Source organism: Pristiophorus japonicus, unplaced genomic scaffold, assembly GCF_044704955.1.
Source record: "Pristiophorus japonicus isolate sPriJap1 unplaced genomic scaffold, sPriJap1.hap1 HAP1_SCAFFOLD_279, whole genome shotgun sequence".
NCBI classification, from domain to species: Eukaryota; Metazoa; Chordata; class Chondrichthyes; family Pristiophoridae; genus Pristiophorus; species Pristiophorus japonicus.
The window spans coordinates 489,380-633,558 of record NW_027252549.1 but is presented as its reverse complement, the minus strand read 5'-3'; the positions used below and the strand labels follow the sequence as shown (position 1 = coordinate 633,558).

At 46.8% G+C, this 144,179-nt stretch overlaps 1 protein-coding gene and 1 pseudogene across 1 annotated transcript; both read right to left on the bottom strand.

The window, feature by feature from the left end:
* Positions 1-56,982: 56,982 nt before the first annotated feature.
* LOC139247670 (probable G-protein coupled receptor 139) lies at positions 56,983-82,378 on the bottom strand (the record flags this gene model as incomplete). Its single annotated transcript, XM_070871755.1, has 6 exons — positions 82,301-82,378; positions 70,933-71,165; positions 68,209-68,215; positions 66,611-66,742; positions 63,777-64,002; positions 56,983-57,872 (listed from the first exon to the last, which is right to left on the bottom strand). Coding segments are annotated over exons 1-6 (1,566 nt in total), but the record flags the coding sequence as incomplete, so codon positions are not given.
* Positions 82,379-91,154: 8,776 nt separating this feature from the next.
* LOC139247669 (Ig heavy chain C region-like) lies at positions 91,155-105,584 on the bottom strand (annotated as a pseudogene).
* Positions 105,585-144,179: the final 38,595 nt, after the last annotated feature.

The window sequence follows — 144,179 nt, the reverse complement described above, 5'->3', positions numbered from 1 at the left end:
TATCAATCCCTAAACTAATCCCACTGCCCCGCTCTCTCCCCATAGTCCTGTATCAAACTCCAAACTAATCCCACTGCCCCGCTCTCTCCCCTTGGTCCTGTATCAAACCCCAAACTAATCCCACAGCCCCACTCTCTCCCCATTGTCCTGTATCAATCTCCAAACTAATCCCACTGCCCCGCTCTCTCCCCATAGTCCTGTATCAATCTCCAAACTAATCCCACTGCCCCGCTCTCTCCCCATTGTCCTGTATCAATCTCCAAACTAATCCCACTGCCCCGCTCTCTCCCCATAGTCCTGTATCAATCTCCAAACTAATCCCACTGCCCCGATCTCTCCCCATAGTGCTGTATCAAACCCCAAACTAATCCCTCTGCCCCGCGCTCTCCCCATAGTCCTTTATTAATCCCCAAACTAATCCCACTTCCCCGCTCTCTCCCCATAGCCCTGTATCAATCCCCAAACTAATCCCACTGCCCTGCTCTCTCCCCATAGTCCTGTAGCAATCCCCAAACTAATCCCACTGCCCCGCTCTCTCCTCATAGTCCTTTATCAATCCCCAAACTAATTCCACTGCCCCGCTCTCTCCCCATAGTCCTGGATCAATCTCGAAACTAATCCCACTGCACCGCTCTCTCCCCATAGTCCTGTATCAATCCCCAAACTAATCCCTCTGCCCCGCTCTCTCCCCATAGTCCTGTATCAATCCCCAAACTAATCCCACTGCCCCGCTCTCTCCCCATAGTCCTGTATCAATTCCCAAACTAATCCCACGGACCTGCTCTCTCCCCATAGTCCTGTATCAATCCCCAAACTAATCCCACTGCCCCGCTCTCTCCCCATAGTCCTGTATCAATCTCGAAACTAATCCCACTGCCCCGCTCTCTCCCCATAGTCCTCTATCAATCCCTAAACTAATCCCACTGCCCCGCTCTCACCCCGTAGTCCTGTATCAAACCCCAAACTAATCCCACTGCCCCGCTCTCTCCCCTTGGTCCTGTATGAAACCCCAAACTAATCCCACTGCACCACTATCTCCCTATAGTCCTGTATCAATCTCCAAACTAATCCCACTGCCCCGCTCTCTCCCCATAGTTCTGTATCAATCTCCAAACTAATCCCACTGCCCCGATCTCTCCCCATAGTGCTGTATCCAACCCCAAACTAATCCCTCTGCCCCGCTCTCTCCCCATAGTCCTGTATCAAACCCCAAACTAATGCCACTGCCCCGTTCTCTCCCCATAGTCCTGTATCAATCCAAAAACTAATCCCACGGCCCCGCTCGCTCCCCATAGTCCTGTATCAATCTCTAAATTAATCCCACTGCCCCGCTCTCTCCCCTTTGTCCTGTATCAATCCCGAAACTAATCCCACTGCCCCGCTCTCTCCCCATAGTCCTGTATCAAACCCCAAACTAATCCCACTGCCCCGCTCTATCCACTTGGTCCTGTATCAAACCCCAAACTAATCCCACTGCACCACTCTCTCCCTATAGTCCTGTATCAATCTCCAAACTAATCCCACTGCCCCGCTCACTCCCCATAGTCCTCTATCAATCTCCAAACTAATCCCACTGCCCCGATCTCTCTCCATAGTGCTGTATCCAACCCCAAACAAATCCCTCTGCCCCGCTCTCTCCCCATAGTCCTGTATCAAACCCCAAACTAATCCCACTGTCCCGTTCTCTCCCCATAGTCCTGTATCAATCCCCAAACTAATCCCACTGCCCCGCTCTCTCCCCATAGTCCTGTATCAATTCCCAAACTAATCCCACGGACCTGCTCTCTCCCCATAGTCCTGTATCAATCCCCAAACTAATCCCACTGCCCCGCTCTCTCCCCATAGTCCTGTATCAATCTCGAAACTAATCCCACTGCACCGCTCTCTCCCCATAGTCCTGTATCAATCCCCAAACTAATCCCTCTGCCCCGCTCTCTCCCCATAGTCCTGTATCAATCCCCAAACTAATCCCACTGCCCCGCTCTCTCCCCATAGTCCTGTATCAATTCCCAAACTAATCCCACGGACCTGCTCTCTCCCCATAGTCCTGTATCAATCCCCAAACTAATCCCACTGCCCCGCTCTCTCCCCATAGTCCTGTATCAATCTCGAAACTAATCCCACTGCCCCGCTCTCTCCCCATAGTCCTCTATCAATCCCTAAACTAATCCCACTGCCCCGCTCTCACCCCGTAGTCCTGTATCAAACCCCAAACTAATCCCACTGCCCCGCTCTCTCCCCTTGGTCCTGTATGAAACCCCAAACTAATCCCACTGCACCACTATCTCCCTATAGTCCTGTATCAATCTCCAAACTAATCCCACTGCCCCGCTCTCTCCCCATAGTTCTGTATCAATCTCCAAACTAATCCCACTGCCCCGATCTCTCCCCATAGTGCTGTATCCAACCCCAAACTAATCCCTCTGCCCCGCTCTCTCCCCATAGTCCTGTATCAAACCCCAAACTAATCCCACTGCCCCGTTCTCTCCCCATAGTCCTGTATCAATCCAAAAACTAATCCCACGGCCCCGCTCGCTCCCCATAGTCCTGTATCAATCTCTAAATTAATCCCACTGCTCCGCTCTCTCCCCTTTGTCCTGTATCAATCCCGAAACTAATCCCACTGCCCCGCTCTCTCCCCATAGTCCTGTATCAAACCCCAAACTAATCCCACTGCCCCGCTCTATCCACTTGGTCCTGTATCAAACCCCAAACTAATCCCACTGCACCACTCTCTCCCTATAGTCCTGTATCAATCTCCAAACTAATCCCACTGCCCCGCTCACTCCCCATAGTCCTCTATCAATCTCCAAACTAATCCCACTGCCCCGATCTCTCTCCATAGTGCTGTATCCAACCCCAAACAAATCCCTCTGCCCCGCTCTCTCCCCATAGTCCTGTATCAAACCCCAAACTAATCCCACTGCCCCGTTCTCTCCCCATAGTCCTGTATCAATCCCCAAACTAATCCCACGGCCCCGCTCTCTCCCCATAGTCCTGTATCAATCTCGAAACTAATCCCACTGCCCCGCTCTCTCCCCATAGACCTGTATCAATCCCTAAACTAATCCCACTGCCCCGCTCTCTCCCCTTAGTCCTGTATCAAACCCCAAACTAATCCCACTGCCCCGCTCTATCCACTTGGTCCTGTATCAAACCCCAAACTAATCCCACTGCACCACTCTCTCCCTATAGTCCTGTATCAATCTCCAAACTAATCCCACTGCCCCGATCTCTCCCCGTAGTGCTGTATCCAACCCCAAACTAATCCCTCTGCCCCGCTCTCTCCCCATAGTCCTGTATCAAACCCCAAACTAATCGCACTGCCCCGTTCTCTCCCCATAGTCCTGTATCAATCCCCAAACTAATCCCACGACCCTGCTCTCTCCCCATAGTCCTGTATCAATCCCCAAACTAATCCCACTGCCCCGCTCTCTCCCCATAGTCCTGTATCAATCTCGAAACTAATCCCACTGCCCCGCTCTCTCCCCATAGTCCTGTATCAATCGCTAAACTAATCCCACTGCCCCGCTCTCTCCCCATAGTCCTGTATCAAACCCCAAACTAATCCGACTGCCCCGCTCTCTCCCCTTCGTCCTGTATCAATCTCCAAACTAATCCCACTGCCCCGATCTCTCCCCATAATGCTGTATCAAACCCCAAACTAATCCCTCTGCCCCGCTCACTCCCCATAGTCTTGTATTAATCCCCAAACTAATCCCACTTCCCCGCTCTCTCCCCATAGCCCTGTATCAATCCCCAAACTAATCCCACTGCCCTGCTCTCTCCCCACAGTCCTGCAGCAATCCCCAAACTAATCCCACTGCCCCGCTCTCTCCTCATAGTCCTGTATCAATCACCAAACTAATTCCACTATCCGCTCTCTCCCCATAGTCCTGGATCAATCTCGAAACTAATCCCACTGCACCGCTCTCTCCCCATAGTCCTGTACCAATCCCTAAACTAATCCCACTGCCCCGCTCTCTCCCCATAGTCCTGTATCAAACCCCAAACTAATCCCACTGCCCCGCTCTCTCCCCTTGGTCCTGTATCAACCCCCAAACTAATCGCACTGCCCCAATCTCTCCCTATAGTCCTGTATCAATCTCCAAACTAATCCCACAGCCCCGCTCTCTCCCCATAGTCCTGTATCAATCTCCAAACTAATCCCACTGCCACGATCTCTCCCCATAGTGCTGTATCAAACCCCAAACTAATCCCTCTGCCCCGCTCTCTCCCCATCGTCCTGTATTAATCCACAAACTAATCCCACTGCCCTGCTCTCTCCCCATAGCCCTGTATCAATCCCCAAACTAATCCCACTGCCCCGCTCTCTCCCTATAGTCCTGTAGAAATCCCCAAACTAATCCCACTGCCCCGCTCTCTCCTCATAGTCCTGTATCAATCCCCAAACTAATCCCACTGCCCCACTCTCTCCCCATTGTCCTGGATCAATCCCCAAACTAATCCCACTGCCCCGCACTCTCCCCTTGGTCCTGTATCAAACCCCAAACTCATCCCACTGCCCCGCTCTCTCCCCATAGTCCTGTATCAGTCTCCAAACTAATCCCACTGCCCTGATCTCTCCCCATAGTGCTGTATCAAAGCCCAAACTAATCCCTCTGCCCCGCTCTCTCCCCATAGTCCTGTATTAATCCCCAAACTAATCCCACTGCCCCGCTCTCTCCCCATAGCCCTGTATCAATCCCCAAACTAATCCCACTGCCCCGCTCTCTCCCCATCGTCCTGTATCAATCCCCAAACTAATCCCACTGCCCCGCTCTCTCCCCATAGTCCTGTATCAATCCCCAAACTAATCCCACTGCCCTGCTCTCTCCCCATAGTCCTGTATCAATCCCCAAACTAATCCCACTGCCCCGCTCTCTCCCCATAGTCCTGTATCAATCCCCAAACTAATTCCACTGCCCCGCTCTCTCCCCATAGTCCTGTATCAATCCCCAAACTAATCCCACTGCCCCGCTCTCTCCCCATAGTCCTGTATCAATCTCGAAACTAATCCCACTGCCCCGCTCTCTCCCCATAGTCCTGTATCAATCCCTAAACTAATCCCAATGCCCCGCTCTCTCCCCATAGTCCTGTATCAAACCTCAAACTAATCCCACTGCCCCGCTCTCTCCCCTTGGTCCTGTATCGAACCCCAAACTAATCCCACTGCCCCACTTTCTCCCCATTGTCCTGTATCAATCCCCAAACTAATCGCACTGCCCCGCTCTCTCCCCATAGTCCTATATCAATCCCCAAACTAATCCCACTTCCCCGCTCTCTCCCCATAGTCCTGTATCAATCCCCAAACTAATCCCACCGCCCTACTCTCTCCCCATAGTCCTGTATCAATCCCCAAACTAATCACACTGCCCCGCTCTCTTCCCATTGTCCTGTATCAATCTCGAAACTAATCCCACTGCCCCGCTCTCTCCCCTTGGTCCTGTATCAAACCCCAAACTAATCCCACTGCCCCACTCCCTCCCTATAGTCCTGTATCAATCTCCAAACTAATCCCACTGTGCCCCGCTCTCTCCCCATAGTCCTGAATCAATCTCCAAACTAATCCCACTGCCCCGATCTCTCCCCATAGTGCTGTAACCAACCCCAAACTAATCCCTCTGCCCCGCTCTCTCCCCATAGTCCTGTATCAAACCCCAAACTAATCCCACTGCCCCGTTCTCTCCCGATAGTCCTGTATCAATCCCCAAACTAATCCCACGGCCCTGCTCTCTCCCCATAGTCCTGTATCAATCCGCAAACTGATCCCACTGCCACGCTCTGTCCCCATAGTCCTGTATCAATCTCGAAACTAATCCCACTGCCCAGCTCTCTCCCCATAGTCCTGTATCAATACCTAAACTAATCCCACTGCCCCGCTCTCTCCCCATAGTCCTGTATTAAACCCCAAACTAATCCCACTGCCCCGCTCTCTCCCCTTGGTCCTGTATCAAACCCCAAACTAATCCCACTGCCCCACTCTCTCCCCATAGTCGTGTATCAATCTCCACACTAATCCCAATGCCCCGCTCACTCCCCATAGTCCTGTATCAATATCCAAACTAATCCCACTGCCCCGATCTCTCCCCATAGTGCTGTAACCAACCCCAAACAAATCCCTCTGCCCCGCTCTCTCCCCATAGTCCTGTATCAAAGCCCAAACTAATCCCACTGCCCCGTTCTCTCCCCATATTCCTGTATCAATCCCCAAACTAATCCCACTGCCCCGCTCTCTCCCCATAGTCCTGTATCATTCCCCAAACTAATCCCACTGCCTCGCTCTCTCCCCATAGCCCTGTATCAATCCCCAACCTAATCCCACTGCCCCGCTCTCTCCGCATAGTCCTGTATCAATCCCCAAACTAATCCCACTGCCCCACTCTCTCCCCATAGTCCTGTATCAATCCCCAAACTAATCCCACTGCCCCGCTCTCTCCCCATAGTCCTGTATCAATCCCCAAACTAATCCCACTGCCCCGCTCTCTCCCCATAATCCTGTATCAATCCCCAAACCAATCCCACTGCCCCACTCTCTCCACATAGTCCTGTATCAATCCTCAAACTAATCCCACTGCCCCGCTCTCTCCCCATAGGCCTGTATCAATCCCCAAACTAATCCCACTGCCCCGCTCTAATCCCATAGTCCTGTATCAATCTCCAAACTAATCCCACCGCCCCGCTCTCTCCACATCGTCCTGTATCAATCCTCAAACTAATCCCACTGCCCCACTCTCTCCCCATAGTCCTGTATCAATCTCCAAACTAATCCCACTGCCCCGCTCTCTCCCCATAGTCCTGTATCAATCCCCAAACTAATCCCACTGCCACACTCTCTCCCCATCGTCCTGTATCAATCTCCAAACTAATCCCACTGCCCCGCTCTCTCCCCATAGTCCTGTATCAATCCCCAAACTAATCCCACTGTCCCGCTATCTCCACATCGTCCTGTATCAATCCTCAAACTAATCCCACTGCCCCGCTCTCTCCCCATATTCCTGTATCAATCTCCAAAATAATCACACTGCCTCGCTCTCTCCACATCGTCCTGTATCATTCCTCAAACGAATCCCACTATACCGCTATCTCCCCATAGTCCTGTATCAATCTCCAAACTAATCCCACTGCCCCGCTCTCTCCACATAGTCCTTTATCAATCCCCAAACTAATCCCACTGCCCCGCTCTCTCCCCATAGTCCTGTATCAATCCCCAAACTAATCCCACTGCCCCGCTCTCTCCCCATAGTCCTGTATCAATCTCCAAACTAATCCCACTGCCCCGCTCTCTCCACATAGTCCTGTATCAATCCCCAAACTAATCCCACTGCCCCGCTCTCTCCCCATAGTCCTGTATCAATCTCCAAACTAGTCCCACTGCCCAGCTCTCTCCACATAGTCCTGTTTCAATCCCCAAACTAATCCCACTGCCCCGCTCTCTCCCCATAGCCCTGTATCAATCCCCAAACTAATCCCACTGCCCCGCTCTCTCCCCATAGTCCTGTATCAATCCCCAAACTAATCCCACTGCCCCGCTCTCTCTCCATAGTCCTGTATCAATCTCCAAACTAATCCCACTGCCCCGTTCTCTCCCCATAGTCCTGTATCAAATACCATACTAGCTCTCTCTCTGTCTCTCTCGATCTCTCTCTCACTGTATCTCTTTCCCTCTCTATATATCTCTATGTCTCTATCTGTTTCTAGCTCTCTCGTTCTCTCTCTTTGTCACTCGCTATGTCTGTCTCTTTTCCTCTCTCTCTCTGTGCCTGTCTCTCTCTCTCCCTCTCTCTCTCTCTCTGTCTTTCTTTCCCTTTCTGTCTTTCTCTGTCTAGCTCCCTATCGCTCGCTCTCTCCGTCTCTGTTTCTCTCTCACTAATTTTCCCTCTCTCTCTGCCTCCCTCTCTCTCTCTCACTATCTATCTTTCTCTATCTCTCTACTCTGTTTAACTGTCTCGCTGTCTTTCTCTCTCTGTCTCTCTCTCTCTCTCTCTGTCTTGTCTCTCTCTCTCACTCTGTCTCTCTCTCTCTCTCTCACTCTGTCTTTCTTTCTGTCTCTCTCTCTATCCCTCTCTCTCTAACCCTCTCTCTGTATCCCTCTCTCTCTCTACCTTCCTCTCTCTCTCTGCCTTTCTCTCTCTCTGTCTCTTTGTCTCTCTCTCCTGTCTATTTTCATCTCTTTCTCTCTCTCTGTCCCTCTCTCTGTGCCCCTCTCTCTCTCTCTTTATCTCTCTCTCACTAACTCTGTCTCTTTCTCTCTCCCTCTCTCTGTATCTTTCTCTATCCCTCTCTCTTTGACTGTCTCTCTCTCCCTCTCTCTGACACTCGCTGCCACTCTTTCTGTGTCACACTCACCCTCTCTGTCTCTCTCTCTCTATCTCTCTTTCACTCGCTCTGTCTCTGTCTTTCTCTCTCTCTCTCTCTCTCTCTCTGTCTCTCTCTCTCGGTCTCTCTCTTTCTCTGGCTCTCTCCGTCTGTCTCTTCCTCTCTCTCTTTGACTCTCTCTGTATCACTCTCTCTCTCCCTATCTCTCTCTATCCCCCTCTTTCTCTCTCTCTTTCTGACTCTCTCTGTCTCTCTCTCTCCCTCTGACTCTGACTCTCTCTGTCTCTCTCTCTCTCCCCCTGTCTCTCTCACTCTCTGTGTCTCTCTCTTACTCTCTCCCTCTCTCTCTCTCTCTGACTCTCTCTGTCTCTCTCTCTCTCTGAAACTCTCCGTCTCTGTCTGTCTCGCTCTCTCTCTGACTCTCGCTGTCTCTCTCTCTCTCTGACTCTCTCTGTCTCTCTCTCATTCTCTTGTCACTCCCTATCTCTCTCTCTCTCTCCCTCTCTGTCTCTCTCTCTCTCACTCTCTCTCTCTCTGTGTCTCTCTTTCTTTGTCTCTTATTCTGTCTCTCTCTCTCTGTCTCTCCCTCTCTGTCTTTGAATCTCTCTGTCTCTCTCTCTCTCTGTCTCTCTCTCTCTCTCTCTGACTCTCTCTGTCTCTCTCTCTCTCTCTATCCGTCTCTCTGTCTCTCTCACTCTCTCTCTGACTCTCTCTGTCTCTCTCTATCTCTGACTCTCTCTCTCTGACTCTGTCTCTTTCTCCCGCTCTGTCTCTCTCTCTCTCACTATCTCTCTCTCCCTGTCTCTGTCTCTCTCTCTCTCTGACTCTCTCTGTCTCTCTCTCATTCTCTTATCACTCCCTATCTCTCTCTCTCTCCCTCTCTGTCTCTCTCTCTCTCTATCTCTCTCTCTCTCTCTGTGTGTCTCTCTTTCTATGTCTCTTATTCTGTCTCTCTCTCTCTGTCTCTCCCTCTCTGTCTTTGAATCTCTCTGTCTCTCTCTCTCTCTGTCTCTCTCTCTCTCTCTCTGACTCTCTCTGTCTCTCTCTCTCTCTCTATCCCTCTCTCTGTCTCTCTCACTCTCTCTCTGACCTCTCTGTCTCTCTCTATCTCTGACTCTCTCTCTGACTCTGTCTCTTTCTCCCGCTCTGTCTCTCTCTCTCTCACTATCTCTCTCTACCTGTCTCTGTCTCTCTCTCCCTCTGTCTCTCCCTCTCTCTCTTTGACTCTCTCTGTCTCTCTCTCTCTCTATCTGACTCTCTCAGCCTCTCTCTCTCCCTCTCTCTCTTTGAGTCCCTCTGTCTCTCTCTCTCTCTCTATCCCTCTCGCTGTCTCTCTCGCTCTCTCTCTGACTCTCTCTGTCTCTCTCTCTCTCTCTGATTCTCTCTCTCTCTGACTCTTTCCCTCTCTGTCTCTCTGTCTGTATGTCTGTCACTTTCTCACTATATCGCTCCCTCCCCCTCTCTCCCTGTCTCTCTGAAGCTCTCCCAGAACCACAGTGACAATGCAAACACCGATCTTCAGTCATCCATTTTACATGTGTTAATGGTCGCCATTTGATGTTAACAGTGGGAGATTGATTACAGAGACCGACTACTCTCTAATTTAACGTTAGCTGCTTAAAGGTGTACCTGCCCTGGGAGTGTTTGATGGGACATTGTAGAGGGAGCTTTACTCTGTATATAACCCCCTGTACCTGCCCTGGGAGTGTTTAATGGGACAGTGTAGAGAGAGCTTTACTCTGCATCTAACACCCTGTACCTGCCCTGGGAGTATTTGATGGGACAGTTTAGAGAGAACTTTACTCTGTATCTAACCCCATGGTGTACCTGCCCTGGGAGTGTTTGATGGGACAGTGTCGAGGGAGCATAACTCTGTATCTAACCCCCTGTACTGCCCTGGGAGTGTTTGATGGGACAGTGTAGAGGGAGCTTTTCTCTGTATCTAACCCCCTGTACCTGCTCTGGGAGTGTTTGATGGGACAGTGAAGAGGGAGCTTTACTCTGTATCTAAGGCTGTGCTGTACCTGCCCTGGGAGTGTTTGATGGGAGGATATCTTCGCAGGGCAGGAAATGGAGAAACAAGTTTTGTTGGTTTGAATCAGATGTAAATTCGATTGTGTCGCCCCCTCACAGATACACAGGATTGAAGCTGTTTACCATCAATGCCCTGAAAGAATGAAATGATGTGACCAACTTCAAACTCTTCAAACACATGAAGGACCCAGAGAATGGGACCAATACACAAAGCCCCGAGCCCAGGCAGGCAAACCAGGTTTGTTCACAGATCACCCAGACACGTGTCCTGGTGTAAAATGGTCACCACGCATCTCATGTAAAATGGGTGCTCAATTTCACCCAAATAATCCCACTGTCCCGCTCTCTCCTCATAGGCCTGTATCAATCCCCAAACTAATCCCACTGCCCCGCTCTCTCCCCATCGTCCTGTATCAATCCCCAAACTAATCCCACTGCCCCGCTCTCTCCCCATACTAATCCCACTGCCCCGCTCTCACCCCATAGACCTGTATCAATCTCCAAACTAATCCCACTGCCCCGATCTCTCCCCAGAGTGCTGTATCAAACCCCAAACTAATCCCACTGCCCCGCTCTCTCCCCATAGTCCTGTATCAAATCCCAAACTAATCCCACTGCCCCGCTCTCTCCCCATAGTCCTGTATCAATCCTCAAACTAATCACACTGCCCTGCTCTCTCCCCATAGTCCTGTATCATTCCCCAAACTAATCCCACTGCCCCGCTCTCTCCCCATAGGGCTGTATCAATCCCCAATCTAATCCCACTGCCCCGCTCTCTCCCAATAGCTCTGTATCAATCCCCAAACTAATCCCACTGCCCCGCTCTCTCCCCATAGTCCTGTATCAAACCCCAAACTAATCCCACTGCCCCGCTCTCTCCTCATAGTCCTGTATCAATCTCCAAACTAATCCCACTGCCCCGCTCTCTCCCCATAGTCCTGTATCAACCCCAAACTAATCCCACTGCCCCGCTCTCTCCCCATAGTCCTGTATCAATCCCCAAACTAATCCCACTGCCCCACTCTCTCCCCATAGTCCTGTAACAATCCCCAAACTAATCCCACTGCCCCGCTCTCTCCCCATAGCCTTGTATCAAACCCCAAACTAATCCCACTGGCGCACTCTCTCCCCATAGCCCTGTAGCAATCTCCAAACTAAGGCCACTGCCCCGCTCTCTCCCCATAGTCCTGTATCAATCTCCAAACTAATCCCACTGCCCCGCTCTCACCCCATAATCCTATATCAATCCCCAAACTAATCCCATTGCCCCACTCTCTCCCCATAGTCCTGTATCAATCCCCAAACTAATCCCACTGCCTCGCTCTCTCCCCATAGCCCTGTAACAATCCCTAAACTAATCCCACTGCCCCGCTCTCTCCCCATAGGCCTGTATCAATCCCCAAACGAATCCCACTGCCCCGCTCCCTCCGCATAGTCCTGTATCAATCTCCAAACTAATCCCACTGCCCCGCTCTCTCCCCATAGTCCTGTATCAATCTCGAAACTAATCCCAATGCATCGCTCTCTCCCCAAAGTCCTGTATCAATCTCCAAACTAATCCCACTGCCCCGCTCTCTCCCCATAGTCCTGTAACAATCCCCAAACTAATCCCACTGCCCCGCTCTCTCCCTATAGCCCTGTATCAATCCCCAAACTAAACCCACTGCCGCTCTCTCTCCCCATAGCACTGTATAAATCTCCAAACTAATCCCACTGCCCCGCTCTCTCCCCATAGTCCTGTATCAATCTGCAAACTAATCCCACTGCCCCGCTCTCTCCCCATAGTCCTGTATCAATCCCCAAACTAATCCCACTGCCCCGCTCTCTCCCCATAGTACTATATCAATCCCCAAACTAATCCCACTGCCTCGCTCTCTCCCCATAGTCCTGTATCAATCCGCAAACTAATCCTCTGCCCCGCTCTCTCCCCATAGTCCTATATCAATCCCCAAAGTAATCCCACTGCCTCGCTCTCTCCCCATAGTCCTATATCAATCCCCAAACTAATCCCACTGCCCCGCTCTCTCCCCATAGTCCTGTATCAATCCCCAAACTAATCCTACTGCCCCGCTCTCTCTCCATAGTCCTGTGTCAATCTCCAAACTAATCCCAGTGCCCCGCTCTCTCACCATAATCCTGTATCAATCCCCAAAATAATCCCACTGCTCCGCTCTCTCCCCATAGTCCTGTATCAATCCCCAAACAAATCCCACTGCTCCGCGCTCTACCCATAGTCCTGTATCAATCCTCAAACTAATCCCACTGCCCCGCTCTCTCCCCATAGTCCTGTATCAATGTCCAAACTAATCCCACTGCCCCGCTCTCTCCCCATAGTCCTGTATCAATGTCCAAACTAGCTCTCCCTCTGTCTCTCTCAGTCTCTCTCTCTCTGTATCTCTTTCACTCTCTATATATCTCTATGTCTCTATCTGTTTCTAGCTCACTCTCTCTCTCACTCGCTCTGTCTGTCTCTTTTCCTCTCTCTCTATGTCTCCCTCTCTATCTCTCTGTCTTTCTCTGTCTTCCAGTGTGTCTCGCTCTCTCTCTGTCTCTCTCTCGTTCTCCCGCTCTCCCTCTCTCTCTGTCTCCCTCTCTGTCTCTCTCTCTCTGTCTCTCTCTCTCTCTCTCTCTCTCTCTCTCTGTCTCTCTCTCTCTCTATCTTACTGTCGCTCCCTGTCTTTCTCTGTCTAGCTCCCTCTCGCTCTCTCTCCCCCCGTCTCTGTTTCTCTCTCGTTCTATCTTTCCCTCTCTCTGCCTCCCTCTCCCTCTTGCTCTCTCTCTCTGTATCTCTCCCTGTCTTTATCTCTGTCGTTCCCTCTCTCTTTATCAATCTCTGTCTCTCTCTGACTATTTCTCTATCGCTCTCTTTCTGTCTCTCTGTGTTTCTATCTCTCTGTCTCAATTTCTGTGTTTCTCTCTCTCTGTATTTTTTCTCTCAGTTGCTCTGTCTTTGTCTCTCATTCTCTGTCTCTCTCCCAATCTCTCTCTCTCGCTCTCTCTCTCACTCTCTCTCTCTCTGTCTCTCTCTCTCTGTCTCTCTCTCACCATCTCTCTGTCTGTCTGCCTGTCTCCCTCTCTCTTTCTCTCTCTCTCGCTCTCTGTCTCTCTCTCGCTCTATCTAGCTGTCTCTATCTCTCTCTCTCTGTCTATCTATCTCGCTGTCTTTCTCTCTCTCTTTGTGTCTTCTCTCTCTCTCTCTCTCTCTCTCTCTCTCACTCTGTCTCTCTCTCTCTCACTCTGTCTTTCTTTCTCTCTCTGTCTCTCTCTCTGTCTCTCTCTCTATCCCTCTCTTACTATCCCTCTCTCTCTATCCCTCTCTCTCTCTCCCTTCCTGTCTCTCTCTGCCTTTCTCTCTGACTGTGTCTCTGAGTTTCTCACTCTGTCTCTCTCTCCTGTCTCTTTTCATCTCTTTCTCTCTCTCTGTCCCTCCGTCTGTGACCCTCTCTCTCTCCTTATCTCTCTCTCACTAACTCTGTCTCTCTCTCTGTCTCTCCCTCTCTCTCTCCGTTTCTCTCTGTACCACTCTCTCTCCCTATCTCTCTCTATCCCTCTCTAACTTTGACTGTCTCTCTCTCCCTCTCGCTGAAACTCTGCCATTCTCACTCTGTCACACTCGCTCTCTCTCTCTCTATCTCTCTCTATCTCGTTCACTCGCTCTGTCTCTGTCTCTTTCTCTCTGTCTCTCTGTCTCTCTCTGTCTCTCTGTCTGCCTCTCTCTCACTCTCTCTCTCTTTCACTGGCTCTCTCTGTCTGTCTCTCCCTCTCTCTCTTTATCTCTCTCTGTATCACTCTCTCACCCTATCTCTCTCTATCCCTCACTCTCTCTCTGACTCTCTCTGTCTCTCTCCATCTCCCTGTCTGTCACTCACTCTCTTGTCACTCTCTATCTCTCTCTATCCCTCTCTGTCTCTCTCTCTCTCTCTCTGTCTGTCTCTCATTCACTGTGTCTCTCTCTCTCTCTCCCTCTCTGTCTCTGTCTCTCGCTCTCTCTCTCTCACTCTCTCTCTCTCTGTGCCTCTCTCCATGTCTCTTTCTCTGTCTCCCTCTCTCTGTCTCTCTCGCACTCTCTGTGACTCTCTCTGTCTCTCTCTCTCTCTGTCTCTGACACTCTCTCTCCCGCTCTGTCCCTCTCTCTCTCTGTCATTCTCTCCCTGTCTCTGTTTCTCTCTGTCTGTATGTTTATCTCTTTCTCTGCATATCTCTCCCTCTTTCTCTGTCTGTATGTCTATCTCTTTATCTGTATATCTCTCCCTCTCTCTCTCTCTGTCTCTCTGAAACTCTTCCAGAACCACAGTGACAATACACACACCGATCTTCAGTCATCCATTTTACATTTGTTAATGGTCGGCATTTGATGTTAACACTGGGAGATTGATTACAGAGACCGACTACTTTCGAATTTAACATTAGCTGCTTAAAGGTGTACCTGCCCTGGGAGTGTTTGATGGGACAGTGTAGAGGGAGTTTTGCTCTGTATCTAACCCCCTGTACCTGCCCTGGGAGTGTTTGATGGGACAGTGTAGAGGGAGCTTTACTCTGTATCTAACCCCCTGTACCTGCCCTGGGAGTGTTTGATGGGACAGTGTAGAGGGAGCATTCCTCTGTATCTAACCCCCTGTAACTGCCCTGGGAGTGTTTGATGGAACAGTGTAGAGGGAGCTTTACTCTGTATCTAACCCCCTGAAACTGCCCTGGGAGTGTTTGATGGGACAGTGTAGAGGAAGCTTTACTCTGTATCTAAACCCCTGTACCTGCCCTGGGAGTGTTTGATGGGACATTGTAGAGGGAGCTTTACTCTGTATCTAATCCCCGGTAGCTGCCCTGGGAGTGTTTGATGGGAGGATATCTTCGCAGGGCAGGAAATGGAGAAGCAAGTTTTGTTGGTTTGAATAAGGTGCAAATACGATTGTGTCGCCCCATCACAGATACACAGGATTGAAGCTGTTTACCATCAATGCCCTGAAAGAATGAAATGATGTGACCAACTTCAAACTCTTCAAACACATGAAGGACCCATAGACTGGGACCAATACACAAAGCCCCGAGCCCAGGCAGGTAAACCAGGTTTGTTCACAGATCACCCAGACACGTGTCCTGGTGTAAAATGGTCACCACGCATCTCATGTAAAATGGATGCTCAATTTCACCCAAACTAATCCCACTGCCCCGCTCTCTCCCCATAGTCCTGTATCAATCCCCAAACTAATCCCACTGCCCCCCTCTCTCCCCATAGTCCTGTATCAATCTCCAAACTAATCCCACTGCTCCGATCTCTCCCCATAGTCCTGTATCAATCCCCAAACTAATCCCACTGCCCCAACCTCTCCCCATAGCCCTGTATCAATCCCCAAACTAATCCCACTGTCCCGCTCTCTCCCCATAGTCCTGTATCAATCCCCAAATTAATCCCACTGCTCCGCTCTCTCCCCATAGTCCTGTATCAATCCACAAACTAATCCCACTGCTCCGATCTCTCCCCAAGTCCTGTATGAATCCCCAAACTAATCCCACTGCCCCGCTCTCTCCCCATAGTCCTGTATCAATCCCCAAACTAATCCCACTGCTCCGATCTCTCTCCATAGTCCTGTATCAATCCCCAAACTAATCCCACTGCCCCGCTCTCTCCCCATAGTCCTGTATAAATCCCAAAACTAATCCCACTGCCCCGCTCCCTCTCCATAGTCCTGTATCAATCCCAAAACTAAACCCACTGCCCCGCGCTCTCCCCACAATCCTATATCAATCCCCAAACTAATCCCACTGCCCCGCTCTCTCCCCATAGTCCTGTTTCAATCCCCAAACTAATCCCACAGCCCCGCTCTCACCCCATAGCCCTGTATCAATCCACAAACGAATCCCACTGCCCCGCTCTCTCCCCATAGCCCTGTATCAATGCCCAAACTAATCCCACTGCCCCGCTCTCTCCCAATAGCCCTGTATTAATCCCCAAACTAATCCCACTGCCCCACTCTCTCCCCATATTCCTGTATCAATCCCCAAACTAATCCCACTGCCCCGCTCTCTCCCCATAGTCCTGTATCATTCCCCAAACTAATCCCACTGCCTCGCTCTCTCCCCATAGCCCTGTATCAATCCCCAACCTAATCCCACTGCCCCGCTCTCTCCGCATAGTCCTGTATCAATCCCCAAACTAATCCCACTGCCCCACTCTCTCCCCATAGTCCTGTATCAATCCCCAAACTAATCCCACTGCCCCGCTCTCTCCCCATAGTCCTGTATCAATCCCCAAACTAATCCCACTGCCCCGCTCTCTCCCCATAATCCTGTATCAATCCCCAAACCAATCCCACTGCCCCACTCTCTCCACATAGTCCTGTATCAATCCTCAAACTAATCCCACTGCCCCGCTCTCTCCCCATAGGCCTGTATCAATCCCCAAACTAATCCCACTGCCCCGCTCTATCCCCATAGTCCTGTATCAATCTCCAAACTAATCCCACCGCCCCGCTCTCTCCACATCGTCCTGTATCAATCCTCAAACTAATCCCACTGCCCCACTCTCTTCCCATAGTCCTGTATCAATCTCCAAACTAATCCCACTGCCCCGCTCTCTCCCCATAGTCCTGTATCAATCCCCAAACTAATCCCACTGCCACACTCTCTCCCCATAGTCCTGTATCAATCTCCAAACTAATCCCACTGCCCCGCTCTCTCCCCATAGTCCTGTATCAATCCCCAAACTAATCCCACTGTCCCGCTATCTCCACATCGTCCTGTATCAATCCTCAAACTAATCCCACTGCCCCGCTCTCTCCCCATATTCCTGTATCAATCTCCAAAATAATCACACTGCCTCGCTCTCTCCACATCGTCCTGTATCATTCCTCAAACGAATCCCACTATACCGCTATCTCCCCATAGTCCTGTATCAATCTCCAAACTAATCCCACTGCCCCGCTCTCTCCACATAGTCCTTTATCAATCCCCAAACTAATCCCACTGCCCCGCTCTCTCCCCATAGTCCTGTATCAATCCCCAAACTAATCCCACTGCCCCGCTCTCTCCCCATAGTCCTGTATCAATCTCCAAACTAATCCCACTGCCCCGCTCTCTCCACATAGTCCTGTATCAATCCCCAAACTAATCCCACTGCCCCGCTCTCTCCCCATAGTCCTGTATCAATCTCCAAACTAGTCCCACTGCCCAGCTCTCTCCACATAGTCCTGTATCAATCCCCAAACTAATTCCACTGCCCCGCTCTCTCCCCATAGCCCTGTATCAATCCCCAAACTAATCCCACTGCCCCGCTCTCTCCCCATAGTCCTGTATCAATCCCCAAACTAATCCCACTGCCCCGCTCTCTCTCCATAGTCCTGTATCAATCTCCAAACTAATCCCACTGCCCCGTTCTCTCCCCATAGTCCTGTATCAAATACCATACTAGCTCTCTCTCTGTCTCTCTCGATCTCTCTCTCACTGTATCTCTTTCCCTCTCTATATATCTCTATGTCTCTATCTGTTTCTAGCTCTCTCGTTCTCTCTCTTTGTCACTCGCTATGTCTGTCTCTTTTCCTCTCTCTCTCTGTGCCTGTCTCTCTCTCTCCCTCTCTCTCTCTCTCTGTCTTTCTTTCCCTTTCTGTCTTTCTCTGTCTAGCTCCCTATCGCTCGCTCTCTCCGTCTCTGTTTCTCTCTCACTAATTTTCCCTCTCTCTCTGCCTCCCTCTCTCTCTCTCACTATCTATCTTTCTCTATCTCTCTACTCTGTTTAACTGTCTCGCTGTCTTTCTCTCTCTGTCTCTCTCTCTCTCTCTCTGTCTTGTCTCTCTCTCTCACTCTGTCTCTCTCTCTCTCTCTCACTCTGTCTTTCTTTCTGTCTCTCTCTCTATCCCTCTCTCTCTAACCCTCTCTCTGTATCCCTCTCTCTCTCTACCTTCCTCTCTCTCTCTGCCTTTCTCTCTCTCTGTCTCTTTGTCTCTCTCTCCTGTCTATTTTCATCTCTTTCTCTCTCTCTGTCCCTCTCTCTGTGCCCCTCTCTCTCTCTCTTTATCTCTCTCTCACTAACTCTGTCTCTTTCTCTCTCCCTCTCTCTGTATCTTTCTCTATCCCTCTCTCTTTGACTGTCTCTCTCTCCCTCTCTCTGACACTCGCTGCCACTCTTTCTGTGTCACACTCACCCTCTCTGTCTCTCTCTCTCTATCTCTCTTTCACTCGCTCTGTCTCTGTCTTTCTCTCTGTCTCTCTCTCTCTCTCTGTCTCTCTCTCTCGGTCTCTCTCTTTCTCTGGCTCTCTCCGTCTGTCTCTTCCTCTCTCTCTTTGACTCTCTCTGTATCACTCTCTCTCTCCCTATCTCTCTCTATCCCCCTCTTTCTCTCTCTCTTTCTGACTCTCTCTGTCTCTCTCTCTCCCTCTGACTCTGACTCTCTCTGTCTCTCTCTCTCTCCCCCTGTCTCTCTCTCACTCTCTGTGTCTCTCTCTTACTCTCTCCCTCTCTCTCTCTCTCTGACTCTCTCTGTCTCTCTCTCTCTCTGAAACTCTCCGTCTCTGTCTGTCTCGCTCTCTCTCTGACTCTCGCTGTCTCTCTCTCTCTCTGACTCTCTCTGTCTCTCTCTCATTCTCTTGTCACTCCCTATCTCTCTCTCTCTCTCCCTCTCTGTCTCTCTCTCTCTCACTCTCTCTCTCTCTGTGTCTCTCTTTCTATGTCTCTTATTCTGTCTCTCTCTCTCTGTCTCTCCCTCTCTGTCTTTGAATCTCTCTGTCTCTCTCTCTCTCTGTCTCTCTCTCTCTCTCTCTCTGACTCTCTCTGTCTCTCTCTCTCTCTCTATCCGTCTCTCTGTCTCTCTCACTCTCTCTCTGACTCTCTCTGTCTCTCTCTATCTCTGACTCTCTCTCTCTGACTCTGTTTCTTTCTCCCGCTCTGTCTCTCTCTCTCTCACTATCTCTCTCTCCCTGTCTCTGTCTCTCTCTCTCTCTGACTCTCTCTGTCTCTCTCTCATTCTCTTATCACTCCCTATCTCTCTCTCTCTCCCTCTCTGTCTCTCTCTCTCTATCTCTCTCTCTCTCTCTCTGTGTCTCTCTTTCTATGTCTCTTATTCTGTCTCTCTCTCTCTGTCTCTCCCTCTCTGTCTTTGAATCTCTCTGTCTCTCTCTCTCTCTGTCTCTCTCTCTCTCTCTCTGACTCTCTCTGTCTCTCTCTCTCTCTCTATCCCTCTCTCTGTCTCTCTCACTCTCTCTCTGACCTCTCTGTCTCTCTCTATCTCTGACTCTCTCTCTGACTCTGTCACTTTCTCCCGCTCTGTCTCTCTCTCTCTCACTATCTCTCTCTACCTGTCTCTGTCTCTCTCTCTCTCTGTCTCTCCCTCTCTCTCTTTGACTCTCTCTGTCTCTCTCTCTCTCTCTATCTGACTCTCTCAGCCTCTCTCTCTCCCTCTCTCTCTTTGAGTCCCTCTGTCTCTCTCTCTCTCTCTATCCCTCTCGCTGTCTCTCTCGCTCTCTCTCTGACTCTCTCTGTCTCTCTCTCTCTCTCTGATTCTCTCTCTCTCTGACTCTTTCCCTCTCTGTCTCTCTGTCTGTATGTCTGTCACTTTCTCTCTATATCGCTCCCTCCCCCTCTCTCCCTGTCTCTCTGAAGCTCTCCCAGAACCACAGTGACAATGCAAACACCGATCTTCAGTCATCCATTTTACATGTGTTAATGGTCGCCATTTGATGTTAACAGTGGGAGATTGATTACAGAGACCGACTACTCTCTAATTTAACGTTAGCTGCTTAAAGGTGTACCTGCCCTGGGAGTGTTTGATGGGACATTGTAGAGGGAGCTTTACTCTGTATATAACCCCCTGTACCTGCCCTGGGAGTGTTTAATGGGACAGTGTAGAGAGAGCTTTACTCTGCATCTAACACCCTGTACCTGCCCTGGGAGTATTTGATGGGACAGTTTAGAGAGAACTTTACTCTGTATCTAACCCCATGGTGTACCTGCCCTGGGAGTGTTTGATGGGACAGTGTCGAGGGAGCATAACTCTGTATCTAACCCCCTGTACTGCCCTGGGAGTGTTTGATGGGACAGTGTAGAGGGAGCTTTTCTCTGTATCTAACCCCCTGTACCTGCTCTGGGAGTGTTTGATGGGACAGTGAAGAGGGAGCTTTACTCTGTATCTAAGGCTGTGCTGTACCTGCCCTGGGAGTGTTTGATGGGAGGATATCTTCGCAGGGCAGGAAATGGAGAAACAAGTTTTGTTGGTTTGAATCAGATGTAAATTCGATTGTGTCGCCCCCTCACAGATACACAGGATTGAAGCTGTTTACCATCAATGCCCTGAAAGAATGAAATGATGTGACCAACTTCAAACTCTTCAAACACATGAAGGACCCAGAGAATGGGACCAATACACAAAGCCCCGAGCCCAGGCAGGCAAACCAGGTTTGTTCACAGATCACCCAGACACGTGTCCTGGTGTAAAATGGTCACCACGCATCTCATGTAAAATGGGTGCTCAATTTCACCCAAATAATCCCACTGTCCCGCTCTCTCCTCATAGGCCTGTATCAATCCCCAAACTAATCCCACTGCCCCGCTCTCTCCCCATCGTCCTGTATCAATCCCCAAACTAATCCCACTGCCCCGCTCTCTCCCCATAGTCCTGTATCAATCTCCAAACTAATCCCACTGCCCCGCTCTCACCCCATAGACCTGTATCAATCTCCAAACTAATCCCACTGCCCCGATCTCTCCCCAGAGTGCTGTATCAAACCCCAAACTAATCCCACTGCCCCGCTCTCTCCCCATAGTCCTGTATCAAATCCCAAACTAATCCCACTGCCCCGCTCTCTCCCCATAGTCCTGTATCAATCCTCAAACTAATCACACTGCCCTGCTCTCTCCCCATAGTCCTGTATCATTCCCCAAACTAATCCCACTGCCCCGCTTTCTCCCCATAGGGCTGTATCAATCCCCAATCTAATCCCACTGCCCCGCTCTCTCCCCATAGTCCTGTAACAATCCCCAAACTAATCCCACTGCCCCGCTCTCTCCCTATAGCCCTGTATCAATCCCCAAACTAATCCCACTGCCGCTCTCTCTCCCCATAGCACTGTATAAATCTCCAAACTAATCCCACTGCCCCGCTCTCTCCCCATAGTCCTGTATCAATCTGCAAACTAATCCCACTGCCCCGCTCTCTCCCCATAGTCCTGTATCAATCCCCAAACTAATCCCACTGCCCCGCTCTCTCCCCATAGTACTATATCAATCCCCAAACTAATCCCACTGCCTCGCTCTCTCCCCATAGTCCTGTATCAATCCGCAAACTAATCCTCTGCCCCGCTCTCTCCCCATAGTCCTATATCAATCCCCAAAGTAATCCCACTGCCTCGCTCTCTCCCCATAGTCCTATATCAATCCCCAAACTAATCCCACTGCCCCGCTCTCTCCCCATAGTCCTGTATCAATCCCCAAACTAATCCTACTGCCCCGCTCTCTCTCCATAGTCCTGTATCAATCTCCAAACTAATCCCAGTGCCCCGCTCTCTCACCATAATCCTGTATCAATCCCCAAAATAATCCCACTGCTCCGCTCTCTCCCCATAGTCCTGTATCAATCCCCAAACAAATCCCACTGCTCCGCGCTCTACCCATAGTCCTGTATCAATCCTCAAACTAATCCCACTGCCCCGCTCTCTCCCCATAGTCCTGTATCAATGTCCAAACTAATCCCACTGCCCCGCTCTCTCCCCATAGTCCTGTATCAATGTCCAAACTAGCTCTCCCTCTGTCTCTCTCAGTCTCTCTCTCTCTGTATCTCTTTCACTCTCTATATATCTCTATGTCTCTATCTGTTTCTAGCTCTCTCTCTCTCTCACTCGCTCTGTCTGTCTCTTTTCCTCTCTCTCTATGTCTCCCTCTCTACCTCTCTGTCTTTCTCTGTCTTCCAGTGTGTCTCGCTCTCTCTCTGTCTCTCTCTCGTTCTCCCGCTCTCCCTCTCTCTCTGTCTCCCTCTCTGTCTCTCTCTCTCTGTCTCTCTCTCTCTCTCTCTCTTTCTCTCTGTCTCTCTCTCTCTCTATCTTACTGTCGCTCCCTGTCTTTCTCTGTCTAGCTCCCTCTCGCTCTCTCTCCCCCCGTCTCTGTTTCTCTCTCGTTCTATTTTTCCCTCTCTCTGCCTCCCTCTCCCTCTTGCTCTCTCTCTCTGTATCTCTCCCTGTCTTTATCTCTGTCGTTCCCTCTCTCTTTATCAATCTCTGTCTCTCTCTGACTATTTCTCTATCGCTCTCTTTCTGTCTCTCTGTGTTTCTATCTCTCTGTCTCAATTTCTGTGTTTCTCTCTCTCTGTATTTTTTCTCTCAGTTGCTCTGTCTTTGTCTCTCATTCTCTGTCTCTCTCCCAATCTCTCTCTCTCGCTCTCTCTCTCACTCTCTCTCTCTCTGTCTCTCTCTCTCTGTCTCTCTCTCACCATCTCTCTGTCTGTCTGCCTGTCTCCCTCTCTCTTTCTCTCTCTCTCGCTCTCTGTCTCTCTCTCGCTCTATCTAGCTGTCTCTATCTCTCTCTCTCTGTCTATCTATCTCGCTGTCTTTCTCTCTCTCTTTGTGTCTTCTCTCTCTCTCTCTCTCTCTCTCTCTCACTCTGTCTCTCTCTCTCTCACTCTGTCTTTCTTTCTCTCTCTGTCTCTCTCTCTGTCTCTCTCTCTATCCCTCTCTTACTATCCCTCTCTCTCTATCCCTCTCTCTCTCTCCCTTCCTGTCTCTCTCTGCCTTTCTCTCTGACTGTGTCTCTGAGTTTCTCACTCTGTCTCTCTCTCCTGTCTCTTTTCATCTCTTTCTCTCTCTCTGTCCCTCCGTCTGTGACCCTCTCTCTCTCCTTATCTCTCTCTCACTAACTCTGTCTCTCTCTCTGTCTCTCCCTCTCTCTCTCCGTTTCTCTCTGTACCACTCTCTCTCCCTATCTCTCTCTATCCCTCTCTAACTTTGACTGTCTCTCTCTCCCTCTCGCTGAAACTCTGCCATTCTCACTCTGTCACACTCGCTCTCTCTCTCTCTATCTCTCTCTATCTCGTTCACTCGCTCTGTCTCTGTCTCTTTCTCTCTGTCTCTCTGTCTCTCTCTGTCTCTCTGTCTGCCTCTCTCTCACTCTCTCTCTCTTTCACTGGCTCTCTCTGTCTGTCTCTCCCTCTCTCTCTTTATCTCTCTCTGTATCACTCTCTCACCCTATCTCTCTCTATCCCTCACTCTCTCTCTGTCTCTCTCTGTCTCTCTCCATCTCCCTGTCTGTCACTCACTCTCTTGTCACTCTCTATCTCTCTCTATCCCTCTCTGTCTCTCTCTCTCTCTCTCTGTCTGTCTCTCATTCACTGTGTCTCTCTCTCTCTCTCCCTCTCTGTCTCTGTCTCTCGCTCTCTCTCTCTCACTCTCTCTCTCTCTGTGCCTCTCTCCATGTCTCTTTCTCTGTCTCCCTCTCTCTGTCTCTCTCGCACTCTCTGTGACTCTCTCTGTCTCTCTCTCTCTCTGTCTCTGACACTCTCTCTCCCGCTCTGTCCCTCTCTCTCTCTGTCATTCTCTCCCTGTCTCTGTTTCTCTCTGTCTGTATGTTTATCTCTTTCTCTGCATATCTCTCCCTCTTTCTCTGTCTGTATGTCTATCTCTTTATCTGTATATCTCTCCCTCTCTCTCTCTCTCTGTCTCTCTGAAACTCTTCCAGAACCACAGTGACAATACACACACCGATCTTCAGTCATCCATTTTACATTTGTTAATGGTCGGCATTTGATGTTAACACTGGGAGATTGATTACAGAGACCGACTACTTTCGAATTTAACATTAGCTGCTTAAAGGTGTACCTGCCCTGGGAGTGTTTGATGGGACAGTGTAGAGGGAGTTTTGCTCTGTATCTAACCCCCTGTACCTGCCCTGGGAGTGTTTGATGGGACAGTGTAGAGGGAGCTTTACTCTGTATCTAACCCCCTGTACCTGCCCTGGGAGTGTTTGATGGGACAGTGTAGAGGGAGCTTTACTCTGTATCTAACCCCCTGTAACTGCCCTGGGAGTGTTTGATGGAACAGTGTAGAGGGAGCTTTACTCTGTATCTAACCCCCTGAAACTGCCCTGGGAGTGTTTGATGGGACAGTGTAGAGGAAGCTTTACTCTGTATCTAACCCCCTGTACCTGCCCTGGGAGTGTTTGATGGGACATTGTAGAGGGAGCTTTACTCTGTATCTAATCCCCGGTAGCTGCCCTGGGAGTGTTTGATGGGAGGATATCTTCGCAGGGCAGGAAATGGAGAAGCAAGTTTTGTTGGTTTGAATAAGGTGCAAATACGATTGTGTCGCCCCATCACAGATACACAGGATTGAAGCTGTTTACCATCAATGCCCTGAAAGAATGAAATGATGTGACCAACTTCAAACTCTTCAAACACATGAAGGACCCATAGACTGGGACCAATACACAAAGCCCCGAGCCCAGGCAGGTAAACCAGGTTTGTTCACAGATCACCCAGACACGTGTCCTGGTGTAAAATGGTCACCACGCATCTCATGTAAAATGGATGCTCAATTTCACCCAAACTAATCCCACTGCCCCGCTCTCTCCCCATAGTCCTGTATCAATCCCCAAACTAATCCCACTGCCCCCCTCTCTCCCCATAGTCCTGTATCAATCTCCAAACTAATCCCACTGCCCCGCTCTCTCTCCATAGCCCTGTATCAATCTCCAAACTAATCCCACTACCCCGCTCTCTCCCCATAGTCCTGCATCAATCCCCAAACTAATCCCACTGCCCCGCTCTCTCCCCATAGTCCTGTATCAATTCCCAAACTAATCCCACTGCCCCGCTCTCTCCCCATAGTCCTGTATCAATCCCCAAACTAATCCCACTGCTCCGATCTTTCCCCATAGTCCTGTATCAATCCCCAAACTAATCCCACTGCCCCGCTCTCTCCCCATAGTCCTGTATCAATCCCCAAACTAATCCCACTGCTCCGATCTCTCCCCATAGTCCTGTATCAATCCCCAAACTAATCCCACTGCCCCAACCTCTCCCCATAGCCCTGTATCAATCCCCTGTCCCGCTCTCTCCCCATAGTCCTGTATCAATCCCCAAATTAATCCCACTGCTCCGCTCTCTCCCCATAGTCCTGTATCAATCCACAAACTAATCCCACTGCTCCGATCTCTCCCCAAGTCCTGTATGAATCCCCAAACTAATCCCACTGCCCCGCTCTCTCCCCATAGTCCTGTATCAATCCCCAAACTAATCCCACTGCTCCGATCTCTCTCCATAGTCCTGTATCAATCCCCAAACTAATCCCACTGCCCCGCTCTCTCCCCATAGTCCTGTATAAATCCCAAAACTAATCCCACTGCCCCGCTCCCTCTCCATAGTCCTGTATCAATCCCAAAACTAAACCCACTGCCCGGCGCTCTCCCCACAATCCTATATCAATCCCCAAACTCATCCCACTGCCCCGCTCTCTCCCCATAGTCCTGTTTCAATCCCCAAACTAATCCCACAGCCCCGCTCTCTCCCCATAGCCCTGTATCAATCCACAAACGAATCCCACTGCCCCGCTCTCTCCCCATAGCCCTGTATCAATGCCCAAACTAATCCCACTGCCCCGCTCTCTCCCCATAGCCCTGTATCAATCCACAAACTAATCCCACTGCCCCACTCTCTCCCCATAGTCCTGTATCAATCCCCAAACTAATCCCACTGCCCAGCTCTCTCCCCAAAGCCCTGTATCAATCCCCAAACTAATCCCACTGACCCGCTCTCTCCCCATAGCCCTGTATCAATCCCCAAACTAATCCCACTGCCTCGCTCTCTCCCCATAGTCCTGTAACAATCCCCAAACTAATCCCACTGCCCCGCTCTCTCCCCATAGTTCTGTATCAATCTCCAAACTAATCCCACTACCCCGTTCTCTCCCCATAGTCCGGTATCAATCCCCAAACTAATCCCACTGCCCCGCTCTCTCCCCATGGTCGTGTATCAATCCCCAAACTAATCCCACAGCCTCTCTCTCTCAACATTGCCCTGTAACAATCCCCAAACTAATCCCACTGCACCGCTCTCTCCCCATAGCCCTGTATCAATCCCCGAACTAATCCCACTGCCCCGCTCTCTCCCCATAGTCCTTTATCAACCTCCCAACTAATCCCACTGCCCCGCTCTCTCCCCATAGTCCTGTATCAATCTCCAAACTAATCCCACTGCCCCGCTCTCTCCCCATAGTCCTGTATCAATCTGCAAACTAATTCCACTGCCCCGCTCTCTCCTCATAGTCCTGTAACAATCCCCAAACTAATCCCACTGCCCCGCTCTCTCCCCATAGCCCTGTATCAATCTCCAAACTAATCCCACTGCCCCGCTCTCTCCCCATAGTCCTGTATCAATCCCCAAACTAATCCCACTGCCCCGCTCTCTCCCCATAGCCCTGTATCAATCCCCAAACTAATCCCACTGCCCCGCTCTCTCCCCATAGCCCTGTATCAATCCCCAAACTAATCCCACTGCTCCGCTCTCTCCCCATAGCCCTGTATCAATCCCCAAACTAATCCCACTGCCCCGCTCTCTCCCCATAGTCCTGTATCAATCTCCAAACTAATCCAACTGCCCCGGTCTCTCCCCATAGTCCTGTATCAATCTCCAAACTAATCCCACTGCCCCGCACTCTCCCCATAGCACTGTATCAATCCCCAAACTAATCCTACTGCCCCGCTCTCTCCCCATTGTCCTGTATCAATCCGCAAACTAATCCCACTGGCCCGCTCTCTCCCCATAGCCCTGTATCAATACCCAAACTAATCCCACTGCCCCGCTCTCTCCCCATAGCCCTGTATCAATCTCCAAACTAATCCCACTGCCCCGCTCTCTCCCCATAGTGGTGTATCAATCCCCAAAATAAATCCCACTGCCCCGCTCTCTCCCCATAGTCCTGTATCAATCCCCAAACTAATCCCACTGCCCCGCTCTCTCCCCATAGCCCTGTATCAATCTCCAAACTAATCCCACTGCCCCGCTCTCTCCCCATAGTCCTGTATCAATCCCCAAACTAATCCCACTGCCCCGCTCTCTCCCCATAGCCCTGTATCAATCCCCAAACTAATCCCACTGCCCCGCTCTCTCCCCATCGTCCTGTATCAATCCCCAAAATAAATCCCACTGCCCCGCTCTCTCCCCATAGTCCTTTATCAATCCCCAAACTAATCCCACTGCCTCGCTCTCTCCGCATAGCCCTGTAACAATCCCCAAACTAATCCCACTGCCCCGCTCTCTCCCCATAGTCCTGTATCAATCTCCAAACTAATTCCACTGCCCCGCTCTCTCCCCATAGTCCTGTAACAATCCCCAAACTAATCCCACTGCCCCGCTCTCTCCCCATAGCCCTGTATCAATCCCCAAACTAATTCCACTGCCGCACTCTCTCCCCATAGCCCTGTATCAATCTCCAAACTAATCCCACTGCCCCGCTCTCTCCCCTTACTCCTGTCAATCTCCAAACTAATCCCACTGCCCCGCTCTCTCCCAATAGTCCTGTATCAATCCCCAAACTAATCCCACTGCCCCGCTCTCTCCCCATAGTCATGTATCAATCCCCAAACCAATCCCACTGCCCCGCTCTCTCCCCATAGTCCTGTAACAATCCCCAATCTAATCTCACTGCCCCGCTCTCTCCCCATAGCCCTTTAACAATCCCCAAACTAATCCCACTGCCCCGCTCTCTCCTCATAGTCCTGTATCAATCTCCAAACTAATCCCACTGCCCCGCTCTCCCGCCATAGTCCTGTATCAATCTCCAAACTAATCCCACTGCCCCGCTATCTCCCCATACCCCTGTATCAATCCCCAAACTAATCCCACTGTCCCGCTCTCCCATTATAGTCCTGTATCAATCTCCAAACTAATCCCACTGCCCCGCTCTCTCCCCATAGTCCTGTATCAATCTCCAAACTAATCCCACTGCCCCGCTCTCTCCCCATAGTCCTGTATTAATCTCCAAACTAATCCCACTGCCCCGCTCTCTAACATCGTCCTGTATCAATCCCCAAACTAATCCCACTGCCCCGCTCTCTCCCCATAGTCCTGTATCAATCCCCAAACTAATCCTACTGCCCCGCACTCTACCCATAGTCCTGTATCAATCCCCAAACTAATCCCACTGCTCCGCTCTCTCACCATAATCCTGTATCAATCCCCAAACTAATCCCACTGCCCCGCTCTCTCCCCATAATCCTGTATCAATCCCCAAACTAATCCCACTGCCCCGCTCTCTCCCCATAGTCCTGTATCAATCCTCAAACTAATCCCACTGCCCCGCTCTCTCCCCATAGTCCTGTAGAAATCCCCAAACTAATCCCACTGCCCTACTCTCCCCCAAAGTCCTGTATCAATCCCCAAACTAATCCCACTGCCCAGCTCTCTCCCCAAAGCCCTGTATCAATCTCCAAACTAATCCCACTGCCCCGCTCTCTCCCCATAGTCCTGTATCAATCCCCAAACTAATCCCACTGCCCCGCTCTCTCCCCATATTCCTGTATCAATCCCCAAACTAATCCCACTGCCTCGCTCTCTCCCCATAGCCCTGTAACAATCCCCAAACTAATCCCACTGCCCCGATCTCTCCCCATAGCCCTATATCAATCCACAAACTAATCCCACTGCCCCGCGCTCTCCCCATAGTCCTTTATCAACCTACCAACTAATCCCACTGACCCGCTCTCTCCCCATAGTCCTGTATCAATCTCCAAACTAATCCCACTGCCCGCTCTCTCCCCATAGCCCTGTATCAATCCCCAAACTAATCCCACTGCCCGCTCTCTCCCCATAGCCCTGTATCAATCCCCAAACTAATCCCACTGCCCCGCGCTCTCCCCATAGTCCTTTATCAACCTCCCAACTAATCCCACTGACCCGCTCTCTCCCCATAGTCCTGTATCAATCTCCAAACTAATCCCACTGCCCCGCTCTCTAACATCGTCCTGTATCAATCCCCAAACTAATCCCACTGCCCCGCTCTCTCCCCATAGTCCTGTATCAATCCCCAAACTAATCCTACTGCCCCGCACTCTACCCATAGTCCTGTATCAATCCCCAAACTAATCCCACTGCTCCGCTCTCTCACCATAATCCTGTATCAATCCCCAAACTAATCCCACTGCCCCGCTCTCTCCCCATAATCCTGTATCAATCCCCAAACTAATCCCACTGCCCCGCTCTCTCCCCATAGTCCTGTATCAATCCTCAAACTAATCCCACTGCCCCGCTCTCTCCCCATAGTCCTGTAGAAATCCCCAAACTAATCCCACTGCCCTACTCTCCCCCAAAGTCCTGTATCAATCCCCAAACTAATCCCACTGCCCAGCTCTCTCCCCAAAGCCCTGTATCAATCTCCAAACTAATCCCACTGCCCCGCTCTCTCCCCATAGTCCTGTATCAATCCCCAAACTAATCCCACTGCCCCGCTCTCTCCCCATATTCCTGTATCAATCCCCAAACTAATCCCACTGTCTCGCTCTCTCCCCATAGCCCTGTAACAATCCCCAAACTAATCCCACTGCCCCGCTCTCTCCCCTTAGCCCTGTATCAATCCCCAAACTAATCCCACTGCCCCGCGCTCTCCCCATAGTCCTTTATCAACCTCCCAACTAATCCCACTGACCCGCTCTCTCCCCATAGTCCTGTATCAATCTCCAAACTAATCCCACTGCCCGCTCTGTCCCCATAGTCCTGTATCAATCCCCAAACTAATCCCACTGCCCCGCTCTCTCCCCATAGCCCTGTATCAATCCCCAAACTAATCCCACTGCCCCGCTCTCTCTCCATAGACCTGTATCAATCCCCAAACTAATCCCACTGCCCCGCTCTCTCCCCATAGTCCTGTATCAATCCCCAAACTAATCCCACTGCCTTGCTCTCTCCCCATAGTCCTGTATCAATCCCCAAACTAATCCCACTGCCCCGCTCTCTCCCCATAGCCCTGTATCAATCCCCAAACGAATCCCACTGCCCCGCTCTCTCCCCATAGCCCTGTATCAATCCCCAAACTAATCCCACTGCCCCGCTCTCTCCCCATAGTCCTGTATCAATCTCCAAACTAATCCCACTGCGCCGCTCTCTCCCCATAGTCCTGTATCAATCTCCAAACTAATCACACTGCCCCGCTCTCTCCCCATAGCCCTGTATCAATCCCCAAACTAATCCCACTGCCCCGCTCTCTCCCCATAGTCCTGTATCAATCCCCAAACTAATCCCACTGCCCCGCTCTCTCCCCATAGCCCTGTATCAATCCCCCAACTAATCCCACTGCCCCGCTCTCTCGCCATAGCCCTGTATCAATCTCCAAACTAATCCCACTGCCCCGCTCTCTCCCCATAGTCCTGTATCAATCCCCCAAATTAATCCCACTGCCCCGCTCTCTTCCCATAGTCCTGTATCAATCCCCAAAATAAATCCCACTGCCCCGCTCTCTCCCCATAGTCCTGTATCAATCCCCAAACTAATCCCACTGCCGCACTCTCTCCCCATAGCCCTGTATCAATCTCCAAACTAATCCCACTGCCCCGCTCTCTCCCCTTACTCCTGTGTCAATCTCCAAACTAATCCCACTGCTCCGCTCCCTCCCCATAGTCCTATATCAATCCCCAAACTAATCCCACTGCCCCGCTCTCTCCCCATAGTCCTGTATCAATCCCCAAACCAATCCCACTGCCCCGCTCTCTCCCTATAGTCCTGTAACAATCCCCAAACTAATGCCACTGCCCCGCTCTCTCCCCATAGCCCTGTAACAATCCCCAAACTAATCCCACTGCCCCGCTCTCTCCTCATAGTCCTGTATCAATCTCCAAACTAATCCCACTGCCCCGCTCTCCCGCCATAGTCCTGTATCAATCTCCAAACTAATCCCACTGCCCCGCTATCTCCCCATACCCCTGTATCAATCCAGAAACTAATCCCACTGTCCCGCTCTCCCACCATAGTCCTGTATCAATCTCCAAACTAATCCCACTGCCCCGCTCTCTCCCCATAATCCTGTATCAATCCCCAAACTAATCCTACTGCCCCGCACTCTACCCATAGTCCTGTATCAATCCCCAAACTAATCCCACTGCTCCGCTCTCTCACCATAATCCTGTATCAATCCCCAAACTAATCCCACTGCCCCGCTCTCTCCCCATAATCCTGTATCAATCCCCAAACTAATCCCACTGCCCCGCTCTCTCCCCATAGTCCTGTATCAATCCTCAAACTAATCCCACTGCCCCGCTCTCTCCCCATAGTCCTGTAGAAATCCCCAAACTAATCCCACTGCCCTACTCTCCCCCAAAGTCCTGTATCAATCCCCAAACTAATCCCACTGCCCAGCTCTCTCCCCAAAGCCCTGTATCAATCTCCAAACTAATCCCACTGCCCCGCTCTCTCCCCATAGTCCTGTATCAATCCCCAAACTAATCCCACTGCCCCGCTCTCTCCCCATATTCCTGTATCAATCCCCAAACTAATCCCACTGCCTCGCTCTCTCCCCATAGCCCTGTAACAATCCCCAAACTAATCCCACTGCCCCGATCTCTCCCCATAGCCCTGTATCAATCCCCAAACTAATCCCACTGCCCCGCGCTCTCCCCATAGTCCTTTATCAACCTCCCAACTAATCCCACTGACCCGCTCTCTCCCCATAGTCCTGTATCAATCTCCAAACTAATCCCACTGCCCGCTCTCTCCCCATAGCCCTGTATCAATCCCCAAACTAATCCCACTGCCCCGCGCTCTCCCCATAGTCCTTTATCAACCTTCCAACTAATCCCACTGACCCGCTCTCTCCCCATAGTCCTGTATCAATCTCCAAACTAATCCCACTGCCCCGCTCTCTAACATCGTCCTGTATCAATCCCCAATCTAATCCCACTGCCCCGCTCTCTCCCCATAGTCCTGTATCAATCCCCAAACTAATCCTACTGCCCCGCACTCTACCCATAGTCCTGTATCAATCCCCAAACTAATCCCACTGCTCCGCTCTCTCACCATAATCCTGTATCAATCCCCAAACTAATCCCACTGCCCCGCTCTCTCCCCATAATCCTGTATCAATCCCCAAACTAATCCCACTGCCCCGCTCTCTCCCCATAGTCCTGTATCAATCCTCAAACTAATCCCACTGCCCCGCTCTCTCCCCATAGTCCTGTAGAAATCCCCAAACTAATCCCACTGCCCTACTCTCCCCCAAAGTCCTGTATCAATCCCCAAACTAATCCCACTGCCCAGCTCTCTCCCCAAAGCCCTGTATCAATCTCCAAACTAATCCCACTGCCCCGCTCTCTCCCCATAGTCCTGTATCAATCCCCAAACTAATCCCACTGCCCCGCTCTCTCCCCATATTCCTGTATCAATCCCCAAACTAATCCCACTGCCTCGCTCTCTCCCCATAGCCATGTAACAATCCCCAAACTAATCCCACTGCCCCGCTCTCTCCCCATAGCACTGTATCAATCCCCAAACTAATCCCACTGCCCCGCGCTCTCCCCATAGTCCTTTATCAACCTCCCAACTAATCCCACTGACCCGCTCTCTCCCCATAGTCCTGTATCAATCTCCAAACTAATCCCACTGCCCGCTCTCTCCCCATAGTCCTGTATCAATCCCCAAACTAATCCCACTGCCCCGCTCTCTCCCCATAGCCCTGTATCAATCCCCAAACTAATCCCACTGCCCCGCTCTCTCTCCATAGACCTGTATCAATCCCCAAACTAATCCCACTGCCCCGCTCTCTCCCCATAGTCCTGTATCAATCCCCAAACTAATCCCACTGCCTTGCTCTCTCCCCATAGTCCTGTATCAATCCCCAAACTAATCCCACTGCCCCGCTCTCACCCCATAGCCCTGTATCAATCCCCAAACGAATCCCACTGCCCCGCTCTCTCCCCATAGCCCTGTATCAATCCCCAAACTAATCCCACTGCCCCGCTCTCTCCCCATAGTCCTGTATCAATCTCCAAACTAATCCCACTGCCCCGCTCTCTCCCCATAGTCCTGTATCAATCTCCAAACTAATCACACTGCCCCGCTCTCTCCCCATAGCCCTGTATCAATCTCCAAACTAATCCCACTGACCCGCTCTCTCCCCATAGTCCTGTATCAATCCCCCAAATTAATCCCACTGCCCCCCTCTCTCCCCATAGTCCTGTATCAATCCCCAAAATAAATCCCACTGCCCCGCTCTCTCCCCATAGTCCTGTATCAATCCCCAAACTAATCCCACTGCCGCACTCTCTCCCCATAGCCCTGTATCAATCTCCAAACTAATCCCACTGCCCCGCTCTCTCCCCTTACTCCTGTGTCAATCTCCAAACTAATCCCACTGCCCCGCTCCCTCCCCATAGCCCTGTATCAATCCCCAAACTAATCCCACTGCCCCGCGCTCTCCCCATAGTCCTTTATCAACCTTCCAACTAATCCCACTGACCCGCTCTCTCCCCATAGTCCTGTATCAATCTCCAAACTAATCCCACTGCCCCGCTCTCTAACATCGTCCTGTATCAATCCCCAATCTAATCCCACTGCCCCGCTCTCTCCCCATAGTCCTGTATCAATCCCCAAACTAATCCTACTGCCCCGCACTCTACCCATAGTCCTGTATCAATCCCCAAACTAATCCCACTGCTCCGCTCTCTCACCATAATCCTGTATCAATCCCCAAACTAATCCCACTGCCCCGCTCTCTCCCCATAATCCTGTATCAATCCCCAAACTAATCCCACTGCCCCGCTCTCTCCCCATAGTCCTGTATCAATCCTCAAACTAATCCCACTGCCCCGCTCTCTCCCCATAGTCCTGTAAAAATCCCCAAACTAATCCCACTGCCCTACTCTCCCCCAAAGTCCTGTATCAATCCCCAAACTAATCCCACTGCCCAGCTCTCTCCCCAAAGCCCTGTATCAATCTCCAAACTAATCCCACTGCCCCGCTCTCTCCCCATAGTCCTGTATCAATCCCCAAACTAATCCCACTGCCCCGCTCTCTCCCCATATTCCTGTATCAATCCCCAAACTAATCCCACTGCCTCGCTCTCTCCCCATAGCCATGTAACAATCCCCAAACTAATCCCACTGCCCCGCGCTCTCCCCATAGCACTGTATCAATCCCCAAACTAATCCCACTGCCCCGCGCTCTCCCCATAGTCCTTTATCAACCTCCCAACTAATCCCACTGACCCGCTCTCTCCCCATAGTCCTGTATCAATCTCCAAACTAATCCCACTGCCCGCTCTCTCCCCATAGTCCTGTATCAATCCCCAAACTAATCCCACTGCCCCGCTCTCTCCCCATAGCCCTGTATCAATCCCCAAACTAATCCCACTGCCCCGCTCTCTCTCCATAGACCTGTATCAATCCCCAAACTAATCCCACTGCCCCGCTCTCTCCCCATAGTCCTGTATCAATCCCCAAACTAATCCCACTGCCTTGCTCTCTCCCCATAGTCCTGTATCAATCCCCAAACTAATCCCACTGCCCCGCTCTCACCCCATAGCCCTGTATCAATCCCCAAACGAATCCCACTGCCCCGCTCTCTCCCCATAGCCCTGTATCAATCCCCAAACTAATCCCACTGCCCCGCTCTCTCCCCATAGTCCTGTATCAATCTCCAAACTAATCCCACTGCCCCGCTCTCTCCCCATAGTCCTGTATCAATCTCCAAACTAATCACACTGCCCCGCTCTCTCCCCATAGCCCTGTATCAATCTCCAAACTAATCCCACTGACCCGCTCTCTCCCCATAGTCCTGTATCAATCCCCCAAATTAATCCCACTGCCCCGCTCTCTCCCCATAGTCCTGTATCAATCCCCAAAATAAATCCCACTGCCCCGCTCTCTCCCCATAGTCCTGTATCAATCCCCAAACTAATCCCACTGCCGCACTCTCTCCCCATAGCCCTGTATCAATCTCCAAACTAATCCCACTGCCCCGCTCTCTCCCCTTACTCCTGTGTCAATCTCCAAACTAATCCCACTGCCCCGCTCCCTCCCCATAGTCCTATATCAATCCCCAAACTAATCCCACTGCCCCGCTCTCTCCCCATAGTCCTGTATCAATCCCCAAACCAATCCCACTGCCCCGCTCTCTCCCTATAGTCCTGTAACAATCCCCAAACTAATGCCACTGCCCCGCTCTCTCCCCATAGCCCTGTAACAATCCCCAAACTAATCCCACTGCCCCGCTCTCTCCTCATAGTCCTGTATCAATCTCCAAACTAATCCCACTGCCCCGCTCTCCCGCCATAGTCCTGTATCAATCTCCAAACTAATCCCACTGCCCCGCTATCTCCCCATACCACTGTATCAATCCAGAAACTAATCCCACTGTCCCGCTCTCCCACCATAGTCCTGTATCAATCTCCAAACTAATCCCACTGCCCCGCTCTCTCACCATAATCCTGTATCAATCTCCAAACTAATCTCACTGCCCCGCTCTCTCCCCATAGTCCAGTATTTAGCTCCAAACTAATCCCACTGCCCCGCTCTCTCCCCATCGTCCTGTATCAATCCCCAAACTAATCCCACTGCCCCGCTCTCTCCCCATAGTCCTGTATCAATCCCCAAACTAATCCTACTGCCCCGCACTCTGCCCATAGTCCTGTATCAATCCCCAAACTAATCCCACTGCTCCGCTCTCTCACCATAATCCTGTATCAATCCCCAAACTAATCCCACTGCCCCGCTCTCTCCCCATAGTCCTGTAATCATCCCCAACCTAATCCCACTGCCCCGCTCTCTCCCCATAGTCCTGTATCAATCCTCAAATTAATCCCACTGGCCCGCTCTCTCCCCATAGTCCTGTAGCAATCCCCAAACTAATCCCACTGCCCAGCTCTCTCCCCAAAGCCCTGTATCAATCTCCAAACTAATACCACTGCCCCGCTCTCTCCCCATATTCCTGTATCAATCCCCAAACTAATCCCACTGCCTCGCTCTCTCCCCATAGCCCTGTAACAATCCCCAAACTAATCCCACTGCCCCGCTCTCTCCCCATAGCCCTGTATCAATCCCCAAACTAATCCCACTGCCCCGCGCTCTCCCCATAGTCCTTTATCAACCTCCCAACTAATCCCACTGACCCGCTCTCTCCCCATAGTCCTGTATCAATCTCCAAACTAATCCCACTGCCCGCTCTCTCCCCATAGTCCTGTATCAATCCCCAAACTAATCGCACTGCCCCGCTCTCTCCCCATAGCCCTGTATCAATCCCCAAACTAATCCCACTGCCCCGCTCTCTCTCCATAGCCCTGTATCATTCCCCAAACTAATCCCACTGCCCCGCTCTCTCCCCATAGTCCTGTATCAATCCCCAAACTAATCCCACTGCCTTGCTCTCTCCCCATAGTCCTGTATCAATCCCCAAACTAATCCCACTGCACCGCTCTCTCCCCATAGCCCTGTATCAATCCCCAAACGAATCCCACTGCCCCGCTCTCTCCCCATAGCCCTGTATCAATCCCCAAACTAATCCCACTGCCCCGCTCTCTCCCCATAGTCCTGTATCAATCTCCAAACTAATCCCACTGCCCCGCTCTCTCCCCATAGTCCTGTATCAATCTCCAAACTAATCACACTGCCCCGCTCTCTCCCCATAGCCCTGTATCAATCCCCAAACTAATCCCACTGCCCCGCTCTCTCCCCATAGTCCTGTATCAATCCCCAAACTAATCCCACTGCCCCGCTCTCTCCCCATAGCCCTGTATCAATCCCCCAACTAATCCCACTGCCCCGCTCTCTCGCCATAGCCCTGTATCAATCTCCAAACTAATCCCACTGCCCCGCTCTCTCCCCATAGTCCTGTATCAATCCCCAAAATTAATCCCACTGCCCCGCTCTCTCCCCATAGTCCTGTATCAATCCCCAAAATAAATACCACTGCCCCGCTCTCTCCCCATAGTCCTGTATCAATCCCCAAACTAATCCCACTGCCGCACTCTCTCCCCATAGCCCTGTATCAATCTCCAAACTAATCCCACTGCCCCGCTCTCTCCCCTTACTCCTGTGTCAATCTCCAAACTAATCCCACTGCCCCGCTCCCTCCCCATAGTCCTATATCAATCCCCAAACTAATCCCACTGCCCCGCTCTCTCCCCATAGTCCTGTATCAATCCCCAAACCAATCCCACTGCCCCGCTCTCTCCCTATAGTCCTGTAACAATCCCCAAACTAATGCCACTGCCCCGCTCTCTCCCCATAGCCCTGTAACAATCCCCAAACTAATCCCACTGCCCCGCTCTCTCCTCATAGTCCTGTATCAATCTCCAAACTAATCCCACTGCCCCGCTCTGCCGCCATAGTCCTGTATCAATCTCCAAACTAATCCCACTGCCCCGCTATCTCCCCATACCCCTGTATCAATCCATAAACTAATCCCACTGTCCCGCTCTCCCACCATAGTCCTGTATCAATCTCCAAACTAATCCCACTGCCCCGCTCTCTCCCCATAATCCTGTATCAATCTCCAAACTAATCTCACTGCCCCGCTCTCTCCCCATAGTCCAGGATGAATCTCCAAACTAATCCCACTGCCCCGCTCTCTCCCCATCGTCCTGTATCAATCCCCAAACTAATCCCACTGCCCCGCTCTCTCCCCATAGTCCTGTATCAATCCCCAAACTAATCCTACTGCCCCGCACTCTCCCCATAGTCCTGTATCAATCCCCAAACTAATCCCACTGCTCCGCTCTCTCACCATAATCCTGTATCAATCCCCAAACTAATCCCACTGCCCCGCTCTCTCCCCATTGTCCTGTATCAAGCCCCAAACTAATCCCACTGCCCCGCTCTCTCCCCATAGTCCTGTATCAATCCTCAAACTAATCCCACTGCCCCGCTCTCTCCCCATAGTCCTGTAGCAATCCCCAAACTAATCCCACTGCCCTACTCTCTCCCCATAGTCCTGTTTCAATCCCCAAACTAATCCCACTGCCCAGCTCTCTCCCCAAAGCCCTGTATCAATCTCCAAACTAATACAACTGCCCCGCTCTCTCCCCATAGTCCTGTATCAATCCCCAAACTAATCCCACTGCCCCGCTCTCTCCCCATATTCCTGTATCAATTCCCAAACTAATCCCACTGCCCAGCTCTCTCCCCAAAGCCCTGTATCAATCTCCAAACTAATACAACTGCCCCGCTCTCTCCCCATAGTCCTGTATCAATCCCCAAACTAATCCCACTGCCGCACTCTCTCCCCATAGCCCTGTATCAATCTCCAAACTAATCCCACTGCCCCGCTCTCTCCCCTTACTCCTGTGTCAATCTCCAAACTAATCCCACTGCCCCGCTCCCTCCCCATAGTCCTATATCAATCCCCAAACTAATCCCACTGCCCCGCTCTCTCCCCATAGTCCTGTATCAATCCCCAAACCAATCCCACTGCCCCGCTCTCTCCCTATAGTCCTGTAACAATCCCCAAACTAATGCCACTGCCCCGCTCTCTCCCCATAGCCCTGTAACAATCCCCAAACTAATCCCACTGCCCCGCTCTCTCCTCATAGTCCTGTATCAATCTCCAAACTAATCCCACTGCCCCGCTCTCCCGCCATAGTCCTGTATCAATCTCCAAACTAATCCCACTGCCCCGCTATCTCCCCATACCCCTGTATCAATCCAGAAACTAATCCCACTGTCCCGCTCTCCCACCATAGTCCTGTATCAATCTCCAAACTAATCCCACTGCCCCGCTCTCTCCCCATAATCCTGTATCAATCTCCAAACTAATCTCACTGCCCCGCTCTCTCCCCATAGTCCAGTATTAATCTCCAAACTAATCCCACTGCCCCGCACTCTCCCCATAGTCCTGTATCAATCCCCAAACTAATCCCACTGCTCCGCTCTCTCACCATAATCCTGTATCAATCCCCAAACTAATCCCACTGCCCCGCTCTCTCCCCATAGTCCTGTATCAATCCCCAAACTAATCCCACTGCCCCGCTCTCTCCCCATAGTCCTGTATCAATCCTCAAACTAATCCCACTGCCCCGCTCTCTCCCCATAGTCCTGTAGCAATCCCCAAACTAATCCCACTGCCCTACTCTCTCCCCATTGTCCTGTATCAATCCCCAAACTAATCCCACTGCCCAGCTCTCTCCCCAAAGCCCTGTATCAATCTCCAAACTAATACAACTGCCCCGCTCTCTCCCCATAGTCCTGTATCAATCCCCAAACTAATCCCACTGCCCCGCTCTCTCCCCATATTCCTGTATCAATTCCCAAACTAATCCCACTGCCTCGCTCTCTCCCCATAGCCCTGTAACAATCCCCAAACTAATCCCACTGCCCCGCTCTCTCCCCATAGCCCTGTATCAATCCCCAAACTAATCCCACTGCCCCGCTCTCTCACCATAGTCCTTTATCAACCTCCCAACTAATCCCACTGCCCCGCTCTCTCCCCATAGTCCTGTATCAATCTCCAAACTATTCCCACTGCCCGCTCTCTCCCCATAGTCCTTTATCAATCCCCAAACTAATCCCACTGCCCCGCTCTCTCCCCATAGCCCTGTATCAATCCCCAAACTAGTCCCACTGCCTCGCTCTCTCCGCATAGCCCTGTAACAATCCCCAAACTAATCCCACTGCCCCGCTCTCTCCCCATAGCCCTGTATCAATCCCCAAACTAATCCCATTACCCCGCTCTCTCCCCATAGTCCTGTATCAATCTCCAAACAAATCCCACTGCCCCGCTCTCTCCCCATAGTCCTGTATCAATCTCCAAACTAATCCCACTGCCCCGCTCTCTCCCCGTAGTCCTGTATCAATCCCCAAACTAATTCCACTGCCCCGCTCTCTCCCCATAGTCCTGTAACAAACCCCAAACTAATTCCACTGCCCCGCTCTCTCCCCATAGCCCTGTATCAATCCCCAATCTAATCCCCCTGCCGCACTCTCTCCCCATAGCCCTGTATCAAACTCCAAACTAATCCCACTGCCCCGATCTCTCCCCATAGTCCTGTAACAAACCCCAAACTAATCCCACTGCCCCGCTCTCTCCCCATAGCCCTGTATCAATCCCCAAACTAATCCCACTGCCCCACTCACTCCCCATAGTCCTGTATCAATCCCCAAACTAATCCCACTGCCCCGCTTACTCCCCAAAGCCATGTATCAATTCCCAAACTAATCCCACTGCCTCGCTCTCTCCCTATCGTCCTGTATCAATCCCCAAACTAATCCCACTGCCCCGCTCTCTCCTCATAGTCCTGTAACAATAACCAAACTAATCCCACTGCCCCACTCTCTCCCCATAGTCCTGTATCAATCCCCAAACCAATCCCACTGCCCCGCTCTCTCCCCATAGTCCTGTAACAATCCCCAAACGAATCCCGCGGCCCAGCTCTCTCCCCATAGTCCTGTATCAATCCCCAAACTAATCCTACTGCCCCGGACTCTCCCCATAGTCCTGTATCAATCCCCAAACTAATCCCACTGCTCCGCTCTCTCACCATAATCCTGTATCAATCCCCAAACTAATCCCACTGTCCCGCTCTCTCCCCATAGTCCTGTATCAATCCCCAAACTAATCCCACTGCCCCGCTCTCTCCCCATAGTCCTGTATCAATCCTCAAACTAATCCCACTGCCCCGCTCTCTCCCCATAGTCCTTTAGCAATCCCCAAACTAATCCCACTGCCCCGCTCTCTCCCCACAGTCCTGTATCAATCCCCAAACTAATCCCACTGCCCCACTCTCTCCCCATAGTCCTTTATCAATCCCCAAACTAATCCCACAGCCCAGCTCTCTCCACTAAGCCCTGTATCAATCCCCAAACTAATCCCACTGCCCCGCTCTCACCCCATAGCCCTGTATCAATCCCCAAACTAATCCCACTGCCCCGCTCTCTCCCCATAGTCCTGTATCAATCCCCAAACTCATCCCACTGCCTCACTCTCTCCCCATAGTCCTATATCAATCTTCAAACTAATCCCACTGCCCCACTCACTCCCCATAGTCCTGTATCAATCCCCAAACTAATCCCACAGGCGCACTCTCTCCCCATAGTCCTGTGTCAATCCCCAAACTAATCCCACTGCCCCACTCTCTCCCCATAGTCCTTTATCAATCCCAAAACTAATCCCACAGCCCAGCTCTCTCCCCAAAGCCCTGTATCAATCTCCAAACTAATCCCACTGCCACGCTCTCTCCCCATAGTCCTGTATCAATCTCCAAACTAATCCCACTGCCCCGCTCTCTCCCCATAGTGCTGTATCAATCTCCAAACTAATCCCACTGCTCGCTCTCTCCCCATATTCCTGTAACAATCCCCAAACTAATCCCACTGCCCCCCTCTCTCCCCATAGCCCTGTATCAATCCCCAAACTAATCCCACTGCCCCGCTCTCTGCCCATAGTCCTTTATCAACCTACCCACTAATCCCACTGCCCCGCTCTCTCCCCATAGTCCTGTAACAATCCCCAAACTAATCCCACTGCCCCGCTCTCTCCCCATAGCCCTGTATCAATCTCCAAACTAATCCCACTGCCGCACTCTCTCCCCATAGCCCTGTATCAATCTCCAAACTAATCTCACTGCCCTACTCTCTCCCCATACTCCTGTATCAATCCCCAAACTAATCCCACTGCCTCGCTCTCTCCCCATAGTCCTGTATCTATCCCCAAACTAATCCCACTGCCCCGCTCTCTCCCCATCGTCCTGTATCAATCCCCAAACTAATCCCACTGCCCCGCTCTCTCCCCATAGCCCTGTATCAATCCCCAAACTAATCCCACTGCCCCGCTCTCTCCCCATAGTCCTGTATCAATCTCCAAACTAATCCCACTGCCCCGCTCTCTCCCCATAGTCCTGTATCAATCTCCAAACTAATTCCACTGCCCCGATCTCTCCCCATAGTCCTGTAACAATCGCCAAACTAATCCCACTGCCCCGCTCTCTTCCCATAGCCCCGTATCAATCCCCAAACTAATCCCACTGCCGCACTCTCTCCCCATAGCCCTGTGTCAATCTCCAAACTAATCCCACTGCCCCGCTCTCTCCCCATAGTCCTGTGTCAATCTCCAAACTAATACCACTTCCCCGCTCTCTCCCCATAGTCCTGTATCAATCCCCAAACTAATCCCACTGCCCCGCTCACTCCACATAGTCCTGTATCAATCCCCAAACTAATCCCACTGCCCCGCTCTCTCCCCATAGTCCTGTGTCAATCTCCAAACTAATCCCACTGCCCCGCTCTCTCCCCATAGTCCTGTGTCAATCCTCAAACTAATCCCACTGCCCCGCTCACTCCACATAGTCCTGTATCAATCCCCAAACTAATCCCACTGCCTCGCTCTCTCCCCATAGTCCTGTATCAATCCCCAAACTAATCCCACTGCCCCGCTCTCTCCCCATAGTCCTGTAACAATACCCAAACTAATCCCACTTCCCCACTCTCTCCCCATAGTCCTGTATCAATCCCCAAACCAAACCCACTGCCCCGCTCTCTCCCCATAGTCCTGTAACAATTCCCAAACTAATCCCACTGCCCCGCTCTCTCCCCATAGCCCTATAACAATCTCCAAACTAATCCCACTGCCCCGCTCTCTCCCCATCGTCCTGTATCAATCTCCAAACTAATCCCACTGCCCCGCTCTCTCCCCATAGTCCTGTATCAATCCCCAAACTAATCCCACTGCCCCGCTCTCTGCCCATATTCCTGTATCAATCCCCAAACTAATCCCACTGCCTCGCTCTCTCCCCATAGCCCTGTAACAATCCCCAAACTAATCCCACTGCCCCGCTCTCTCCCCATAGCCCTGTATCAATCCCCAAACTAATCCCACTGCCCCGCGCTCTCCCCATAGTCCTTTATCAACCTCCCAACTAATCCCACTGACCCGCTCTCTCCCCATAGTCCTGTATCAATCTCCAAACTAATCCCACTGCCCGCTCTCTCCCCATAGTCCTGTATCAATCCCCAAACTAATCGCACTGCCCCGCTCTCTCCCCATAGCCCTGTATCAATCCCCAAACTAATCCCACTGCCCCGCTCTCTCTCCATAGCCCTGTATCATTCCCCAAACTAATCCCACTGCCCCGCTCTCTCCCCATAGTCCTGTATCAATCCCCAAACTAATACCACTGACTTGCTCTCTCCCCATAGTCCTGTATCAATCCCCAAACTAATCCCACTGCACCGCTCTCTCCCCATAGCCCTGTATCAATCCCCAAACGAATCCCACTGCCCCGCTCTCTCCCCATAGCCCTGTATCAATCCCCAAACGAATCCCACTGCCCCGCTCTCTCCCCATAGCCCTGTATCAATCCCCAAACTAATCCCACTGCCCCGCTCTCTCCCCATAGTCCTGTATCAATCTCCAAACTAATCCCACTGCCCCGCTCTCTCCCCATAGTCCTGTATCAATCTCCAAACTAATCACACTGCCCCGCTCTCTCCCCATAGCCCTGTATCAATCCCCAAACTAATCCCACTGCCCCGCTCTCTCCCCATAGTCCTGTATCAATCCCCAAACTAATCCCACTGCCCCGCTCTCTCCCCATAGCCCTGTATCAATCCCCCAACTAATCCCACTGCCCCGCTCTCTCGCCATAGCCCTGTATCAATCTCCAAACTAATCCCACTGCCCCGCTCTCTCCCCATAGTCCTGTATCAATCCCCAAAATTAATCCCACTGCCCCGCTCTCTCCCCATAGTGCTGTATCAATCCCCAAAATAAATACCACTGCCCCGCTCTCTCCCCATAGTCCTGTATCAATCCCCAAACTAATCCCACTGCCGCACTCTCTCCCCATAGCCCTGTATCAATCTCCAAACTAATCCCACTGCCCCGCTCTCTCCCCTTACTCCTGTGTCAATCTCCAAACTAATCCCACTGCCCCGCTCCCTCCCCATAGTCCTATATCAATCCCCAAACTAATCCCACTGCCCCGCTCTCTCCCCATAGTCCTGTATCAATCCCCAAACCAATCCCACTGCCCCGCTCTCTCCCTATCGTCCTGTAACAATCCCCAAACTAATGCCACTGCCCCGCTCTCTCCCCATAGCCCTGTAACAATCCCCAAACTAATCCCACTGCCCCGCTCTCTCCTCATAGTCCTGTATCAATCTCCAAACTAATCCCACTGCCCCGCTCTGCCGCCATAGTCCTGTATCAATCTCCAAACTAATCCCACTGCCCCGCTATCTCCCCATACCCCTGTATCAATCCATAAACTAATCCCACTGTCCCGCTCTCCCACCATAGTCCTGTATCAATCTCCAAACTAATCCCACTGCCCCGCTCTCTCCCCATAATCCTGTATCAATCTCCAAACTAATCTCACTGCCCCGCTCTCTCCCCATAGTCCAGTATTAATCTCCAAACTAATCCCACTGCCCCGCTCTCTCCCCATCGTCCTGTATCAATCCCCAAACTAATCCCACTGCCCCGCTCTCTCCCCATAGTCCTGTATCAATCCCCAAACTAATCCTACTGCCCCGCACTCTCCACATAGTCCTGTATCAATCCCCAAACTAATCCCACTGCTCCGCTCTCTCACCATAATCCTGTATCAATCCCCAAACTAATCCCACTGCCCCGCTCTCTCCCCATTGTCCTGTATCAAGCCCCAAACTAATCCCACTGCCCCGCTCTCTCCCCATAGTCCTGTATCAATCCTCAAACTAATCCCACTGCCCAGCTCTCTCCCCAAAGCCCTGTATCAATCTCCAAACTAATACAACTGCCCCGCTCTCTCCCCATAGTCCTGTATCAATCCCCAAACTAATCCCACTGCCGCACTCTCTCCCCATAGCCCTGTATCAATCTCCAAACTAATCCCACTGCCCCGCTCTCTCCCCTTACTCCTGTGTCAATCTCCAAACTAATCCCACTGCCCCGCTCCCTCCCCATAGTCCTATATCAATCCCCAAACTAATCCCACTGCCCCGCTCTCTCCCCATAGTCCTGTATCAATCCCCAAACCAATCCCACTGCCCCGCTCTCTCCCTATAGTCCTGTAACAATCCCCAAACTAATGCCACTGCCCCGCTCTCTCCCCATAGCCCTGGAACAATCCCCAAACTAATCCCACTGCCCCGCTCTCTCCTCATAGTCCTGTATCAATCTCCAAACTAATCCCACTGCCCCGCTCTCCCGCCATAGTCCTGTATCAATCTCCAAACTAATCCCACTGCCCCGCTATCTCCCCATACCCCTGTATCAATCCAGAAACTAATCCCACTGTCCAGCTCTCCCACCATAGTCCTGTATCAATCTCCAAACTAATCCCACTGCCCCGCTCTCTCCCCATAATCCTGTATCAATCTCCAAACTAATCTCACTGCCCCGCTCTCTCCCCATAGTCCAGTATTAATCTCCAAACTAATCCCACTGCCCCGCACTCTCCCCATAGTCCTGTATCAATCCCCAAACTAATCCCACTGCTCCGCTCTCTCACCATAATCCTGTATCAATCCCCAAACTAATCCCACTGCCCCGCTCTCTCCCCATAGTCCTGTATCAATCCCCAAACTAACCCCACTGCCCCGCTCTCTCCCCATAGTCCTGTATCAATCCTCAAACTAATCCCACTGCCCCGCTCTCTCCCCATAGTCCTGTAGCAATCCCCAAACTAATCCCACTGCCCTACTCTCTCCCCATAGTCAATCCCCAAACTAATCCCACTGCCCAGCTCTCTCCCCAAAGCCCTGTATCAATCTCCAAACTAATACAACTGCCCCGCTCTCTCCCCATAGTCCTGTATCAATCCCCAAACTAATCCCACTGCCCCGCTCTCTCCCCATATTCCTGTATCAATTCCCAAACTAATCCCACTGCCTCGCTCTCTCCCCATAGCCCTGTAACAATCCCCAAACTAATCCCACTGCCCCGCTCTCTCCCCATAGCCCTGTATCAATCCCCAAACTAATCCCACTGCCCCGCTCTCTCACCATAGTCCTTTATCAACCTCCCAACTAATCCCACTGCCCCGCTCTCGCCCCATAGTCCTGTATCAATCTCCAAACTATTACCACTGCCCGCTCTCTCCCCATAGTCCTGTATCAATCCCCAAACTAATCCCACTGCCCCGCTCTCTCCCCATAGCCCTGTATCATTCCCCAAACTAGTCCCACTGCCTCGCTCTCTCCGCATAGCCCTGTAACAATCCCCAAACTAATCCCACTGCCCCGCTCTCTCCCCATAGTCCTGTAACAAACCCCAAACTAATTCCACTGCCCCGCTCTCTCCCCATAGCCCTGTATCAATCCCCAATCTAATCCCCCTGCCGCACTCTCTCCCCATAGCCCTGTATCAAACTCCAAACTAATCCCACTGCCCCGATCTCTCCCCATAGTCCTGTAACAAACCCCAAACTAATCCCACTGCCCCGCTCTCTCCCCATAGCCCTGTATCAATCCCCAAACTAATCCCACTGCCCCACTCACTCCCCATAGTCCTGTATCAATCCCCAAACTAATCCCACTGCCCCGCTTACTCCCCAAAGCCATGTATCAATTCCCAAACTAATCCCACTGCCTCGCTCTCTCCCCATCGTCCTGTATCAATCCCCAAACTAATCCCACTGCCCCGCTCTCTCCTCATAGTCCTGTAACAATAACCAAACTAATCCCACTGCCCCACTCTCTCCCCATAGTCCTGTATCAATCCCCAAACCAATCCCACTGCCCCGCTCTCTCCCCATAGTCCTGTAACAATCCCCAAACGAATCCCGCGGCCCAGCTCTCTCCCCATAGTCCTGTATCAATCCCCAAACTAATCCTACTGCCCCGGACTCTCCCCATAGTCCTGTATCAATCCCCAAACTAATCCCACTGCCCCGCTTACTCCCCAAAGCCATGTATCAATTCCCAAACTAATCCCACTGCCTCGCTCTCTCCCCATCGTCCTGTATCAATCCCCAAACTAATCCCACTGCCCCGCTCTCTCCTCATAGTCCTGTAACAATAACCAAACTAATCCCACTGCCCCACTCTCTCCCCATAGTCCTGTATCAATCCCCAAACCAATCCCACTGCCCCGCTCTCTCCCCACAGTCCTGTATCAATCCCCAAACTAATCCCACTGCCCCACTCTCTCCCCATAGTCCTTTATCAATCCCCAAACTAATCCCACAGCCCAGCTCTCTCCACTAAGCCCTGTATCAATCCCCAAACTAATCCCACTGCCCCGCTCTCACCCCATAGCCCTGTATCAATCCCCAAACTAATCCCACTGCCCCGCTCTCTCCCCATAGTCCTGTATCAATCCCCAAACTCATCCCACTGCCTCACTCTCTCCCCATAGTCCTATATCAATCTTCAAACTAATCCCACTGCCCCACTCACTCCCCATAGTCCTGTATCAATCCCCAAACTAATCCCACAGGCGCACTCTCTCCCCATAGTCCTGTGTCAATCCCCAAACTAATCCCACTGCCCCACTCTCTCCCCATAGTCCTTTATCAATCCCCAAACTAATCCCACAGCCCAGCTCTCTCCCCAAAGCCCTGTATCAATCTCCAAACTAATCCCACTGCCACGCTCTCTCCCCATAGTCCTGTATCAATCTCCAAACTAATCCCACTGCCCCGCTCTCTCCCCATAGTGCTGTATCAATCTCCAAACTAATCCCACTGCTCGCTCTCTCCCCATATTCCTGTAACAATCCCCAAACTAATCCCACTGCCCCCCTCTCTCCCCATAGCCCTGTATCAATCCCCAAACTAATCCCACTGCCCCGCTCTCTGCCCATAGTCCTTTATCAACCTACCCACTAATCCCACTGCCCCGCTCTCTCCCCATAGTCCTGTAACAATACCCAAACTAATCCCACTGCCCCGCTCTCTCCCCATAGCCCTGTATCAATCTCCAAACTAATCCCACTGCCGCACTCTCTCCCCATAGCCCTGTATCAATCTCCAAACTAATCCCACTGCCCTACTCTCTCCCCATACTCCTGTATCAATCCCCAAACTAATCCCACTGCCTCGCTCTCTCCCCATAGTCCTGTATCTATCCCCAAACTAATCCCACTGCCCCGCTCTCTCCCCATCGTCCTGTATCAATCCCCAAACTAATCCCACTGCCCCGCTCTCTCCCCATAGCCCTGTATCAATCCCCAAACTAATCCCACTGCCCCGCTCTCTCCCCATAGTCCTGTATCAATCTCCAAACTAATCCCACTGCCCCGCTCTCTCCCCATAGTCCTGTATCAATCTCCAAACTAATTCCACTGCCCCGATCTCTCCCCATAGTCCTGTAACAATCGCCAAACTAATCCCACTGCCCCGCTCTCTTCCCATAGCCCCGTATCAATCCCCAAACTAATCCCACTGCCGCACTCTCTCCCCATAGCCCTGTGTCAATCTCCAAACTAATCCCACTGCCCCGCTCTCTCCCCATAGTCCTGTGTCAATCTCCAAACTAATACCACTTCCCCGCTCTCTCCCCATAGTCCTGTATCAATCCCCAAACTAATCCCACTGCCCCGCTCACTCCACATAGTCCTGTATCAATCCCCAAACTAATCCCACTGCCCCGCTCTCTCCCCATAGTCCTGTGTCAATCTCCAAACTAATCCCACTGCCCCGCTCTCTCCCCATAGTCATGTGTCAATCCTCAAACTAATCCCACTGCCCCGCTCACTCCACATAGTCCTGTATTAATCCCCAAACTAATCCCACTGCCTCGCTCTCTCCCCATAGTCCTGTATCAATCCCCAAACTAATCCCACTGCCCCGCTCTCTCCCCATAGTCCTGTAACAATACCCAAACTAATCCCACTTCCCCACTCTCTCCCCATAGTCCTGTATCAATCCCCAAACCAAACCCACTGCCCCGCTCTCTCCCCATAGTCCTGTAACAATTCCCAAACTAATCCCACTGCCCCGCTCTCTCCCCATAGCCCTATAACAATCTCCAAACTAATCCCACTGCCCCGCTCTCTCCCCATCGTCCTGTATCAATCTCCAAACTAATCCCACTGCCCCGCTATCTCCCCATACCCCTGTATCAATCCCCAAACTAATCCTACTGTCCCGCTTTCCCCCCATAGCCCTATAACAATCCCCAAACTAATCCCACTGCCCCGCTCTCTCCCCATAGTCCTGTATCAATCTCCAAACTAATCCCACTGCCCCGCTATCTCCCCATACCACTGTATCAATCCCCAAACTAATCCCACTGTCCCGCTCTCTCCCCATCGTCCTGTATCAATCCCCAAACTAATCCCACTGCCCCGCACTCTCCCCATAGTCCTGTATCAATCCCCAAACTAATCCTACTGCCCCGCTCTCTCCCCATAGTCCTGTATCAATCCCCAAACTAATCCCACTGCTCCGCTCTCTCACCATAATCCTGTATCAATCCCCAAACTAATCCCACTGCCCCGCTCTCTCCCCATAGTCCTGTATCAATCCCCAAACTAATCCCACTGGCCCGCTCTCTCCCCATAGTCCTGTATCAATCCCCAACTAATCCCACTGCTCCGATCTCTCCCCATAGTCCTGTATCAATCCCCAAACTAATCCCACTGCCCCACTCTCTCCCCATAGTCCTGTAGCAATCCCCAAACTCATCCCACTGCCCCGCGCTCTCCCCATAGTCCTGTATCAATCCCCAAACGAATCCCACTGACCCGCTCTCTCCCCATAGTCCTGTATCAATCCCCAAACTAATCCCACTGCCCCGCTCTCTCCCCATAGCCCTGTATCAATCCCCAAACTAATCCCACTGCCCCGCTCTCTCCCCATAGCCCTGTATCAATCTCCAATCTAGCTCTCTCTCTGTCTCTCTCTCGCTCTCTGTCTCTGTCTCCCTCTCGCTCTCTCTCTCCGTCTCTTTCTCTCTCTCGCACTCCCTGTGTCTCTCTCTCTCTGTCTCTCCCTCGTTCTCCCTCTCTCCCTCGCTCTCTGTCTCTCTCTCTCTGTCTCTCTCTCTCTCTGTCTCTCTCCCTCCCTCTCTCCCTGTCTCTTTCTATCTCTGTCTCTCTCTCTCGCTTCCTGACTCTCTGTCTGTCTCTCATTCTGTCTCTCTCTGTCTTTCTCCCCATCTCTCTCTCTCTCCATCTCTGTTTCTCTCTCTCTCTATCTTTCCCTCTCTATCTCTCTGTCACTCTCTCGCTCGCGCTCTCCCTCTTTCTCCCTCTCACTCTATCTCTCTGTATCTCTCTCTATCGCTCTCTCTGTCTGTATTTCTTTCCCTCTTCATGTATCTCTATTTTTCTATCATTGTTTCTGTCTCTCTCTCGCTCTCTCTCTCTGTATTGCTCTCTGTCTCTGTCTCTCTCTCTGTCTCTCTCTCTCTCTCTACACTTCCTCCCTGTCTCTCTCTGTCCCTCTCCCTCTCCCTCTCTGTCTCTATCTTTCTTTCTCTCTGTCTATCTCTCTCTCTCTGTTTTTCTCTCTCTGACTCTCTCTCTCTCTCTCTGTCTGTCTCGCTCGCTATCTCTCTCGGTGTCTGTCGGTATCCCTCTCTCTCTCTGTATCTCTCTATCTCTCTATATATCTTTGTCTCTCTCTATCTTTCGCAATCTGTCTTTATCTCTCTCTCTGTCACTCTCTCACTCTGTCTCTGTCTCTGTCTCTCTCGCTCTCTGTCTCGCTCTGTCTCTGTCGCCGTCTCTCTCTACCTCACTGTCTTTCTCTATCTTTGCCACTCTCTCTCTCCCTCTCTCTCTTTCCATCTCTGTTTCTCTCCATCTTTCCCTTGCTCTCTGTCTCTCTCTCACTCTCGCTCTCTCTCTCTCTCTGTATCTCTCCGTGTCTTTATCTCTGTCTTTCCCTCTCTCCTATCAATCTCTCTCTGTGTCTCTCTCTGTCTCTCTATCTGTCTTTCCCTCTCTCTCTCATTGTCTTTCTCTCTCTCTGTCTTTCTCTCTGTCTTTCCCTCTGTCTCTGTCTCTCTGTCTCTCTCTTTCTGTTGCTCTCTCACCTTATCTCTGAGTCTCTCTCTATCTCATTCCGTCTCTCCCTCTCTGTGTGGGACAGTGTAGAGGGAGCTTTAGTCTGTATCTAACCCCCTGTACCTGCCCTGGGAGTGTTTGATGGGACAGTGTAGAGGGAGCTTTACTCTGTATCTAACCCCCTGTACCTGCCCTGGGAGTGTTTGATGGGACAGTGTAGAGGGAGCTTTACTCTGTATCTAATCCCCTGTACCTGCCCTGGGAGTGTTTGCTGGGACAGTGTAGAGGGAGCTTTACTCTGTATCTAACCCCCTGTACCTGCCATGGGAGTGTTTGATGGGACAATGTAGAGGGAGCTTTACTCTGTATCTAACCCCCTGTACCTGTCCTGGGAGTGTTTGATGGGACAGTGTAGTTGGAGCTTTACTCTGTAGCTAACCCCCTGTACCTGCCCTGGGAGTGTTTGATGGGACAGTGTAGAGGGAGCTTTATTCTGTATCTAACCCCCTGTACCTGCCCTGGGAGTGTTTGATGGGACAGTGTAGAGAGCGAGAGTGAGAGAGGAACAGAAAGAGAGAGAGACTGACAGAGAGACAGGGAGACTGAAAGATAGAGCGAGAGAGAGGGACTCTGTATCTAGCCCCCTGTACCTGCCTGGGGAGGTTTGATGGGACTGTGTGGTGGGAGATTAAATGCCCAACTCTCTCTGTCCCTCTCAGTTTCTCTCTATCAGTCTCTCTCTCTCTGTCTGTTCCTCTGTCTCTCTCGCTCTCTCTTTCAGGGTCACTGTCTCCCTCCCTCTTTGTATCTCTGTCCCTTTCTCTCTCTCGCTCTCTCTTTCAGTCTCACTGTGTCTCTCCCTCTCTGTCCCTTTCTCTCTCTCGCTCTCTGTCTGTCTCTCTGTCTCCCTCTCTCCGTCTTGCTCCCTCACTCTCTCCCTCGCTCCCAATTGCTATCCATCTATCTCTCTTTCACTTTTTCCTCTGTCTCTGCTGCTGTCCATTTCTGATCTCTCTATTTCTTTCCCTTTTTCTCCCAACGCGCTCTCTCTATCCCTAATTCTCTCACTGCTTCTTCCTGTCCACCTCTCTTTCTCTCTCTCCCTGTCTCTCATTCCCATTCTGATGTGTCCTTGATTGAAAAGTACCCTGACATATTGCAGCCTGACTGTTTAAACCCACAGCAAAAATCACATTTCTGGGACATTTATGATTTGCTAACCATCCAATTGTGGCTTGGAATGTGTGGGTTAAATCTCGTTTCTCCATCTGAAAACTGTGAGTGTTTCAGATTGAGCAGTATATGGGATCAAAGGCTGATTCAGACAATGCTGCATTGTGGAACGGTGTGATGTCTTCGCAGGGCAGGACATGGGGAACCAAGATTTGTTGGTTTGAATAAGGTGTAAATTCGATTGTGTCACCCCCTCACAGATACACAGGATTGAAGCTGTTTCCCATCAATGCCCTGAAAGAATGAAATGGTTCAACAAGGTGTGACTGACTTCAAACTCTTCAAACACATGAATGACCCGGAGACTGGGACCAATACACAAAGCCCCGAGCCCAGGGAGGCAAACCAGGTTTGTTCACAGATCCCATTTTGGTTTAGATTTCAAAAATATACTTTATTCCTCGAAAATGTTCACAATACATTGGAAAATAGTTCAGTAAATTGCGTTCAGCAATTCCATACAATTCATTTGGATGCTGACAGCATTTCCATACAATATACGAGCGTACATTTAATTTCAAGGTGGAGTTTAGTCCAATCTGTAAATGCTGTTCCATGTAGCACTGTGTAAATTAGGGTATTACATGGAGCAGGTAAGGACAGGTTTACATTACATTCCAGGATACATTTCAATCCCCATCACCAATCACGTTACAGGTAGCACTGTGTCGATGGAAGCAGGACACGCAACGGATGAGAATACATTGAGATGTCTTTACAAGTTACTAAACAGTGCAGAAACTGACATTATACATGACACAACACAGGTGTGTTTCAGTACATTGGGCTCGATGTATACAAGCAGATTAACAAGTCCAGGCCGAGGGAGGTCTGATTCCATCCCCTGGCGATGTGACATTCTGTCAAACGTGTTCGACACTCTGCTCAGGGAACAGTCTGTTAGATAATCTCACTCTGCACTGTCCCATCAAACACTCCCAGGGCAGGTACAGGTGGTTAGATACAGAGTAAAGCTCCCTCTACACTGTCCTATCAAATACTCCCAGGGCAGGTACAGGAGATTAGATACGGAGTAAAGCTCCCTCTCCACTGTCCCATCAAACACTCCCAGGGCAGGTACAGCATTGGGTTAGATAAAGAGTAAAGCTCCCTCTACACTGTCCCATCAAACACTCCCAGGGCAGGTACATGGGGTTACATACAGAGTAAAGCTCCCTTTACACTGTACCATCAAACACTCCCAGGTCAGGTACAGGGTGTTAGATACAGAGTAAAGCTCCCTCTACACTGTCCCATCAAACACTCCCAGGTCAGGTACAGGGGGTTAGATACAGAGTAAAGCTCCCTCTACACTGTCCCATCAAACACTCCCAGGGCAGGTACAGGGGCTTAGATACAGAGTAAAGCTCCCTCTACACTGTCCCATCAAACACTCCCAGGGCAGGTACACCTTTAAGCAGCTAACGTTAAATTAGAGAGTAGTCGGTCTCTGTTATCAATCTCCAGTGTTAACATAAAATGGTGACCATTAACAAATGTAAAATGGAAGACTGAAGATCGGTGTGTGCATTGTCACTGTGATTCTGGGAGAGCTTCAGAAAGACAAAGAGACAGAGAGGGAGAGATATACAGAGAAATAGACAGACATACAGATAGAGAGACAGAGAGGGAGAGACACAGAGACAGGGAGAGAGAGACAGAAAGGGAGAGTGAGAGAGAGAGATAGCAAGTGGGAGAGAGACAGAGAGTGAGACAGACATACAGACAGAGAGAGACAGACAGGGAGAGACACAGAAACAGGGAGAGAGAGACAGAGAGAGAGAGACAGAGACGGAGAAAGAGAGAGAGAGAGAGAGAGAGACAAAGAGAGTCAGAGAGAGAGAGAGATACAGCGAGAGTCAAAGAGAGAGAGGGAGAGACAGACAGGGAGAGACAGAGAAAGAGACATAGAGAGAGAGAGACCGAGAGAGACTGAGAGACATAGAGAGAGAGACTGAGAGAGAGAGACAGACAGAGAGACAGAGAGAGAGAGACAGCGACAGGGAGAACGAGACAGAGAGACAGAGCGAGTGAACGAGACGGAGAGAGAGAGAGAGACAGAGTGAAATTGACAGAGTGAGAGTGGCAGAGAGTGTCAGAGAGAGGGAGAGACAGTCAAAGAGAGAGAGGGATGGGGAAAGATATAAAGAAAGAGTGATACAGTGAGATACAGAGTGAGAGAGTGACAGAGAGAGAGAGACAGAGAGGAAGAGAGAGAGAGACAGAGAGATTCAGAGAGAGAGAGAGAGAGAGAGACAGAGAGTCAGAGAGAGAGAGAGAGAGACAGAGAGGGACACAGAAAGTGAGAGATAGACAGGGAGAGAGAGAGTGGGACAGAGTCAGCGAAAGAGAGAGAGAGAGAGCGAGACAGAGAGTCAGACAGAGAGAGAGAGATATAGAAAGAGTCAGAGAGTTAACGAGAGACAGAGATAGTCAATGGATTGACAGACAGGGAGAGACAGAGAAAGAGACATAGAGAGAGAGACACAGAGAGACATAGAGGCAGAGACACAGAGTGAGAGACTGAGAGAGAGACACAGAGAGAGAGACACAGAGAGAGAGAGAGACAGAGAGACAGAGAGAGAGAGCGACAGGGAGAACGAGACAGAAAGACAGAGCGAGTGAACGAGACAGAGAGAGAGAGACAGAGAGAGTGAGTGTGACAGAGAGAGAGTGGCAGAGAGTGTCAGAGAGAGGGAGAGACAGTCAAAGAGAGAGAGGGATAGAGAGAGATAGGGAGAAAGAGAATGATACAGAGAAATACAGAGAGAGAGAGAGAGAGACAGAGAGAGAGATAATGTTAGTGAGAGAGAGATAAAGAGAGAGAGGGGCATAGAGGGAAGTACAGAGAGAGAGAATGAGATGAAAAGAGACAGGAGAGAGACACAGAGAGACAGAGAGAGAAACTCAGAGACACAGAGAGAGAGAAAGGCAGAGTGAGAGGGATAGAGAGAGAGACAGAGAGAGACAGAGTGAAAGACAGAGTGAGATAGAGAGAGAGAAAGAGTGAGAGAGAGAGAGAGATAGAGACAAGACAGAGAGAGAGAGAGACAGAGAGAAAGACAGCGAGACAGATAGACAGAGAGAGAGAGTGAGAGACAGATAGATAGATAGAGAGAGAGAGACAGAGAGCGAGAGAGAGAGAGAGAAGGAGAGAGTGAGACAGGCAGGCAGACAGACAGAGAGATGGTGAGAGAGACGGAGAGAGAGACAGAGTGTGAGACACAGAGAGAGAGAGAGCGAGAGAGAGAGAGGGAGAGTGACAGAGAATGAGAGACAGAGAGAGAAAGACAGAGAGATAGAGAGACAGAAATACAGAGAGAGAGACACACAGAAATAAAGAGAGAGAGAGAAACACAGAGTGACAGAGAAAGATAGTCAGAGAGAGACAGAGATTGATAGAGAGAGAGGGAAAGACAGAGATAAAGACAGGGAGAGATACAGAGAGAGAGAGACAGAGACAGAGGGAGAGGGAGACAGAGAGAAAGGGAAAGATAGAACGAGAGAGAAACAAAGACGGAGAGAGAGAGCGACAGGGAGAAAGACAGAGAAAGACAGTGAGAGAGAGAGAGCGAGAGACAGGCACAGAGAGAGAGAGGGAGAGCTAGAAACAGATCGAGAGAGATGGAGATATATCGAGAGGGAACGAGATACAGACAAAGAGAGAGAGCCAGAGAGCGAGAGAGCGAGACCTGGGAGTCATGGTGCATTTGTCATTGAAAGTTGGCAAGTGGTGAACAAGACAAATGGCATGTTCGCCTTCATATCTCGGGCATTTGAGTATTGGCGCAGGGAGGTATTACTGCAGTTGTACAGGGCCTTGGTGAGACATCACCTGGATTATTATGATCAGTTTTGGTGTCCTAATCTGAGGAAGGACGATCTTGCTATTGAGAGAGTGCAGCGAAGGTTCACCAGACTGATTCCAGGGATGCCATGGCTGGCCAATGAGAAGAGATTGGATCCACTGAGCCTGCATTCACTGGAGTTTAAATGAATGAGATGGAACCTCTTAGAAACATACAATTCTGACGGGACTGGACAGTTTAGATGCAAAAAGAATGTTTCCGATGTTGGGGAAGTCCAAAACTACTGGTCAGTCTAAGGATAATGCGTAAGCCATTTAGGACCGAGACGAGGAGAGACCTTTTCACTCAGAGAGTTGTTAACCTGTGGAATTCACTACCACAGAGAGTTGTTGATGCCAATTCGTTAAATATATTCAAAATATGGCCCTTACGGATGGAAAAGGGGTATGGAGATAAAACAGGAACGGGGTACTGAGGTGAATGAACAGTCATGATCTTATTGAATGGTGGTGCAGTCTCGGAAGCCTGGATGGCCTACTCCTGCACCTATGTTCCATGTTTCTATGTTTCTATATTTCGTGGGACTGTCTATGATGCTGATGGTGATTCACCCGGACTGCAGACCCCTCATAGGGCGCCCGTTGTAGACAGTGTGTGAGTGAGAGTGTTATTATTCACGCGAATCACTGGTCACGCCGGGGAGAGCAGCTCGCCCACAATATCAGGACACAGGGAGTCTGATGCAGGAACGTTTCTGCGTCTTCTCATCTTTTAATTAATTTCAGAATCAGTGTGAAGGGATATTTCCCTACATTCTTCAACTGCTGTCTGAACTTAGTCTGGGTGACGGCATAAATTGCCGTGTTTGTGCAGCAACTCAGCAGCTGCAGCATTATTCCAATGTCCATTACATAAAAAGGTATATATACAGAATCATACCCCAAATAGTACATCTGGATCCATATAGAATGCACCATAAACACCGCCCACAACAGGATGAAATTGCCGGAGATAACAAACAGTAAAATGATGGAATTCCTGCGGCTCGCCATCTCTGGGTCACTGGGACACTCCCCACTGCTGGCACCCAGGAGTTGCCTGCGGGCTCTGCTGGCCAATATAATATGCCTGGCGGTGACAGTATTGAGCAGCAGAATCAGAGCAAATGGGACACATGGGGTAAGAATATAATGAAGGAATGTGATTGCTGTCCAGACTGGTGAATACAGAACATCATACGTTGTATAGCAAAACCAGGGTATGTTTGAAAGATTATAGAAACTTGTCAACATAAAATACCAGAAAATGTTCTTCAACCCGCTCAGCAAAGTCACGGTTCCCAGAACCACAGCCGCCGTTCTCTCGGTGCAATATTTAGTTTTCAGCTTCTGGCAACAAATGGCCACAAAGCGATCAAAGGTGAAACTGACGGTGAACCAGACAGAACAGTCTGTGGCTGCGTGAAGTAAGACGGCGTGAATATTACACACGCGGAAGGACCGCACGAAATGTAACTCTTTCTGATAAAGAATGGGAATGTGTCTCAGTATCAGGTCGAGGATAATGACCAGGAGATCCGTCACTGCCATGGCCACCAGATAGCGAGTGACACATCTGGAGAGACCGCACTTTCCACGAGGCAGGATCACAATCGTCAGGATGTTAACTGTCAGGCAGGGAAATAAACAGGTAAGTTAAACATTAATTTCGAGAAAAGATTAGACTCCAAACTAAAATAATTAGCAATCATTGACAAGGTAATCACCAACTAAATTCATTTATCAGCATTAAATCAGACGACCTATCACTCAGTCAATGAGCCGCCAAATGCTTATGTAACATCATCATCATCGGCAGCCCCTCGAAATCGAGAAAGACTTGCTTCCACGTTAAAAGTGAGTTATCAGGTGACTGAACAGTCCAACATGGTAATTACAGTCCCTGTCACAGGCGGGACAGAGACTGGTTGAAGAAAAGGATGGGTGGGGAGTCTGGTTTGCTGCACGCTCATTCCGCAGCCCTCGCTTGGTTTCTACATTTTCTCGGCGACGACTCGAGGTGATCAGCGCCCTTCCGGATGCACTTTCTCCACTTAGGGTAGTCTTTGGCAAGGAACTACCATGTGTCGGTGGGGATGTTGCATTTTAATATGGAGGCTTTGAGGGTGTCCTTGAAACGAATATTTAAAGTATTTGAACACAAATGGAAGAGATTAATTGCTGCAGCTTTTCACCTTTTGGTTTCCACTTGTGCAGAAAACATTAGACGAGAAAATATGAAAGTTTGTTCATATTCTAAGTACATAAGTTACAATCAGCTGGGGTTGTTTATCATGAAATACGATTTTTGATTTAAATTATATATTAATTGCTCCCTCATTATAGAAACATAGAAAATATAGAAAATAGTTGCAGGAGTAGGCCATTCGGCCCTTCGAGCCTGCACCATCATTCAATGAATTCATGGTTGAACATGCAACTTCAGTACCACTTTCCTGCTTTCTCGCCATACCCCTTGATCCCCCTGGTAGTAAGGTCTATATTTAACTCCTTTTTGAATATATTTAGTGAATTGGCCTCAACAACTTTCTGTGGTAGAGAATTCCACAGGTTCACCACTCTCTAGATGAAGAAGTTTCTCCTCATCTCAGTCCTAAATGGCTTACCCCTTATCCTTAGACTGTGACCCCTGGTTCTGGACTTTCCCAACATTGGGAACATTCTTCCTGCATCTAACCTGTCTAAACCCGTCAGAAAGTTAAACATTTCTGTGAGATCCCCTCTCTTTCTTCTGACTCCATTGAATACAAGCCCTGTTGATCCAATCTTTCTTGATATGTCAGTCCCGCCATCCCGGGAATCAGTCTAGTGATCCTTTGCTGCACTCCCTCAATAGCAAGAATGTCCTTCCTCAAGTTAGGAGACCAAAACTGTACACAATACTCCATGTGTGGCCTCACCAAGGCCCGGTACAATTGTAGCAATACCTCCCTGCCCCTTTACTCAAATCTCCTTGCAATGAAGGCCAACATGCCATTTGCTTTCTTAACCGCCTGCTGTACCTGCATGCCAACCTTCAATGACTGGTGTACCATGACACCCAGGTCTCGTTGCACCTCCCCATTTCCTAATCTGTCACCATTCAGATAATAGTCTGTCTCTCTGATTTTACCACCAAAGTGGATAACCTCACATTTATCCACATTATACTTCATCTGCCATGCATTTGCCCGCTCACCGAACCTATCCAAGTCACTCTGCAGTCTCATAGCATCCTCCTCGCAGTTCACACTGCCACCCAACTTAGTGTCATCCGCAAATTTGGAGATACTACATTTAATCCCCTCGTCTAAATCATTAATGTACAGTGTAAACAGCTGGGACGACAGCACAGATCCACTAGTCGCTGCCTGCCATTCTGAAAAGTAGCCATTTACTCCTACTCTTTGCTTCCAGTCTGACAACCAGTTCTCAATCCATGTCAGCACACGACCCCCAATCCCATGTGCTTTAACTTTGCACATTAATCTCTTGTGCGGGACCTTGTCGAAAGCCTTCTGAAAGTCCAAATATACCACATCAACTGGTTCTCCCTTGTCCACACTACTGGAAACAACCTCAAAAAATTCCAAAAGATTTGTCAAGCATGATTTCCCTTTCACAAATCCATGCTGACTTGGACCTATCATGGCACCTCATTCCAAATGCGCTGCGATGACATATATGTGCAATAAAACCGATAACTCTAATCAAATTACACTTTTACCATTGAAGAATCAAATTAAATATGATTGCCGGTGTTGTTGATGCACTTCTGTCCCTCGGGCACCCATCTCTCATGGAAGGCCGAGTACGTTCCGGTGGACACCGCGTGCTCCATCTCCAGGGAAACCTTGGCTTGAACGTTTCCACGGAAGAGAGGGAGGCAGCCGGGCTGAACGATCCTCTCGACCGTCCGCTGCCTGGACCAGCTGATGGTCCACTTGGCCATGTCCCGGAGCAGTCCGACGACGAGGATTCTGACCTCCCGCTCCGCTCCGCACGAGGGGCCCAAAGATCAGGAGTGTACAGCCGGAGGCAACAGATTTTTCCACTCTGTTTCTCGCTGAGAGACGCACTGAACTGTGACAGATCGGCATGGGACCAAATTGCAAATTCAAATTAAAGATTGGAAATAAATTCAAGAAATCTGGCTGAACGAACATTTTATTTGTGAATGTTAATGATGCTTGAAATCCTGTTCCACCCATCAGAAGCACTGCCATTAATGCAGAATTTGAGATGGTGACAAAGGAGACACTGACTGGAACTAAATGATCAGCGGATATTTACCCGGCTATAACTTAGCGTGGACAGAACAGAGCGAACAGAGTTTCGCTTCCTCTGTTCAAATCCAAGTGAGAACAAAAGAGGTGAAATTGGCTGATAAAAGGAAGGAATGAAATAATTAAAAATGGACGGAATCTTTTATGATTTCTGAATTATTGCATCACAGAAAATAACGGTAAAACATTCACAATAAATAAATATTCATGAACTTCAGGATCTCTGAGATGATTCCAGTGATACGATGATGGGACTTCCCAGATAGGGCTCCCATCTCGCTTCAGGAGTTCACACCAACATCTCCCTAGATTACACTGCTCCCTCCCTCAGTCTAGATATTTAAGGACCAGGTTCGCCTACATTACACGACACCCACCTCTGTCGAGAAATTTCATTCGCAGGTTCGGCTAACTTCCAGTGCTCTCACGTCGGTCCAGGGATTTCATTCCGAGAGCCAAATATTTTACTCCGCTCACGCCTCTGTGATTGGACCTGAGTCTTTGGAAAGAACATCTGATCTTGGCCGCAACTCCACTTCCGTGCCCACTCCACTCCACATAACCCTGAACACCCTCCTCGTTTAAAAATCTGTTTATCTCCATTTAATAAGATTCATAGAAGCTGCCTCCACAGCTCTCTGTCGAAGAGAATTCGAAAGATTCACGCCCCCCTGAGAGAATAAATTGCTTCTCATTTGTAATTTAAATGGGCGATCCGTTATTCTGAACCTATGTCCCCTGGTTCTAGATTTCCCCCACTAGATGAAACATCATCTCTGCATCTACCCCATCAAGGCCCTATAGAATCTTACACATTTAAATAAGATCACCTCATAGTTTTCTAAACTCCAATGTATACACACTCATCCTGCTCAACCTTTATTCTTATAACAACATTTTCATCCCATTAATCAACGTTGTGAACCTTCTCTGAACTGCCTCCAATGCAAGTAAATCCTTCCCCAAATAAAGTGACCAAACTGTACACAATACTCCAGCTGTAGTCTTATTGACAACCTGTGTTGTTTTAGCAGGACTTCTATATTCTGTCCCACTTGAAATAAAGCCAGATATTCTGCTGCCTTTTCTAATTGCTAGCTGTACCTACATGCTAACCTTCTGTGTTTTATGTACAAGAACCATTGACCAATCTGGACCACAGCAATTTGGAATCCCTCCCCATTTAATAATAATTTGCTTATTTATTTTTCATAACAAAGAAGATAACGTCACATTTTCCACATTATACCCCATCTGCCATTGTTTTAGCACATCCATTTAGCCTATCGCTATGCCTTTGCAGATTTTCTGCGTCCTCCTCATAACATGCTTTCAAACTTATCTTTGTATTATCAGTGCTTCGATGCTGGTACACCTGGACAGTTCCATTGACGGGCCACATCTTCCGAATGCCTGACACAAGACTCGCTAGCAAGCGCTCTACTCGGAACTCCTACACAGTAAGCGAGCCCCAGGTGGGCAGAGGAAACTTTTGAATGAAACGACAAAGCCTCCTTGATAAAATGCAACATCCCGACCGACAGCTGGAAGTCGCTGGCCCAAAACTGCCTGAAGTGGAGGACATGCATCCAGGAGGGCACTGAGCACCTCGAGTCTCGTCGCCGAGAGCAAGCAGAGACCAAGCGCAGGAGTAAGAAGGAGCATGCGGCAAATGAGCCCCACGTACCCTTTCCTTCAACCAGTCTCTGTCCCACGTGTGACAGAGATTGTAATTCCCGTATTGGACTGTTCAGTTACATAAGAACTCATTTTTAGAGTGGAAGCTAGCCTTCCTCTATTTAAAGTGACTGTCTACGATGATGACGTTGTATCACCAGCAAAGATTTAACATTTAATATAGACTTTCAAAATTATGATGGGTTTTGAGAGAGCGAGTAAGTCAAAAATGTTTTCAGTTGCACAATGGTGCGTAACCAGAGGAGACAGGTTTAAGGTAATTGACAAAACAACCACAGGAGAGATGGGAAGAGTGTTCTTTATGCAGTGAGCTGTTACAATCTGGAATGCGATTTGTGAGAACACGGTGGAAGAAGATTCAATCGTTATTTTCGAAAGGGAATTGCTTTATTCGTGGAAGGAGATATAGTTATATTTTTCTGGCTAAAGAGTTGGATATCTGAGATAGTTCTATCCAAGAGACGGCATGGACACTATGGACCGAGTTGACTTTCTTTCCTGTATTAATCTAACATTCTATGAGCAAGAGACAGAGAGAGTGAAATGTGGAGTGACAGAATGAAACTGACAGAGAGGAAGTGAGAAAGTTACAACGTGCCAGAATGAATGAGAACAAGAGAATAGAGAGAGTATGACTGGAGGACGTATAGAGGGAACTAAATTAACATTTATTGGGCAATTGGTTAAATACTTGAAAGAGAAAAATTGCTGGACTATGGGAATCGAGCAGGGGAATGGGACTAATTGGAGGGGGTGAGACCATGGTGGGATTTGAACACATGGATGAGAATAATAAAAATGAGGCATTACTTAATCGGGATCCAATGTTGGTCGAAGAGCAGATTGAACATGGCTGAACACGACTTAGTGGAGTTAGAATAGGAAGAGCAAATTATTTAGGTGAGCTCTAATTCATAGTGCACTGTAACTGCGAGATGGGCAAGGAAAGCATTGCAATTGTCAATTCTTGTTCAACAAAGTCACTGAGCTATTGAGGCGAAGGAATGAGTTGGGCAGTATTATGGAGATGATAGTAGGCAGGACCAGTGATTGAAAGGAGAAGAGGTCAGAACTGAACTCAGGATAAAACAGAATGCCAAACTTGCGAACAATCTCGATCAGCCTCAGACATTGGCCACAGAGGGGACTGAGTCACTAGATATACAATGTGAGGAAGACTTGAAAAGATTTAAGTGACATACTCAGTAATATAGTGAAATATAGATTAGAGTTATAATTGCTGGATATAGAGACTTACAAGGAACACCAACAATAGCAAAGAGGGTGGAATAAATTAAAAGAACACTCGTACAATTAACAACGTATGCATAGTTAATAGCTGGATGCAGAGATGTTCCAGGAACAACTACTGAAGCAAAGATGAGAAAGCAATTTACAAGTCTAGTAATACAGCGAAACATGGTTTGCAGAGTTAATAGTTGGATACAGAGACAACCAGGAACAACAAATGCAGCAAAGAGGGGGGAGTAAAATGTGAAATCAGTGATACATTGAACAATGGTTACTGGAATAACTAGATAGACTTACCCGCAAAACCAACAACAGCAAGGACGGGATAGTAAATGTATTGAATAATACGAAATGCATAACGCATTCGCAATACGAATGATAGTTCCTCATAATGTGCGACAAGAAAGTTAAAATATAAGATGAAACTCTTGCCATTTGTTTTAACATTCCAATCCATTTTTTTCAGATTCTGATCCATTGTTGTAATATTCGAATCTACTGTTCTCAGATTCCGATTCCCTCTCTGTGGAGCAGTGCGATGATCGTTGTTAGTGCCAGAGGTAATGCTCTCACTGTGACGATGGGGCAACACATTGAAAGGAGTGCCTTATTAATATGAGCGAGAATATCTCCAGTGACACAATTCTGTAACTGGAGACTTATATTAATCACAGTCACTGAACAACCAGCTTCTATAAACCCGTGGAGACTGATATTAATTACAGTCCCTGAACAAACATTTTGAATTAACCCCTTTCAATCCAACACTTTATGTACCACAATAAGGTAGATCTCCTGGAGTAGTTTTGATCACCTGGATAAGTCGGGGCGGAATGTTGCCTGATACTTTTTCCGAAATTGACCTGTATTTTAAATTGTTTTTTGCCTCTGCCGGGAGATCACATGGCTCTGGTTGTTTTGGAGTGTAGAATATTTCAGTTTAAGGTGTGTCACAGTTGTGTGGCGCAGTCTGCTTGTGCTTGGTCATCTTTAATTTTCCCCATTGTTAATGGTTCAAAAGATTACATGTAAGCTTGAGGACTGCTGACCGATGGTCGTGTGAGTCTTTGTCGGCCGGTGCGGACACGATGGGCTGGAAATGGCCTCCTGTGTTGTAAATTTCTATGTTTCTATGTTTCTCTATAACTGGTCCGAATGGGATGTATGAGTGTTGCTGAGTGAAGGAATGATGGAAATAGCTCAGGCCAGAATCATTAATCCTCCTTGGATATGTCAGTGGTGACAGAGGACTGGAGGTTCGCAAATGGTACACCCTGTTCAAAAAAGGAAAGAGGGATAAAATCTGTAGCTACAGGCCAGTCAGACTAACGTCTGTGGTGGGGAAACTTCTAGAGGCCATAAGCCGGTATGCAATTAGTTGTCTCTTGGAAAAACCTGGATTAATAAATGACAACCAGCACAAATTGTGTTAATGTCGAAGTGTATCTGAAAAACCTGATTGAGTTTTTTGATGTAATAACCTAACGGTTTGATGAGCGTAGTGCAGCTGATGTTGTGTATAACGACTTTCAAAAGACGTTTGATAAAATGTCACTTCATCGACTTGATAGGGAAACTGAACCTCATGGAATTAAAGGAACAGTAGCTTGGTGGATACAACATTGGCACCCGAACAAATAACAGAGAGTGGCGGTGAAAAGTTGGCGTTCAGACAGAAGGGAAGTATACAGTGTTGAAAGCCAGGGTTCTATATTAGTAGCAGTGCTCTTTCTGATAGAGATTAATAGCCAGGACCTAAGTCTAAAGGCATAATTTCAAAGTTGCAGATGTCCCGAAATTCAGAAATGTAGTAAGCAGTGGGGAGCATAGCAGACATCAGGAGCACAGCGATATTCTGGTTAAATGGGATACACATGCAGGTAAAATTAAACATGTGTGAAGCGATACATTTTGGGAAGGAACATGACAAGATGCAATATAAGTTAAAAAAATACATTTTTTAATGGTGTGTTGGTGGAGAGACACCTGGGAGTCGATGTGCACAAATCTTCGAAGGTGCCAGGGCAAGTTAATAAAACTGTTAAAAACGCAGGAAGAATCTTTGACTTTATGAATCATCACTTATTGTAGCAAAGTGATTGTGCTACTGTACTAATGATCCAGAGACCTGGACTAAAGATCCAATGGCATGAGTTCAGATCCCACCATCTGTGCAATTTAAGGTGAATTAAATAAATCTAGAATTAAAATATTGTGTCAGCAATGATGACCTTGTGGATCTCGATTGTCATTACCCATCTAGTTCGATAACGTGTTTTCGGGATGGAAATCACCCGTCCTTACATAGACTGGCATATATATGACCCCAGTCCCACAGCAATATGGTTAACTCTAAATTGCCCTCCAGATGTAATCGATGCATTCACCAGCAGCGTTAAGGTGGAATTTGGGATGGACAATAAATGCTGCCCACACCACCGATTCACACAAAATGAAGGTGCAATAAAAATCTGTTAAACATCGGTTTATCTCTGCATGACGATTCGGCAGCACACATTAGTAAAGCCTTGGAGAAGGTGTGGAAGAGATTTAATCACCATCATAGGCAGTACCTCGAAATTGGGGATTGCTTGCTTCAACTCTAAAAGTGAGTTCTTCGGTGATTGAACATATATGGGAATTACGGTCTCTGTACCAAGTGGGGCAGATAATGGTTGAGGGAAAGGGTGGGTGGGACTGGTTTGCCTCACATTCCTTCCGCTCTCTGCGCTTGTTTTCTGCATGCTCTTGGCGACGAGCCTCGAGGTGTTCAGCGACCTCCCAGATGTTCATCCTCCATTAGTGCAGACTTTGGCCAGGGACACCCAGCTGTGACTGACAATTTTGCTCTTTTTCAAGGAGACTTTGACGGTGTCCTTGCAACGTTTGCTCTGCCCACGTGGCGCCTATTTGCCTTCGAGGAGTTCCAAGTAGAGCGCATGCTTTGTGAGTCTCGTTTCAGGCATGCGGACAATGTGGCCCGCCCAGCGGAGCTGATCAATTGTGCTCAGTGCTTCGCTGTGTGGATGCTGGCCTGATCGAGGGCGCTAACGTCGGACATCCCAAGGGGTCTGCAGGATCTTGAGGAGCCATAGGTATTTATCCAGTAATTTGTGGTAACTACTTCATACTGTCCACGTTTGTGATCCGTAAAGTAGGCTGGCTATGTCTTCATTCCCGTAGACCATGAGCTTGGTGCCAGATTTTATGGCGTGATCTTCCAACACTCTCTTCCTCATGTGACCGAAGGCTGCGCTGGTGCACTGGTACCCGCAGAGAGAGTTATAAGGAGACAGAAGCAACTGTGATTTTTCCCGTTCGATCAGAGAATATTAAGGAGAGATTTAATAGAGGTTTTCAAGACTATGAGGGCTTTGGATAAAGTAACTGAAGAGAAACTCTGCCAGTGGTAAAAGAGTTGTTAACCACAGGGAAGAGTTTTACGAAAATTAGTAGAGGGAAGATGAGGAGAATTTCTCTTACACTGCGAGTTTGCATGACCTGGATTGTTCTCGCTGAAAATGGGATGGAAGCAGATTTAACAATAACTGTTAACATTTGCAGATGACACAAAGATTAGTGGGAAATCGGTTTGTGTCGAGGACACAGAGAGGCTGCAAAGAGATTTAGATATGTTAAGCGAATGGGCTAAGGGTTGGCAGATGGAATACAATGTCGGAAAATGTGGGGTCATCCACCTTGGAAAAAAAAACAGTAAAAGGGAATATTATTTGAATGCGGAGAAATTACAACATGCTGCGGTGCAGAGGGACCTGGGGGTCCTTGTGCTTGAATCCCAAAATGTTAGTTTGCAGGTGCAGCAGGTAATCAGGAAGGCGAATGGAATGTTAGCCTTCATTACGAGAGGGATGGAATACAAAAGCATGGAGGTATTTCTGCAACTGTACAGAGTATTGGCGAGGCCGCACCAGGAGTACTGCGTGCATTTCTGGTCACCTTACTTAAGGAAGGATATACTAGCTTTGGAAGGGGTGCAGATACGATTCACTCGGCTGATCCCGGAGATGAGGGGATTACCTTATGATGATAAATTGAGTAGACGATGTCTTTACTCGTTGGAGTTCGGAAGGATGAGGGGTGGTCTTATGGAAAAATGTAAAATAATGAAATGGATAGACAAGATAGAGGCAGAGATGTTGTTTCCACTGGTCGGGGTGACTAGAACTAGTGGGCACAGCCTCAAAATACGGGGGGGGTGCAATTTAAACGGAGTAGAGAAGGAATTTCTTCTCCCAGAGGGTTGTCAATCTGTGGAATGCTCTGCCCAAGGAAGCAGTTGAGGCTAGCTCATTGAATGTATTCAAATCACAGATAGATAGCTTTTTAACCATTCAGGAATTAAGGGTTATGGGGAGCGGACGGGTAAGTGGAGCTCGGTCCACAGTCAGATCAGCCATGATCTTGTTGATTGGTGGAGCAGGCTTGAGGGGCTAGATGGCTTACTCCTGTTCCTAATTCTTATGTTCTTATGTTCAACTGTAATTGGAATCAATACTGGAAGTGTGGCATTTGGAGGAATCAGGGAAAAGAACAGGGGTGAGGGGCTGATTGAATAGCTCGATCACAGAGCCTGGAGCAGCATGATGGATCGAATGGCCTCTTCTGTGCTGTATGATTCTGTGGTCCTGTGATAACATACGCCATTGTGTCCTTGTCTCGTGTGCAGAATCGAGGCTGTGCTCTTTTTGAGCCTGTTTCTAATCGTTACTTGTGCTCTGATAAAGGCAATAGCGGAAAAGCAAGCACAGTTTGAAAAAGAGTTTAAAAAAACTGAAATCATGAAATAATTATGAGACCAAAATTGGGCCATGATGATAAATTCGCCACCAATAAATCCAATGAGGATTTCAGGAGAAGCCTCTGTGCCCAGAGAGGTGAGAATGGGGAACCCACCACCAGAGGCAGTGGTTGATGCGATTAGTACAGAACCATTTGATGGGAAGCGAGATAAACAAATCAGGCAGAAAATATTAGAAGATTCTGCTAATAGGGTAAGATGCAGAGTTGTGGGGATTGTGTGGGGGAAGGGTGTTGGTGTGTGTGCTGCATAAACACCAGCATGGAGCAGTCGGTCCGAATGTCTGCTTTGTGTGCTGTACGTGATATATCATTTGCTTAGCGGAGCATGAGCCCCGCTCTGATCACATCCCGCGCCGGGATTCAATCCACGCATTATAAATCATTGCTCTGATACCTATTACATTATTTGTATCCATTTCCTCTCAGTATATCAGGGATAAATGTAACTAAATCACAGATGAAGGTTGCAGCAGAAGAGGAGCTCGGGCAGGAGGGCAGACAGTCAAAGTTATGAAGGTGCAAATCACGATGGAGACAGAATATGATGCCACGGATGCTTCAATCGCAACACTCAGCGCAGACGAGTGAAGGAAGTACCTGAGGAACCCGAAACCCAGCCAGAGACAGAAACTACCAGGCTGAACAGTATGAGTTTTGTAATAATACGACTGACCAACAAAAGTGCTGCATCTGTCTTAAATGCTCAGCAATTTGAGGCGTGGAAAATGACAACCAGTTCAGTTTACATTGTTCCACCGGCAGGTACATGACGGGGTTAGATACACAGGAAATTTCTCTCCACACCGTCCCATCAATCACACCCAGGGCAGGTACAGGGGGTTAGATACAGAATAAAGCTCCCTCTACACTGTCCGATCATTCAGTCCCAGGGCAGGTACAGGGGGTTATATACAGAGTAAATTCTCTCTACAATGTCCCATCAAACACTCCCAGTGCAGGTACAGGGGGTTAGATACACAGTAAATTTCTCTCTTCACTGTCCCAACAAACACTCCCAGGGTAGGTACAGGGGGATAGATACAGAGTAAAGCTCCTTCTACACTGCCCCTTCAAACACTCCCAGGGCAGGTACAGGGGATTGGACACAGAGTAAAGCTCCCTCTACACTGTCCCATCAAACACTCCCAGGGCAGGTACAGGGGGTTGGACACAGAGTAAATTTATCTCTACACTGGCCCATCAAACACGCCCAGGCCAGGAAAAGCATGGGATTAGATACAGAGTAAAGCTCCTTCTACACCGTCCCATCAAACACTCTCAGGGCAGGTACAGCACAGGTTAGATAAAGATTAAAGCTCCCTCTATAATGCCCATCAAATACTTCCAGCGTAGGTACAGGGGATTAGATACAAAGGTAATCTCATGCACAATATCCAATCAAACATTCCTAGGAAAGGTGTACCGACTGATACAAAATATTTGTTCAGTGTTTTTGCAATCTCCATATTCCCCATTACTAATTCACCGGATTGTCCTCTTAGGCACCAACATTTACTTTAGCCATTCTTTTCCTTTTCATATACATATTGAAAACTCTTGCTATCTGAGTTTTATATTTCGTGCTAGTTTACTTTCACAGTCTAACTTCCCTTTCTTCATCATTTTCAGTCGTTCTTTGCTGGCTTTTCAAAGATTCCCAGCCTTCTCTCCTCCCACTAGTTTTGGCCACTTTGTATGCCCCTGTTTTTAACAGGATACCATCCTTTATTCCTTTCGTTAGCCACGGATCGCTATCCTTTCTCTTAAACCTTTTCCTCCTCACTGGAATATATTTTTCTTGGAGTTGTGAAACATCTCCTTAAATATAGACCACTGTTCATCAATCGTCCTAGAATTTAACTATATTCCCAGTCCACTTTGCCCAATTTTGTCCTCATATCTTCATATTCTATTTTATTTAATCTTAGTACGCTGGCTTGAGATCCAACTTTCTCACCCTCTATCTGAATTAGAATTTCAATCATGTGATGATCACTCATTCCAAGGGGATCCTTTACTAGGAGATTGTTAGTTGATCCAGATCTAAGATAAGCTTCCCCCTGGTTGATTCCGTTCTATACTGCTCAAGGAACCCTTCCCATATACACTCTGTGAACTCCTCCTCAAGGCAACCTGATCAATTTCATTTGTCCAAAGAATATGGAGGTTAAAATCACCCATGATTATTGTTGTTCCAATTTTACAAGCCACCACTATTTCCTGCTTTATGTTCCGACCAACAGAGTTGCTACTGTTGGGGGGCCTATAGACTGTGCCCACCTGTGACTTTTTCCCCTTATTTTTCCTTACCTGCAGCCAAACTCTTTCAACATCCTGATCGTTTGAGCCAGTATCGTTACTTGCTATTGCAGTGATTCCATCCTTCATCAATAGAGCTACCCCACCTCCGTTTCCTTTCTGTCTGTCCTTCAAGATTGTCAAGTACCCCTGAATATTTAATTCCCATTCCTGGTCGCCTTGCAACCACTTCTCTGTAATGGCTATCAGATCATACCCATTTTCATCTATTTTTGCAGTCAACTCATCTATTTTATTACAAATGCTTTACAAATGTTGTATTCCGCCCAGCAACAAACCCAGGACACGAAGGTTGGAAAATACCCAGACTTACAGCGATGCCGGGAGATCCACAGGCGACAATTCCAGCAACAATATCGGGAACATCCTCAGATCTCCCACAATTGTGTCCTGGTCACACCAGGTCTGAGCAACGCTCCCAACAATAAGGTCCTGATCATTCCGGGTCTGACCGGGGCTCCTCACAATCAGGTCCTGATCATCCCGGATCTGAGCAACCCTCCGCACAATATAAATGCGTATAAGGTAGCCAAGGTTAGTGGGAAACTAGAGAATTGGGAAAACTTTAAGCAAAAGCAAAGAATGACTAAAAAAGTAATAAAGAAAGGGAAGATATATTATGAAGGAAAGCATGCGCAAAACATAAAAACAGATAGTAAAAGCTTTTACAGATATGTAAAACTGAAAAGAGTGACTAAAGTAAATGTTGGTCCCTTAGAAGATGAAAAGGGGGATTTAATAATGGGAAATGTGGAAATGCCTGAGATCTTAAACAATTATTTTGCTTCCGTCTTCACAGTGGAAGACACAAAAACCATGCCAAAAATTGCTGGTCATAGGAATTTTGGAAGGGAGGACCTTGAGATGATCACTATCACGAGGGAGGTAGTGCTGGGCAGACTAATGGGACTCAAGGTAGACAAGTCCCCTAGTCCTGATGAAATGCATCCCAGGGTATTAAAAGTGATGGTGGAAGATATAGCAGATGCATTTGTTATAATCCACCAACATTCTCTGGACTCTGGGGAGGTACCAGCGGATTGGGGAGCAGCTAATGTAACGCCTCTGTTTAAAAAAGGGGGCAGGCAAAAGGCAGGTAATTGTAGGCCGGTTAGTTTAACATCTGTAGTGGAGAAAATGCTTCAAACTATCATTAATGAAGAAATAGCGGGACATCTGGAGAGGAATAGTGCAATCAAGCAGACGCAGCATGGATTCATGAAGGGGAAATCATGTTTAACTAACTTACTGGAATTCTTTGAGGATATAACGAGCATGGTGGATAGAGGTGTACCGATGGATGTTGTGTATTTAGATTTCCAAAAGGCATTCGATAAGGTGCCACACAAAAGGTGACTGCAGAAGATAAAGGTACGTGGAGTCAGAGGAAATGTATTAGCATGGATAGAGAATTGGCTGGCGAACAGAAAGCAGAGAGTCGGGATAAATGGGTTTTTTTCCGGTTGGAAATCAGTGGTTAGTGGTGTGCCACAGGGATCAGTACTGGGACCACAACTGTTTACAATATACGTAGATGACCTAGAAGAGGGGGAAGAGTGTAGTGCAACAAAATTTGCAGATGACACTATGCTTTGTGGGAAAGCGGGTTGTGTAGAGGACTCAGAGAGCCTTCAAGGAGATTTGGATAGGTTAAGCGAATGGGCTAAGGTTTCGCAGATGGAATACAATGTCGGAAAGTATGAGGTCATCCACCTTGGGGAAAAAAACAGTAAAAGGGAATGTTATTTGAATGGGGAGAAATTACAACATGCTATGGTGCAGAGGGACATGGGGATCCTTGTGCATGAAACTCTTTTTGGAGTTTACCTGTAAAACAAAAACATTAATCGGTGCCACCCGCCCTGGATGACACACCAGACATTTACAAGGCCCTCTTTTTTTTTTTTTTTTTTTTTTGTGCACTACAATAAAATGTTCCTTTTTCCAGTGCCCCCTATAAAAGGGGAGGGGGACACTAAAAGCACCGGCAATTAAAACAAATTAAACTTCAAAACGTAAAATCAAATTAAAATTTGGTTGCCGCGTGATGATGCACTCCAGTCCCTCCGGTGCCCACCTCTCGCGGAAGGCCGCGAGTGTACCGGTGGACACCGCATGCTCCATCTCCAAGGACACCCTGGACTGGATGTAAGAGCGGAAAAGAGGCAGGCAGTCAGGTTGAATGACCCCCTCGACCGCCCGCTGCCTGGACCGGCTGATGGCTCCCTTGGCCGTGCCCAGGAGCAGTCCTACGAGGAGGTCCTCGGACCTACCCGCTCCCCTCCGCACAGGGTGCCCAATGATCAGGAGAGTGGGACTGAAGTGCAGCCAGAATTTCAGGAGCAGCCCCTTCAAATAATGGAACAGGGGCTGCAACCTCGTGCACTCAATAAAAACATGGAACACGGTCTCCTCCAGACCGCAGAAATTGCAGGTGGCCTGGGAGTCCGTGAACTGGCTTAAAAAATTGTTGCACGGCACTGCTCCGTGCACCACCCTCCAGGCCAAATCCCCGATGAATAGTGGGAGGACCCCTGCGTAGAGTGCCCTCTATCGGGGTCCCCCGCCTCCTTCAGACGGCAAGATGGTACGCCATGGCGTGCCCGGACGGCAGGCGAGGATGGCAAAGTTGAGAGTGTGCATCAGCATCCCGTACAAGAAACCCCTCCGCGCCGAACTGAAAGGCACGGAGGGGATTTCCCCGAGGCGGCTCAAGTTGGGTGGCGCCGGGCCCCGTCCCAAAAAGTTAGTTTGCAGGTGTAGCAGGTAATCAGGAAGGCAAATGGAATGTTGGCCTTCATTGCGAAAGGGATAGAGTACAAAAGCAGGGAGGTCCTGCTGCAACTGTATAAGGTATTGGTAAGGCCGCACCTGGAGTACTGCGTGCAGTTTTGGTCACCTTAATTAAGGAAGGAAATATTAGCTTTGGAAGGGGTACAGGGACGATTCACTCGGCTGATTCGAGAAAAGAGGGGGTTACCTTATGATGATAGATTGAGTAGACTGAGTCTTTACTCCTTGGAGTTCAGAAGGATGAGGGGTGATCTTATAGACATATTTAAAATCAGGAAATGGATAGACAAGATAGAGACAGAGAGGTTGTTTCCATTGTTGGGGGAGACTAGAACTCGGGGGCACAGCCTCAAAATACGGAGGAGCTAATTTAAAACCGAATTGATAAAGAATTTCTTCTCCAAGAGGTTTGTGAATCTGTGCAATTCTCTGCCAATGGAAGCAGTTGAGGCTGGCTCATTGAATGTTTTCAAGTCAAAGATAGATAGATTTTTAACCAATAAGGGAATTAAGGGTTACGGGGCGAGGGCAGGTAATTGGAGCTGAGTCCACGACCAGATCAGCCATGATCTTTTTGAATGGCGGAGCAGGCTCGAGGGGCTAGATGGCCTAATCCTGTTCCTAATTCTTATGTTCTTATGTTCTTATATTCTCAAGTGTTTTATTAATAATTAAATTGATGGTAAATTGAATTGTGCCAAGAGATTAAGTTGATGGAGATTGGGTTGTGTTTATATGCAGTCCCTCTTATGATGGTGTTGGTTTCGGCAGGGTTATTATTTTTGGGGTGGGGATCGGTTTGTGTTTGTCGTTTAAAATTGTTTTTTATGTGGGTTGTTAGTTCCTTACTATTTATCCAATTGGTGTCTGTAAGTTAGGGAACGTATTAATTGTAAGTAAGTCAATAGTATTTTTTGGATTTATTAATAAGATTATTCCCGGTGTTCTAAGTTATGGATGTTAATTGGGGAGTTATTGTTATTGTTTAAGCCGTTGAAGGATACTGTGGAATCTGCCTGTTGGAAACGTAGGCTGTTGCTGCTGTTTGGCTGAATGTTGATTGGTCACAGCGTGGAGCCGTGTGTTCCTGAGTCTGTGTCTTCCCATTTTATTCATTTAAACATTTGTGGATTAAGTTTAAGTTACATGGGGGCGGGAGAGGGCAGGTGGGAATTGATGGGCTTGCTAATTCTTCAGGTTGTGGAGAGTGGGTCCGTTGATTATTTGTCTGGGTTGGAGAGAGCGGTGGCTGAGGGAAAGAGTGTTCGAAAATCAGTTCCTCAAATCTGCCAGCATGCTCATGGTCTACAGGGCTGCAGTGATACCCGCCCTCCTGTATGTCTCAGAAACATGGACCATGTACAGTAGGCACCTCAAATCGCTGGCGAAATACTACCAATGATGACTCCGCAAGATCCTACAAATCCCCTGGGAGGCAGATGCACCAACATCAGTGTCCTCGACCAGGCCAACATCCCCAGCATTGAAGCACCGACCACACTTGATCAGCTCCGCTGGGTAGGCCGCATTGTCCACACGTCAGACACAAGACTCCCAAAGCAAGCACTCTACTCAGCACTCCTTCCCGGCAAACGAGCCAAAGCTGGGCAGAGGAAACGTTACAGGCGCACCCTCAAAGCCTCCCTGATAAAATGCAACATCCCCACTGACATCTTGGAGTCCCTGGCCAAAGGCCGCGCTAAGTGGAAGTGCATCCTGGAGGGTGCTGAGCACCTCTAGACTCATCACAGAGAGCATGCAGTAATCATGTGCAGGCAGTGGAAGGAGCGTGCAGCAAACCAGACTCCCCACCCCTTCGCTCAACCACTGTCTGTCCCACCGGTGACAGGAACTGTAATTCTGGTATTGGACTGTACAGTCACCTGAGAACTCATTTTTAGAGTGGAAGCAAGTCTTCCTCGATTCCGAGGGACTGTCTATGACGATGATGACCTCCGTTTGTTGGGGCCTTTTGTTTTGCTGGGAACGCTGATTTTATTTTTTTGAAAACGAAATGTATTTTTGATTTTGTGCAAATGGACCTTGCTGTGGGATTTCGGATCGGTTGTGTGCGGGAAGGAGGGCTCTGGGATAGCTTGTGTGTGGGGGGTCTCGCTTAGGTTTTGTGGGGGGTCTCGGTTAGGTTGTGTGTGTGAGTGGGTCTCAGTTTGTTTGTGTGTGAGTGGGTCTCGGTTAAATTGTGTGGGGGTGTATCGGTCAGGTTATGTGTGGTGGGGCTCAGGTTATGTTGTGAAGGTGGGGGGTTATCGGTTAGGTTGTGTGTATGGGGAGGGTCGCGGTTAAATTGTGTGGATGGGGGGGGTCGCAGTTAGGTTGTGTGGGGGTGTATCGGTCAGGTTATGTGTGGGGGGGCTCAGGTTATGTTGTGAAGGTGGGGGGTTATCGGTTAGGTTGTGTGGTGGGGGGAGTCGATTCGGTTGTGTGTGTGGGGGGTGGGGTCTCGGTTAGTTTGTGTGTGGGGGGGGTTTCGGTTAGGTTGTGTGTTGGGGGGGTCACGGTTAGGTTGTGTGTGTGTGGGGGGGGGGTCTCGGTAAGGTTGTGTGTGTGGGGGGGGCGTCACGGTTAGGTTGTGTGTGGGGGGGGTTTCGGTTAGGTTGTGTGTGTGTGGGGGGGTCTCGGTTAGGTTGTGTGTGTGGGGGGTCTCGGTTAGGTTGTGTGTGTGGGGGGGGTCTCGGTTAGGTTGTGTGTGTGGGGTGGGGGTCTCGGTTAGGTTGTGTGTGTGGGGGGTCTCGGTTAGGTTGTGTGTGTGTGGGGGGGGTCTCGGTTCGGTTGTGTGTGTGGGGGTTCTCGGTTAGGTTGTGTGTGTGTGGGGGAGGTCTCGGTTCGGTTGTGTGTGTGGGGGGTCTCGGTTAGGTTGTGTGTGTGTGGGGGGGGTCTCGGTTCGGTTGTGTGTGTGGGGTGGGGGTCTCGGTTAGATTGTGTGTGTGGGGGGTCTCGGTTAGGTTGTGTGTGTGTGGGGGGGTCTCGGTTAGGTTGTGTGTGTGTGTGGGGGGTCTCGGTTAGGTTGTGTGTGTGGGGGGGTCTCGGTTAGATTGTGTGTGGGGGGGGTCTCGGTTCGGTTGTGTGTGTGTGGGGGGGTCTCGGTTAGGTTGTGTGTGTGTGGGGGGATCACAGTTATTTGTGTGCTTGGGGTGGGGCTCTGTTAGGTTGTGTATGGAGATGTCTCGGTTGGCTTGCGTGTGGGTGGAGTGTCTCGGTAAGGTTGTGTGTGGGGGTGTCTCGGTTAGGTTGTGGTTGTGGGGGGGGTCTCGGTTAGGTTGTGTGTGTGTGGGGGGATCACAGTTAGGTTGTGTGTGGGGGGTGGGGCTCTGTTAGGTTGTGTATGGAGGTGTCTCGGTTGGGTTGCGTGTGGGTGGAGTGTCTCGGTAAGGTAGTGTGTGGGGTGTGTTGTCGGTTAGGTTGTGTGTGGGGTGTGGTGTCGGTTAGTTTGTGTGTGGGGGGGTTCTCGGTTAGGTTGTGTGTGGGGGGGTTCTCGGTTAGGTTGTGTGTGGGGGTGGTGTCGGTTAGGTTGTGTGTGTGGGGGGGTTCTCGGTTAGGTTGTGTGTGGGGGTGGTGTCGGTTAGGTTGTGTGTGTGGGGGAGTTCTCGGTTAGGTTGTGTGTGGGGGGTGGTGTCGGTTAGGTTGGTTGTGTGGGGGGGTTCTCGGTTAGGTTGTGTGTGTGGGGGGGTTCTCGGTTAGGTTGTGTGTGGGGGGTGGTGTCGGTTAGGTTGGTTGTGTGGGGGGGTTCTCGGTTAGGTTGTGTGAGTGTGGCGGGGTCTCTGTTAGATTGTGTGGTAGTGGTCTCGGTTAGGTTACTGGTGGAGGAGTCTCATTTAGGATGTGTGGGTGTGGTCTTCGTTCGGTTGCGTGTGTGGGTGGGGTGTCTCAGTTAGGTTGCGTGTGGCGGGGTCTCGGTTGTGTTGTGTGGGGGTGGTCTCAGTTAGTTTGTGTGTGTCAGGGTCTCGGTTTGGTTGTATGAGGGTGGTCTTGGTTAGGTTGCCTGTGGGGGTGTGTCTCGGTTACGATGTGTGTGTGTGTGTGTGGTGGGGAGTTTCGGTTAGGTTGTGTGTGTGGGGGGTTTCGGTTAGGTTGTGTGTGTGGGGGGTCTCGGTTAGATTATGTGGGGAGGGGGCCTCGGTTATTTTGTGTGTGTGTGTTGGGGGGTCTCGTATAGTTTATGTGTGGGGGGGTCCTCGGTTAGGTTGTGTGTGGGGTCTCTGTTATGTTGTGTGTTTGTGGGGGTGTCTCGGTTCGGTTGTGTGTGTGTGGGGTTTCAGTTATGTTTTGTGTGAGGGGTGGGCTCTTTAATTTGTGTTGCTTTTATGGATCGAATAGTCGGGTCAATTCGCTGTTGGTTATTTTAGGGCCTAGTGCCGATTAAAAGCCTCAGGCTGGAATTAAGGTTCGGCCGAGGGTGCAGTGTTGTTCCCGGCGAAGGGATTTGTCTCCGTATTTTGAAGGTGGTTGATTTTAAATTGCTATTACCTTCTTTCGGGAAGATTGATTGATGCACGTTGATGTGCTGATTTGTATTTTGAAGATTTTAAATGTTATTAGTTGTTTTTTGTTATTTTTGTATTTATTTTAACAATGTCTGTTTTTGGGTGAGGATTGTTTTAATGATTAATTCGGTTTTAGGATGGGGAAGGTGGGATTATTTTAATTGTTAATAGTCTTAGCAGGTTGATCAGTGTCCATGCCACGTTGGAGGACCACGTGGGGGGAGGGGGAGGGAGAATTTAGGAAGCACTTTTTCCTTTGATTGTTTTAAAATTTATTTTCTGAAATCACGTGTGTGTCATCATCACAGGCAGTTCTGGGAATCGAGGAAGACTTGCTTCCATTCTAAAAGTGAATTCTCAGGTGACTGAACATTCGAGGATCCGCAAGATCCTGCAAATCCCCTGTGAGGACAGTGCCACCAACGTTAGCGTCCTCGACCAGACCAACATCCCCAGGGTTGAAGCACTAACCACACTCGATCAGCTCCGCTGGGCAGGCCAAAGTGTTGGCCTGCCCGACACGAGACTCCCAAAGCAAGCGCTCTACTCTGAACTTCTTCACAGCAAACGAGCCAAAGTTGGGCAGAATAAACGTTGCAAGTACACCCTCAAAGCCTCCGTGATAAAGTGCAATATCTCCACTGACACCTGGGAGTCCCTGGCCAAAGACCGCTCTAAGGGCAGGAAGTGTGTCGGGGAGGGCACTGAGCAGCTCGAGTCTCGTCGCCGAGAGCATGCTGAAATCAAACGCAGGCAGCGGAAGGAGCGTGCGGCAAACCCGTTCCACCCATCCTTTATCTCAACCACTGTCTGTTCCACCTGTGACAAGGACTGTGGTTCTCGTATTGGACTGTTCAGCCACCTAAGGACTCATTTTACGAATGAATGCAAGTTTGTCTCGATTCCGAGGGACTGCCTATGAGGAACAGTCCAATACGAGAATCACAGTCCCTGTCACGGATGGGTCAGACAGTCGGTGATTGTACGGGAGTGTGGGGCTGGTTTGCCGCGTGCTCCTTCCGCTGCCTGCGCTAGATTTCTGCATGCTCTCGGCGAAGAGACTCGAGGTGACCCTCGAGGTGTGCGTGTACGTAGTGGTTCGATGGCAATAGTTTTCTGTTGGGCAGCGGGGGACGGGGAGCAGAGAAATATCAGTCCCGCACCAAACGCTTATCCTACTAGTTCTAAATAGCAGTACAATTAGAGCTGGTATGCAGAACATCTTTTGTTAAGAAGGGAAATAAGAACATAAGAATTAGGAACAGGAGTAGGCCATCTAGCCCCTCGAGCCTGCTCCGCCATTCAATAAGATCACAGCTGATCTGGCCGTGGACTCAGCTCCACTTACCCGCCCTCTCCCCATAATCTTTAATTCCCTTATTGGTTAAAAATCTATCTATCTGTGACTTGAATACATTCAATAAGCTAGCCTCTACTGCTTCCTTGGGCAGACAATTCCACAGATTCAGAACCACTGGGAGAAAAAATTCCTTCTCAAATGAGAGAGAGGCTTTTTTTTCCAAGAAAAAGACTGACACGGTGGGTTGGAAGTGTGGAGAGAGTGAGGGAGAAGTTTCCCAAGGGTTGGGGGAGAAAAGTATGTTGGGGTTTTTGGTGGGGATGGGGTGGGGTTTACCCTCAATTCATGATCCATCGTCTTGATGGCTAATTATAGTCGAGAGGCCAAATGTTTCGCCCTTACTGGGGATTCATCAGAGACCAGGAAAAGCAAACGGGTCGTGGGGCTCAAGGGTCAGAGGGTATCAGATCGAGAAACTTACAGTGAGAGGTTATGGAGAGTTTAGAGCTCCACCTTCCACCAGGTCAATCGGAACGAGAAGGTTTGGGAGGTGGGAAATAAACGATTTAAACCTCCTCCCTCGCAGTGATAAGGTATTAATCCTGAGCTTTGTCTGGAGTTATGGTTCTTGTTTTTCTGTTGAGTCTGTGTGATCAGTGGTCGTCCCTGTTTGTTAGGTAAAAATGTGGAGTTCCTCCCCCTTTTTGTTCATGTTTGTGTGTAGTGTGTGATGCGTCACCTGGTTGAATGCCCGTGGTTCAGGTTTGGGATTTTTTGTGGGGTCTAATGTTTTGATTTCTGACAGTTTGCTTCTCTCTTTTAAGTTATTTCTATCCCATTTTCCCCTTACTTCCTGTAATAATGTTTTTTTGATTTTAGTAAATCATTTTTAAAACATTTGTAAATTTATTTTTGTTTTGTACTTATTTTGGTTTTGTTATAGTTTCCGGGTTAGTTCTGTCCTGTTTTTGTTATTACTGTCTTCGTTCAGTCCAGTCTTTTGTTTTATTCCTGATTTTGTTCGCTGTGTCATCTATTGTACCCGATTGTTGTGGGCCCTTGTGTTTCCTGGTCTACTCGGGGGAGGGCGGCTTGGCACTCTGTTTTACACACATTTCTGTTTAGCTCCTGTTTCCATGAGGCGGAGGCAATGGGTGGGGGTAGATTTCGGGGCATTTAGAGAAAGGACTTCGGGTTAGGGTCTGCATTAATATATTTTAGGTTAGCGTTCAGTCTTGGGGATCTAGTGTCTGGGGTTAGGACTGATTTTGGAAGCTGTGGTGTGGGCCGTGCAACATTAGGTTAGGGTTCGCTTTCAAGGTTTTTGGGTTGTGGTCTGCACTGTTATGTTTTATGTTAGGGTTAGATTTTAGCGGGGGTTCGGGTCCTGGGTTAGGGTTTGGTTTTGGGGTAGGAGTCTGTGTTTACAAGTTTTGGGTTTAGGTTTCTGAGGGTTAGGATTTAGTTTTAGGGTTAGGATTTGGGGCTGGGGGCTAGATTTTAAACTTCTGCTTCGGGTTCGTTCTTAGGGAGTTGGGGCCGAACTAGGTTTTGGGGCTGGAGTCTGGAAAAATGATTTCTTGGGGCTCGAGTTAATTTTATGGTCCTGGGTTAGGATTTGGTTTTGGGGCTGGGGTCTGTGTTTACAAGTTTTACCTATAGGTTTATGAGGGATAGGGTCTGGAGTTCGGGTCAGTTATTTTCATTATTTTAAATTATTTGAATTAAGAGTATGATTCTTTCTTTTCTGGTTACTTCTTTTTTGTTATCGGATTCTCTGTTCATGTTTGGGATTATTTAGGGTTTATTGTTACATGCTGGGAACTAGGATTTGCTTCAGGTTTGGGCACAGGCCTGAGAGTTCGGCTATTCTCTCACAGGGCCGCCCCTCACAGCGCCACTCCTCACAGTGCCGCCCATCACAGAAAAATGATCTTGGCTTGGGTATATGGGGCACGTGACTGAAATCTCTAGGGAACGCCAGAAAGCCCCATGGCCAACTGTGAAGTGGAGGTTAAGTGCTTTCATTGTCAATACACAGGTTAGTAATTGGGGCAGGTAGATGTGAAATGAAATTTAATGCAGAGAAATGTGCTGCGATAGATTTTGGGAGGAAAGTAAAGGGAGGAAATGTACAATAAATGGTAAAACTTTCAATGGAGCATGGGAACAAAGAGGTTTATGGTTGTAATCTTCGAGCTAATTCCTTGTCTTACTGAATATCGAGAGTGTTAAATAGGTGTGCTTGTATTTACTCTGTACAGCCACCAGAGGGCTCATCCCCTGGGGTTCCAAGGGATCCCATAATCCCTTGGGGTCACACTTATTTAAGGAGGCTTCACAGGTTGGAGAGGCACTCAGGAGACCTGCAATAAAAGACTAAGGTCACACTTTACTTTGAGCTCACAGTGTTCAGTCTCACGCTTTCTCCATATACACCAACCGCCCACAAGATACAAACAGCGAACCCAAAGATGCAGAGAACAGTGAGCATCCTGGAGAAATTCTCGGAGGGAGAAGTTTGGGAAACATTTGTGGAGCGACTCGACCAATACATCGTGGCCAACGAGCTGAATGGGGAAGAGAGCACTGCCAAATGAAGGGCGATCCTCCTCACCGTCTGTGGGGCACCAACGTATGGCCTCATCAAGAATCTGCTTTCTCCAGCGAAACCCACAGAGAAATCGTACGACGATTTGTGCACACTGGTCCGAGAGCATTTGAACGCGAAGGAAAGCGTTCTGATGGCGAGGTACCGGTTCTATAACTACAAAAGGTCTGAAGGCCAGGAAATGGCGTGTTATTTCGCCGAGCTAAGAAGCCTTGCTGGACATTGCGAATTTGAAGGACATTTGGAGCATATGCTCGGAGACTTATACATAATTGGCATTGGCCACGAGACTATACTTCGCAAACTTTTGACTGTAGAGTCCCCAACCTTGAGTAAGGCCACAGCGATAACCCAGGCGTACATTGCCATCAGTGACAATACGAAGCAATCTCTCAACACACAAGTGCTGCTACAAGTACTGTGAACAAATTGATGTTGTTTTTGAATCATAATTTACAGGGCAGGTCAAAAATACCTGCAGCTGCACGTCCGCAGATGACTCAAAGTCCATCATCTTGTTGGCGCTGACGTGGTTGTCATCGATTCCATTCATGCCGATTCAAAGAGTACGTTTACAAGGGCTGTGCAACAATGGGACATGTCCAACGAGTGTGCAGGCAAGCTGCAAAACTTCCTCAACCTGCAAACCACCATGTTGCAGAGGAGAACATATCCATAGAGGATCACGATGAACCAGAGCCTCAGACCGAGGAGGCAGAGATACATGCAGTGCAAACATTCACCACGAATTGTCCACCGATAATGCTGAATGTTGAACTTAATGAACTAAATGGACTCCCGGTGTCAATGGAGCTGGACACATGGGTGAGCCAGTCCATCATGGGCGAAAAGACTTTCGAAATTTTGTGGTGCAACAAGGCCTCAAGCCCAGTCAAAACTCCAGTTCGCACGAAACTAAGAACTTACACGAAAGAACTGATTCCTGTAATCGGCAGTGCTACCATAAAGTTGTCCTATGATGGAGCGGTGCACAAGCTAACACTCTGCTTGTTACCGGGCGATGGTCCCATGCTGCTCGGCAGGAGCTGGCTGGGAAAGATACGCTGGAACTTGGACGCCATCCGAGAGCTATCGCCCACTGACGACACTCCATGGGCACAGGTCTTAAACAAATTTCCTTTGCTGTTCGAATCAGGCATCAGGAAATACCAAGGAGCAAAAGTGCAGATCCACCTAATTCCGGGGGCACGACCCATCCATCACAAGGTGAAAGCAGTACTGCACATGATGAGAGAAAAGGATAGAAATCGAGCTCGACCAGCTACAAAGCGAGGGCCTCATCTCACCGATCAAGAGAGCGAGAGAGAGAGAGAAACAGAGAGAGAGAGAGAGAAGGCGAGAGAGAGATAGAAGGCGAGAGAGTTCCAGTCCTCAAGGGAGAGAACAATGTCATAATCTGTGGCGATTACAAAGTAACTATCAATCGTTTCTCCCTGCAGGATCAATACCCACTTCCAAAAGCCGACGACCTCTTTGCAGCGCAGGCGTGAGGAAAGGCGTTCACGAAGCTGGATCTGACCTCAGCCTACTTGAGGTAGCAACTGGAGAAATCATTGAAGGCTCTCACCGGCATCAACACGCACAAAAGTATTTTTGTTTGTAACAGAAGCCCGTTTGGAATTCGATCGGTGGCGACGATATTCCAGAGAAACATACAAAGTTTACTGAAGTCGGTCCCGCACACCGTGGTCTTCCAGGACGACAACTTGTACACAGGTCGGAACACAGACGAGCAGCTGCAGAATCTGGAGGAGGTTCTTAGTTGACTCAACCGCATGGGGCTCACCTTAAAATGTTCAAAGTGCGTTTTCCTGCCGCCTGAAGTGGACTTCATGGGAAGGAGGAATGCGGCGGACCGCATCAGTCCCAGCAAAGCGAAGACGGAGGCAATCGAGAACGCACCGAGGCAACCTGCAGATCTAGCCAAAGTTATGGAAGCATTTGAGAGTGAGCAATCACCCATCACAGGACAAGCAGGACCCCTTATATCCTTAGTCTAAAGCTGTGTGCTTCACGAGAGTTGATCCAGTGTCCCAGTGGAAATGCAGGAAGATATAAAGCCATTCCAGTGGCGCAAAGATGAAATGTCTATATAGGCAGACTGCCTGCTGTGAGGCAATCGAGTAGTGGTCCCCAAGAAGGGCAGAGGCACCTTCATCAATTACCTGAAAATACCCGCACTGGCATCATAATGATGAAAGTGATAGGCAGATCCCACGTGTGGTGGCACAGTATCGATGCGGACTTAGAGTCCTGCATTCACAGATGTTACACATGCTCGCAGTTAAGCAATGTACCCAGGGAGGCGCCTCTAAGTTTAAGGTATTGACCCTCCAAACCGTGGTCTAGGGTATACGTCGACTATGCAGGCCCATGCTTGGTAAAATGTTACTTTTGGTTGTAGACGCGTACTCCACGTGGATTGAATGTGAGATAATGTCGGCTAGCAAATCTGCTGTCACCACTGAAACGCTGCAGGACATGTTTGCCACACACAGCTTACCCGATGTTCTGTTGAACGACAACGGGCCATGTTTTCCCAATGCGGAGTTCAAAGAATTCATGAATCATAACGGGATCAAGCATGTCAAATCTGCGCCGTGTCAACCAGCGTCCAATGGTCAGGCAGAGAGAGCAATGTAAACCATCAAGCAAGTCTTGACGAGGGTAACTGAAGGCTCACCCCAGACTCGCTTATCCCGAGTCCTGTTTAGCTATCGCACGAGACCCTGCTCGCTCACTGGGATCCCACCTGCTGAACTGCTCATGAAAAGAGCACTTAAGATAAGGCTCTTGTTAGTACACACTGAAATACATGAACAGGTAGAGAGCAGGCGGCTTAAACAAAGTGCGCACCATTACAGCACAAATGTGTCACGCGAGATTGAATTCAATGATCCTGTATTTGTAATAAATTATGGACCAGGTCCCAAGTGGCATCACGGCACTATCATGGCCAAAGAGGGGAGCAGGGTGTGTCGGGTCAAACTTTCAAATGCACTCATTCACCGGAAACACTTGGACCAAATCAAACTCGGATTCACGGACTATCCTGAGCAACCCACATTGGACCCTACCTTTTTTGATGCACCAACACACACACCAGTGGGAAATGACACCACGTTGACCACGAAGCAGAACCCATCACCCACAGCAGCCCTGCAGGGCACAACACACCAGGCAGCCCAGCAAGGCCAGCTGCACAGCAGCCCGGCGAGCGCCCAACAAATGATTCACCTACACCACCTTTCACACCGAGATGATCAACCAGGACAATAAGGGCCCCAGATCGACTCCCATTGTCAATAGTTATACTGTGCGGGAGAATGTTGTTAGAAATGTGGGCTTGTATTTACACTGTGCAGCCACCAGTAGGCGCATTCCCCGGAGTGCCAAGGGATCCCATAATCCCTTGGGAGCACAGACATTTCAGAAGGCTTCACAGGTTGGAGAGGCTCTCTGGAGACCTGCAATAAAAGATTCAGGTCACACTTTACTTTGAGCTCACAGTGTTCAGTCTGACTCTTTCTCCATACACTAGTCTGACATCACAATTGCAATTTTCCCGCCTATCACATTGCCTGTATCTTGCGGTGCTCACTGGGCAGAAGGCTGCAAATGTACCTGCAGACGCTGTGTGATCCCGAAACTCTCTCTCAAATAAAGTCTCTCCAACTTTAGTCTCTTTCTTTGCTTTCTGTGTGTGTACAGTATAAATGGAACCACTGTCTGTTTGTCACATAGGCCCCAGGCATTAGGTGTCACTCCCAGAGTTTGAGCTCCCTGGACTTTCTGTGCCATATCTAATCCGTGCTGTAGCTGCCCTTGCATTGTGTGGTGGAACTGTGTAGATGGTGTTTTGCTCTGTATCTAACCCGTGCTGTACCTGCCCTGGGAGTGTGTTGGTACATTGTAGATGGGACTGTACTCTCTGTATCTAACCCATGCTGCACATGCTCCGGGAGTGTTTGACGGGACAGTGTTGAGGGAGCTTTACTCTGTATCTAGCCCGTGCTGTAACTGCCCTGGGAATGTTTGATGACACAGTGCAGAGAGAGCTTTACTCTGTATCTAACCACCTGTACCTGCCCTGGGAGTGTTTGATGGGACAGTGTAGAGGGAGCTTTACTCTGTATCTAACTCCCTGTACCTGCACTGGGAGTGTTTGATGGGACAGTGCAGAGGGAGCTTTACTCTGTATCTAACCCCCTGTGCCTGCCCTGGGAGTGTTGATGGGAAAGTGTAGAGGGAGCTTTACTCTGTATCTAACTCCCTGTACCTGCCCTTGGAGTGTTTGATGGGACAGTGTAGCCGGAGATTTACTCTGTATCTAACCCCCTCTACCTGCCCTGGGAGTGTTTGATGGGACAGTGTAGAGGGAGCATAACTCTATATCTAACCCCCTGTACCTGCCTTGGGAGTGTTTGATGGGACAGTGTAGAGGGAGCTTTACTCTGTATCGAACCCGTGCTGTACCTGCCCTGGGAGTGTTTGATGGGACAGTGTAGCCGGAGATTTACTCTGTATCTAACCCGTGTTGTACCTGCCCTGGGAGTGATTGATGGGACAGTGTAGCTGGAGATTTACTCTGGATCTAACCCGTGCTGTACCTGCCCTGTGAGTGTTTGATGGGATAGTGCAGAGAGAGCTTTAATTTGTATCGGACCCGTGCTGTACTTGCCTTGGTAGCGTTTCATGGGAAAGTGTAGAAGGAGCTTTTCTCTGTGTTTAACCAGTGCTGCACCTGCCCTGGGAGTGTTTGATGGGACAGTGTAGAGGGAGCTTAACTCTGTATCTATCCCCGTGCTGTACTTGCCCTGGGAGTGTTTAATGGGACAGTGTCGAGGGAGCTTTACTCTGGGTCTCATCTGTGCTGTGCCTGCCCTGGGAGTGTTTGATGGGACAGTGTAGAGGCAGCTTTACTCTGTATCTAACCCCCTGTACCTTGCCCTTGGAGTGTTTGATGGGACAATGTAGAGGGAGCTTTACTCTGTATCTAACCCCCTGTACCTGCCCTGGGAGTGTTTGATGGGACAGTTTAAAAGGAGATTTACTCTGACACGTTCTATAATCTATCAGACGTTGATGCATCAGAGTATTTCTCTTTAGCATCACCTGGCACGTGAAGGACCATAATATTAAAAGAGACTGCATGATCCGCCTGTTCGCTGTGCAGTCATTTCGCCTCTGCAGCACAACGTAAAAAGGCTGGGGGAATTGTGTCGTTACAATGATCGGACACTAGGTGGCGCAGCGGCTCCTTCACCGAAGGGACTTGGATTCAAACACAACTCAGACAGGACGGGTGATGAATAACTCTCAGGGGAATAAAACAAAGTGTGATAGGGAAAGGGAACGATGTGAATGAGCCTTGGAGAATGGAACTCAACAAAGTCCAACATATTCCATTTATCATTCATGATTTATTTACAATTTCACATCGAACAATTTACAGAGACGTTTTTAAAATGTTAACACAAATTGAATATAACAAATGAGCGTCACATTGAGCCTGGAACACACGCGGCCTGAGCTGCCAGCTATCTGTACAACTGCAACAGACACCAGGGAGAGAGAAACAGTTCAACATAAAGGGAAGGGAATAATTGTGAATCATGAATGAGAAAAGTGACTTCGTTATACATGAGATATTCAAACAATTATGAAACTCAGAGATACATTTACATTATAGCAACGAATATCTCACTTCTCAAACACAGAGACGAAAAAACTGAAGTCAATTGAATCCGGGAATCACCAAGAGGACCTAGTTTATTTTCAGGACACAGTGATGTTAATAACCAGATGAGGAAAATCCACGGCGGCCGAGATCCAGCCGATCACTTGACCTGTAAAAGAGGGATAAAAGATTGAAGCAGGGATTTAGTGCTTTGGGGCAATTATCTCAGGGTTTTTATCAATGAAACGTTCAGAGATTTGGCAAACCGCTTCAGTCAGCTCGAAGCGAATGCAGTGAATCTTCTCACCTTCACCAGAGTGACGGCAGCGCTATAGAACATGCTCAGGAAGAACAGGATGATGAATGTGGAAGCGGTTGTCCAGATGTTGCCGCTCTGGCCCTCGTACTCTTCATCCCAGATGTGATCTGAGGAATCTGCGGAGATGTAGTGGAGGAAAATATTCAGAACATTTGCTAATCCAAAATATCATAGTATTATTATATATTCTATTTTATTTCCTTAAGGTATTAGTTTGTTCTCTAACTTGATGTTCAATGTATGCCCTGTGTTAAGTTAATCACTCTCAACAATCTATCTGTGTTCCTAATTCCACAGTCGCTCTTCCTTTATGATCCTCCTACGTCCGTGTTGGAAAATTTGACAGTTTTCCTTCAATGTGACACGCTCATTGATTTTGTATCAATTTCATAGGATTTACCGTTCGGGAATAGTATGATGTAATATCGAGGGAGGTTTACTGAGCGATACCGATTATTTTAACAATAGTTTTAGCGACCAAATTATTTGGAGACTGTCAAGGGGGCAGTGTAAGACGTCAGATGTGAGTTATAATCTTGATTAGTTTGTGACGGTCAGTGTTCTGAACTTAATTAACTTGCATCAGTTTCCAACTAAGAACGTTAATTCAGTGTGTGTGTAGGACCAGAATAGAGGAATGTGAGATATTATGACATCAGAAATGATTTATTGAATATAATGGTTGGGAGACTGTTCCAAGGGTGTATTTTAATTCTATATTCATCGATAGCCTGATGTATTTTGTGCACTTTAGTGTTTACATATATGTGCATGACGATCACTTGTTCTGGTTTAGTCTGTGTTTGTGTGTTGATGTGTGTTAATGTAATGTTGATATGCAAGTTTGCGGGTGTTAATGCGCGATTCTATGTATCTATATTTAAGTGTAAGTGTGTGTTTATTTTCGTACGCTTGTGTACGTTTACTTGTCGGTCTTTGTGTGTTTGTATGAAATTTTGTGTATTTATGTTTAAATGTCTGTGTTTTGTATAAGTACGTTCACGTGTGTGTTTTTCATGTGTGTGTGTATGGTTATGTGTAAGTATTGTGTATGTTTAGGGGTAAGCATGTGTGCGCTTATGTGTAAATGTGTGTGTTCGCATGTAAATGTGTGTGTGTGTGTTATGCGTTAGTGGGATTGTGTTGATGTGTGTGTTTATGCGAGTGTAAGTGCATGTGTGTGTGCGTGTGTGTGTGTGTATGTGTGTTAATGCGTGTGTTTTTGTCTGTTTAGTGTTAGGGTGCGTGTGTGTATTTTTGCTGTCATTCAAACTTTAAGAGAGTACTAATAACTGGTTCAGACAATAAACGTGTGTATTATATTCTGGGCACGTGTAATATCCTGTGTAAGTGTGCCTATGTGCGTGTTTATGTGTAAGTCTCTGTGTGTTTATGTGTAAGCGTGAACTTTCACAAAAACACACGCACTCACTTTTGCACGCATTCTTCCCCGCTCTGTGTAAATGTTTTCAGCGTGAGACGCCAGGTGACGTCAGGCGACGGAATGCAACAATTCAACGATGGGTATCTCTCTCTGGTGGGAATTGAGGGGTACAGTGGCTTAACAATTGCCGTTTCCCCTCACTGTGTTGGAGGATCTGAAACACAATCAGTTAACAATTGCCCTTTCGCCTCTCTCTGATGGGGCAGTGGGAGGTACAGGGGGTTAACAATTGCCCTCTCCCCTCTCTCTGGTGGGGCAGTGGGGGTACAGTGGTAAACAATTGCCCTTTCCCCTCCCCCTGATGGGGCAGTGGGAGGTACAGGGGGTTAACAATTGCCCTTCCCCCTCCCCCTGATGGGGCAGTGGGAGGTACAGGGGGTTAACAATTGCCCTTTCCCCTCCCCCTGATGGGGCAGTGTGAGGTACAGGGGGTTGACAATTGACCTTTCCACTCTCTCTCTGGTGGGGCAGTGTGAGGTACAGTGGGTTGACAATTGACCTTTCCACTCTCTCTCTGGTGGGGCAGTGTGAGGTACAGTGGGTTGACAATTGACCTTTCCCCTCTCTCTGGTGGGGCAGTGTGAGGTACAGGGGGTTGGCAATTGGCCTTTCCACTCTCTCTCTGGTGGGGCAGAGTGAGGTACAGTGGGTTGACAATTGACCTTTCCCCTCCCTCTGTTGGGGCAGTGGTCTTACAATGAGTTAACAGTTGACCTTTCCCCCCTCCCTAGTGCGGTAGTGGGAGTACAGGGGGTTAACGATTGAACTTTCCCCTCCCCCTGGTGGGGCAGTGGAGGGTACAGGGGGTTAACAATTGTCCTTTCCCCTCTGGTGGGGCAGTGGAGGGTACAGGGGGTTAACAATTGACCTTTCCCCTCTGGTGGGGCTGTGGGGGGGTACAGGGGGTTAGCAATTGACCTTTCCCCTCGCTCTGTTGGGGCAGTGGGAGTTGCAGGGGGTTAACAATTGACATTTCCCCTCTCTCTGGCGGGGTAGTGGGAGTACCGTGGGTTAACAATTGACATTTCCCCTCCCCCGGGTGGGTCAGTGGGTGGTACAGGGGGTTAACAATTGACCTTTCCCCTCTGGTGGGGCAGTGGGGGGTCCAGGTGATTAACAATTGACCTTTCCCCTCTGGTGGGTCAGTGGTGGGTACAGGGGGTTAACAATTGACTTGTTCTCTCTCTCTGTTGGGTCAGTGGGGGGTACAGGGGGTTAACAATTGATTGTTCTCTCTCTCTGGTGGGGCACTGGGGGTACAGGGGGTTAACAATTGACTTGTTCTCTCTCTCTGGTGGGTCAGTGGTGGGTACAGGGGGTTAACAATTGACTTGTTCTCTCTCTCTGTTGGGTCAGTGGGGGGTACAGGGGGTTAACAATTGACTTGTTCTCTCTCTCTGGTGGGGCAGTGGGGGTACAGGGGGTTTAACAATTGACTTGTTCTCTCTCTCTGGTGGGGCAGTGGGAGGTACAGTTCCTGTTCCCGTGTCGCCCTCATTTCAGATCCAAGAGGGTGCGATGCTGCCAATTAAAACCGGCCCCAAATCTGAAGGGATGGACAACACGAGAAACAATGACACATAGATCTAAATGTGCTGCATTTGTTTGTCGGAAAATTGAACTTTGCAGGTTCTGCCAGTGGGAAGAAAGTTGCTGAAATTACTTTGAGGAATCCTGTCATGAAAGAGCTTCACTCTGTCTCCAAACTGTGGTGTATCTGAGCTGGGCGCGCTGGCTGTACAAGCTTTGTGCCCAAGTCCGACAGATATTCTGCTTCACATTAACAGCCCGCCTCTTGGCAAAAATGGGAAACAAAATTAATTGAGCGGCTGTGTGTGTAACTCACGATTGGAAGAAAAGGCCTTTATTGGTTTTTATTCAAGAACTGAAATGCAATCGAGAGATTCTCATTGACAAGCATTGACGGTGTCCATCAGACCAAGAGAAATGTTCACAAAACTGGGTTTACCGCTGGATTTATTGACTGTTCTGATGATGGTCTTCAAGGGGATGGCTTCATGTCCTACCACACAGGAGTAAGAAGCACCGCTGGCCCAATCCTCGGCTGCAATGGATAACAGGCTGTACGTGAAGAAAGAGCTGCTGCTGTTCTCCGTCTTCACCTCGGTGTTCGTGTAGTTGCCCGAATTCACCGGCTTGTCATTGACGGTCCACTTGACGAAGATCTCTCGGGGGGAGAAACCTCTCACTAAGCAGGTGAGGCTGACCAACCTCTGAGCGGAGATTTCTTCTGCCGAGGGCAGGAGGACAGACACGGCCGGTTCCCGCGGATCTTTAGCTGCAGATAAATTACAATAAAGATCAATAAACTGGAGACTTCCAGAGACAATGATACCGGTGGTTAAATAAGCGAGATACGTGGTTTGCGCGGAATTTTAAAGGATTCCCTTTTTCGCCTCTGTGGCCTGTCCAGTTTTTCAGCCCAGAACAGAATGGAATAAAATCCTTCTCTCTGGGAGCTTGAAGAGTTGTACTGGAAAATTACACAGGAATCACTGCTAGGAACCAGGCCATTCGGCCAACTGATTTATACCAACTTTTATGCTCCACACGAACCGTCTCCCAGCTCATCATCTAAACCACGTAACATGTCTTTCTATTGCTTTCTCCCTCCTGCAATTATCTAACTTCCCCTTAAATGCATCATCCCATAGCCCAGAGTGTTTAGTTCGTGGGATTACCATTTGAATTATCAAAGTAATCTATTAAAATACTTATTAGAACGAATTGGCCCATGCACAAGCACCGGGAATAGTCAGAGCCTCTCACGTGTTACTACAATCACGCCACTCACCCATTTCCTTGTGGATGGAACCTCTGATCGGAGTGTGCATATCCCGATGGCTCACCACGCAGTCAAACACATCCCCGCTCAGCCAGTCTTGTGTCGAGATGTCTAACTTGCTGATCACACTGTCGCCCTCTCCCGGTTCACCGTGATTCCCTGGTTTCAAAATGTCCTTTTTCCGCTCCCAGGACACGGTGACTCCAAAAGGAGCATTAGACACGATGCAGGTTAAGGTCACTGTCGCCTCCATTAAGACCTGCTCGAGTGACGGCGGCGAAAGTGTGATTTTTGGATCGTTGCACGAGGAATCTTCTGTGAAGCAGAAATGAAAGTCAAGCAAAGCTTCATCTCCAGAGTCAGGATAGCAGCATTCTGCTTTAACTCCCTAAAGTATAATAAATCACCTTTGAGATATTAACCTCTCGTTGTTGCTTAACAACCATCATTATTGGAAGGACAACGAATTGGCAACCATCCCGGGAGACGCTTTAACATTTCCAGTGTATTTGCACCCAGCGCCACCTGTGATCGGCTGTGAGGCAAAGACCCGACATAAAACATTGAATAAAGTGGGGTGCAATTGTGTTATGCACTGAATAGCGCTCGTCCCGAAAATCCTTGCTCCTCTAGGCCCGCCTATCGATCCATCTGCCCGAACGCATTTGCGCTCAGTATAATGGCTCCACCCCCAGGATGAAGAGCTCTACATGAAAATTACACTGGGTCAAAACGAGTGTCAAATCAAATCCAGGATTATAGTTGCAACAGGAAACAAAGTTAATTTTCTGGTGTCTTGTGATTTTGGGGTTGATGAAAATGTGCAGGAACCAGTCGCAGCCCCCTCCCCCCCCCGGCAGAGCAGAAGTAAAAGGTCGTGGGGAGGGAATTTCAAGGGGTCTTTTGTCATGGGGAATAAATTGCAATACTGATGTGAAGTAGTTTTTTTTTAAATTTCTGTCATTAGTGAGCTTTTATCATGTCTAGTGAGAGAGAGTAAGGAGGGAATATAACCGCAGAACAGTAATAGAGTCATAGGAACAGGAGAAGTCCATTTAGCCCATCCATCCTGTTCTGCCATTCAATCAGATCATGGCTGATATCTACCTCAACACCATCTACCCGCTTTGGTTGTGCAACCCTTTACACCCTTGCCTAACAAAGATCTATCAATCTCAGTTTTGACATGTTCAATTGACCCCTACCCTCAACAGCTTTGGGAGGCCCGGGGGAGGGGTGGTGGAGAGAGTTCCAGATGTACACGAGACTTTGCGTGAAATTATCCTTCCTGACATTACCCCTGAATGGTGTAGATCTACTTTTAAGGTTCTGTCCCTGGTTCTGAAGTACCGCACCAGAGGAAATATTTTCTCGCTATCTACCACATCAGTTCCATTTATCAACGTAAACACCTCAATTACATCGCCTCTTCACATTCTACACAAAGGAATACAAGCCTAACCCGTCCTCATCATTTAACCGTTTTAGCCCGGTATCATTCGGGTGAATTTGATTTGCACCCGCTCTAAAGCCAGTTTATCCATCCTGCGGTGTGGTGCCCAGAAATGAATGCTGTGTTCTAAAAAGGCAGATCGTAAAATCATAGATATTTTCAGCATGGAAAGAGGCAATTTTGGCCCATCGTGTCCGCGCCGGCCAAACAAGAGCAATCCAGCCTAATCCCACTTTCCAGCTCTTGGTCCGTAGCCCTGTAGGTTCATTGCATATCCAATATTTTTGTTTAATGTGCTGAGGGTTTCAGCCTCTACCACCCTTTCAGGTAGTGATTTCGAGACCCACACGACGTTCAGGATGAAGACATTTCCTCTCATATCTCCTCTAAACCTCGCCCCAATTACTTTAAATCTGTGTCCCCTGGTTGTTGACTCATCTGCCAAGGGTAACAGGTCCTTCCTATCCACTCTATCAAGGCCCCTCATAATATTATACATCTCAATCAGGTCTCCCCTCAGTCTCCTCTGTTCGAAACAAAATAGACCCAGACTATCCAATCTTTCCTCATAGCCAAAATTCTCCAGTCCAGACAACTTCCTGGTAAATCTCCTCTGCACCCGTTCCAGTACAATCGCATATTTCCTGTAACCTGGTGACCAGAAATGCACGTGCTACTCCAGCTGCGTCCTAACAAGTGTTTTATACAGTTCAAGCATAAGCTCCTTGCTATTTTATTCCATGCCTCGACTAATAAAGGTAAATATTCCGTCTGCCTTCTTAACCCACTTATTTAGATGGCGTGCTACCTTTAGGGATTTGTGGACATGCACGCCAAGGTCACTTTATTTGTCTACACCCTTTCTAGCAATTTCTAGCAGTGGCCCTTACATAGTAAAGGCCTGGAGACACCGACTGTCGCTCCCAATATGCTCAGGCAACTCAGGATAAAGCTGAGACTAAGGGCAAGCAGAGGGCAAGCTTTGGCGAAGTGACGGAATCATGAACTGTGAGGAATCCTCAGTCAGGGCTTACACCGAAAGGAAAAACAAACTGTATGATTAGAAATTAGAAATAGTTCTGTGCTTTTTTACTAATTACGATAAAAGCCCTGACTGATATCAGCGCTCAGAGTGATCCGGAACTTCCCGGGGCGGTGTCCCTTACCCGGAGATCTGGTGATAGTTCGGTTTTGGGTGATTCCTTGATGAGAGACCTGGCAGGTATAGACTGAGTGGGCGAACCATTCCGCGGCAGAGAATGTCAGCCGACTGCTCGCCGAGAAGTTCCCATTCACCTCACATACGGGAGAGGTGATGAAGCCCGATTTCATAATTTGTCCATTCTTCAGCCAATTCACGGTCAGTGACTTTGGATGGAAATCGATGATTGAACACACGGCGGTTGCAGATCTGCTGCTGGTGATTTCTTCCTTGGAACTCAAGGTAAGGATAACAGCTGGATGATGTACCACAGGACCTGCAAGAAAATACATTTTATGGCGATTATTTGTTACAATCCAAACAATTAAGAACTTTAAAGTGGTTTTTAACATATAATCTACATCACCGAAACAGACCATAAGGCCCAACAGGCCTATGTTTATGTTCCACATGGGCTTCCTCTCTCCCTATTGCCTACCTGCTATCAACATAACCTTAGATGCCTTTCTCCCTCGTGTACTTATCTAGATTCCCCTGAAACGCATCTATGCTGTTCGCCTCGTATTCCATGCGGCAGGGAGTTCCATATTTTACCAATTCCTTGGGTGAAGAACTTTCTCCTGGACTCCCTATTGGATTTATTAGTGAATATCTTATATTTATGGCCCCAATATCGGGCTCCTGTTCAAGCAAAATATTTTATCTACGTTTAACCTTTAAATCGCTTCATAATTTTAAAGACCACCATTTGATCACCACTCAGCCTTCCCTTTTCTGGAGAAACGAATCCCACTCCGTTCAGCAATTATTGACAGTTGCAATTTTTCAGTTCTGGTGTCGTCCTTGTGCCTCTGTATCATTCTTATAATATGGTAACCAGCACTATGCACATTACAGTTGATCTGATCCGGAGATTAGAGCAGTGTACAGTACTCTATATGTGATATGGAGACCAGACATGTGCGTAGTACTCTGAGTGTGATATGGAAACCAGAACTATGCGCAGTGCTCGAATTTTGATTAGGAGATCGGAATGCACACTGAGATGTTTATGGAGACCAGACCTGTATGCAGCACTCTTAAAATGTTATGGAGACCTTATCTGTGTACAATACTCTAAATATGATGTGGAAACCAGACCTGTACGCAGCACTCACTGTGTGATATGAAGACCAGAGCTGTGCAATGACTCGAAGTGTAAGATGGAGACCAGAACTGTGCACATTACTCAAAGTCTGGTCTAACCAAGGTTGTATAGAAGTTGAACATATCATCTCTGCTTTTCACAATTTGCCTTCCTTGTATCCCACAGCACTCACCTGGCATTTTTACGTCCCAGACCGAGCCACCTCGTCGAACCTCGCAGTAGATTGGGCGACTCCCCACCAATGACTTGCTGATGGTTAACTGGCTGCTCAGTGTGTAGGCTCCCTTCTTGTTGAGGACTGACGGGTAGGTCTTCAATCCAGTGGTGATCGGCGCTTCTTCTGTCCTCCAGGAAAGGCTGGTGATTTCCGGGGAGTAGTCCATCGCTAAGCAGCCATAGGTGACGGGGCCGCCAGTGTCGGGTTGTTCACAGGAGGAGAGCAGGGCATAGAGTTTGGGAGCAGATGGTGTCGCTGGGAAAGATTGGCCAAGTGGACAAGTTAGACTCTGTAATCAGTGCTTATAAAATAACCAAACAACTAAACGTTTCACTACGGGGTAAACTAAATCCATCATTTACCGATCAAACCCGACATCAACATTTGAATTACTAGCAATTATGAGATCCGACGTGAAACGCCTCCACGTAACTCCAGTCCTGTACATAAGGATAGTCACGAGACTTAAAGGGGCTTTCTGTCCAGCAGGCCCCTTTTTACGGAGTGAATGCTGGGATATTGTATCGTGGATTTCTTCCTGCTATTATGGAACTCTCCCCTCAATCTCCAATCATTTTAACAGTAAATTATTTCACATTATATATTCTGAGTTCCTCCCTGCATCCTTTTGCTCTCATAATCTTATTAGCAGCACGAAATCAGGCCATTCCATGATATTAAAGTGAAGTCAACTCTCCATTTTAAGATGCTGTTTAAACTAACCTCTTGGACCAAGATTTTGGTCAATTGCCAGAATCACTGCTGACCATACTAAAGAAAACTGCTTATGTGGCCTGATATCAAATTTTACCTCCTTAAGCTCGTATGAATCGTCTTGGGACGTTTCACTACATTAAACGCGCTATATAAATGCAAGTATTGTTTTCAGGGGATACACTTGGTTGAATGTCGATGGGGTGAATTATCCTAATCACACAACTTCTACAGCAAGATCTACTAGTTGTATTAACTTTTTTTAATCCCGGCATGTTTATAAGCATGACCGAGAGTGATAAAATAATACAACTTTAAAGCACGGAAGGAGGCTATTCGGCCCATCACGCCTCTGAACGATCTCTCCAATAATCCCGTTCACCTTCCAATTCCCAATCTTCTTCTCAAACGTTCAATTTTATTAAGCTGTTATGGATTCTGCATGCAGCCCTCTTTCTGATAGGACAACCCATGTCCCAACAGCACCTGTGTAGAATAGTACAATAATACCCTCTCCCTTCATTCCTTTGCTGCTGATATTCAATCAGTGCCATTTACTCACCAACTCACCGACCTGGGGAAATATGTTTCCCGAATCCCTTCATAAAACCCTTCATAGTTCCAAAACCCCTCTATCAGACCTCATCTAAATCTTCTTTGTTCCCAGGAAAATATAGGACGTTCAAATAAATGGTTGAAGTTTCCTTTAAAATGTGAATTGATTACTTCAGCGCTCTGATTTGAACCGGGAACTTTTGCACAGCCTGATATCTCGGATTCAAGTTTGATCTCAATCGGGATTGATTCGGGCCTATCTCTTTCCTGCTCAGAATTGGAGGAAGAGCGATGCAGTATGAGTTGTGATCTGTCCCCTGTTACTGATTGGATGTCTCCTGACCTTCCTCTTCCCAATCACTCCATGAAATAATCCGAATGATGTACGGTTCCCAAAGCCGGTTATATGGAACGATGCTCTTTAAAAGCTCCATTTAATTTTACAAATTATTTTCCAGCCTCCCGCCAGTGAGAACATGCACTGCCTTCTGGGTCGTTGCAGGCACTTCTTGTTGTTGTTCGAACCGAACATAATCTAAACATCAGGACAGGTTTTCTTCTCCAAATACCTAATATTGGCAAAACTTAAACATTATAAATCGATTGGGTATCAGCCGGGTCTATGCTAGGAAGGAGAAGAACCTGGTTACTGCTGATATGGGTATCTCTCGATTCTGGTTTGTGCGGATTACTGAAACACCTGTGGTTTATTGGTCAGATACTGAAATCTCGGTCTACACCGTAAAGTTACAGAGAGGGTCGATGATGCTGTTGCAATAGATGTGTTATATATAGATGTTCAAATGGCATTTTATAAAGTATCTCATCAAAGAATTATTCGGAAAATAGAAGCACATGTGATTAAAGGGATGGAGGTAACTTGGGTATTTAATTGGCTGCGGGAGAGGAGGCAGCGAGCAGTGGTGAACAGATGTTTTTTCTGACAGAAGAGTAGTGGGGTCGCCCATTGATCGGTATGAAGAACATTGCTTTTCCTGTTATGTATATAAATTACCTGGACTTGTTATCGGGAATACAGTTTACAAGTTCACGGATGATGCAAACTTGGCAACGTGGGAATGTGTGAGCAGGATAGCAGCGGACTTCAGGAGTGCATCGACAGATTGGTGAAATGGGCAGGCACATGACAGATACAATTTAATGCATTTTGGAGGAACAACATGTAGAGGCAATATAATCTAACAGGCATTAATTTGAGGGAGGTGCCAGAGCAGAGGGTGCTGGGAGTACATATTCACATCTCTTTGAAGGTGACCGGGCAAGTTGATAAGAAGTTTACTAAATTGTATGCGTTATTGCCATTGTAAAAGGGGCCTTGAATAGAGAATCACGGGTGTCATGTTAAACCTTTACAAATCACTGGTTAGACATCGGATGCAGTAGTGTATACAATTCTGACCTCCACAATTTAGAAAGGATGACAAGGCCCCAGAATGATACCAAGGACCAGAGACTTCAGTTAGGTGGAAAGATTAGAAAAGCTGGGGTTGTGTATTAAAGCAGTGAAAATTAATTGGAGGCCGAATAGAGGTATTCAAAATTGAGAGAGGTTTTGTCAAAGCAAGTCAGGAGAAACGATTTCCACTGATGAGTACGTCGTTAATCAAAGGTCACAGATATAAAATAATTGGCAAAAGAACTAGAGGGAAAATGAGGGGATTTTTTTTTAAAAGAGAGGGTTAAGTTCTAGAAAAGCTTCATCATGTTGAACACCTCTATCAGATCTATGTTTATTGTCTGTTATAGTGAATTGGGACAGTTAAAATAAAGGGACTGAGAAATTTGGCTCAAACGATTCAATTGGATACCGTTAGAGTCTGAAAGATTATTGTGAATGGCAATTCATCGCAGGCTGAATGTATTTCTTTAAATGCTTCACAGAAGTGCAGTTCAGTTACTGTGTGCCTTGTGTTGTGACCCAGTCCAACAGCTGCATCTGACCTGCGTCTGTCCCTACCTTGTGCATTAAAAAAAAACAATTGAACGAAATGCTGATTTCAAACATAACGTTCCCATGATGGTTATTTGAAGCAGGAGTTCGACATTCACCAGTTAAATTGTCAAATTAACTTTCAGCCTACCATAAGATCAGAACAGGCGCTGCTTTCTGACCATTTCAATCTTTTCCAGAAACTGTTTGTTCTGAAATTGAACTCAAGATCAGACCAATCTCATTCAATCATTATCTGATACTCAAAATGTTTAACGTTTATCAATTAATCAAAAATGAAGCAGTTATTTTGCAATAAGGTTAAACTCAATTAAGGCATTGTTGTTTCATTGGAGCAATGGAAATATTTATTTGAACATATCTGCCTTGCTAACTCGAACTTTATTAGTTGGATACAAATTAAGGCTGCTTGAATGCCCCTGGATAAAGCATTTTCAGGTCTGTTATATTACAAATAATATAGAGTAAAGCTCCCTCTGCACTCTATGCTCAGCTGTATCAAGGGATTGATTTCGAGAAAAGCCATGCCAATACTGCACTGTCAAACAGTCCAGATAAGGTAGCGCACTAGTTAAATAGAGAGCAGAGCTCCATCTACTGTGTCCCACCAAACACTACCACGGCAGACAGAACACGAGTTAGATAAAGAGTAAATGTTGCCTCTACACTGTCCGATCAAAGAGTCACGGGACAGTTACAGCACGGGTTAAATACAGAGTTAAGCTCCTTATACATTGCACAATCAGACTGACCCAGGGCAGCTACAACACGGGTTAGATAAAGAATACATTCTCACTTTGCACGATCCCATCCAAAACTCCCAGTGTCCCAGGGCAGATACAGCAATGGTTAAATAGAGAGTAAGGCTCCCTCTACACTGCCGCATCAAACGCTCCCAGGGCATGTACAGCATGGGATAGATACAGAGTGCAGCTCCCTCTACACTGTCTCGTCAAACACTCCGACGGCAGGTACAGCATGCGTTAAATACAGAGTAAATCTCTCTCTACACTGTCCCATCAAACACTCCGAGGGCAGGTCTCTCCGGTTAGATACAGAGTAAATCTCCCTCTACACTGTCGCACCAAACAGTACCGGCGCAGGTACAGCAGGGGTTAAATACAGAGTATAGCTCTCCCTTCACTGTCCCATCAGGACTCCCGGGACAGGTATAGCATGGGTTAGAAACTGATTAAAGCACCTTCAACAGTTTAACAGAAGTGTTTTTGAACTTCTGCTTCTGAATGCCAAAAATTGCGTTATTGGTCCCATTTGTGAGGTGCCTCCTCTAACTTAACCTGAAACTGTCACATTTTTCAGAGATACAAACTTCTCAAATAAATGAGTCGAATTGTACTCATCGAAATACAAGAGGACAAAGTGGAAGGTTTACAGCCAATCAGGAGGGCTCCTGATTCTCACACAGTGAGCTGGCTCACAGAAAGAGAACAGGCACAATCTTGCTCTCAGCAGATAGATGGTTCCATCTTTCAGTTTCAATAAAGCTGATTTACAATTGGTCTCTTGTCAATTTCCGATCATCTCAAAAGTGCACGTTTTAAAAAAAATTAAACTGATATTAAGTTGGAAAACTTTCTTCGACTTCCAATCATGTCTCCCTCCATCTCCACAATCGTACAAATTATGAAAACAATTTTATCGAAATAATCTACATTCCATGGTAGTTTGCTGCATTTTATCGGGACTACCTTTCAGAGTAGGAATTTAACATACCAGGAAACAGTTACATTGAAAACCGATTAGCCACTGGTTCAATATAATTTCATAATTAAATATAACCTGTAAAATCATCGAGGCAAAAGACGAAGTTAATTCATTAAAATCTGCGGCGACACCTTATCCATCTGAACAAAACTGAGTAAGACAAGGCTTGTTTACTAAGTTAATCTTAGACATAATTTAAAATTTTCGCCAACCCGAGAGTTGTTGCAGTAACTGTAATCCTGTCCAGTATACATCGCAATTGTGGGAGTTCATTAATGGTTAATGAGTTCACACTGATATTATACGCTAAAGTAATATTGATGTTTGCTGATGTAATACTGCATCATAATAAAATTAGTATATATTCATTTTAATCATGTTCCTGCTTCGTAACGTGTGACATATTAGCGTTTCAGTTAATTTAATATGGCACTTATCAATTTTAACATATTAAGAATCATATTAAAAGATGAAGACATTCAGACTAATATATTATGTTTACTTGATTCAAATCACATTTGAATAAGTTAAAATGATCAGGAGCTTCCAATATATTCCCCCCTTCTCGCGAAACATGTAAACTCTGCATGTTTCTGAACTCTCTGATACAACATAAACTCCCTCTTTTCTCAGAGTGGATTTCACATGATGAATTTAGGAGTGGACTATTTTAAATAATTCAATGTCTGGCCGTTGTTACATCTCACTAACTATCACTGGGCTGTAACGCTGTATGTTTTCTAAATCAGGGCCCTCCAGTTTAAACATTATCCTCATTTTTAACTGTAAAATATATTTTATGAAGTCACAGGCAACAGACAAGTGTGCAGTCGGTAACATAGACTCCACTATTTAATAACATAGAGAATCTTTTTTATATTTTACTCCCGTAATTCACACAATGCCCGTAAATTAATTATTAAGCTATTTATTGAAACTACTTTCCAGAATGATCAACGTAATATTGGCGGGGAAGAATTCATTCAGGCCATCTGCGACACTGACATTTCATGAGCAAATGGAGGAGAGATTGTGGTGATGAATTTAACATGAACCTCAGTTAAACATAACTCTTAAATGTAATGTGTTCACTCTCTATAATTCTACCCCATATGCAGCACAGCTATGGGAGACTGGATGTTGTTATTCAATTCAAAAATAACATTGACCTTATGGTAATTAAATTAATCAGCTTGACTTTGAATGAGTTGTGTGTCTGTCAGTCTGAACTTTCCTTGAATTTAAATAGAATCATATGAACAATGCTCTGACTGCCAGCGACGTCTAACGCTCAGGCTATCATCTTACAAATGGTACAGATTAGTTTAGTGGTAATTGTCTCGCTATGAAACAAAAAATTTAATTGAACAAATTACGTAATTTTAGAATTTAATAACCCGTCAGATTTATGACATTTACAAACTGTAATTTACAACTCGCATTTAATTGATAATTGAATACAATCTGTTGTGGATCTGTGTAAAACAGGGAGATAATTAATTTAAGACCCTTCTTGAACTGGAATCAGTATGCTGTTATTAAAATCATTTCAGACCGAATCAGAAATTGTCGCCAGCCTCTTAAATTTTCTGCTCACGTTAATTGTGACCAGTGCGCAGCAGAATTGTGGGATGCGAATAATGGTTAATGCAAGAATATTAATTGCATCGCATATTTAGTGATATTGGGCAATATTACCGTATTATAATTGTTTGAGTTATATTTATTTAACTACCCTTCAACCTGCAAATTTTTAATCGTATAATTCGAAATTACAGCAATATTTCATGGATTAAATGTGTGCATCATAAAGCATAGGTTAATAGTTGAACCTGTAATTCTCACTTAAATAATAAGATGGAGAACATTATTTAGTAACGATTTTTGATTTATAAACCTGCTTTTTGTCTGCCTACAATTATCTTTGAAACAGTTTTAAACGGATCATAAAAACTTGCAGCAGTTTGATGTCATTGAGATAAACATCGCACAAAAGTCAAACAGTTTCACAAAAGTTTTGTTATTCAAAGTAACCCAGACACACTCTCTGCTCAGCAGCTAAACAGCAAACCACAGCACTGAGCGGCTGAATACAACAACAGAATGTTTTGTGGAGAAGCAGCTTAATTCTATAAACGGTTTCAGCGGAATCAAATGTAACATTGCCAAAAAATGTCAATGCAGTGTCCAGCGAACCTGTCTATCACTGAACGAATTAATTATTGAAATAAGTAGAAATATAAAATAATGAGAGCAGAATTGTGATTAGATGGATCATGTTAATCAATTAATATTGATATAGGATATTGTTGTGCTATTGCGTGTTATTTCTATTCATTTGTATTAAGTTCAATCTGATTCATATCACAAATATATTAATTATATAGTTCTTCATTACAGTAACATTTCACATATATGAGCATTCGTCAACTTTTGATCAATAAATGACATTGCAATTATCAAAAAATAAAACACAATAAAATATCTTACATTTACTTATAACATCTAAAGCTTTCTGTTTCTGCCTAGAATCACCTTTCAAACACATTTAAATATAATATTTGCATTTGATCAGAAAACATGCAGCAATTAGATGTTGCAGAGATTAAGCATTGCAGAAACACCAAAGGATTTAACAACCATTGGGTGTTTAAAGTAACCCAGGCACAGAGTCCCATCGGCAGATAAACACCAAATCACACCAATCTGGGGATCAATCCCTGAACAACATGTTCTGTGGAGAAGCAGTTTCATTCCATAAAAGCATTGCAACAGAATCAAATGAAACATAGCAACAAATCTCAGTACAGAACCCAGCGAATCAGTGAATTATTGAAATAAACAGAAATATACAATAAAGACACAAATTCCACAGTTGCAGAAAGAGTGAATGTTTCTTACCTGCTGTCACTGTCACCATGGTGCCTTCTCCCCAGTAGTCCATGCCGTCACAGTGTTACATTCCCTGGGCTGGGTCACACAATAACCGGCACTGCGTAAAACAGACAGCAATCCAACATTAGTTTAAATATTCACATCCCAGAGGCAAAGTAAAACCACAATGGATCTTCATAAAATGATAAATGTATTAATGGATATTGTTCACTCTTTATAAATGCACTGGTGTTATATATTTCACAGAGCAACCCGTGAACAGTTCATGAAATTACCAACTGATCAATGAATAATGATCAGTTTATCCATATTAAACTGTGCTGGTAGGACAGTGCTGGACATAAATAGGACTTCACTGCAGATACAGTGGATTGTGAAAGCGAGCACTGACCCAGACTTACTCAATTAGTGCTGAGGGGTTTTTGTATTGACAGTAATTGCTGTGCCACCCACTGTACCACAGTGAGACATGCCGTGCCAAATACTTCAGCTGACAGTTAACTGTAAAATACAGAGACTAAATTACACAGTGCTCTAAAAAAAATTCATTCCGACTCCCATAAGAGTGCAACAGCCAGATATTTCAAGTTGTGCTGGTCATTTTACTAATCTATTTTACTTCGAGCCATTGCTTGTTTTCAAGACTCGTTTGCTTCGAATCTCCTGCGGTGGCAATGATCGCAGGCGTGAGCAAACTCCGTGTGGGGGGTTTTTGTACGAGGCGCTCGCCGTGTACAGCACCGTGACCCCACTGTTGTACCACAGTGGCAGGGACCCGCACAAATACTCCACTCATTCTCTGATTAACGCTGGCAGAAAATAAATTGCTCAATCAACAGAAAGGTTTATCAGATTTTGATTGTCGAATGATGATTCTTTCTGAGAGCGCAGAAATGGACCAAAGTCCTACCCATAGTTACAATATTAAAGCTTTCATTGAATCCTCGTTGCTAATCCTGGACACAGTAACGATAAACCATCTTCATCTGTACAAAGTTCGTTAATGTGCATTTTATTCTTAAACAGTTTATTGCTGCAGCAAATACATTCTTGCAATGTAGGTTATACACATCTCTTGATATACTTTACACCGTTACTGACCTAGAATTCGATGGAAGTTGCTGCAATTGCTCTCGATCACTTTCAGTACGAGCCCAAGACGGGTTCGGGTCGCTGTGGGTCTTTTGCACAGTAATACATGGCGGTGTCTTCGGTTCTCAGATTCTTGATCTCGATGTAGGTTGTGGAAGATGTTCTTGAAGGGATGATCCGACCTTCCACTCCAGGCGCGTAATATATGCTACTGGACGCTTTATAGTAAGCAAGCAGCCACTCCAGCCCCTTCCCGGGAACTTGTTTAACCCAGTGCATGTAGTAGCTGTCCAAACTGAACCCGCTCACTGAACAGGACAGTTTGTGAGATTCTCCGGGCTTCATCGACACAGAAGCCGACTGGGTCAGCACGATTTCGGACTGGACATCTGTCAGAGAATGAAATAAATTGTAATTACTTTCGAGAACATTCACATCAATGAATAGTAATAAAAACACAATATCTGAAGCCGCCTTGTATTGTGTCACGGAAGCAGCGAGAAATACTCACAGGTGAAGCAGGCCAGAAACAAACAGAGACACGGGGCAAGTCCCATCGTCGGGTCTCTCGGTGTAACTGTCTCGGGAAGGTGTCTCGGCGCCTCAACACCGCCTCCTGATTGTGAACCTGGAGCTGGGTCCCGCTATTTAAACTGTCCGGTCCCCTGTGTGTTTGTGTGTGTGTGTGTGTGTGAGAGAGAGGGGGATGGGGACTGGGAGTCACATGCCTCCCCCAGCAGCAGACTGACTCCTCCCCTATTTCCCTGTCTGAATCCAGCTGTGTAAAATATAATACATCATTAAAAATCCGTGTTTTCTGTACATTACCCAAAATTACCTTGACTTTGATTGCCGATATACTGCTGGGCATTATATACCGAATATCGAAAAGATTTTCAGTAGAACACTGAATCAGTGTCAGGATTTACATTCCCCACAAACAGCCCACACTGACTCCGTGTCCAATTCCTCTCAGGTGGATGTAAAATATCCCATCGCATTATTTCGAACAAGAGCAGGGGAGTTCTTCCCTGTGTTTGTTCAATAGTTATCCCTCAACAAACTTCACTAAAATATCATTTCGTCATGTATCACGTTGCTGTTAGTTGGATCGTGCTGTGCACAAAAACGCTGCCGTGTTTCCCTCCATTACAACAGCGATAACACTCCAAAACATAGTTAATTGTCTCGAAAGAGCATCCTGTTTTCGAGAAAGCAGCTATATAAATGGAAGTCTTTATTTTTGTGATCGGCAACTGCTTCTGGGATGGATATGCTTCCCGGTTATACAGCAGGGAAAGCTAAGTTAGGGAACAACATTACATTTTATCAGATAGCATCCATTGCGCCTGTGCAGCTCCACACTTAATACAATCGTTCCTGACCCAAATCGGGCACTGGATCTCAGTCCACCCGTGTGAAGACTGTTACTTAATTTCACGCTGAGCAATTCTAACTGTTAAAAGTGAAGATCTACACCTATCTGTATAATTGTGAGGAGTTCGCACAGTCCGCCCAAAGCTATCTGGGTGAGAATTAAATCACTCTGCCTCGCTCTCTAATCGAAATTACATTACTGTCCCACCGTCCATGGAAATGTCCTCAACACTAAAGATTAAACGGGGTCGATCAGTGTGAACCGATTATCCGTAGCTTTGGGATATTATTGGTTTGAGGTAACATTTTTAATTTGCACCTGGAAAGGGAAATCATTATAATAAATGCTTTAATTGAGTGTCGCCATTGTGCAGTTTGATTCGGTGCTGACCTTAACCCAGCTATGGCCAGCTGTTGTGATGCCAAGTGTATGTCTCTCACAGTTGTACCAGAGGGTGTTTTATTTAAAAATATAAAGGCTATCAATAACAATTAGATCAAAACTTTAGTAACTAGAATTCCCGGTCAGAGGCTCCATCAATGGGTCTGTAACGCGGCAGACTGCAGCTCATGGGGTCAAGTATAAATTATCAAAGGAACCAGGAATTGTGATATGGATTATTGCGATCTTTATATCTGTACCTCTATATGTGTATGTGATACCAGCACAGGCATCAATTGCCGTCTGCTGGATTGTAATAGAACAATCCAGAGAAGATTTGTCCTTCATTAATTGATGCATCAAATGCTTTGCATTGCTCTAATTATATTGTCTTCTGTACTGCACATGTCATACAGGAAACATCATGTTTTTAAGGTCATGCCATCAAAAATATATTTTAGATGGATGTTGCCTACTGATTCAGTAGTCGAAGAATTAACTTCCAAGTTGATCCCACCCACGCACAGTCCATATCTATCCCACACATTTTGTCACAGAGATCCACAATTTCACCATCAGGGACGGGCGAGAACTTACAATGTAACTTGCAGGAAACATCTGCTGGTTCGGTGCAGAAAAACAACTAGCTGTTTCCCGCCCGCTGAGCAGAGACAGAAAGCCAACTACAACCACCTGTGAATGGAACCTATTTGTATACAAATCTGCCCAGCAACAATATACTCGTACTGGCAAGGAACATCCCCATTGGTAATATGGAGATCATTTCAAATGACTTGTTATACCTGGGAATGATTCCCAGATCATGCGACCTATCTGAGCCACCAGAATCCACAAAACCTGCTGAGTCATTGAATATATTCAAGGCTGAGATACATAGTTTTTTGTACTCTAGGTGAATCAAGGGATATGGGCTTATACGAAGAAAGTTGAGTTGAGGTAGATGATCAGCCATGATCGTACTGAATGGCGGAGCAGTCTCGAGGGGCCTTGTGGCCTACTCCTGCTGCTAATTCTTATGTTCTTATATAACTTCACACCTTCCCATGAAAACCTCCTCAGAATTGATAACAGTAATTGTGTCCTTTCTGCATTAACTCCTCCTGATTTCTTAGCCCTCTTGTGGTTTGCTCTGATAAATTCCTTTGGAGTTTGGAAGAATGAGAGGCGATCTCATTGAAACGTATATGATTCTGAGGGGGATTGACGGGCTAGATGCTGAGAGGTTGTCCCGCTGACCGGAGACTCTGGAACTAGGCAGCATAATCTCAAGATAAGGTGTCAACCTTATCAGGCTGAGATGAGGAGGAATTTCTTCACTCAGAGGTTTGTGAATCTTGGGAATTCTCTAGCCCAGAGGACTGAGGATGCTGAGTCCTTGATTATATTCAAAACTGAGATCGATAGATTTATGGACTCCAGAAGAATCAAGGGGTATGGGGATCGGACGGGAAAGTGGAGTTGAGGTCGAAGATGGGCCATGATCATATTGAATGGCAGAGCAGGCTCCAGCTTCCGTGTGGCTCCTAATTCTTATATTCCTATATCACTTCACATCTGCCCAAGAAAATCTTCTCAGAATTTGCAGCAGTAATTGGATCCTTTCTCCCTTAACTCCACCTGATATCTTGGCTCTCTCGTGGTTTGCTCTGAGAAATACCTCTGGGTGAACGTCACTGGGGAAATGCAAGATGTTGTGTGTGGAATTAAATAATCATGTTGAAAAAACTCTGGCGCTTGCAGTAGATGGTTATCACCAGCAGGTGGCGACAGTGATCTTATTGAAACAGGAATCATGCAGAGGCTGCTGTTGCTGAGCTGATAAGTCACCGTCTGCATTCTCAGAACAAGTTATAGCATTGCTATCAATCAATATTTTATAATACTCAGATTACTGCTCAGTTCAATTGGAAGAGAGCTTTCATCCTTAGAATTAGAAGGAGAAATAAAGATTAGATTTAGTCCAATCCAGACTATGGGAAGTATGTCAAGGCCCTGGTGATGCTGCGGAGCAGAATGTCCAGTAATTTATCAGAGTGAAGTATTTCAGTTATGAGGAGACTGGAGAAACTGGGATTGTTCTACTTAGATCAGAGAAGGTTAAATGGTTCTTTAATAGTAATTAAATATTGAAATGTTGTCATAGATTCAGAGAGGATTATTGCACAGAATGAGGCCATTGTGCCCATCGTCCCTGAGCTAAAAAAAGAGCCATTCAGCCTAATCCCAATTTCCAGCACTTGGTCCGCAGCCTTGTAGCTTAGGGCACTTCCAATGCATAATCATGTGCTTTTTAAATGTGATGAGAATTTCTGCCTCTACCACTATTTCAGGCAGTAAGTCAAAAATCCCCACCACACTCTGGCTGAAATACATTTTCCACGACTCCCCTCAAATCCTTCCACCAATTACATTAAATTTATGTCCCCTACTTACTGGTCTCTCTAGTGAGGGTAATAGGTACTTCCTATCCACCCTATCGAGGCACTTCATAATCTTATACTCCTCAATTGAATCTCCCCTCAGCCTCCACTGTTCCAAAGAAAACAACCCCAACCGAACCAAGCTATCCTCAGATCTAAAAGTCTCCAGTCCTGGCAAGATCCGCATTATCCTCCTTTGTACCCTCTCGAGTGCAATCTCGTATTTCCTTCAATGTGGTGGCCAGGCTGCACGCAGTACTCTACCTGTGGCCTAACTAGTGTTTTGTACAGTTCAAGCATAACCGCCCTGCTCCTTTATTCTATGCCTTGGCTACTCAAATAAAGTAGACTGTATATCTTCTTAACCACCTTATATACCTGTCCTGCTACCTTCAAAGATCTGTGGACATGCACTCCGTCCCTCTGTCCCTCTACATTTCTCAGTGTTCTATCATTTATTGTCTATTACCTTGCCTTGATAGCCCTCCCCAATTGCAGTACATCACACTTCTCCAGATTGAATTTCATTTGCCACTGTTCTACCCACTTGATCAGTCCATATATATCTTCCGGTAGTCTACAGCTGTCTTCCTCAATATCAACCACACTGCCAATTGCTGTATCATCTGCAATCTTCCTAATCATGCCCCCGACATTCAAGTCCAATCATTGATATACAACAAAAAAAGCAAGGGAAGTAATACAGAGCCATGCAGAACCCCTCTGGAAACATCCTTCCTGTCACAAAAACACCCATCGACCATTCCCCTTTGCTTCCTGCCTCTGAGCCAATTTTGGATCGAACTTGCCAGTTTCCCTTGGATCCCATGGGCTTTTACTTTTGCTGACCAACCTGCCTTGTGTGACCTTGTCAACGGCCTTGCTGAACTTGATGTAGATTACATCAAATGATTCCTGATCGACCCTCCTCATTATCTCCTCAAAAAATGTAACCAATTTAGTCAGATATGACATTCCTTTAACAAAACCATTTTAACAGTCCTTGATTAATCTGTGATATTCTGAATGAACATTTATTCTGTCCCTCAGAACATTTTCCAACAATGTTCCCACCACCGAGGTTAGGCTGACCGGCCTATAATTACTCGGTCTATCCGTTTCTCCCTCTTTAAACAATGGCACAACGTTAGCAGTCCTCCAGTCCTCTGTCCCCATGCCTGTAACCAGAAAGGTTTGGATAATGATGGTCAGAGCCTGTGCTGTTTCCTCCCTTGCCTCGCTTAACAGCCAGTGGAACATTACATTCGCGACTAGTGATTTGACTATTTTCAAAGATGATAAACCATTTAATTCTGCATCTGTCTCTAGGTTTATCCCATCTAATATTTCATACTCCTCCTCCTAAACTACAGTGTCTGCATTGTCCCTCTGTCTGTGAAGACAGACGCAAAGTATGTATTGAGAACCATACCAGTGTCATCTGCCTCCACACACATGTTTCCGTTTTCATCTCTACTCTTTCATCAGTTATTCCCTTGCGTTTTATGTATTTATAAACCAGCTTTGGGTTTTCCTTGATTTTACTTGCCAACATTTCCATGCCCACTCCTTGCTTTCCGAATGTCCCTTTTCATTTCAGCCCTCCACTTTCTAAACTCCCCTAGGTTGTTTGCAGTATTGAGTTTTCCGTACCTGACAAAATCTTGGCTTTATCCCTTATACTATCCTGTGTGCTCCGTGACATCCAAGGGATCTGGATTTGTGAGTCCCACCCCTTTTCATTGTGGGAACATATTTGCTCTGTACCCTCCTTATATCTGCTTTGAATGCCTCCCAATGCTCTGACACTGATTTACCTTCAAGTAGCTGTTCCGCGTCTCTTTTGTTAAATCACTTCTCAGCTTATTAAAATTGGCCTTTCCCCACTCGACATTTACACCTGGTCTACATTTTCCATAACTATGCTAAATATAACTGAATTTTGATCAAAAGAGTCAAAATGCTCTCCCACTAATACCCCTTCCAACTGGCCAGTTTCATTCCCTAAAATTAAATCCAGAACTACTCGTTGGCATTACTACGTTCTGTCTAAAAAAAATCTTCTGAAATTCATCTTCAGGGTTCTAGGGTAGTTGTCACCCCCTACTAATGTTCCCTATTGTTTTTGGACTTCTCACAAATGTAGCTGTATATTTGTTATTCTATCTCCCTCTGAATGTTTAGGGATCTATAGTTGTGTGCTTGTCCCTTTTTTGTTCTTCCGTTCAATCTATATGGAATCATTTGATGATCCTTCCAACATATCATCCCTCCTTACAGCTGTAATGGTTTCCTTTATAGGAGATAGGGTCATTGTCCTCTCTTGTGTTGGCATTTTCATTTATTGAGGCTTTTCTCATTGGTACCTGCATTTTATTTGTCTCATGCCTCTTATTGCTTTTCGTATCATTCTACTTGCTATTATCCAGTTGTGTTTCAAGTCATGTGTTAGAGCCTTTAACTTTGATTTAACTACTTGAAAAAATAGTCGTGCTTAAGATCGAGATCAGGCTTATGGTTGAAGGTATTTTAGGTTTTGGGTTTAGGTTAGAGTTAGGGTCGGTAGTTTTGGGGTCACTCGGGTTAGTGTCATTAGGGTTAGAGAAGAGGTTATGGTTGGTGTTATGGATTAGTGTTGTTGTTGTGGTTTGCATCAGGCATCGGATTTGTGAGCTAGGGTTAGTGTTGCGGTAGGCTTTCCATGGTTTCATGGGGGTTACTTTAGGTTTGGATCTGGGTCAGATTTTTCTCGTTTTATATTTGATTGAGTCAATTTGTTAACTGGGTTTCTCATTCCCAGAATACCTCTCTGTCTTCTTCCTTTGTGGGGTTGTCCAGCTCATTTTGGTTTCAAGCCCCATAATTTCGTGGGACTTAACCCCACGTTCCATGAAATGCCTGGTGATTGCTTTGTCCTCATGTTCTGTTCTGGTGGCACTGAGGTGCCCTGTCAGCCTGGTTCTTTGATAGTTCCCTTTTTTCCAACTATTCAAGATGTAGCATTGTTTGCATCGGATTGCCGTAGATTACACTGGGCAGATCGCACGTAATCTTTCGGCTTATGAAGTCAGTTTCCCCGTGCTCCTGCTTTGTATTTGGTTTTGGATTTGTAACTATTTGCATGTCCCATATTGCTTGCCACCAGAGTTCTGGTTACCTGTACTCTGCTGCCAACCAACATATCATTTACATTATTTTCTCTTTTAAAAGCTGATGTTATGCTGTGCTGGCTGAGTGCGTACCTCTAATTTCAGTTTTTCAAAATTATTTAAATTACTCTGTTAATTTGTGAGGCCACTTGACACAGGACCTTACGCAATATAAACAGTGACAGGGTCTCGTGTAATATAAACAGAGACAATGTCTAGTGTAATGTAAACAGGGACAGGGTCTATTTAAATATAAACAGGGACAGGGTATCGTGTAATATAAACAGGGACAGCGTCTAGTGTAATCTAAACAGAGACAGGGTCTAGTGTAGTATAAACAGTGACAGTGTCTTGTGTGATATTAACAGTGGCAGGGTCTAGCGTACAATAAACAGCAACAGGGTCTAGTGTATTATAAACAGAGACATGGTCCACTGGAATATAAAAAGATACAGGACCTAGTCATCTTCATCATAGGCAGTCCTTTGAAATCGAGGAAGGCTTGCATCCTCTCTAAAAATGAGATCTTAGGTGACTAAACATTCCAATGTGGGAATTACAGTCTCTGTCACAGGTAAGACAGACAGCCGTTGAAGGAAAAGGTGGGAGGAACTGGTTTGCCGCACGCTCCATCTGCTGCCTGTGCTTGGTTTCTGCATGCTCTCGGCGATGAGACTCGAGGTGCTCAGCACCCTCCCAGATGCACTTCCGCCATTTAGGGCGGCCTTTGGCCAAGGACTCTCAGGTGATGGTCGGGATGTTGCATTTTTTCAAGGAGACTTTGAGGGATTCCTTGAAACGCTTCCTCTGCCACCTTGGACTCGCTTGCAGTGTCGGAGTAGAGCGCTTGCTTTGGGAGTCTTCGGTCACGCATGCAACACTTTGGCACACCCAGCAGAGCTGGTCGAGTGTGGTCAGTGCTTCGATGCTGATGATGTTTGCCTGGTCAAGGATGCTAATGTTGATGCGTCTGTCCTCCCAGGGGATTTGCAGGATCTTGTGGGGAAATTGTTGGTGTTATTTCTCCAGCGATTTGAGCTGTCTCCTGTTTATGGTCCACATCTCTGAGCTATGCAGGAGGGCGGGTATCACTACAGCCCTGTAGATCATGAGCTTGGTGGAAGATTTGAGGGCCTGGTCTTCGAACACTGTTAACCTAAGGCGGCCATAGGCTGCGCTGGCACACTGGAGGCGTAGTGAAGCTCGTCGTCAATGTTTGCCCTAGTTGTTAATTGGCTCCCGAAGTCCGGAAAGTGGTCCACGTTGTCCAGGGCCACGCCGTGGATCTTGATGACTTGGGGTTAGTGTGGTGGAGTCAGACTTGTGGATGACCTTTGTCTTATGGATGTTTAGTGCAAGGACCATGCTTTCATGCCGAGTGTAATATAAACAGAGACAGGGATCCATGTAATAAAAACAGAGACATAGTCTAGTGCAGTAATAACTGAGATAGGTTCTCGCATAAAATAAACAGCAACAGGTTCTAGCGTAATACAAACAAAGACAGTATGCAGTGCAGTACTCCAGCAGTGTAATATCAAACGGGTTAAAGAAACAGATAAAATATCTGTTTCAGTAATAATTGAGATTGGGACTTGTGTAATATAAACAGATACATGGTCGGGATATAATGTAAATAAAATATGTTCTAGTGCAGAAATAAATGAGACACGGCCAAGTGTAATTTAAAAAAAGACATGGTCTAGTACAGTAATAACTGAGACAGGGCACAGTATTACTCAGAAAATTAGAGGTGCATGTAACAAGGGTAATACAGTAATCATGGGGGATTTCAATCTACATATAGACTTAGCAAACCAAATTTGCAGTAATATTGTGGAGGACGAATTCATGGAATGAATACAAGATGGTTTTCTCGATTAGTATGTTGAGGAACCAACAAGGGTACAGGCTATATTAGATCTAGTATTGTGCAGTCAGAAAGGGTTAATTAATTACCTTGTAGAAAACGGGTCTATAGGGAAAAGTGGCCACAATGTGACAGAATTTTATATGAAATTTCAAAGTGATTTAGTTGTATCCAAAACTAGGGACTTAAGTCTAAACAAAGCAAACTACGTAGCTATGAGAGTGTGTTGGGAACCTGTATTAAAAGGTATGATGGTAGACAAGCAATGGATAGCATGTGAAGAATTAATGCATAAGTTAAGACAAACATACCTTTTTTAAGGCACAAAAATCGTGCAAGAAAATTGGTCCAACCATGGATAACAAGAGAAGTTAAAGATTGTATCAAATCAAAGGAAGAGTTTAATAATTTAGCCAAAAGTAGTAGTAAGCCTGAGGATTGGAAGTTTTTTAGAATTCAGCAAAGGAAAACCAAGAAATTGATCAAGAAATGGAAAATAGAACATGAGAGTAAACCACCGACACACATAAAACAGACAGTAAAAGCTTCTATAGGACAGGTCTTAGTTTTTGCTGAAATAGACCTTGTCTCAGTTCATATTACACGAGACAACGTCTCTTTTTATATTACACTAGACAATCTCTCAGTTTATATTACACTAGATAATGTCTCCGTTTATATTACAGTAGACAATGTCTCACTTTATATTACACTAGATGTTGTCTCAGTTATTACTGCACTAGAACATATCCCTGGTATATTATAATCGGTCCTGTCTCCGTTAGTACTGTGCTAGAATTTGGTTCTGTTAATATTGCATTAATGCATTCGACCTGGTCACTGGTTATATTAAACTAGGCCCTCCATCTGTTCATATTACACTGGGCTATGTCTCTGTTTATATTACACAAGGCTCTCTCTGTTAGTACTGCAGGAGAACATGTCTCTCTTTATATTACACTGGGACCTGTCTCAGTTATCATTGCACTAGACCATGTCTCTGATTAGACTGCACTCGGCCTTGTCTCAGTCTACATTACACGATGCCCTGTCTCAGTTATTACTACACTGGAACATGCCCCTGTTCATATTGTCTTAGATTGGATACTGTCTCATTTATTACTGCACTCGCATATGTATCTCTTCATGTTACACGAAATCTTGCTTCAGTTTTAATGTAATAGACTACGTCTATGTTTATAATGCACTGGACACTCTCAGTTATTACAATCTACACCATGCCTCCATTTATATTACAGGAGCCCCTGTCGCAGTTATTATTACACGAGACGATGTCACCTCTTTATTTTGCACTCGGTTTTGTCTCTGTTTTTAATAAAATAGACCGTTCTTCTGTTTAAATTGCATGGTACCCTTTCTCAATTAGTACTGCACGAGATGATGCCTCTATTCAATTAGATGACGGATCATCGTTACCTTAACTCCATCGACCAGCATTGGTTATTACCCTATCCGAACCAAATTTTAAAAATCAATCGCTGGCAACAATCAGAAATAAATGCCTCTGCCTTTTATATCCTTCCCTTTCTGAAGCGATTTGATAGAGTTGATAGTGAGACATTGTTGACACTGACAGGAGCGTCGGTAACCAGAGAACATGGATTTAAGATCATTTGCAAAAAAAAAACAGAGGGGAGATGAAGAGATGTTTTAATGTAGCAAGTTGTTCTGCTCTGGAATGCAGAAGGTATACACGAACTTTCGTTTTTATAAATAGAGAAATAGGGTGCAAATGCAAGGAACTTGTTATTAAACATCTGTAAAACATTGGTTCTACCCCAGCAGAAGTGTTGTGTTTAATTCTGGGCACCACATTTTAGGAAAGATTGTAAGGCCTTGCAAAGGGTGCAGAGGGAATTTACCAGTGTAGTACCTTGGAGGAAATACTTCAGTTACGTGTAGACCTTCGGGGCATTGGGATTGTTATCATTGGAGTAGAGAAGTTTAAAAGGAGATTTGATAAACATGTTCAAGATTGTGAGGGGTTCTGAAACAGTAACTACGAAGATTATTTTCCAGTGGCTGACGGGTCTGTAACCAGAAGACATAGATTTAAGGTACTTGGCAAAAGAGCCAGAGGCGAAATGAGGAAAAAGAAATTCACAGAATGTGATGATCTGGAATACACTACCTGATAGGGTGCTGGACGCAGTTCCAATAATATATTTCAAAAGGGATTTGGAAACAATGCAGGGATATTGGGAAATAGCAGGTGGAGTGGGATTAATTGGTTGCTGTTTCAACTTTGTGCCGGCACAGGAACCAGTGAGCTGAATGTACGCGTTCTGTACAGTATCATTCTTCGATTCTATGATTCTATAACTGCAACATCTCTCTGTTCATATTACACTAAGACCTGTCTCTGTTTCTAAAACTCTACGGGTTAGAATGTCTACTTTTTTTGCATGCTTAACGCCCACTTACCGCCCATTTTACAACTGAAATGACGTATAATGCCCATATATCAAACTTTTTGACATAAAATGGAAACTGGCAGGCATTTTTCGGAAAATTATCGCCGAGCATTACTTTCCCCATGTGCTTAACGCTCGGGAAAAAAAATACTGCCCGTTCACATTTTTTGACTTGAATCAGCAGAATTCAACGCCCATAATATCACCCAGTGTTAATTGCCAGACTGATTTAACGCCGAGATTCAATATTAATGCCCGCCCACCCTTTGTTGCAGGAAAGAGCATATTTACGAAACTTGCGGCCATGAGATCGTCCAGCATCAATCTCTCCACCTGCACACATATCGCTCACAATATCGCTCTCCCAAGAAAACGCCCAGTAAATTTGGAACTAAGCGGAATGAATCACAGTGTTATGGACGCCATGTTCTAGATCACATGTCGTGTCCTTTAAAAGGCTGCTGTGTTTCAACTTCGACGGAGTTCGGATGTAATCTGCAGGTCGTTGCAGTTGATGTGAACATCTGTAAAAACATCTCACCATACTGTGACCGATTGTAATTGAAGAGGTGTCTCCGTTTGTGACCAATCGGTGGACAACAGAGAGCTACAGCAATGCTGCCTGCCCTTTCTCACCCTCTGTTGGTGACCAATTACATGCAGTAGACTCGACATCGCCGAAAGAACATTCCATTGCATTATGTGCTCAATATAAGACATGACAGACAGATGAGGAGGACCAGATGTTACATCCCCCGCAATTACAAGCAGAGGCATTCTTACCTCGACTTGCCCGACACCACATGCCTTCAGAGACTGCGCTTTAGGAAAAGGGGAGGTGCAACGAGACTTAGGTGTCATCGTACATCAGTCATTGAAAGTTGGCATGCAGGTACAGCAGACGGTGAAGAAGGCAAATGGCATGTTGACCTTCATAGCTAGCGGATTTGAGTACAGGAGCAGGGAAGTCTTATTGCAGTTGTACAGAGCCTTGGTGAGGCATCACCTGGGATATTGAGTTCACTTCTGTTCTCCTACTCTGAGGAAGGACGTTCTTGCTATTGAGGGAGTGCAGCACAGGTTCATCAGACTGATTCCCAGGTCGGCTGGGCAGACACATGAGGAGAGATTGTATCGACTTGGCCTGTATTCATTGGAGTTTAGAAGATTGAGAGGGGATCTCAAATTCTGACGGGACTGGACAGCTTAGATGCAGGAAGAATGTTCCCGATGTTGGACAAGTCCAGAACCAGAGGTCACAGTCGAAGGATAAGGCGTAACCCATTTTGGATCAAGAAGAGGAGAAACTTCTTCACTCAGAGAATTGTGAACCTGTGGCATTCTCTACCGCAAAGAATTGTTGATGCCAGTCTGTTAGATATATTCAAGAGGGAGTTAGATATGGCCCTCAGGGATAAAGGGATCAAGGGGTATGGAGAGAAAGCAGGAAGAGGGTACTGAGGTCAATGATCAGCCATGAAATTATTGAATGGTGGTGCAGGCTCGAAGGGCCGATTGGCCTACTCGTCCACATATTTTCAATGTGTCTATGTTTCTATGATTCTATGTTTCAACAAAGAGGTTATCACTGAGGTATGCCAGCTGATAAGGGCAGATCTGCAGCCTGTCATCACCATCAGTACTGCACTGTCCTTCACGGTCAAAATCACTGCAGCACTGTCGTTCTAAATCTTGGGTTTTTTTCAAGCCACAGTTGGAGACATTTGCGGACTTTCTCAGCATGCCACACATCGCTGTATTAGACAGGAAGGTCACGGAAGCCTGTAAGCACATAGGAGGGACTTGATCAGCTTCCCTATCAAATGGGAGGCACAGAGTGAGAGGGCTCTCGGATTCTCCAGAAAGGAAAACATCCCCAAGGTGCAGGGAGCAATAGACTGTACGCACACCGTGATGTGGGCAACTTTTCAGAATGCTGAGGTTTTCAGGAACCGCAAGGGATTCCACTCCCTGAATGTCCAACTGGTTTTAGACTACCAGCAAATTACACTAGTCATGAATGCTCAATTTCCGGGCAGCATCCATGGTGCTCACATGCTGCGTGAGAGCAATGTATCTGACTTGTTCAACAATCATTTACAAGGTCAATGCTGGGTGCTTGGTGACAAAGGATATGGTCTCACCACTTGGCTGATGACACCCCCTGCGCGACACCCACAACGAATCCGAGAGGTGATACAATGAAAGCCACAGAAAAACTCGCAGTATCGTGGAGAAAACCATTGGTGCGCTGAAGCAGCACTTTAGATGCCTGGACCACTCAGGAGGCGAGATCCAATACCACCCTGATCAATTAGCTAAATTCGTGTTGGTGTGCTCCATGCTGCATGACTTGGATATAAGGAGGGAACAAGAATTGCCTGATGAGTCTGAGAGTCCACCTCACCAGAGTAAGGAAGATGAGGACGAGGAAGCGGACGCTGACATCGGCCCAGATAATCAGCCTGATGCTGAAACCATTCCGCCTTCAAACTGAAGGCCGCATGAAAGGGCCCATGGTGGCATCATAGCTGCAAGAGCCTTACGTCAGGAACTCATCAATGATCGCTTTGCCTGAAAGAACGTTGGAGTTATTTACAAGGCTGACACACTGTTGGGTGTGCACATCATAAATCAATGATGGGCATTAACATGGTGACAGTTAAAGTTTAAGTTGATTGAAGTTAATTGTGACTTTACCCTTTCATTTAAAGTAATCACCAGCATGTAATGGTGCAGCTTTCTGAGCCAATGTGCTGCAAGGTTCCTTTAAAAAAAAAGTAAACAAACATTAATATAATATCATCAGTATTTCTGTACAAAGGAACCCTTCCCCCCACCACACCCCCGCTTCTCCTTCCGACCTCCACCCCTTCCCCTCCTGACTTCAAGCTGCCTGGCCGAGGAGATCCTCAGGCGATGCTTCATTACTGGGTGACGGCCGAACCGCTGTTTGGACGGATGCGGGAGAGGACGGTCCTGATGTGTGAATGTGCTCTGAGCCAGAAGCAACATGTTGCTACTCGCTCTCATGTGTGGTTGGCAATGTGGGTGCGGCACTTTGCGATGCAGTGCGGTGCTCCGGGACCACTGGGCGCCCTCTGCCACCATTGTTGCTGGCTACCAGCTCGAGGGCCTCCTCCATCCCTTCCATATTGTACATTATTTTTTGGACAAAGACTCGGTGCCAACTATATTCTCGGTGCTTAGCAGGCTTTTTGCTAATAGTGAATCTCCACAACAGCCAGACAAGCACAGACCACAGCCACACACACTTTCAGTCCCTCTTTGCTCCCTCTCTCTCTGTCTCCACTTCTGCGCATGTCATGATGACCTTGACCTCCTGAATCGTGGGAATCGAGCATTGCCATGCTGTTGCTAAGGATGGCCACACTTTACGGCAGAAGGACAAAATAATTTAATGTTACCGCCCATTTGATATCGCTCCCAGTAACGCCATTTTCAAAAATGGAAACTAGTTGTTTTGCGAACAGGTGAGAAGCCGGCGATCTGGAAACCATTTTTTAATGCCCACACGGGACATAATGCCCATTTTCGGGTGATAAGCATAAAAGTGGAGGTTCTAGCCCTAGATCCTGTCACAGTTATTATTGCACTAGACAAGCAATCGTTTTATATTACACTAGGCCCTGTCTCTCTTTATGTTAAACTAGACCCTGTCTCTGTTTATATTACACTAGACCCTGTCTCTGATTATATTACACTAGGCGCTGTCTCTGTTTATATTACACTAGACCCTGCCTCTGTTTATATTACACGAGGGCCTGTCTCTGTTTATATTACACTGGACCCTGTCTCTGTTTATATTACACTAGACCCTGTCTCTGTTTATATTACACTGGACCCTGTCTCTGTTTATATTACACTGGACCCTGTCTCTGTTTATATTACACTAGACCCTGTCTCTGTTTATATTACACTGGACCCTCTCTCCGTTTATATAAAAAAATATTCTGTCGATGATTATATTACATTAGACCGTGTCCGAGTTTATTTTGCACTCGACCCTCTCTCTGTTTATATTACATTAGAAACATAGAAACTTAGAAAATATGTGCAGGAGTAGGCCATTCAGCCTTTCGAGACTGCACCACCATTCAATAAGATCATGGCTGATCATACCCTCAATACCACTTGCCTGCATTCTCTCCATCCCCCTTGATCCCCTTAACCGTAAGAACCATATCTAATTCCCTCTTGAATATATCCAATGAACTGGCATCAACAACTCTCTGCGTTAGGGAATTCCACAGGTTAACAATTCTCTGAGTGAAGAAGTCTCTCCTCATCTCAGTCCTAAATGGTCTACCCCTTATTCTAAGACTTTGTCCTCTGGTTTTCGACTTCCCTAACATCGGGAATATTCTACTCACATCTAACGTGTCCCGTCTGGTCAGAATCTTTTAAATTTCTATGAGAACCCATCTCATCCTTCTAAACTCCAATGTATAAAGGCCCAGTTTATCCAGTTCCTCCTCATATGTCAGTCCTGCCATCCCGGGAATCAGTCTGGTGAACCTTCGCTGCACTCTCTCAAATAGCAAGAATGTCCTTCCTCAGGTTAGGAGACCAAAACTGAACACAATATTCCAGGTGAGGCCTCACCAAGGCCCTGTACAACTGCAGAAAGATCTCCCTGCTCCTATACTCAAATCCCCTCGCTATTTGCTTTCTTCACCACCTGCTGTACCTGCATGTCAACTTTCAATGACTGATGAACCATGACACCCAGGTCTCGATGCACCTCCCCTTTTCCTAATCTGCCGCCATTCAGATAATATCCAGTCTTCACGTTTTTGTCTCCAAAGTGGATAACCTCACATTGATCCACATTATTTTGCATCTGCCTAGCATTGGCCCACTCACCTAACCTGTCCAAGTCACCCTGTAGGCTCTTACTGTCACCTTCACAGCTCACACCGCCACCCAGTTTAGTGTAATCTGCAAACTTGCAGATATTACACACAATTCCTTCATCTACATCATTGATGTATATTGTAAAGAGCTGGGGACCCAGCACTGAGCCCTGCCGCACTCCACTAGTCACTGCCTGCCATTCTGAAAAGCACCTGTTTATCCCGAATCTCTGCTTCCTGTCTGCAAACCACTTTTCTATACACGTCAGTATATTACCCCCAATACCATGTGATTTGATTTTGCACACCAGTCTCTAGTGTGGGACCTTGTCAAAAGCCTTTTGAAATTAGACCCTGTCTCTGTGTATGTTACACTAGAACCTGTCTCTGTTTACATTACACCAGACCCTGTTTCTGTATATATATCACTAAAACTTGTTTCTGTTTATATTACACTAGGCCCTGTCTCTGTATAAATTACTCTAGACCCTGTCTCTGATTATATTACACTAGACCCTGTCTCTGTTTATATTACACTCGACCCTGTTTCTGTTTACATTACAACAGGCCCTGTCCCTGTTTATGTTACACGTGACCCTGTCTCAGTTATTACTGCTAGAGATCATGTCTGAAATATATTACACTGGGCCCCGTCCCTGGTCTGATTGCACTAGACTCTGTCTCAGTTATTCCTGTCCTAGACTACGCCTGAAATATATTACACTATAGCCTGTCCCTCTTCATCTTACTCTCGATTTTGTCTAAAATATAACTGCACTGGACCCTGACTCTATTTATTATACAAAAGACCCTGTCTCAGTTATTTCTGCACTTGACCATGCATCCGTTATAAAGGCAGAATATAGATAGATGTATCGATGGATATTAACATTCTCTCATTACAACGGATCCCGTCGCAGTTTCTATTGCACTGTATTGTTGATGTGATGGTCTTCCAAAAGGTGTTTGATAGAAAATATCCTTGCCAGCAAAGTTGAAACCCATAGAATAAAAAGGACAGGGGCAGCGTGGTTATAAAATTCGCTAAGTGACAGGAACCAGAGAAGACTGGCTGTTTTCTTTGATTGGAGGAGGGTATACAATGGTGTTCTGCATCAGTTGGTGCGAGGAACACGGATTCTCTTCGTTTATATTCATGAATTAGACTTGGGTGTAAGGGCACAATTTCATTTTTTTCAGATGACACAAGACTTGTAAGTACAGTGAACAGTGAGGAGGATCGTGACGAATTCAAGAGGACCAAGACTTGCTGGTGGAATGGGTGGACACGTGACAAATGAAACGCAGAAAATTGTGAAGTGATACATGTTGGTACGAAAAGCGAGGAGAGCCAATATAAACTAAAGGGTACAATGCTAAAGCGGCTGGATGAACACAGAGACCTGGGGTATATTTGCACAAATCATCGTAGATGGCAGGGCAGGCTGAGAAAATGTTTAAAAAAGCATGTGGGATCCTGGGCTTCATAAATTGAGGCATAGAATACAAGCGAAAGGTAGTTATGAGCAACATTTATAAAACAGTGGTTCAGCCTCAACTGGAGTATTGGGGCCAATTCTGGACACAGCACTTTAGGAAGGATGTGATGACCTGCGAGAAGATTCGGAAAAATGTTTACAAATGTGGTTCCAGGGAGAAGGTACTTCGCTTACATGGATAGTCTGGAGAAGCTGGGATTGTTCTCCTTAGAGCAGAGATAGTTGAGATGAGATTTGATAGAGGTGTTCAGAATGATAAGGGATCTGGGCAGAGCAGCTGGAGAGAAACTGTTTTCATTAGTGGAAGGGTCAAAAACAGAGGATGCAGATTTAAGGTGATTGGCAGAAGAACCGAAGTCAAACTGATGTAAATGTTTTTACGTAGCGAGTGGTTAGGATCTGCAATGCACTGCCTGAAAAGGTATTGGGGGCAGCTTCAGTCTTGGCATTCCAAAGGGAATTGGATACGTACCTGCAGGAAGACAATTCACAGGGAAAGGGCAGGGGAGTGGACAAGCTGAAATAATCTTGCAGTGAGCAGCACGGGCTATATGTGCTGACTGACGCTCTTATGTGTTGTAACCATTCTATGATTCTATAATACAGCAGAGCCTATCTCAGTTATTACTATACTAGACCGTGTTCCAGTTTATATCACCACATCCACCACGTTAAATATTCACCACTCCATCACCAGCGCACCATGTCTGCAGTGAGAACACCATCACCTCCGCGTATTCCTCAAAATCACACATCATCCAGACTTGAAAACTTATTACCCTTCCTTCATAATCTCTGTGACAAAGAGGCGTTAATGCTGGCCTTGCCAGCGACACCCACAGCCACATGTCAGGAAACAATAAACCAATGTCCCTGTATCAGTATTTACTGCACTAGGCCCTACGTCAGTTATTACTGTACTAGAACTACTGATATTGTTCCAGGCCCTGTCTCAGATATTACTGGAATATGCCATGCCTTTGTTCCTATTGCACAATAACCTGTCTCTGTTTATATTAACTTAGACAAAGACACTTTTATATTATACTAGTCCCATCATTTCACATTACTAAACTAAACCATGTCTCTGTTTATATTAGATTAGACCCTGCCTCAGTTATTACAGCACTGGACCCTGTAAGTTCCAGGACAGGGACATTATGTGTCAGATAGAGCGTAAAGCGCCCTCCACACCCCGAGGGCAGTTATGGCACGGGTTATATCGAGAGGGATGCTCCCTTTACCTGTTCACACTGTCCCATCATACACTTCCAGGTCAGGTACAGCACGGTTTAGATACAGAGTAAATCTCCCTCTATATTGTCCCATTAAACTATCAGAAGGCAGGTACAGCATGGTTTAGATGCAGAGTATTACCCGTCTACACTGTCCCATCAAACACTCCCAGGGCAGGTACAGTACGATTTAGATATAGTATGAAGCTCCCTCTAAACTGTACCATCAAACACTCCCAGGGCAGGTATAGCACATTTTAGATAAATTGTAAAACGTCCTCTACATTGTCTCATCAAACACTCGCAGATCGTTTAATTCACTGGTCATATTTTGGATTAAATCTCCCTCTGCACGGTCCAATCAAATTGGTTCGAGGCATATCATTAGGGCTCAAGGAAAACTATTGTTTGATGTTAACATCTAGTTGTGGAAGAAGGCCAAATATTCATTCCTGAGAGACAAGACAGAAAGTGGAAATAGGAGAGGGAGAGGATACAGGAAATCCCCAGACACATTTGTGATGTCACTATATACAGTGACTAGAATCGTTCCCCATTCTGACCGTGGAGATCACCTTTACTTTATTCTCCTATAATTTAGAGAAATGTAGCAAAAAACAATTGTTGCTGGAATCTGTTGAGGCATTTGCATTTCTGTCTTTGTTTTTTTCTGTGCTGTATTGGTGGGGAAACATTTATTGTGTTTCTGTCAAACAATACTCTAATCTGGGACTTCTATTTCTGTGTTTATTTAAATAAACGCCTCACTGGTTACCATGAAGTATTCATGGCAGCAAAATCAGATCAACTGAGTCAATTATTGATTAGTCTCAACAAACAACGAGGACTTATTTTAAGAATATTGACAGTTGGTACAAAGAAATAGAAACATATCAACAGTGACGTTGGCTTCAGTTTTGTTCAATTAGAACAGATGTGATTTATATTAATGAGAATAAACATTACAATTAATAATTCAGTTCTGATAGTTCTGCTGCCGAAATCAGTGGAATATCTCGGAACCAGGTGTATTCCACTGGATCTCCATTTAGTTGAAGATTTTACCCACTGGAACTGACCAAGTTAAAACAGTGACCATCAGAGTGTCTGAAAATCATGGTAATATCTGAGCTTTTCACATATTGCAACTTGTATTTTAAAATGTTGATATTTAGAAATAACTTGCATTTATATAGTGCATTTCATGAACGCCTGATGTCCCAAAATGCTTTTCAGGCAATGAAACACTTTTGAAGTGTGGTCACTGTTGTAATGTAGGAAACGTGGCAGCCAAATTGTGCACAGCAAGATCCCACCGACAGCAATGAAAAAATGATCAGATAATCTATTTTTCAGATGTTGTTTGAGGGTTAAATACTTGCCTAGAAACTGCACAAAACTCCACTGCTCTTTAAGATAGTGCCATGAGTCCTTTAAATCCATCTGAGCAGGAAGATGGTACGTCAGCTTAATGTCTGCCCCAAAAGACGGCGCCTCTGACCGTGCAGCGCTCTCTCAGTCCTGGCACCGGGCGGGTTAGCATAGATTATGGGCTCAGGTCTCTGGAGTGGGGTTTAGTATCTGTGACCTACTGAGTCAGAGGCGACAGTGATCACACTGAGCCGATAATTGAACATATCACAGCTTGTATTTTAAAATGTTGCCATTTAGCTCATCGTGTCTGAAGTTCAGGGCCTAAGCCCAGACTTACCCCGATCTATTTAATTGCCAGCGGTGAGCCCTGTTTTATTCCTTGGGATTATATTCCCGCTCTATTGTAATTGTGCACGGGATTCCCACTGGGGCCATATAAAAATGTCAGCTATTGCACAAAGAAAAATCTGGATGTGCGCGAGGCAGATGACTCACCAAATTTGCTGACGATAAAAAGATGGTTGGGAAAGCAAACTGTGAGGTGGACACAAGAAATCTGCAAAGGGATATAGACAGGCTAAGTGAGTGTGCAAAAATATGGCAGATGCAGTATAATATGGGAAAATGTGACGTTATCCATCTTGGCAGTAGGAATAGAAAAGCGAATTGTAATTTAAATGGAGAAAAATTGCACAGTGTTGCAGTACAGAGGGATCTGGGGGTCCTGGTGCTTGGAACACAAAAAGTTAGTATACTATTACAACAAGTAACCAGGGAGGCAAATGGAATGTAGGCCTTTATTTCAAGGGGGATAGAGTATAAAAGAAGAGATGTCCTGCTGCAACTGCACATGGTATTGGGGAGGCCACACCTAGAGTACTGCGTACAGTTTTGCTCTTCGTATTAAAGGAAGGATATACTTGCATTGGATGCAGTTCAGAAAAGGTTAACTATGTTGATTCCGGAGATGAGGGGGTTGACTTATGAAGATAGTTTGAGCAGGATGGGCCGATGCATATTGAAGTTCAGAAGAATTAGGTGATCTTATCGAAACATATAAGATAATGAGGGGGCTCGACAAGTTGGATGCAGAGAGGATATTTCCACTCAGAGGGGAACCTAAAACTTAGGGACATAGTCTCAGAATAAGGGGCCGCCCATTTAAAACAGATGAGGAGCAATTTCTTCTCTCAGAGGGTTGAAAATGTATGCAATTCTCTGCCCCTGAGAGCTGTGCAGGCTGGGTCTTTGAATATATGTAAGAAGGAGATGAACAGATTTTTGAGCGATAAGGGAGTAAAGGTTAATGAGAGTGGGTACAGATGTCGAACTGAGTCCAGGATCAGATCAGCCATGATCTTATTGATCCTGGCGGAGCTGATTCGATGGGTCAAATGGCCTAAACCTGTTCCTTCTTCTTATGTTCTTATTAATCAAGGAACTTGAGTTTTACACTGTGTGAGCTGCACCATCAGAGCAGCAGAAGCTGGGATTGTTCTCTTTGGAGCGAAGAATGATCAGATTTAATCGAAGTGTTCAAAATCATGAGGAGTTTTAATCGGGCAAATTGGAAGAATCTCCATCACTCCCTCCCTCCCTTCATCCCTCACTCACGCCCTCCAATCCACCATCCCTCCCTCCATCAATTGCTCCCTCCCTGCACCCATCCCTCCCTACCTCTGTCCATCCCTCCCTCACTCCACCCCTCCCTTGCTCCACTCATTCATCCCTCCATCCCTCCCTCAGCCCAATCGATTCTTATTTTTTCTTTTGCAATGTTTCTGCTTCCATTGATGAGGATTCCTCAGATGGAATTTTCTGCGCCCAATTCCTTCAACGGGCTTTCATATATATTAACAAATACGAGAGCGAACGATGACAAATATATATATGTAAACCCCGACCCTAATAAAGCTGACAAGAAATAAAATGATGACCTTTCGGGAGAGGGAGTTGGCTGGGGATGTGCCACTGGGTAGAATTTCTGGTTGGGGCAGTCAGGATATTTTTACTTAAAATAAAAAAAATAGGTTAACAATTTGAAAACTTGTTTAAGACATCCTGGACTTTCAGCTGTTATTTTTCCGTCCCCCTTCTCGCTGTTGAGGACGGGCCAGTGCCCGCCTGGAGCTCGCTGCCATTGAGTGTACAGGATGGTAGAACGCAAGCTCTTGCTATGCGGACTGACTTGGAGAAGCTGTGGCTGTTCTCCTGACAGCAGAGAAGGGTGCGGGGAGATTTAACAGATTTGGTACCAAGGATGAATGACTAGAAACACTAGTTCGGCACCAGCTGGAGTATTGTGTCCAAGTCTGGGCACCACACTTTAGGAATGACATGAAGACTTTCGAGAGGGTACAGAAGAGATTTACTGCAAACGCATCAGAGAGGGGGAATTAAATTATATGGAGAGACTCGAGAAACTGGGGCAGTTCTCCTTAGAGCAGAGAATGTTAAGAGGAGATTTAGTAGATTAGTACCAGGCAACGGAAGGAGCGTGTGGCAAACCAGTCCCACCCAACCTTTCCTTCAACGCCTATCTGTAATTCCTGAATTGGACTATTCAGTCACGTAAGAACTCACTTTTAGAGTGGAAGCAAGCCTTCCTCGATTTCCAGGGACTTCCTATGCCTATGATGATGACCGGCACTATGCAGTCTTATTAAATGAGCTAAGGTCACACGTCTTCATTGTTCAGAGTAATCGGTTCCATCTTTTTAAAGAGTGTATCAATTGCTGACGTGGTAACGAACAACCGTGCAAAAATGCAAAGAACAGTTGTTATCCAGTAAAATTATCAGAAGAGGGTGATTGGGAAGCTTTCGTGGAGAGACTCGACCAATACTTCGTGGCCAATGAGCTGGAATGGGACGAGAACGCTGCCAAATGAAGGGTGATCCTCCTTACTGTTTGTGGGGCAACAACCTATGGCCTCATGAAGAACCTTCTGGCTCCGGTGAAACCAATAGCTAAATCCTATGAAGAATTGTGTATGCTGGTCCGGGAATCCTAAGGAAAACATTTTGATGGCGAGATATCGGTTCTACACGTTTCAACGGTCGGAGGGTCAGGATGCGGCAAGCTATGTCGCTAAATGAAGGCTCATCGCAGGACATTGCGAATTTGAGGGATTCCGAGAACAAATGCTTAGAGACATTTTTGCCATGAGGTAATCCTTCACAAACTGTTGACTGCTGAAACCCTGAATCTATATCATGTCCACCAGCGATAACACCAAATAAATTTAGCAGAGCAAAGAGATTTCGGCCAGTCCTGTGCTCAGAGTAACGTCATTTTCGAGCAGGAATATTGATGGCAGAACGAACACTCTCGCGAATGCTGCACGATCTCAGATGACCCAGAGTCTGCCATCAATCGTTAATGCATGGCAGTTTACACCTGGTTGGCATTGTAGGTGAAAGTCGCCCCCTCAATGCTGCTTCAAGCATTATGCGTGCAACGGTTGCTGAACAATGGGACACCTCCAACGAATGTGCAGGAACGCTGCAAACCCTGCAAACCAGCACATTTCAGAGGAAGATCGATCCACTGTGGATCAGGTTGAATTGGAGACTTGTACCGAGCAGTCAGAAGTGTATCGGGTACATTCATTCACCACGAAATATCCACCAATAAGGTTGAAAGTTGAACTGAACGGAATTCCAGTATCGATGGAACTTGTGCGAGTCAGCACATAATGAGTAAAAAGGCCTTCGACAGGCTGTGGTGCAACAAAGCACAGAGGCCCAAACTCAGCCCTATTTACACCAAACTAACGGCTTACACGAAGGAATTAATCCCTGTAATTTGCAGTGCAGGAGTCAAAGTATCCTATAATGGAGCAGTACATGAACTCCCGCTGTGGATCATGCCAGCGGATGGCCCCACACTGTTTGGCAGAAGCTGGCTGGGAAAAATCCGTTGGAACTGGGACGATATCCAAGCGGTTTCATCCGTCGACGATGCCTCATGTGCCCAGGTTCTGAGCAGATTTCCATCGTTATTCGATCCAAGCGTTGGGAGCTTCTCGGGGGCGAAAGTGCAGAACCATTTGGTTCCCGGTACACGACCCATCTGCCAAAAGGCACGGGCGGTACCGTATATGATGCATGAGAAAGTAGTAACTGAGCTGCACAGGCTGCAGCGAGAAGGCATCATCGCGCCGGTGGAATTCAACGAGTGGACCAGTGTGATTGTCCCGGTCCTTAAAGAGTACGGCACGGTCAGAATTTGTGGGGACTATAAACTAACGATTAACCGTTTTTCGCTACAGGACCAGTATCCGCTATCCAAGGCAGACGAGCTATTTGCGAACCTGGCAGGAGGGAAGACGTTCACCAAGCTGGACCTGAACGCGGCCTACATGATGTAGGAGCTGGACGAGTCATTGAAAGGCTTCACCTGCATCAACACACACAAAGCTCTGTTGATGTATAACTGATGCCCGTTCGGGATTCGGTCGGCTGCGGAAATGGAACATGGAACGCCTGCTAAAGTCGGTTGCTCGCACCGTGGTCTTCCAGGACGAAATACTAGTTGCATGTCTGGACACCATTGAGCAGCTGAAGAATCTGGAAGAGGTTCTTTGTCGGTTGGATCACGTGGGACTCAGGTTGACACGCTCAAAGTGTTTTTTCCTGGAACCGGAGGTCGAGTTCTTGTGAAGAAAAATCGCAGCAGACAGCATCAGACGCACCACCGCCAAAACGGAGGCCATCAAGAACGTGCCGAGACCACAGAACGTGAAAGAGCTGCAATCGTTTTGGGGCTCATTAATGATTTCAGTAATATCCTACCTGGGTTAAGCACACTGCGAAAACCCCTACATATGCTACTGCGCAAGGGAGACGACTGTGTCTGGGGTAATTCACAAGAAGCTGCCTTTGAGAAAGCATGCAATCTGTTGTGTTCAAACAAACTGCATGCCCTGTATAACCATTGTAAACAATTAGTGCGAGCCTGCGTGTTACAACAGGCTAAAGAATTGGGGATTTTGCAACCAGTCACTTATGTGTCCAGGAGCTTGTCCAAGACCGAAAGGGCCAACAGCATGATTGAAAAAGAGACTCTGGTATGCGTTTACGGGATAAAAAAAAGCACCAGTGTTTGTTTGGCCTCAAGTTTGAGCTTGACATTGACCACAAGCTATTCTCTGAGAGCAAAGCGATTAACACGAATGCCTCTGCCAGCATCCAAAGATGGGCGCTCACGCTGTCAGCATACAACTATGTAATCCGCCACACGCCTGACACAGAGAACTGCCCTGATGCTCTCAGTCGGCTACCATTGCCACCACCGGGGTGGAAATGGCACAGCCTGTGGACTGGCTCATGATAATGGATGCATTCGAAAACGAAAAGTCACCTATTACACTCCGGCAGATCAGAACCTGGAACAACCAGGATCCTTTACTGTCCTTGGTTTAATTAACTTTGTCCTCCATGGGAGCTGGTCCAGCGTCCCAGCGGAGGTGCAGCAGGTGATCAAGCCGTTCCACAGGCGCATTAATGAAATGTCCTTGCAGGCGGACTGTCTGTTGTGCGTTAATCGCGTGGACTTGCCAAAGAAACGCATAGATATGTTCATCTGTGAACTGCACAGCACTCTCCCAGGCATGGTAATGATGAAAGCCATAGCCAGATCCTATGTGTGCTGGCCTAGCGTCGTCTCAGATTTAGAGTCATGCGTGCACCACTGCAACACATGCTCTCAGTTGAGCAATGCACCCAGAGAGGCACCGCTAAGTTTGTGGTCGTGTCCCTCCAAACCGTGGTCGAGGATCCATGTGGACTATGCGGGGTCATTGCTGGGTAAAATGTTCTTGGTTGTCATGGATGCTTACTCAAAATGGATTGAGTGTGTAACAATGTCTGTGAGCACGTCCACGGCCACCATTGAAAGCCTTTCAGCCATATTTGCCACGCAGGGCCTGCCTGATGTCCTACTCAGCGACAATGGGCTGTGCTTCACCAGTACTGAATTCAAGGAATTCATGATCCACAATGGGATCAAGCACGTCAGATTTTCCCCACTCAACCTGCATCCAACGGCCAGGCAGAACGGGCAGTTCAGACCATCAAGCAAAGCTTGAAACAAGTGTTGGAAGCCTCACTGCAGACTTGGCTATCCCGAGTGCTGCTCAGCTACCCACCAGAGCCCACTCACTCACCGGGGTTGCCCCAGACGAGCTGCTCATGAAAAGGGCGCTAAAAGCACGACTCTCTCTTGTCCACCCTGACCTCATTGATCATGTGGAGGGCAAGCAGCATCAATAAAGTCTGTATCATGACCGCTCAAATTTGTCACCCGAAATTGAGGTCAATGAACCTGTGTTTGTACTCAATTATGGACATGGTCCCAAACGGCTCGCTGGCACGGTCATCAGCAAAGAGGGGAGCAGGGTGTTTCAGCTCAAATTGGCCAATGGACTAACGTGCAGAAAACATTTGGACCAAATCAAATTGCGGTTCACCAACAGCTACGAACAACCCGTAGAAGACACGAGCAACTTTGACCCTCCACAATACACACAAGTGGCAACCGACATGATGGTTGACCACAAAACCGAACTCACCATCCCCAGCAGCCCGGCAAAGCCGGCTGCCCAGCTGCATCGTAAAGTACTAACCAACCCACTCACACCCGCATTTGTACCGAGATGATCGACAAGGGAGCGAAAAGCCCCAGATTGTCCCACCCTGTAAATAAGTGTACTATTACATTAACGAGGGAGTGATGTTATGTATTTAACACCTTGCACCCTGCATTATATCAACACCAGAGTGACTATCTATTGGAGTCCCAAGGGATTCCAGCATCACTTTGGACCACGGTATATAAGCAGGCCACTCTCGAGGTACCGGCACACTGGAGTCTTATTAAAGGAGCTAAGGTGATACTTGTTCATTATTCACAGTACTCAGTTTCATCCTTTATTACGAGTGTATCAGATTGTACTACCTGATAGGGCGGTAAATACATATTCAATAGTAGCCTTCAAAAGGAAATTGTGTAAAGCTTATTAAAGGAGACTACAAAGGTATGAGGGAAGAGTTGGCTAAAAGGTACTGGGAAAATAGATAAAAGTACGGGATGTTGATGAGCAGTGGCAGATATTTAAGGAGATATTTCATAAAACCCAACAAAAATATATGCAAGATTTTAAGAGAAGGGATAAATATCCGCGGCCAAATAAGAAAATAAGGGATGGTATCAAATTAAAAACAAATGCGTACAATGTGGCCAAGACAAATGAGAGGCCAGAGGACTGGGAAACTTTAAAAAGCCAGCAACGACAAACTAAACAGATGATAAAGAGAGGGAAGATAGATTATAAAAGTAAACTAGCACGAAATATAAAAACAGATAGTAAGATTTTCTGCAGTTCCATAAAAAGGAAAAGAATGGCTAAAGTAAATGTTGATCACGTGTAGGATGAGACTGGGGAATTAATAATAGAGAAAAGGGAAATGGCAGAGACGTTGAACAAATATTTTGTATCCATCTGCATGGTAGAAGGCACTAAAAACATCCCAATAGTGGATAATCAAAGGGCTATAGGGAGGGAGGAACTTATCACAATCACGGTCAAAAATGAAGTCATCTCAGTAAAATAATGGGACTAAAGGCGGACAAGTCCCCTGTACCTGATGGCTTAAAGGGTCTTAAAAGAAGTGGCTGTCGAAATAGTGGATACATTGGTTGCAATCTAGCAACATTCCCTGGAACAGAGTATTGGCTAACAAACAGATCAGCGAGTCGCGATAAATGAGTCATTTTCCGGTTGGAAAACAGTGACTTTTGAATATATCTAACCAACTGACCACAACAACTTTATGTGGTAGAGAATTCCACAGGTTTACAATTCTCTGGTGTAGAAGTTTCTCCTCGTCTCGCTCGTAAATGGCTTACCGCTTATTCTTAGACTGTCACCCCTGATTTTGGACTTCCCCAACATCGGGAACATTCTTCCTGTTTCTTACTTGTCCAATCCCGTCAGAATTTAATATGTTTCTATGAGATCCCCTCTCATTCTTCGAAACTCCATTGAATATAAGACTAGTTAATCCAATCTTTCTTCATGTGTCAGTCCTGTCATCCAGGGAATCAGACTGGTGAACCTTCGCTGCACTCCCTAAATAGCAAGTACGCCCTTCTTCAGATTAGGAGATCAAAACTACACACATTACTCAAAGTTTGGTTTCACCAAGGCCATGTACAACTACAATAAGACTTCTCTGCTCCTATACTCAAATCCACTCTATATGAAGGCCAGCATGTCATTTGCTTTCTTTACTGCCTGCTGTAGCTGCACGCCAAGTTTATATTAAACTAGAACTTGCCTCAGTTATTACGGCATTAAATGCTGTAACTCCCGGGACATGTACAACATGTGTCAGATACAGAGTAAAGCTCCTTCTAAACTGCTCCATCAAATACCCCGAGGGCAGGTACAGCAAGGTTTAGTTGCAATGTAAAGCACCATTTACGCAGTACCATTAAATGCTCCCAGGTCAGATACAACCAGTTTAGTTTAATGTTAAGCTCGCTCGACACTGTCCCATGAAACACTCCCAGATCATTTAATTCACGGGTCATATTTTGGATTATAGCTCCCTCTGCACACTCCAATCAATTTGGGTCGAGGCATATCATTCGGGCTCAAGGAAAACTTTTGTTAGTTGTTGATATCTAGTTGTGGGGGAATGCCCATTATCCATACTTGAGAGACAAGATGGAAAGATAGGGCAAGACGGAACGGGGAATAGATAGGAGTTTCTGCCGCCGCAACCGAGACTCCAGTATGGTATGTTGCCTCCCTGCAGCAAGGGTCAAGGATGTCTCAGAGCGGGTGCAGGACATTCTAAAAAGGGAGGGAGAACAGCCAGTTGTCGTTGTGCACATTGGTACCAACGACATAGGTAAAAAAAAGGGATGAGGTCCGACGAGACGAATTCAAGGAGCTAGGAGCTGAATTAAAAAGTAGGACCTCAAAATAGTAATCTCGGGATTGCTACCAGTGCCACGTGGTAGTCAGAGTAGGAATCGCAGGATAGCGCAGATGAATACGTGGCTTGAGCAGTGGTGCAGCAGGGAGGGATTCAAATTCGTGGGACATTGGAACAGGTTCTGGGGGAGGTGGGACCAGTACAAACCGGACGATCTGCACCTGGGCAGGACCGGAAGCAATGTCCCCGGGCGAGTGTTTGCTCGTGCTGTTGGGGAGGAGTTAAACTAATATGGTAGAGGGATGTGAAACAATGCAGGAAGACAGAGGGAAACAAAAAGGAGACAAAAGCAAAAGACACAAAGGAGATGAGCAAAAGTGGAGGTCAGAGAAACCCAAGGCAAAAACAAAAAGGGACACTGAATATAAAGGGGCTGCAGGATGGTCAAAACTAGAAATCATGGTTTAAAATCTAGGTTTAAAACACTCTACCTAAACGCACGCAGCATTCGAGACAAAGTAAATGAGTTGACGGCACAAATCATTACAAATTGGTATGATTTTATGGCCATTACAGAGTCATGGTTGCAAGGTTCCAAGACTGGGAATTAAACATACAGGTGTATTTACGAATTGGAAAGAAAGACAAGAAGGGAAAGGAGGTGGGCTAGCTCTGTTAATAAAGGATGATATCAGGGCAGTTGTCAGAGACAATATTGGCTCTAATGAACAAAATGTTGAATCATTGTGGGTGGAGATTAGAGTTCGTAAGGGGAAAATAGTCACTGGTGGGTGTAATGTATAGGCCCCGAAATAATAACATCGCGGTGGGGCAACAATAATCAAGGAATGATGGAGGCATGTGAAAAAGGAACGGCAGTAGTCATGGGGGATTTTAACCGACATATCGATTGGTCAACTCAAATCGCACGGGGTAGCCTGGAGGAGGAATTCATAGAATGCATACGGGATTGTTTCTTAGAACAGTATGTTACAGAACCTACAAGAGAGCAAGCTATCTTAGATCCAGTCCTGTGTAATGAGACAGGAAAAATAAACGATCACCAAGTAAAAGATCCTCTCGGAATGAGCAATCACAGTATGGTTGAATTTAAAATATAGATTGAGGGTGAGGCAGTTGTGTCAGAAACGAGCGTACTATGCTGAAACAAAGGGGACTACAGTGGGATGAGGGCAGAGTTGGCTAAAGTAGACTGGAAACACAGGCTAAACGGTGGCACAATTGAGGAACAGTGTAGGACTTTTAAGGAGCTCTTTCATCGTGCGCAACAAAAATATATTCCAATGAAAAAGAAGGGTGGTAAGAGAAGGGATAACCAGCCTGGATAACCAAGGAAATAAAGCAGAGTATCAAATCAAAGACCAATGCGTATAAGGTGGCCAGGGTTAGTGGGAAACTAGAGGATTGGGAAAATTTTAAACAACAGCAAAGAATGACAAAAAAGCCATAAAGAAAGGAAAGATAGATTACGAAGGAAAACTTGCGCAGAACATAAAAACAGATAGTAAAAGCTTTTACAGATATGTAAAACGGAAAAGATTGATTAAAGTAAATGTTGGTCCCTTGGAAGATAAGAAGGGGGATTTAATCGTGGGAAATGTGGAAATGCCTGAGACTTTAAACAATTATTTTGCTTCGGTCTTCACAGTGGAAGACACAAAAACCATGCCACAAATTGCTGGTCACAGGAATGTAGGAAGGGAGGACCTTGAGACAATCACTATCACTAGGGGGGTAGTGCTGGACAGGCTAATGGGATTCAAGGTAGACAATTCCCCTGGTTCTGATTAAATGCATCCCAGGGTATTAAAAGAGATGGCGGAAGTTATAGCAGATGCATTCGTTATAATCTGCCAAAATTCTCTGGACTCTGGGGAGGTACCAGCGGATTGGAAAGCCTCTGTTTAAAAAAGGTGGCAGACAAAAGGCAGGTAACTATCGACCGGTTAGTTTAACATCTGTAGCGGGGAAAATGCTTGAAACTATCATTAAGGAAGAAATCGCGGGACATGTAGATAGGAATAGTGCAATCAAGCAGACGCAGCATGGATTCATGAAGGGGAAATCATGTTTAACTAATTTACTGGAATTCTTTGAGGATATAATGAGCATGGTGGATATAGGTGTACCGATGGATGTGGTGTATTTAGATTTCCAAAAGGCATTCGATAAGGTGCCACACAAAAGGTTACTGCAGAAGATAGAGGTCCGCGGATTCAGAGGAAATATTTTTGCATGGATAGAGAATTGGCTAGCGAAGAAAAAGCAGAGAGTCGGGATAAATGGGTCCTTTTCGGGTTGGAAATCGGTGGTTAGTGGTGTGCCACAGGGATCGGAGCTTAGACCACAACTGTTAACAATATATATAGATGACCTGGAAGAGGGGACAGAGTGTAGTGCAACAAAATTTGCAGATGACACAAAGATTACTGGGAAAGCGGGTTGTGTGGAGGAAACAGAGAGGCTGCAAAGATATTTGGATAGGTTAAGCGAATGGGCTCAGGTTTGGCAGATGGAATACAATGTTGGAAAGTGTGAAGTCATCCACCTTGGGAAAAGAAACAGTAAAAGAGATTATTATTTGAATGGGGACATATTGCAACATGCTGAGGTGCAGAGGAACCTGGGGGTCCTTGTGCATGAATCCCAAAATGTAGTTTGCAGGTGCAGCAGGTAATCAGGAAGGCGAAAAGATTGTTGGCCTTCATTGCGAGAGGGATGGAGTACAAAAGCAGGGAGGTCCTGCTGCAAGTTTACAGGGTATTGGAAAGGCCGCACCTGGAGTACTGCATGCAGTTTTGGTCACCTTACTTAAGGAAGGATATACTGGCTTTGGAGGGGGTACAGAGACGATTCACTAAGCTGTTTCCGGAGATGAGGGGGTTACCTTATGATGATAGATTAAGTAGACTGGGTCTTTACTCGTTGGAGTTCAGAAGCATGAGGGGTGATCTTATTGAAACATTTATAATAATGATAGGGATAGACAAGGTAGAGGCGAGATGTTGTTTCCACTGGTCGGTGAGACTAGAACTAGGGGGCACAGCCTCAAAATTCGGGGGAGCCAATTTAAAACCGAGTTGAGAAGAAATGTCTTCCCCCAGAAGGTTGTGAATCTGTGGAATTATCTACCCAAGGATGCAGTTGAGGCTAGCTCATTGAATGTATTCAAGTCACAGACAGATAGATTTTTAACCAATAGGGGAATTAAGCGTTACAGGGAGCGGGCGGGTAAGTGGAGCTGAGTCCACGGCCACATCAGCCATGATCTTATTGAATGCCAGAGAAGGCTCGAGGGGCTCGATGGACTACCCCTGTTCCTAATCCTGTTCCGAATTCTTATGTTCTTATGTTCTTAAAGTAGAAATCGGAGAGGGCGAGGATACAGGAAATCCCCACTGACATTTGTGATGTCACTATATACGGTGACAAGCATCTTTACCCATTCTATCTGTGGGTATCATCTTTACTTTATTCTCCTTTAATTTAGAGAAATGTACCAAAAAACAATTGTTGCTAGAATCTGTTGAGACATTTGCATTTCTTTCTCTGTTTATTTCTCTGCTGTGTTGCTGGGGAAACACTTACTATGTTTCTGTCACACAATACTCTAATCTGGGACGTCTATGTCTGTGTTTATTGACTTAAACGCCTCACTGGTTCCCATCAAGTGTTCATGGCAGCAAAATAAGATCAACAGAGTCACTTATTGATCAGTTTCAAGTCAAAACAAGGGGTTATTTTAAGAATATTAACAGTTGGAACAACATTAATAGAAATATCTCGAAACGTAATGGTGGGTTCTGTTTTGTTCAATTAGAATAGATGTGATTTATATCAAAGGGAATAAATATTAAAATTCATGATTCTGTTCTGAAAGTTCTGCTGCTGAAATCAATGGAACATCCCTGAACAGGCTGCTATTCCACTGGATCTCCAGTTAGTGGAAGATTTAACCACTGAAATTAAAAAAGTTAAAACAGTGACCAGAGGAGTGTCCTGCAATTGCATTGATGTTTGAGCTTTTTACATAGCGCAAGTTGTATTTTCAAATTTTGACATTTACAAACACCTTGCATAGATTATGGGCTCAGGTATCTGGAGTGGTGTTTAGTATCTGTGACCTTATGAGTCAGAGGAAAGAGCGATCCCACGGAGCCGAGAATTGAACATATGACAGCTTGTATTTTAAAATGCTGTCATTCAGCTCATCGTGGCTGAAGTTGAGGGCCTGAGCCTGGTCTTACGCCGATCGGTTTATTGTCAGGTGCGAGTTCTCTTATCTTGCCTGCGGTGTCATTTCCACACTGGGATCTCCACTGGGTCCATATAAAAGTGTCAGTGATTCCACAAGGAACAACTGGAAGTGCCCGAGGCAGCAGGACTCACGGAAGTTGAGTTAAACACAGTGTGAGCTGCACCATCAGAGCAGCTGGAAGCTGGGACTGTCCTCCTTCGAGCCGAGCAGGTTCTGGGCCCTTATTAGAGGTGTTCAAAATGATGAGGAGATTTGATCGGGTAATTTGGGAGATAGTCCATCACTCCCTCCCACCTCTCTACCTCCCTCCACCCGTCTCTCCAACACTCCCACCCTCCACCCCTCATGCCCTCCATACCTCAATCCCTCCATCCATCAATCTCTCGCTCCCTGCACCATCTCTCCCTCCCTACCTACATCCCTCCAACCCTCCATCACTCCACCCATCCCTTGCTCGAATCCTCCAACCCTCTATCCCTCCTTTGGCCCACCCGATACTTATCTTTCTCTTTGCAGTGTCTCTGCTTCCAGCTATCAGTATTACGCAGCTGGAATATTCTGAATCTATATCCTTCACCGGGCTTTCACATTTATTTACAAATAAGAGAGACAGCGAAGGCAAATATATATAGTTAACCCCACCCCGAAAAAAACTGACAGAAATAAAATGGTGACATTTTCGGAGAGGGAGTTGGCTGGGGAACTGGCAGTGGTTAGCAATTCTAGTTGGGGCAATCAGGATAATTTTCCTTTTTTAAATAAAACAAATAAGGGTAACAATTTAAAAACTTGCTTTAAGACATCGTGGACTTTCAGCTGTTCCTTTTCCTTCCCCCTTCTCACTGTTCAGGACGGGCCAGTTCCCGCCTGGAGCTCGCTGTCATTGTGTGTACGGGACGGTAGGACACACGTATTCGCTACGTGGACTGACTTGGAGAAGCTGGGGCTGTTCTCCTTACAGCAGAGAAGGGTGAGAGGAGATTTACCAGATTGGTACCAGGGATGAATGACTAGGAACACTAATTCGGAACAGCTGGAATAATGTGTTAAATTCTGAGCACCACACTTTAAGAAGGACGTGAAGAACTTCGAGAGGGTACAGCAGCAATTTACTGGAAAGGCATCAGGAATGGGGATTCAAATTACGTGGAGAGACTGGAAAAGCTGGGGCTGTTCTCCTTAGAGCAGAGAATATTAAGAGGAGATTTAGTAGACTAGTACCAGGCAGCGGAAGGAGCGTGCAGCAAATCAGTCCGACCCACACTTTCCTTCACCACTGTCTGCCCCACCTGCGACAGAGACTGTAAATCCTAAATTGGATTGTTCACTCACGTAAGAACTCACTTTTAGAGTGGACGCAAGTCTTCCTCGATTTCCAGGGGCTGCCTTTGCCAAGATGATGACCAGGAAAGAGGGACATCAGTTAATGTGGAGAGACTGGAGAAGATGTTGATGTTCTCCTTAGAGGAGAGAAGACGAAGAGAAGATTTGATAGAAATGTTTAACATCATCAATTGTTTAGATCGAGTAACTAAATAGAAACTGTTTCAGATGTAAGGTGATTAACAAAAGAAGTAGAGGCGATATGTGGACGAACTTCTCTATGCAACCACTGGTTAGGATTTGGAGAGTACGGCCTGATAGGGTGCTAGATACAGATTTAATAGTGTCTTTCAAAAGGAAATTGTATAAATACTTGAATGAGAATAAAATGCAGGGATATAGGGAAAGAGTGGGGGAGTGGGACTAACTCGATTGTTCTTCGAAAGAGCCAGCCCAGACTCTATGGACTGAATTGCCACCCTCTGTGCCGGACTGATCTATGAGTGACCATAACGTGGTTGAATTTCAAATTCAGTTGGAGAAGAGAGAGTTCATTGTCAAACCAGTGTCCTCAGGTTTAATAAATACGAATACAAAGGTATGAGGGCGGAGTTGGCCAAAGTGGACTGGGAAAATAGATAAAAGTATGGGACAGTTGATGAGCCGTGACAGACAATTAAGTAATTATTTCATGTCTCTCAACAAAAATATATCCCAATTAGAAGGCAATACTGTAAAAGAAGGGATAGACATTCGTAGCTAAATAGGGAGATAATGGATGATATCAAATTGAAAACAAATGCGTACAATGTGGCCAAGACTAGTGGGAGGCCAGAGGATTGGATACTTTTGAAAGCCAGGAAAGAACAACTGAACAAAAGATAAAGAGAAAGATGATAGATTATAAAAGTAAACTAGCACGAAATATAAAAACGGATAGTACGAGTTTCAACAGGTATATAAAAAGGAAACGAGTGCCTAAAGTAAATGGTGGTCACCTGGAGGATGAGACTGGGGAATTAATAACGGAAACAGGGAAATGGCAGAGACGTTGAACAAATATTTTGTATTGGTCTTCACGGTAGAAGAAACTAAAAGCAGCCCAATAGTGGATAATCATTGGGTTTTAGGCAGGGAGGAATTATTATCATCACTTTCACTAACGAAGTAGCACTCTGTAAAATAATGGGACTAAAGGCGGACAAATCCCCTGGACCTGATGCCTTACATCCTAGGGTCTTAAAGAAAGTGGCTGCAGAGATAATGGATGCATTGGTTGTTATCAACCAAAATTTCCACAAATGTAATGCCGCTATTATAAAAGTAGGCCCACAAAAAGCAGGAAACTATCGACCAGTTAGCCGAACATCTGTCATTATTAAAGAAGCAGTAGTGGGGCATCTGGAAAACCATGATTCAATCAAGCAGAGTCAGCATGGTTTCATGAAAGAGAAATCATGTTTGACAAATTTGCTGGTGTTTTTGAGGATGTATCATACAGGGTTGATCAGGGGGAACCAATGGATGTGGTATATTGGGATTCCAGAAGGCATTCGATAAGGTGCCACATAAACGGTTACTGCACAAGATAAAAGGCCTTGTGGTTGGAGGCAATATTTTAGCATGGATAAAGGATTGGCTAACTAACAGATCGGAGAATCAGGATAAATAGGTCATTTCTGGTTGGCAAACAGTGATTCGATGGGTGCCACAGGAATTGGTGCTGGGTCCACAACTATTTACAATCTATCGTAATGGCTTGGGTGAAGGGATCAAGTATAATGTTAGACAAGTTTGCTGATGATACAAAGATGTGTGGGAAAGCAAATTGTGAGGAGGACACAAAAAAATCTACAAATGGATATAGACAGGCTAAGTGAGTCGGCAAAAGTGTACAGCGTATTGATGAAGCCACATCGAGAGGACTGCGTGAAGCTTTGGTTCTCCGTATTTAAGGAAGGATATACTTGCATTGGAGGCTGTTCAGCGAATGTTCACAAGATTGATTCAGGAGATGAGGGGGTTGAGTTATGAAGATATGTTAAGTAGGTTGGAACTATTCATACTGGAGTTCAGAAGAATGAGAGATGATCTGATTGAAACTTATAAGATAATGAGAGGACACAACAAGGTGGAGGCAGAGAGGATATTTCTACTCATACCCCTGGCTAAATAAAGAAATAAAGGACGGTTTCCAATTAAAAGCAAGGGGTCAAAACTAGTGGGAGGACAGAATATTGGGAAACGTTTAAAAGGCAACAAATGAAAGGTGAACAAAATGATTAGAAACATAGAAACATAGAAACATGTAAAATAGGTCCAGGAGTAGGCCATTCGGCCCTTCGAGCCTGCACCACCATTCCACATGAACATGACTGATCATTCAATTTCAGTACCGCATGAATGCTTTCTCTCCATACGCCTTGATACATTTGGCCGAAAGGGCCACATCTAACTCCCTTTTGAATATATCTAGCGACTGGCATCAACAACTTTCTGTGGTAGGGAATTCCACAGGTTCACAATTCTCTGAGTGAACATAGACTATGAATGTAAATTAGCATGAAATATAAATACAGATAGCAAGAGTTTCTATAGGAATATAAAAAGGAAAAAATTGGCTAGTCTAAATGTTGGTCCCTTAGAGGACAAGACCGGGGAATTAGTAATGGAGAACATGGAAATGGCAGAAAATCTGAACAAATATTTTGTATTCGTCTTGGTTTTAAATCGGTGGCCCCTTATTCTCAGATCATTCTCACTTGCTCTAGTGTCCCCTATCGGTGGAAACATCCTCTCTGCATCCACCTTGTCAAGCCCCCTCATAATCTATTAGGTTTCGAGAGGATCACCTCTCATTCTTCTGAGTTCCAATGAGTAGAGGACCAAACTACTCAACGTTTCCCCATAAGTCAACCTCTTCATCTCTGGAAGCATCCTTGTGAACCTTCTCTGAACTGCCTCCAAAGCAAGTATATAGTTTCGTAAATATGGGAACCAAAACTGCACGGAGTATTCCACGTGTGGCCTCACTTATATCCTGGGCAAATGTAGCAAGACCTCCCTGCTTTTATACTCCATCCCCTTTGCAATAAAGGCCAAGATTCGATTGGACTTATTGATCACTTGCTGTACCTGCATACTAACCTATTGTTTTTCATGCACAAGTACCCCCAGGTCCTGCTGTACTGCAGTAATTTGCAATCTTTCTCCATTTAAATAATAACTTGCTCTTTGATTTTTTTCTGTCAGAGTGCATAACCTCATATTTTACAACATTATACTCCTCTGACAAATTTTTGCCTAATCACGCAGCCTGTCTATGTCCTTTTGCAGATTTTATGTGTTCTCCTCACGCATTGCTTTTCCTCCCATCTTTGTATCGACGACAAACTTGGCTATGTTACACTCAGTCCCTTTCTCCAAGTCGTTAATATTGATTGTAAATATTTGGGGACCTTGCACTGATTCCTGCGACACCCCACTTGTTACTGATTGTCACCCCGATAATGAACTATGTATCCCTACTCTCTGATTTCTGTTCTTAAGCCAAACCTCTATCCATGCTAACATATTTCTCCCAACCCCGTGAACTTTTATCTTGTGCAGTTAACCTTAATGTAGAACCTTGTCAAATGCCTTCTGGAAGTCCAACTACACCACGTCAATTTGTTCCCCTTTGTCCACTCTGTTCATTACATCCTCAAAGAACTCTCGCAAATTTGTAAAACAAGACTGCCCTTCATAAATCCATGCTGACTCTGCCTGACCGAATTTTGCTTTTCCAAATGTTCTGCTACTGCTTCTTTAATAATGAACTCCAACATTTTCCCAACCATAGATGTTAGGCTAACTGGTCTATTTATCTGCCTCCTTTTTAAAATTGGGGCTTTGCATTTGCAGTATTCCACTCTGCTGGGACCTCTCCAGAATCCGGGGAATTTTGGTAAATTACAACCAATG